The 144,179-nt window shown below is 42.9% G+C and overlaps 3 protein-coding genes across 8 annotated transcripts; 1 reads left to right on the top strand and 2 right to left on the bottom strand.

The window, feature by feature from the left end:
• Positions 1 to 51,570: 51,570 nt before the first annotated feature.
• Positions 51,571 to 132,556, top strand: LOC147433781 (pentatricopeptide repeat-containing protein At3g02330, mitochondrial-like). 6 transcript variants are annotated; one of them, XM_086490386.1, is made up of 7 exons: positions 51,571 to 54,278; positions 54,404 to 54,444; positions 54,580 to 54,721; positions 109,512 to 109,690; positions 109,843 to 110,188; positions 110,287 to 110,429; positions 110,541 to 111,155. In XM_086490386.1, the coding sequence occupies exon 1, from the start codon at positions 51,757 to 51,759 to the stop codon at positions 54,028 to 54,030; it is 2,274 nt and encodes a 757-aa protein (XP_086346512.1). In that variant the 5' UTR covers positions 51,571 to 51,756; the 3' UTR covers positions 54,031 to 54,278; positions 54,404 to 54,444; positions 54,580 to 54,721; positions 109,512 to 109,690; positions 109,843 to 110,188; positions 110,287 to 110,429; positions 110,541 to 111,155. The 6 variants fall into 6 exon arrangements, with proteins under 6 accessions (XP_086346512.1, XP_086346513.1, XP_086346516.1 ...); XM_086490387.1 differs by lacking the exons at positions 109,512 to 109,690; positions 109,843 to 110,188; XM_086490390.1 differs by lacking the exons at positions 109,512 to 109,690; positions 109,843 to 110,188; positions 110,287 to 110,429; positions 110,541 to 111,155 and adding an exon at positions 132,152 to 132,556.
• LOC147433782 (uncharacterized) lies at positions 105,440 to 106,500 on the bottom strand. Its single transcript, XM_086489545.1, has 2 exons — positions 106,414 to 106,500; positions 105,440 to 106,321 (listed from the first exon to the last, which is right to left on the bottom strand). The coding sequence occupies exons 1-2, from the start codon at positions 106,498 to 106,500 to the stop codon at positions 105,440 to 105,442; spliced, it is 969 nt and encodes a 322-aa protein (XP_086345671.1).
• A 4,436-nt stretch (positions 132,557 to 136,992) lies between the features above and the next one.
• Positions 136,993 to 137,604, bottom strand: LOC147433780 (uncharacterized). Its single transcript, XM_086489796.1, has one exon. It carries the CDS (start codon positions 137,602 to 137,604, stop codon positions 136,993 to 136,995), a length of 612 nt encoding a protein of 203 aa, XP_086345922.1.
• Between the last annotated feature and the right edge of the window lie 6,575 nt (positions 137,605 to 144,179).

Genomic DNA, 144,179 nt, shown 5'->3' with positions numbered 1-144,179 from the left:
TAATATTAGCATCTTGCGTAGAGCCACCTGCCTTCAAGATGCTTGTGTCGGTGATTGGAATTGGAGAGTTTTGGCCCTGCTGTTGTTGCACAATCCCACAATTAGTGCGTTCCTTCGAGGTGACATTCCAGACACGAAGCTCCTCCAACACTTTTTGTGCTTTCTCAAGCACACCACATTTGTCATACATATCAACCAAGACAATGCCAAGCACAACATCTTTTTTCAACAGCCCTTACTAACAAAATAATCCCGCAATCGATGCATTCCAAGAGGCGACATTCCAGTTAGGAATCTCCTCAAGCACTTTTGATGCTTTCTCACGAGCACCACATTTGGCATGCATATCCAGCAAGACAATGCCAAGCACGACAACTTTTTTCAACAGTCTCTGATAAACGGTTAAGTTTTGTGTCCATATTAGCATCTTGCATAGAGCCACATGCATTCAAGATGCATGCGTAGGTGATTGCATCTGGAGAGGCTCTCACTTTGCATCTTTTGAAAGCAGCCTAGAGCTTTCTAGCCCTGCATCATTGCACACATCCTGCAATCAGTGCTGACATTCCATACGAGAATCTCCTGAGGCAATTTTTGTGCTTTCTCAAGCGCATATCAGCATCTTGTGCCCATATCAGCATCTTGCATAGAGGTTGCATCCAGAGAGAGGCCCTCGCTTCACATCTGCTGAAAAAAACCGAGAGCTTTCTAACCTTGCTCTCGTTGCGCACATCCCGCAATCAGTGCCGACATTCTAGACGAGAAGCTCCTGAAGCGATTTTTGTGCTTTGTCAAGCGCACCACATTTGGCATACATATCGACGAAGACACTGCCAAGCACGACATCGTGGCATGGAAGCTTTGGTCTGTTACAAAAGGCTGTTGAAAAAAGATGTCGTGCCCATATCACCATCTTGCGAGTAGATAATTGCAACTAGAGAGAGGCCCTTGTTTCGCATCGAACAGAAGTTGTGAGGGCTGCCTTATATCCGATATTAAAGCACGTGCGACATGTTAAAAATAAGTATGCAGTCAATTGTTTGGAAAGCGATGTCACGTGGACAAAGGAGCTGCGAGATTTTTAAAAGAGGCTACTACGCTAACTAAGTAAAAATAGAGTAGTCGACTACTCTATTTTTCCACAAGGAGACACTTTTTTTTTCATGACTTGTGTCCTCCTTGCACAAAAATAGAGTAGTCGGACAAGCTTTCACCCGACTACTCTATTTTTTTGCAAGGGGGACACATTTTTTTACTAATAACATGTGTCCTCCTTGCATGAAAAAAGAGTAGACCATTCTATTTTTCCGCAACGGGGACACTTTTTTTTTCATAGCATGTGTCCTTTTTGCACAAAAATAGAGTAAACCACTCTATTTTGTTCAAGGGGTGGACATTATTTGTTTTTGAAACTTTTAATTCATTGAAGCTTATACTTGAATGTTGTGTTGTGCTATATTTTCTCTTATTTTGTAGGTGTGAGATCTAGTTATGGCAAGGACCACAAAAACTACAAAGAAAGGTCCATAGAGAAGACAGCAAAGCTGGAGATGTCAAAAGAACACTAGAAGATATCAAACCAAGAGTTTCCTCAATTAATGGTGAAAGCTCAAAAGGGAGATAAAGGTCTTGCATCCTTAGAGAAACCAACCAAAACGGGAGTTGATATGAAGCCCTCACTTGCAAAGAAAAAGAGATTTTCTCAGAAGGTGAAATATTTGAGGGAGATAAGGAGAGCATAGAAGGCCCTTGCAATTCCTAAGTTACCTTTTCAAAGGCTTTGTAGGCAAGTAGAAGAGTATTTTAAGATTGATAAGAGGTGAACAAAAGGCGTTTGGGCATGTATGCAAGAGACTATAGAGGACTTTTTAATTGCGGTCTTCCAAGTACATATATGCAGCCCACTCTCATAGGATCACGCTTATGGACAAAGATATAATTATCTTGATGAGATTAAGTTATAGATTTAGTAAAATCTTGCACCGATACCTCTACAGGATGAGAAAATCTTCAACATCCTCAACATTCCTGCCTCAAGAAATTCAAAAGATTCTAAAGTGGTGATTGAGGAGATCATACTCTAGGAGGAGAAGGATATTGTGGAAGAAGACAAAAGTTCACAAGGAGGAGCTAGAAACAAATGAGATTAGGAAGATTGAAGCTCAACCCCCTTCGTTGTTGAGAAGTGTCAATCCCAATGGATTCAAGGTGGTTTCCTTCTTAGAGGATGGTCTTCTTCAAAGGAAAGAGTATATTTCTCTAGGTGCTAAGTCTATTGACATTCTTAAAGACTAGAAAAAAGCACAATGACTCTATTGTCCTGGTATCCTTGAGGCTTACCTTCCCATCCAATTGTTCTTTGTATTTTTTTGTAGATTTTTGATAGTTAATAATTGTTCTTTGTATTTTTTTGTAGAGTATTGATGCATGAGTATAGCTTAGATATCCAACATAAACTGGAGTTGGTTGATCCAACCATATCTCACTTTTTGAGAATTGATTATGACTTAAAGAATTGGCTAGCCAATATTTATTTTGAGCCTTGTGAGCTCCTTCTCTACCCTTGTCATGAGAGGAACTATGTTTTTTTTGCAACCCTAGTTCAATATGAGGGTTTGATCTTTGAAACTTTTGACAATATCCAATGATCTAATCACAGCTCACAATATCGAGTCTTATAGCAATTGATATCATTGATAAAGCATGTTTCATATTGAACTCCCTTTAGGGCCACCATGGAATGGGTAGGCAATAAGTGTAATGTTCCAATAGTAAGCCATTGCTTCCACTTTCAATTATTTTGTCTTTGGTTAAGCCATTGGTTAATCCAATGCTTTGGATATTTGTTTTTAGGGCTATCTCAAGGTTGATAGAGGCAATTGAGTAATGTTCTCCTATCACAAAGCTCATGGATGATATGAAGACCTTAAATGTGAAGGTATGGTGCTATTATGTTATAAGTAGATATATTTTTTAACAATGAATTAATGCTTTCACTTGTGTTTTTGTAACTCCCCTTGCAAGGGGAGAGTTTCTTGTGTGGATAGATAGTGATAATAAATTCAAAGCTAGTGGTTGAGTGTTGGACGGATACGCCGTGACGGACGTCAACATAGCGAGAACTCACCTAACATATAATGTCAATTGAGGATGAAACTCGACCCGCAAGCGCGTGGAAGCAAGCAAAGGGTATACTTAGGGTAAACCCCCCCTTCTGAACACACTGGTAACCTCAGTTTTCCCAAATTCCCTGCCAAAAGTGCCCTGGAGACATCCTACGTGTAGGATGTCTACTGTCTTAAAATGCAATTTTTTTCTGGCAGTAGTATTCCCTATTCTCTCTAGAGCTCTCAGCAATAATCACACAAACTTTTGGACTTCAAATCAGCTTCCAAACACAATTTACCGTCTTTCCTACTTAGCGTTTTCCACTTTTCTAATGAGCCTAACACCAAATAAGACATGCATAAAGTACTCTAGATCAACAATCAAGATATCCTACTTACCCTACTCGTACTCATCATGTGAGATGGTGATTTTGATGTCTCGGTTGCTTCCTGGCCTCACACGGACTCTCAAGTTAATCTACCACCACATCTACCACTCCAAATCCTACTCTCTACACCACAACCTACTACTACCTAATACTACCTAAGACGGAAGATCCAAGCAAGACACACGCTCCCTAGACTCCTCCTAAGACCTAGAGAGTCCACCACCCTCTGATCCTATCTAAATGTAAAATAGTACTCTGGCAAGCCAGAGGGACCTCTATCCTCAAGGACTAGTCTCGGTCACCTACTTAGGGCCCTCGTCCCCAGCAGCGGCGCCAATGTTGGACGGATACGCCGTGACGGACGTCAACATAGCGAGAACTCACCTAACATATAATGTCAATTGAGGACGAAGCTCGACCCGCAAGCGCGTGGAAGCAAGCAAAGGGTGTCAACCTCTACTCGACCGACTAATGACTACTTCCTACAGAGATATCAAATCTACATGCCATCGGTTCTGTGAATGTGAGAGTCTCCAATGATGCTACCGCAAGCCAAAAGCCCATTAGACGTTCTCGAAACGTTACGAACTTGAGGGATATCCTATCAACACCAATAGGCCACTCTCCCTAAGGTCCGTGACCAAAAAAACCTACTCAATACCCTCCGTGCAGAAAACGCGTAGGATGTCTGGCCGGTTTTTACAGGTCGACGTTTCCAAAAACTAAAGTGCCTAATGTGTAGCTCTACTCGCTCTGATCGCGTGGATATGTTGAAATGCAAAATTGGACAACAGTTACTCACCGAAACTCCAAAAGTAGCTCGCGGGTGAATCTGCCAAAACACAGACGAACGCGCATGATGTAAGCATCAACGCGTAGCTCTCCTCGTGGGCAACACACTGCTGCTCTCCGTTTGCAATTCCAACCACCGTAGATCCTGTAGCACACACACACACACTCTCACTCTCTCGCAGTCTCCCAACGACACAGAAGATCAGATTTATTAGAAGTCTCCTTACAAAGCTTTAGGTTTTGGCTTATATACTAAGCCTTAGAAAACCTAATGTCCGACCAAAATGACCTTATTTGTCCCTAGGCTTCTATAGAGCTTAATTACAACACCGTGAGCTGGCTTTGCTCATCCAACAAACATCTGTGGCCTCAATACAATTGCTGACTTAAAATATGAACTTCCCGTAAACATTACAAAAGTGGCCGTAATGGCTCAAAATGATAATAACCGGATATTTGATGATGTCCATGAGCTTGTATCTTCACATTACAGCATCCATCTTCTTCTTCATCACTTCATCAGCATCTTTATTTGGAATCTTTAGAGAATCTTTGAGGGATCTTTATGGAATCTTTGTGGAAGCGTTGTTGAAAGGTTGACCTTTCAACACTCTCCCCCTCCGAAGTCTTGTCGTCCCCGACAAGACCCTATGTCTGCAGTGGCCTTGGCGAGTGGTTCATGTTTTGGTGTTGGTTGAATCTTTTGTTGTTGCAGTTGCTTCTACCAGATGCTTTGTATGTTGTAGAGTTACCTTTTTCTTGTACATGTAGTGTAGTTGAAGCCATAGCTCTCCCCCTCCGATTGGTTGTTGTAGGGTGAATAGGTTGAGTGAGGTTTGTTGTTGCAGCAAGTCTTATCGTGGCAGCTCTGTATTGTTTGTTCTTTGGGTGTCATCCTGCATGTGTACCTGTAATCTTGAAGCTTTTTTGAATTGTTTCTGGGCCGCTCCCCTTGGATCCTGTAGATGATGAGCATGTAGTTGTTTAGGGATGTTGTTGGTCTGCTTTTCTGTGTTTTTATAAGAAAAATAAAATGTGGCGTATATTACAAAATGAAGGTCTTGGATACCTGGATAGGACTAGAGGGAAAAACCCAGTGGGAAAAAAATGCCTTTAGTCACCATTAAATGTGAGGCTATATGTACTTATGTTTGATGTAACCGAGTTTTGTTGAGTTAAAGTACTTATGGCCGTATGGCTACTATTACTGGATATACAGTGGATAAGTGTTAGTAGCTTGAAGTCAGAGTCATTGTTGTTGAGCAAATGCTTATGAAACCTGTTACCACTTCGTCATCGTCATTTTGTTGTGTAAGTGCATGGGTGGAACACAAATCGTGTCAAATGCAAATGTCCAATGATGGGACATTATATATGCTTACATAGATAGATGCATGGGAAACAATATGCGGTGCGAGAGGAGTTTGAATGGGTGCTTCCAGGAGTGAACGTAGCTAGAGAAGCAAAAATATATTTGACTTCAAGAGCTGCCGTTACTCACAAGAAGGGTTTTTGTCGGCGAGGGTTTTTCCACTCTCCTCACTGTGTTCATGTGCGTGAGTGTTTTCTGGACTACTCCGCCACTCCACCATTTAAAATAGTAGACTTTGACTCTTATGCTCACCTCTTCCAGCATGAGTGACATGACTTTATGTATGCTCAACTCTCCAGCTTGAGCTTTAATCTAAATATCTAGACTCATAGGCCACAAAATATTAAGACATGAAGCTTGGGTCTAATGCTTGCTCATTTAGTGGCTCAGCTGCCCAACTCTTGACTCTATGCGACTCAACTTACTCTCGGAAGTTCTCGACCAAGAATAGGCTTTGAAATTCAAAACTCCCATCCTCGAAGAGAGGATTTGTAAAGGACCATACTGGCAATATTGGTTTCTTTTGCCATACCTGGGTGACCTTGGTTGTCAAAATTTCTTTTTGTTGTTGTTGGTCCCTTGGTTGAGAAGATTGGCTCGCTCCATTCTCCGTAACACTTTGTCCATCATGTCTTGACATTTCTTGAGAGCTAGAGATGACTTCAATCTTCTTCGGTATGTGTGGTTCTTTTGGCACCCATTTGTATCTGCATCGTGTGATTAGCGTGTCTTTGCAGATATCCTTTGCCTTGACTGTGACATTGTCCTTGATTTTGCTTTCCGTGAAATTGCGATTATCTTCAAGCTGAAGTCGTTTTCTTGAAGAATGTTTACCTGGCATCTTTGGTAGCCAGATTCTTCGATTTCCTTGATAGTAACCTTGTGCTTGAAGAATTGTAGATGGCACTTCCCATGATGTTTTTGATGTCGTATTGAGATGTACAAGAGTGCCATTTTTGGGATTATTTATCAATGAATTCCTATGTTGGTATGAAGGCCAGTTGGATTTGAAATTTCCTGCATTCCTTTGGCGAGCCTTGTTGGTTGGTCTCCTTTGGCGATATAAATATGATCTTTGTTGCTTTTGGGGACGCTTTTTGAAACCTTTATCCACCGCATAAGCCGAGGTCTGTGGTTTTGGTAACCAAAGTTTCTTTTGACCCTCATAATAGCCTTGCTCTGCTAAGCTGTAGTGGGAGGCTATCCATCCCATGTGTTTACCTTTCGTCAATCGGCTAGGCTCATTTACCCATATTGGGTCCTTGACCTTGATTTCTTCAGCTTTGATGTAGACCTTTGAAGATTTTTGTCGACGATGATCTCGCAGTGTAGGGTATTTTGGTTGAAAGATTTTCTTTGGAGTCTGTCTTTCATGTGGAAGCATGTGGTCAGTTGATGTCGAAGCTCTGTTTTGAACTTTTCGGGGCTGGATTGAAGACTCTGATTTAAGGGGCTGCTTCTGTTGGTAGGACATTTGTGGACTCATTTTGGCTTTGCCTTTGTCGGAAGCCGATAATCTTGGAGCAGTAGTAGGCTGGATTTCTTGAGAGCTAGCCATGATGACCATTGTTGAAAATCCAAGTTCTTCTGCCAATGTTTTTGCCCAGTTCTTGGACAAAATCAAATGTGTATTCATTTTGGAGGAATCCACCACTAGGAATTTGTCTTTGATTACCTTTTACCGTAGTTTAAGGGTAGCTTTCGCAATCCCTAAACTTGTGACGGCTATTCCATGTGATATAGAAACCTGTACCTGAATTTCATACAGTTTTGGCTTACCTAGAAGTAACCATAGCCCATAAGACATGACATTAGTCGTGGCAGTGCAATCTATCTCTGCTATAAAGTTGAATTTCACTTTCTCATACACATCCAACGAGAATTTAATCCTCTTGTTGGCTGCCAAGTAACTGATGTCCTCTTTGCTTTTGGTACTTGTCATGGACTTTTGTGCCTTGGAAGCTTTGTCATCCTCTTGTATGTTGAACTTCTTTGTCATTTGACTGGTTGTAGCATGTCCCAAGTGCTTACCATCTTCTGTTGTAGCTGCTTGTTGGTGTTCATTGCTAGTTTCTGATTGTGACGACTTGATTCTTGATTTTAGAAGCTCTCTGTCACTATTTACTTCTTCTAGCACTTGAAGGTCATTCAATGGTGACTTTTCTTCTTGGAAATGTTTTGAAGCTTGTGTAGCAGGATGTTGAGGTTTACTCTCTTCTTCTGATGCAATGGTCACCGTGGCCTTTGGTTTCCATTGTTCCATGGTTTTTTGTAGAGTCTCTTCTCGAAAATATTCATTCATATCCTGTATTTCTTGTCCTTGGTAGTCAATTTTGGACTCAGTCATTTTTTGTTCTTCTGTGCATTGTATGTCTTTAGTTACATCTTCTTTTAGCTTCTCATACTCTTTGATTTGTTCAATCACCAATGAAGAGTCCACAATAGAAAATTTATTTGGTAGAATTTCAGCTTCATCCATTGACTCTATTTGCATGTCTCCCACTTGTGACTTGTCACTAAGAATTTTTGTTACCTCTGCCACCTCTTCTTGTCTTGGCTCACTATCGTCAGAATCTTGGCTTCTTTTGCTCTCGAACCTTGAACTATGAGCTTCATCTTCATCACCTTGTGGATACTCTGACTTATCCTCACTGAGGTTCCTTAAACGATCTTGAATCAGCTGATTCAATTGATCTTTTTTGAAAGCCTGATTCTCTATGATAATGTCGTTGATACCCTTGACTTCAAGCAACTGTGTCTTGAGCCTATCTTTTGTGCTCTGCGACAAGATCTGCTTCTTTTCCGGAGATCTTGTTGGGGATTCTTTCTTCCATTCCCTTGTTGTCACTGTCTGAACTTTGCTTTTGGCTTGTTGCTGTTTTTCCATGTAGAGCTTTACTGGGCAGTCCTTCACTAAATGACCAATGGCACATTGGTCGCAATATGTTGTTATCTCAACATGTGCACCCTTTGGATGAGGCAGCTTCCTATAATACTGCTGATAATGGTTTCCTGTGGTATCTAGATACAGATATGACCTCTTCTTTGCATGCATGAACCTGTAGATTACGACTGACTTAGGTGTATCCACTGGCTTTGTCTCTTTATCCTTCATCATCTTGTCCTTGAGAAGTTGAAAATAGCTTCCATTATTGCTTGCATACAAGATCAAATCACTATCCATGCTTTCTAGCAGTTGTGATGCTAATTCTTCCATCAGTATATGGTCTTTGACGTGGGGCTTCTGCATAGCCTTAGGGCTATGTTTTCGAGTTGATTTTGGCGAGTTCTGCACCAAGGGTGAAGATTGAACCAAATCTTTGTTTTCCGTTTCCCTTGATGGTGCTTTTGGACGGGGTCCAAGTATGTGACTTACAGGTTTCCCACAATTGCTAAACTCATCCATATTTTTCACATCGGCTATTTCATAGTGCCTATCGTATTTGTCGACCACAATGACATCTTGACCTGACCTTCTACATTGGGCATTGTGAATTTCCAGTGGTCTCTCCTCCGGCTCGGCATCTTCCAATGCTTCTTGAAATTCCACTTGGACTCCTGAAAAGGACATTGCTTCTTGTAAAGCTGGACTTCTTAATCCCACTCTTGAAGAGATAGGGTCTCTTTGTTGAGTTTGAACTCCCCCCATTTGAGAGGGTTCCATATCTGATGTTGGCATCTGTTCAATGCCTGATGATATGACTTCTTGTGCTCTGTTAAGTAGCTCTTGAGACCGAGCTAGTTCTTTTTGAAGTTGTGCTATCTTCATAGGTGATACTTCTGGCATATTCCCTGTTTGTGCAATTTGGTGTGTTTGTGCTTTGTCTTGTGCTGGTGCAATGCACGAGACTTGTACCGTGTCTTTCCATGTTGTGCCTTGTGTTGTGCCACCCATTTGTGTAGTGACAGCGGTAGTTGTTAACTCTTCCAAGTGCGTAGTTAGAGGTAAAACCATGACGAGATGGTATACATTACCACTTTTAGACATGTAGTCTTCTCCTCTTGAGCCAAACGCTTCTGCTATAAAGTAATGATTGTTTTCTACAGGAACTTCATGACTTGTGACAGCCTTGTAGTATCAACCGTCTTCATCTCCATAGAGGGTACCAAATTTCTGTTTTCCATCTTGTGCTTTGTACAGAAAAATACTTGGAGGATATGCGTAGAGTTCTGTAAGTTGATCCTTGTACAACGTTTCTATCTCATTGTCGATGCATTTTCCGTGACTCATGTAAATTGATCCCAGACAGTCTTCCATGAAATTTGGATGTGGGTGTAGTACATTCTTTGCTGTTTCAACTTCCACATATTGAGATGTCCGAGTTTCCTCTGTATCTTTCTTTGTCTTGATCCGATTGACATCCTCATAGCATGGCAGTCCTTTGTAGTATCCAATCAGATAGATCCGAATTTGCTCTCTTGTAATATCTGTGGATGTACTTGAAGCTTCTTCCTGACTGGTCTGATTCCTTTGAGACGCCATTGATTTCGTCTTGACTCCCTTGTTGTACATGTTCAGTGATAGCTCTAATTGCTTGCCTCAATGCTAATAAAAATTATTAGCACCCTTGTGTCGGTCTTTTTCGCTTGAGGTCCTTCAGCTTTTGTGGATGCCTTAATCTCTGAGGTTTATGAACTGGGCTTGGCTTGCACTGCTTGAACTTCTTAGCTCCCTTGCTTGCCCAGGTTGATATTGTCTTGTCTGGCTGCTTGCTTTGCCTAGAGCTTTTTAGAAGGCCTCGATCTAGTGGAAGCACTGTGATAAGTTATGCAACTTACCACTATACTGCAACGACTGCTCCCTTTTTAGCGATTCTTGAGTCGAGCTAACCTGTATTCACTTTAGCACACAATCTACAAAATTTTATTTAGCTGGAAAAAGTTTTTCACAATGAATGAAAAAATTCTTGATGTACCTTTGACGGCCACACTTGTTCCGTGAGCTCGAAAGTGACTTTCAAGTTCGCTTTTAGCTGAACTAAACTTAAGCTAGCACAAGAGAATTATGCACAAGTCGCAAAGATTTGCTAGCAAAAATCTTGTGTTAAAGTTCTCCAAAACTTGCGACTGTTGTTGCAAAATCAAGAGTCCTTGTGTATGGTCTTACTGCTACGAGATTTGTGTATGGGTGTACACTAGGCCGTAGTTAACTTTTATACCTTTCCGCGGGTGACCAATGGTTTTCCCAAAAGATAATTTCAATCTGCTAACTTAGCAGTCTTCAAAAACCGTGACCGTTTCCTCACAATTCTTTCGAACTGTCAGTTTTAGACACTCCTGACTTTCGGATGCATTTTGAGGCCTTAAACGATGTTTTTTTCAAAGTTGAACTAAACGGTGGCCGTGGGAATACATTTAGTTGAAGTTTCGCTCTAAGATCTGTAGAGTCATTCTCAGGCTACGTTTTGATATAAAAACTTTTCCGATCCGATACCGTTTGTGAAAGTTATGGTCAAAACAGTGAATTGCAGTTTAGAATGGTCAAAATGAGTCCAAATTCAATTTTGAAAGAAGATTTGGGATCTCTGTGACACTGTGAACACTTCTGTATGGTCAAAATTACAGTTGGACCCTAAAACTGGCTTGGAGACATCCTACACGTAGGATGTCTATATGCTCAGATTTGAACAAAATTTGGTCCAGAGACTCCCCTTGAGTCCAGCAACACAATGGTATGCTCAGAATTTCATTTGGACCTAAAAATGGCCTTGAGACATCCTACGCGTAGGATGTCTTTTTGCTCAGAATGACTTGAAATTTTCACCCTAGCTTCTCCTTGATGTGCTGATCACAGTGGTGTGCTCATAAGTTGGTTTGGAGTCCTAAATCAAGTTGGAGACATCCTACGCATAGGATGTCTTTTTGCTCTGTTTCAGCTCAAATTTGCACTGTAGCTTCCCCTTGATGTGCTTAACTCACAGCTATTTTTACTTTTTGATTATGACACCTATAGGTTGGTCAAATGATCATGAATCTGTTCCAAAAGCCTGATGTCTGTTTTGATGAATTCCTAAGTCAAATCAACTCCAAATTGGACCAAAATTGACTAGGAGGCTTGCCTAAGGCTATACAACACCCTGTTTTGTCCACAGTTTGAATTTTGGTTTCAGAATTATGCCTTAGACATTCTACGTGTAGGATGTCTACATCTCAGAATTGCCCCAAATTTGAACCACAAACTCTCCTTAAGGTGTTGATCACTGTAGTATGCTCAGAATTTTGTTTAGAGTCCAAAATCACACAAAAGACATCCTACGCGTAGGATGTCTTTTTGGCATGTTTGACCCCAGACTTGTCCCACAGCTTCCCCTTGATATCAGTAACCCAATGCTATGCTTAGATTTTAATTTGGATGTCAAAAGATCCCAAAACTAGCTATCCTTTCCTTTTTCAGTCAAAAGTGCTAAAGTCTGCTTAGGACCCCCTTTTCTTCCCCAAATGAGATGAAAACTCTCTCAGTCACTCAATATATCATGCAGATCATGCTCATGCAGCCATCCTATGGTTTTGGTCTTGGAATAATGCCTTGGCACAATTTGGGTAGGCTGTCTGGCAATTTCACTCTATCTAGCCTTATCCTGTCAAGATATGGTCAAGTTCCCCCTTTCAGATGAAAATAGGGTAAAACCTACCTTCTGAACACACTGGTCAACTCAGAATTTCAAAATTTCCACCATATCACCCTGTAGACATCCTACGCGTAGGATGTCTTTTTTTCTCAGAATGGACTTCTGTTTCTACCCAAGGTGCTTCTTGATGCATATAACAAGAATATGTGATCACAACAAATTTTGGATGTCAAAATTGCTCATAATCACCACTTTTGGGAAAATATTTCTCTGAAAGAGTAACATCCCCTTAACTCTCAGTCTATATGTCCAAATGACATGAGTTTTGGTGTGTGTGTCCAACACAACATGCAGAATATGGGTATGATGCAAAAACTTGATTTTTGCTTCCAGAATCACTCTCTAAACATCCTACGCGTAGGATGTCTACTGATGAAATTTGTGGCAGAATTCATCCACAGGCATCCCCAAGTCTTGAGCACTACTTTTCACGCATTCCTATCAATTTTTATGCAAAATTGTGCTCAGAATCTTAAGTTTCTTGTTTTCGCGTTTTTGACACTCCGTCTTTGGTCTTTTGGGTGTCAAGAGTTGGTCAAAACTTTAGTTTCAATGTATACTTAGGGTAAACCTCCCCTTCTGAACACACTGGTAACCTCAGTTTTCCCAAATTCCCTGCCAAAAGTGCCCTGGAGACATCCTACACGTAGGATGTCTACTGTCTTAAAATGCAATTTTTTTCTGGCAGTAGTATTCCCTATGCTCTGTAGAGCTCTCAGCAATAATCACACAAACTTTTGGACTTCAAATCAGCTTCCAAACACAATTTACCGTCTTTCCTACTTATCGTTTTCCACTTTTCTAATGAGCCTAACAGCAAATAAGACATGCATAAAGTACTCTAGATCAACAATCAACATATCCTACTTACCCTACTCGTACTCATCATGTGAGATGGTGATTTTGATGTCTCGGTTGCTTCTTGGCCTCACACGGACTCTCAAGTCAACCTACCACCACATCTACCACTCCAAATCCTACTCTCTACACCACAACCTACTACTACCTAATACTACCTAAGACGGAAGATCCAGGCAAGACACACGCTCCCTAGACTCCTCCTAAGACCTAGAGAGTCCACCGCCCTCTGATCCTATCTAAATGTAAAATAGTACTCTGGCAAGCCAGAGGGACCTCTATCCTCAAGGACTAGTCTCGGTCACCTACTTAGGGCCCTCGTCCCCAGCAGCGGCGCCAATGTTGGACGGATACGCCGTGACGGACGTCAGCATAGCGAGAACTCACCTAACATATAATGTCAATTGAGGACGAAGCTCGACCCACAAGCGTGTGGAAGCAAGCAAAGGGTGTCAACCTCTACTCGACCGACTAATGACTACTTCCTACAGAGATATCAAATCTACATGCCATCGGTTCTGTGAATGTGAGAGTCTCCAATGATGCTACCGCAAGCCAAAAGCCCATTAGACGTTCTCGAAACGTTACGAAACTTGAGGGATATCCTATCAACACCAATAGGCCACTCTCCCTAAGGTCCGTGACCAAAAAAACCTACTCAATACCCTCCGTGCAGGAAACGCGTAGGATGTCTGGCCGGTTTTTACAGGTCGACGTTTCCAAAAACCAAAGTGCCTAATGTGTAGCTCTACTTGCTCTGATCGCGTGGATATGCTCAAATGAAAAAACGGACAACAATTACTCACCGAAACTCCAAAGGTAGCTCGCGGGTGAATCTGCCAAAACACAGACGAACGCGCATGATGTAAGCATCAACGCGTAGCTCTCCTCGTGGGCAACACACTGCTGCTCTCCGTTTGCAATTCCAACCACCGTAGATCCTGTAGCACACACACACACACTCTCACTCTCTCGCAGTCTCCCAACGACACAGAAGATCAGATTTATTAGAAGTCTCCTTACAAAGCTTTAGGTTTTGGCTTATATACTAAGCCTTAGAAAACCTAATGTCCGACCAAAATGACCTTATTTGTCCCTAGGCTTCTATAGAGCTTAATTACAACACCGTGAGCTGGCTTTGCTCATCCAACAAACATCTGTGGCCTCAATACAATTGCTGACTTAAAATATGAACTTCCCGTAAACATTACAAAAGTGGCCGGAATGGCTCAAAATGATAATAACCGGATATTTGATGATGTCCATGAGCTTGTATCTTCACATTACAGCATCCATCTTCATCTTCATCACTTCATCAGCATCTTTATTTGGAATCTTTAGAGAATCTTTGAGGGATCTTTGTGGAAGCGTTGTTGAAAGGTTGACCTTTCAACATTGAGTACACCCATTGCAACGTAAAAACAAATATTATGGTAAGCATGCGACCATATAAATATAGGGAGTGTTTCTTGTGTGGATAGAGAGTGATAACAAATGAAAATCTAGTGATTGAGTACACCTATTGCAACCTAAAAACAAATATTAGGGTAAGGCACATGCCACCATATAAATATAACTATTACTTGAAATCTTCTTGTTGAGAGCTAACACACTCATCATTCTTTACCAAATCAATAGGAATTTCTACACCCACAATCGTGTTTGGTGGGTTCAAGAAAAGCAATTAGATATATGATTAGTGTCCAGATGCTACTACCCACAACAACACTAAAGGTCCCAAAGGGGCAAAGAAGACAAAGGAAGAGGCCAAGCACCGCATATGGCAACAAGGCAGACCCAAACAAAAGAGCAAAGAGGGAGAAAGAGAAGGCCAAGGCAAAGGAGGTTGCAACACACTCATCATTCTTGACCAAATCAATAGGAATTTCTACACCCACAACCGTGTTTGGTGGGTTAGGGAAAAGCTGATTTGATATATGATTAGTGTCCAGATGCTCCTACCCACAACAACACTAAATGCCCCAAAGGGCCAAAGGAGTCAAAGGAAGACTCCCAAGCACCACATATGGCAACAAGCAAAACCCAAACAAAAGAGAAAAGAGGGAGAAAGAGAAGCCCAAGGCAAAGGAGGTTGCAAAGGAAGAGAAGAATGCAAAGAAGCATGTTGCCCCTAGAAAAATGCAAACACATGCCAAAGAGGAGTAGAAGGAGACAAAGAAGAACTAGAGAAAGACATCAAAAGAACCAAAGCCAAAGAATAAGGAGGAAGAGGGGAGGAAGATAAGCAAAAGAAAAGAAAAACAGAGCCAGAGCCCAAGGAGGACCAAAAGAAAGAAGAAGATCCAAACACACCAAGAAAGAGCCCAAGAAGAACAAAGGAGGCCAGCACAAAGAAGAGTCATAGGACTTCCAAAACTCCCAAAAACATTCTGTGAACCAACATTTTGTAAAAAATACATATTCTCTCCTTGAGAGCATTTTGTAAACATCACATATTCTCTCCTTGATAACCAATATTTTTTGTAAAGAGAGAACATTACATCCCTTGTAAATTATGTAACATTCATTGGCTTTAGCTTTTGTGTGGCTGCCAATATAGTCTTTTAGTTTTTGTTGTAATTGTGGCAACCACATCCGTCTTTGCATGTTTTTCCTAGTCTAATTGCGTTGACAATAACATGTCAAGACCCAAAGCATAATCCATGCCATCTTACAACCCTACACCTGAAGGGCCTAAATAATCTTCCAACCATGGAGGAAGTTTTTTAAAGTAAGTGGGAGATAATGAAAGCAAGCTCAGATTCTACCTCTACCTTCTCTTGTACTTCCTCTTCTACCTTCTCTTATTCTCTAGATTTTCTCTCTTTTTCTTCTTCTTCTTGCTCACAAGACGTGAGGAAGAGGATCCAAAATCCTTATGCATATCTCTTGGCTTGTCCTAGGGTTGAGCTGTTTATAGTTTTCTGAAGCAACTGGAAGACAAGATTGCATTTTATTGTTTTGAACCTACCAAAATCATACAATATTAAGGGCATGATAGTGGCATCAAATGGAAATGGAAACCAACAAGATGAGACATTTGTGCCAACCAAATGGAAAATGAAACTAACAAGATGAGATATTTACACCAAACAAGTATTTGTCTTTGACATGAAAACATTTTGTACAAAATGTCAGTTTGCTACGGTTGATACAATCTTCCAATAGTACTGGTAGGTTAGTAGGGCTCTAAATAGGGAGATGGCTTGGAAGAGAAGCACAATCCCTTCTGACACTTCTTGGCATAGAAATTTCTTTTCAATCCTCCTCAAGATTTGCAAGCCATAATTTAAAAATAGGGAAAGTAAGATAATGTCTTACAGAACCAAAGAATGCTAGAAAGAAATAAATTATTATCTACACACACATTCTTTCTATCTATCTAAAAAGCAAAAGTCATAGGCAATTATATCTCCTCATTGTGTAACTCCTGCCTCATTTGGTGCAATTTGCACTTGGTTCTTATCTTTAATGTTGTTATATGTTCACTGTTCATCCATACATTAATGACTTGGATGGGTTTTTTATTAAAATTATCCATGTTTTGATCTAAAGGGACCTGGTCACCCCCACCCCCCCCCCCCCCCCCCCCCCCCCCGCCCTCCCCCCCCCCCCACCCCACATGATGCCACCGACTTATTAAAAAATGATATAATGAATTTTTGGGTATCGATCATGTATATCTAGGTATTGGAGCTAGATTTCACTTTGCAAAGGACTCCATTCACTATTTTTTGAGCTCAACCTTCATCCATAAATTCTAATACATCTTCACTGTCTAAGCACTTAACCAATATCATTGTTCTAGACACTTTCACATCTACCTTTGCGAAAAAAATCCACAAATACAATGATGGGCATAAAAATTGAAACTTTGATTTTTTTTAACATTCTTGGATCTCATAAAAGATCTTGCAACTATAGCTTTCACTTGTTCTTGAGCTTGGTGGTGGCCACTCTCCACTTCTAAAGTCAGGCAAGGAAACCTTGGAGATAGTATCCCAATCCTTCATGGATTTTGGTGGAACATAAAAATGATCATTAAAAAATCTTCCTTTTTTTGCCAAAGTACAGCACTCTCTCTCTAAACATTAAAAGGCAAAAAAGAGACCTCAAATTTTTCCTAATCTACCAGAGTCAACCATTGACCTTTCCTAAATCAAAGTGAGAAGCAGGAAATGTTTGCCAAAATAAGTTAAAGAGATTATTGGCAATGAAGCTCTTGAGTACTTCAATACTCTGTAAATATTTTACTCGTAGCATTCATGTTGTTATTCCCCCTTAAACAAAGATTGTAGACATATAGAAACACACAAGCAAACTTTGTTCATCCTTCCCCGGTCTTTTTCTCTCTACAAAAGGACCTTGAGCATCATGCTAAGTTGAAAGAAACCAAAAACAACATATAAGCAATGGTGATGGTAGACATGATAGTAGAAGTTATGCTAAGTTGAAAGACACCGAGAAAAGCACAAAAGCAGCGGTAATGGTAGACATGATAGTAGAAGTGAGCATCAAGATCGACATGAGAGAAAAAGTCACAAAAGAGATGACTCTCTCTCTCTCTCTCTCTCTCTCTCTCTCTCTCTCTCTCTCTCTCTCTCTCTCTCTCTCTCTCTCTCTCTCTCTCTCTCTCTCTCTCTCGCTCAATAGAAGCTTGTAGCACTCATCATGATCACCTCACGGAGTAAAAGCCAAGTGCTCCCTCTCAACCATGACCTACTTTTGGCTGACCGCACTACAAATCCCTTCCTATGGGCTGCTCCTATGCAATCATCACCATGAATCATGGCAATTAGAAGGTGCAAATCCATAACAGACTGTAGCTTAATCACGCCATGCTCTGTGCTTTTTTATCAAGAGCGTTGACTATCAAGTGCATCAAAATATTTTCAAAGAAGGTCTTGTGAAATGAACACAAAATCTGACATGATGGAAGAAGTCGCGGAAGAGAGAATGATGGAGATCATATAGATCTGATCGACACAACAATGGAGATCATCAAAGACATGATCGACAAGAGAGATTGTATGAAAGATAAAGAGACCATGATAGAGAGGAAAAACATAGAGGGGATCATAGCCACAAGGGGTGGTAATCCAAGGACGAGAGCATAATGATTGCAAGGATACCCATAGAGCAGCTACAACATGTGGAAATCATTAGGCAACTTTGGTCGCTATGGGCAATGGACCTTGGGATAGAAGAAAGGGCTTAGCGAGAAAGCTTTGAAAATTTTTCATCTCTTGGAGTGTGTCGATTGCAAGATATGCCCAATGTGATTGTGGAAAAGAAGCTCTAGGTTATGATAAGCAAATGCAAAGTGATGGTTTCTTGCCACATGAAGTCTCTTGGAGTGCTCTTATATGATTATATTTCCATGGTCAAGGAACTGTTTTTGTTGATGCAACAAGAGAGCACCTCCCCAACTACAATCTTATAAAATTTCAAAAAATTAATGGTAAGATTTTTATCTTAATGGTTCTCTTATAATGCGGTGAATGTAGGTTATGCTTAAGATCACTATGGAAAGGAAGCTCAAGGGATATGACCTGCATCCATGGAATATAATGATTGTATTCACAAAGGAGGGTGTGCCTCATGTTGGTGTCATTGACTGGGGATTAGCGTTGCGAATGTGCATTGATAAGTGAGCAACCAACATCACAGACTTGATGGAGCATTCCCTACACCCATGGAGGGCCCCTTAACTTTGTAATCCAAAATTTGCATGCCCGTACACTAAAGCCACTAGCACCCATGTAGTGGCTTTTTGTATCAAGCAACTATGTGAATGGTGCAAAGATTTTTTAGAGCATTATAACGTGCCTTGGCAAAAGCGAAAGCAAGTAGACCTTGGCATGATCGGTAATATAATGTGCAAAAACTATTTGAAGCGACCATCAAAGCAAAGAAAGACTTGCAGAATATGAGTGAGCATTTGGATATCTTAGAGCTCAACCTAGAAGTGTGTATGTGGCTACTTAGTGAGATGATGCATAGGTTGCACACGATCAACTAATCATCACGATCACTCACACACACACACACACACACACACACACACACACACACAGATAGAGAAAACACGCACAATGGGTGCAATCTTCCCCCGTGCAAGAGTGAGCATGTCCCTCTTGCACGTATTTAATTTATAGAAGATTTTATGCTCAAAAATGAGTTACATCAATTCGCACTTGGGCACAAAATAGTCATGGCTCATAAAGAGCTCAATATAACAATAAATAGCTGTTACATCTTAATTTATAAATGAATCATAAAATACTAAGAAGTGCCACAAAATACAATGGTGGCAGTTTTATTCTGAGTAACTACTATCACCTTATTGTCCAGCACATACCAGTCACCACTGATCTGCTCACACAACACCCGACAAGTGATCATATTCCACGGTTCAAATCAACATTGCAATGTTTCATCAAAATATTGAATATTTCACAAAAGAAATCATCAAAAACATCAATTCCATTACATACCCCAGGGTTGAAAGACAATTGTCCCAATTGCTACAAAACCAAACTATCGATAGTGGTGGTCAGCCCCTAGTAGAGTGGTCTAGTAATTGGTGTTGCCTAAATTGGAGGATCTACACCAATGGGCATGCTGCCTAAATCGGCGAATCTACAGTAATGCTACCTAAATTGCTGAATCTACATTTTGAATTCATGTTGCCTAGATCGGTGAATCTACACTAGTGTTGCCTACACTTTAAAGTTCGTGTTGCCTAAATCGGTGAATCTACACGAGAAGAGAGGCACTGGCTAAATCGATGAATGTGTGTCTCTAGGTGTGTGGTATGCAAGTATCAAAGTGATGGGAGTGCGGATGAAGTGATTGTTTAGAAATCCATTGACACTCTTTCAAAGAATGATTTTTGTATTTTACTAAATATCTTCTGTATTGGTTTCCTGTGTGGGTAGTAGTCATGTCATGATCTAAAATTATTTCGAGAGTCAGAATTTCTTTGTCGTCCTCAATTAAGGGTCAACTATGGAAGGAGTATCAGGAATAGGTCCCTTATGTGGTCTCAACAAACTAACATGGAAGGAGTTGTGTATTTTCCAATGTGAGGGAATGCCCAAGTGGAACGCATTGTCATTCTATGCCTAACACATATGCTCAAGATCCACATTTTGCACATGCTTGGTTTGAAATACATCACAATAATGGTCTTCCCTTTGAACACTACACATTAGAAAATGGTTATCTTTATTTTCAACAAAAGCTATGCATCACAACACCCTTTAAAGAACTAGCAATGACTAAAATGCATGCACCACCATATATGGATCATCGAGGAATTCAATATACACTCACTGCATGTCAAGATCTTTTTTTGGGCCTGAAATGAAGCACAATATCACAAAATTTGTTTCAAAATTCTTGATATGTCAAAGAGTTAAACGTCATCATGGCGAGTCTTATGGTCTTTTAATGCCTCTCCCTATCCATGATGGCCCTTGGGAACAAATCTCCATGGATTTTATCATAGGACTTCCCACCACATCCTCACACAATGATATGATATGGACCATAGTTGACAGTTTTAGCAAACAAGTGTACTTTGTATCCTGCAAAAATATAGTGTCTGTGCCACTGACTGCAAACCTTTTCCTCAAAACCATCTTCCCCTATCATGGCTTCCCCAAGGTCATTCTCTCCGATCGAGATGGCCACTTTTGCAATCACTTTTGGGTCGCCCTAGCCAAAAACTTGGGCTCCACAATGGATTTCAAATCTGCATTTCACCCTTTACCATCCTCAGACTGTTTAACACCTCGATAAGGTGTTAATAAAAAATACATAGCCTCTTTTAATCCCTATCTATCAATACTACCACTAGACTCACATTTTTTAACCCACTCCTTTTTCCAACTTTTTAAACCCGTCGCTTCTCACCCCTAAAAGCATCAATACTTTTTTTTTAAAGTTTTTCCTTCACCATTAGTATGGGAAAAATTCGTTTTTCAAAGACACGTCCCACTTTTTTTCCAGAGACGTGCTCAAGGGGAATGCACACACACACAGATTCATTTTTGGGAAAAGAAACTTGGCAGCACATCATACAGAGCATTTTTTTTCCTCTTCACCATCTCTCACATCATACAGAGTAGGTTTTTTTCCCCTCCTCCCCATCTCTCAGCAAGAACATATACACACACCCTCTTCGTCATGGTTAGCACACACACCTCTCACTCGTCTTACGATCTCGATGTTGGCGCCCTACACGCTCATGCGCAATGAAGTAACTAGCATCCAAACTCCTCAAATTCATTCGACAAAAATCCTCAACTCCAGATTGCAATTTATAGCAGATCAACTAATTCTTACTTTCTCCCATCACAATGGAGACGACCCGCACCAGTAACCCTTCGGACTGGACTACTGATTCACCTCTCCCACCACCGACCTTGGAGCAACAAGTATTCTTGTTGTAACAAGAATTAGACATTGCAAATCAACGCCTTGCAGCCAGCGAATGATCAGAAAAGAGCATGCGACGACGACAATGAAGATGAACGTATGATCAAAATTTTGAAGGTCGCGTTCAAAGCTCAACAATCCAGCAAAGAGGCAAAGATAAGTAAAAAATACTTCACGTTTTTCAAGTTCGATGGTCGCAAATTTGGTAAAACAATGTTATCTTGGTTAACTCAATTCGACGATTATTTTACTGGCAAATATTTCATTGAAAAAGATAAAATTAAATATGCTACTAATCACCTTTCTGGTCAAGCTTCACTCTAATGGAGCGTGCTTCGCAAAACGGCAGGTTCATGCTCAAAAATTAGTTACATCAATTTGCACTTGGGCATAAAAGAGTCATGGCTCATAAAGAGCTCAAATAACGATAAATAGATGTCTACATCTTAATTTATAAATGAACCATAAAATACTAAGGAGTGCCACGAAATCCAATGGTGGCAATTTTATTCCTAATAACCGCTATCACCTTATTATCCAGCATGTGCTAGTCACTAATCTGCTCACGACAAGTGATTATATTCCACAGTTCAAATCAACCTTGCAATTCTTCATCAAAATATCAAATATTTCAGAAATAAATCGTCAAAATATCAATTCCATTATAATGGATTCTCTCTCTCTCTCTCTCTCTCTCTCTCTCTCTCTCTCTCTCTCTCTCTCTCTCTCTCTCTCTCTCTCTCTCTCTCTCTCTCTCTCTCTCTCTCTCTCTCTCTCTCTCTCTCTCTCTCTCTCTCTCTCTCTCTCTCTCTCTCTCTCTCTCTCAGTACTCATGGACCATCGTATGGTCCACACATGATTTAAATCGGCAGCGATAAATTGATTCAAGTAATGTTTTCAAATTCATAGATAATCATCAACTATTAATTGAGTATATCCAACATGGTGGTCTTAATATTAATGTCATTTTTTTCCTGTGATGCTTAATTACCATGCAATGGTCTCTCGTGTGAAGCACATAATTTTTTGTTATTAAAAGTTAAGTATAATGAACGTTGCTCAATGAATAAATTGTAAATTTGTTCTTGTCAGGCATGGACAAATGCAAAAAATCCAAAAAAGAGTACGAACACTTATGCTTACTTGCAGATGCAACTGGCTGGAACGACCAAGTGAGAGTTGTTATGCGGACCTTTGAGTGTGGGCAGTGTACAACAACAAGCAATGGAAAGATAGTAACACATACATCACCACACATATGGTTAAGGAAGCATAGTCAACTATGTCTGAATTCTCCATCCCTAAAGGGGAGATTGAAGGTGGGGCAAACGCGTTGTGCAAGATATTGCATGCACACCAAGGCCATATACCTTGCTTGCACATGCAGTACCTTGAAACACACAGATTGTCCCTTATGGTTTGCAAAGATGCTATGCATGCAATATGTTCTAAATGATCTAGCAGACTCCAAGTTTAGGGCCCCCAACAAGGCCATAGTGGATATCTGTAGTGAGACGGTTACAATATCACGAGAAGAGCTGAGATATACATTGGCCGGTGCCACTATGCAAACCCTTGACACTGGGGAGGAGTTGCAAACACAACTACATACCTCCACATAGAGAACAAGGGCCTTTGACACAAGTGAGTCTAAAGAGTTAGAAAGAGACATTACAGGGCGGGAACAAATGCTTAGCATACAGCTAGACTAGTAATTCTTAGGGACGATTACTATGGTAACTAGTACAATGCACAATCAGTCAAAGTCCAATCGAAAGGTTATGAATAGGGCTCACTACCATTTTTTGGGATCCCTAAGTGATTGACTCTTTGGCTAGAGCTTTGTGTCTCACATCTTGGATCTCTTTATGCTCTTGTAATCCTAATCAATCTCAGAGCATGCTTGACTCACTATTGTACTTGTATATGCTACTCTAAATATGCATTCCAATTTCAGTATCCATTTCCAGTGTTCTTTCTCATTTCCAATTTCAATGTTCAGTGTCATTTTGAGTTCCAGTCTTATATTTCATTTTCAATGTTGTCTGATCTGAAGTCCTGAACCGATCTGAACTAACTTTAACAACTAACTTGGATAGTTGTCTTGAAGTGTTCATCTCATTCCATTTTGGCAATCACGGTGGCTTGAGCTAAGTTGCTCTAGATAGAAAAACTATCTTTCTGTGTTAGAGCTATCAAAGATCAACCATGCCGCCCAGACAAGCCTCACATGTTAGAAGGCCAACTACCAGATTCATGGATGATTTGGACCACGTGAGTACCATTCATGAAGAGTTGGAACAAGGTTTTGACATTGAGAAGGGACCTAGGAATGATACAAAGGTTCCTTCAGGACCTGGGACAACTAATGAATCAAGGGATTTTCAGTATTCAACTCATTCTAGAAGAAGACATGCTCAAAGAGCAGAGAGACGAACCCCGGTCTTATGGATCGCACCACGGTCAAAAACATGCTGAGAACAATGACGGGAGTAAGCAAAGTTATAAAACAATAGGATGAAAACCAGCAAAGAAGATGGAAGAAGACACTGTGATCAAACTGCCAATAATAAAAATTGGGAAGCTAGCACAGACCACTACAGCAAACATTGAAGGACAAAAAACCATCTACACAAACATAGAAGGAAGAAACCAGCTCACAAAACACCAGAATTAGTAACCATGAACATTCCACTAATCTGAAAATTTCATTTCCACTTTTCAAAGGAGGCAAGAAGGACGACCCAGATGTCCATATCCAAGCCTTTGAGCAATATGTTGAACTTAAGGATATCAACGAGGATGAATGAGAGTAATATTTTCCCCAAACACTCAAAGAGGCAGCCAAGAAATAATATTACCATTACCTAGCTTGCCAACTCAGGTCCTATAACAAGCTCATCAATGCTTTCAGATTAGAATATTCAAACAACAGGGAAGATGAGGACATATTTTGCAAATTGGACAAGATCATGGCATGGCAAGTTGTTGATCAGAAGCTACGTGGAAAAGATCAAGGAATTGACCAAACAACTGTAAGATCTTGCATGAAAAAAATGAATGCGATCTTGGTTCCTGAATGGTTAGAAGCTAAATTTAAGGGAACAAGAGTTTCTAGCACCTACCACAAAGTTTGATGATCGAGTGCAAAGGGCACTAAAATTGGAGCATCAAGCTAAGAAGGAGAAGGGACACAAAAGGAGGCACTCGAGTGACAGTGAGTCATCTATTGAGGAATCAGAATCCAATACCGGTTCTAGTTCATCTGAGAGTGAGTTAGATGACAAAGGCAAGGGAAAGAAAAACAAATCATGGACCAAGAAGTTGGAGGAAATGTCAAAGCAAATAGCTAAATTAGCTAATACAAGACCTTCAATAAAGAAGATGGAGATATGGTGTTCTAAATGTAGATCTAGAGATCATAGATCTCATGAATGCTCATAGTGCATATATTGGAAGGCCTATGGCCATGTATGGAACAACTAAGGCATAAGAATTCATCATTTTACAAAGGGAAAAGATCTATCAATGATTGCACTGACAAATCTTGAGGCAATAAAAGTAGATGGAGCCAATGTTCTAAAGATAATGAAACCAGCATAGATATTGGTAGTGGTTGAGATGCAGATACCAAGGGAGTACTAACCGAGGCAGAGATAGAGGGGACTTTTAGAAAAGAATCTTTTAAATTGTTACACATAAGGGAAGCATGGTCATTTTGTATCTCAATGTCTTGATGTTGATAAACTAGAGATACCAGAATAGAACGCACCAGAACCAGTGCCAGTCCAAGTCATCACCGAAAACAGAGGTGTTATTATTGAAGAAATTCCTAATGAGGAAAAGAAAACTGCTAAAATCAAGAAGTGGGAGCAGCAGAGAACTTTATGGAAGGTGAAAGGCAAAGAGAAGGTAGTGGATAAATGGCAAGAACAACAAGAGCTAGCAGCTAAAATTATAGAAAATTTGGCAAAGAAGTGGCTAGAACAACCAAAGTGTTCTCAAACTTGCACAATTCAAAAACTACCACCTCAACCTTCACGGGCTCAAGAGGAGCACTAAAGCAAAGGCATTGTTTCAGAAATACAAGGATGTATTTGCATGGGAACATATTGATTTGAAAGGAGAAGATACAAAGGTGTGCCAACATCGGATACCACTGAAGCCTGATGCCAAACTAGTAAGAATACAGAGATACAGGATAAACCCTTATTATTCCAAGAAAGTCAAGGAGGAGATAGACAAGGCACGGTTATAACAGAGGTAGCAAGCAGAGATTGGCTATTTCCAATAGTGGTAGTCCATTAAAAAAAATGGAAAACTAATGGTATGTATAGACTACACAAAGTTAAATGCTCAGACCATCAAGGACCCCTTTCCACCACCCTTACAGACATGTTATTGGATGAGATTGTAGGCCACAAAATGTACAGCTTTATGGATGGATACAGTGGCTACAATCAAATTAAGATTGCACGTAAGGATTGGGCTAAAGCAACATTTATCACTAAATGGGAAGAATTTATGTATCTGATCATGCGATTTGGACTTTGTAATGCTCCAGCAACCTTCAAGAGATGCATGATGGAGATTCAATGAGTTTTTGCACAAATTTTTTTCCATATTTGTAGATGATTTTACCATCTTCTCTACATAGAAAATGCAATTGTTATTTTTGGTGATGGTCTTTGAGAGGTGCAAAGAGAAAAGAATATGCCTGAATACATTCAAGTTAGTGTTCATGGTCTAGAAAGGACAGCTTCTGGGACACAATGTTTCCAAAAATGGCATTGAGATGGCCAGTGATAGAGTTAAGTGTGTTCAACAAGCCAGAGTGCCAATGACATTATCTAAATTGAGATCTTTTTTGGGGTATATTAAATTTTATAGATGGTTTATTCATGTGTTTGTAGCCAAAGCACTTCCTTTATATGAATTAACCAAGAAAGGGAATAGCTTCATCTGGACCTAGGAATGTGAGAAAAGTTCCCAATGCTTAAAGGATGCAATGAGCACGAAGCCAGTTCTCTACCAACCTAATTGGGATGCGTGTAGAATTGTAATGGGAGGTATACTCGCCCAGCTTGATGGGAAGATATACTACCTAGTCTACTTTGTGTTAGTCGTAGGATTAGCCTGGCTGAACATGGCTATTCTACGACTGAAATAGAAGCAATGGTAATGGTATTCAATGCTACAAAGTTCAAGCATTATATGCTAGGAAAGTTGTTTCACTTCTATGTGGATAATCAGGCACTCCTCTTTCTAATTTACAAAGTGATTATTCAGGGAAGGTTAATTAGATGGATGATGTTTTTTAAGGAATTTCAATTCAAAGTCTTCCACAAGCCAAGACACAGTATGATGCTGATTTCTTTTCACAAGCACGGTAGGTTATTTCGAAGCATCACTAAGAGATGAACCAATGGATGCTAAAAATAAAAATACAGGTGAGGACGGACCAGATCCAGAATGGCAAGATGTCTATGACTTCCTTTTGATGGGAGGAATTCCAAAGGACTGGTCTTAGGTGAAGAAAAAGGCATTGATAATTAAGAGTATGAAGTTTAATATCAATTAGAGTTAATGCGATATATATATATATATATATATATATATATATAGAGAGAGAGAGAGAGAGAGAGAGAGAGAGAGAGAGGGAGAGATAATTTCCTTTAGTTTTGTGAAGTACCTCTTCACGCAAGTAAATTCACCCTTCACGCCAAAAAAAAAAAAAGTCTTCTTTGATGCCCTTGAAGGAGCTTTGAAGTCCTTTAGCTTTTGAATGCTCAAAGAAGCCCACTTGATACTTGAGAGAATCCTTGAAGTTTCCTTTAAAGGGCCTTTGAGGATTGGAGGCTTCGCTTGAGGTGAATCTTTGAAGATGCCTTTGAGTGGCCTTGAAGCCTTTTTTATCCTTTGGCTTTGTTGAAATTCAGTAGGAGCAGGCCCTTGAAGAGCTCGGATTCATGGTGCTTTGGAGCAATGGGGCTACGAGAATGCCTGCTTAGCAAGGGGGTAAGAGCCAATGGCCATGGGAGCACCCTTATATATGGGAGTTGGAGGCTTGTAGGAACGAGGCCTTGGGTTGGCCTTTAAGGAGCTAAGCCACCCATGGCAAAGGGGGTCTCGCAATGGCGGACCCAAAAACTATTTGCAATGTATTTCACTGCCAGGTTGAAGCTCGTTGCCGGTCAATTGGAATAAAAAGGGGCACCATGGGAAGCCGATCATTGCTGGATGGAGCGCGTTGGGTCACAAAGGTTATGGCCAACACTTTGGACTCAAAAATCCATTCTATTGCAGATGACTGCAAGTTTCGCATCCGTCCATGAGCCCTTTTGGATAAAACTAGGCAATGTGAAGATTGAGCACACGACCCACATGCAAACACTCTATGTTTGGTGGCCTAACCACTTGGCCCACGGCCCCACATTGTGGGATGATTCCGAGATATAGGTATTAAGCCCGAGTTTGCAAGCAGTAGTTATGGAAAATGCCAATGGATCGTAATGATGATTGAGAAATACTAATCACTCTAATAAAGATGCTAATCACTAACACACAAATGCATAATAACAAACCTAGTCAGCACACCATGGCTTTGATACCACTTGATGGGAATGGGATTTCGCTAGCTAAGGTGGGTGATAGACAAACATTGTGCACACAAGTGAGTGTCTGTAGGCTAGATTGTTACTCAAGCGAATTAGGTTCTAAGATAGATTAACTTGGACTCATAAACAAGATCTTGAGTAGTTTGCTAACCCATCACAAGCTCACCATAAACAAGAGACGTGTAATGCAAACTTGGAATGATTTGTTTATTCATGAAAGGAGCTTTAAATAGCTTTACAGTCTTGCACCATTACATGTGGGATAATCCCACTCTTCTCTCATTCACTCACACTCTAGTGACTCTAGGATAAAGCCCATACCTTACACAGAGATGGCTGAAATTTGGTTTGAAGCCAAATTTAAATGTAATCAGCCATCACCAAAAGGATGGATCCACACAGCTTCACATTGCCATATGCTAGCCAGAGCCAGACTCACCAGGGGAAGAAGGACCTTCTATGATCCTAACACCTATACCTGGAAAGCTCTTGCACCTTATGAGTTTGAAATGAGGACAGTCCGCAAGGATTATCTTGAGACAAGAGCCTCTTTTTCGGCTTATTCATAGGGAGAATCAAGCCCGGGGCAGTCACTTATCAAAATACCCCTATATCACGTGCATTCAAGAGGTAATTAATAATACCCCAATATACATACTATACTTACACTGTGAGCCTATTTAAAAAAACCCCACCCCCTCTGTATGTATACATTTTTATACATTTTGGTCTTTTAATAATCCTCTCCGGTTAACTCACGTGATATCATACACATTCTAAAAAGTGACCGCCCCGGGGAATCAAGAAGGTCCCAATGCACCACCTACAGTCCTCTCAGACAACCGCATAATACCAAAGTTTCTATACATCTCCAAATATGGTACTTTTTTTGGAAGCACTAGTTCTAGGTAGTACAACACTAAATTTGGTGCCACAAACATATTTGGTGCTTTGTTGTACCGTGCACAGTACCACCAAGACACATAGTACCAAATTTGATACTTCCCAATACCAATCTTGGTACTAGTCACCTTGACAATAATATCAGTTATACTCTTAAACATAATAAGCTCTATATTCCTCTTAAACTGTAAATATGTTATGTAGTATTACACAAGCATACCATAACCATCATAAGAACCAAAGGTCCCCATTATTGGTAAATGTCTCAATTTACTCTCTTGACCAGAGGTCCTCTAACATACAATGCATATAGTCACATATGTTTGCCATTTTTGGCACTTCATGGTCCTTATTGCCACCTCGTTGGCCTTTTGTTCCCAATCAATCTTTGCACCCATTAGGAGGTCAATATTTGCAGCATAATCCATTCCATCTTCTAGGCCAAGTTCTTATGTGAGAGATTTCCACTGCTTGGTTGACAATTCTCAAAGATGGGGTGAGATAAATAAAATTGCCATGTCATCTTTTGGAGGTTCTTAGTCCTCCTCTCCCTCAAATGCCACTCTCTTCTCTCTCATTCTTATACGGCCCTTTCTTCTCGTCTTCTTGTTGTGTTATAGTAGAGGAGGAGCTATTGTCCATGGTACTAGGAGAAAGAATAATTGGGTTCATAAGTAACATACAAACACATTATATAGCACCCAGCATAGTGCAAGCACACTTACAACCCCTTTCACCTCACCTATTTTAATAAGTGCACGCTTTGGTCAAACCTTGCCTCTCGCATTTTGGTCACCTCTTGTGAGTGAGTGAGTGCATCTGTTTGTCACATCTCACCTTTGGGTCAAATCTCGTGCTTGGGGCTCACATTGACCTTACCATTGTTATTCGTGCACCTTTTGGTCAAATTTCACCTTTTGGTCACATCTCACCCTAGCTCCTAAGAGTAAATGCATATTTTGATCTCATGTCACCCAATCTCACACTCGTTTCTCACTTTCACCTTAAGTACCTGTTGTAGTTAGTACACATTTTTGGTCAATTGTCACCTTTTTGTCAAATCAAAATAGCTCCTTGCTTTATTAGATAGATTGATAGATTGCAAGACTTACCAAATTTGGTACTTTGGTAGTTTTTGAGTTTTGATTAGGGTACCAAATTTAATACTTTGGTAATGTAATACATCAACCTAGTACAATTCAACTTTGGTGCTTTGGTACTTGACTCTACTTTCAGTATAAAATTTGGTACTTTAGAACCTCTTAAGTATCACACATGTGAACACAAATTTGGTACTTTGGTACACTCATACTTGATCCATTACAATACCCAATTTGGTACTTTCCTACTCTCAAAATTCACATACTCTAATTATAGTACCAAATTTGGTACTTTAGTACTACCCTTACCAATACCAATTTTTAAGATAAGTAATAAACAATGTGTCATGAAAATTTCTTTCTAACTTTTTAAAAGTATTTTCCGATGTCCACTTAAGTCTAGGAAAAATAAAAGAGAACAAGTGAAATTGATTTATTTATTCTTTTTGCAAAACTCACAATTGTGAGTGAATTATATTGATCAACCCAAAAAATTACAAGGTCTTGTCATGCTCGTGTTGAGCCATGACATCATCCAGGGACCAAAATTGATTAATGTTCTTATAGACTTAGTTCGGTCAAAGTAATCAAATTTACTCATTAGAAAGTCTCGAAAGTCTTAGGAAAAAATTAAAGCTTACTAGAGATAGTCTAGATTTAGCAAGTTCTGGGACTAGCTTTGTAGTACCTCCAAAGGGTTGTGCTAAGGTTTTGTATAGGAGTGAAACTCCAAATCCCAAGGGTAAGTTCAATCTTTATCATAGTCCTTCATAGTTTAGCGGGTTCTAAATTATCAGGTAGACTCTAGCCCAAGTCAGCTTCATAAAGCCTCAAAAGGATATTGCAAAGGCCTTGCACATGAGCTAGTTAAATTGAAGATTAGTCTATGGTTTTTAACTAATACACAAGAAAAAAAAAAGAATAAGGTTAGATCAGCTCTTTCATTTTTAAAGAATTGGCTAGGCTACATGCCCAAAGTAGCTCACATATGCTTTATGAGTAGTTGGGCATTTTTTTCAAGAATAGAAATCATGTACCTAGTCTTCCATTTTGAGATTTTGGGCAAGTGAGGGAAGGAGAAAAAGGGGGGGCTCGTGGGAATGTTTGGGCATCCTCTCTCTCATTATCATGTGCCCAAAAAAATCCAAGCAAGTACTCTCTCCCCCCCCCCCTTCTCACATGGGAGTTCAAGAGATGATCTCCTTGCTCAAGAACTTGGCTATGGTTATCCAAGCAAGTGGATGCATGAGATCCCATCTTCTTCTTCTCTACTAGTCTAGCTATTTTTAAGATTTTTCTCATGGAGTAAGGATTCAAGAAGAAACCACTTCTTTTCTTGAGAAATACTTCTCTTCATCCTTACCTACCTCCATCCTCACAATTCTTTCTCTCGGCTAGGGTGTTTAGGGCTTTGGAAGGAGGGTTACACCATGTGAAGTTAATTAAGTCATAAATCTCATCATCTTCATTGGTTCAAAGGATCTCTATAAGGACACAAGTTTGTATTGTAAAAAGCATTTCCTTGTGAGAGTTTTATAAATGTCATGCCAAGGGTAGGACTATAGGAGGGCACGGCCCTGGCCAAGGGCCGATGGATACACATGCGGTACAAGGGCTATATATAGGAGGGCCAAGGGCCTATATATAGTATGGCTGGGTGGTTATTGGCATGTCTATCTCCCTATGCTCTTTCACTAGTATCACCGCGAAAACAAAAGTGGTAGGATCTTCATAAGAACACTAATGTTTTCCACAGTGTTATCCCTCATGGATCCACCTATTTGGTTGACTGAAAACACGGTGCAGTAGGAGGTTCAATGAAATCAAGAATAAAATCTTGATTTTGCACATTGTTGTCCATTTGCAACCATCTATTGTGTAGACTCCATTTAGAACGCACATGAGCATGCTAAACGAGTTATCACGACAAAGATGTACTTGAAAGAGTACCGCTTTTCACTTGCCGTGAAAGTAACTTGCTGACCTAACTCATCAACCAAATGTAAGTCCTTGACTTGTTCTCAAATTTCATCCGTAAACAACCCCACCATAACTAGTGTTCAAGGTTGAGATTCTGACTTTTACATGAAGAGACTAAACCTAGTCGCAAACATGCTTTAGCTGATGGTAAGCAAACTCCAAGTAGAGCAAAAAATGCTTATTAAGTGGATTGCTTGGTGCTAATATACGCACTTTGCATATCCTTTAGCACAAGATTACACTTTGTAACCTGCATATCCCCTTGGATAACTGACAGTACTGAGGTGTGTTTCACCCACGGTTTATAGACAGTCTTTCCAGATGGTTGGTAAACGGGGATCATAATATCGTACAACATTGCCGAGGAATCAAAAATTGGCTGAATAACCATCGTGGTTAACTTAAAAGATCCACAAGCACCCAAACCAAGCCATGACCTCTATTGGTGATTGGTAGACCAAAAAATAAACTCATAGAGATACTGCAGATAGAGTGCAAAATGCTTCATAAGCAACAACTTGAGGAATACGCATGCCGTTCCAAATTAGCCTTTGCTAAACCCTAGGGCCCATAACACCTTGTGTGCATGAATTTAGCAAAAAAACAGATCCGAACCTGTGTATCCATGATCGTCCTTGCCAATACTTATGGCGAATGTGATGTGCATATCACATAGTAAAGAGGAATGTAAATAGTTCCGAAAAGAAACTAAATACTTTCAGTGGTAATCATTTTCAAGCCTTGCTGAAATGTTTGAACCATAATAGAAGATGAAACATTAATCACTTCTAGGGACAACAATGAAACTTTTTCATTAACCACTCAGAGCCTTGCTATATGCATAAACAACCATCTGTAATGTTGTTTAGCAATACTTGTACCTGAACAAGTCATTCTAAGTATCCGACAATTTTTGGCCACCAAAATTGCTCCTGATACGTCGTGCTAAAAATGGTCTAGAAAATAGATTTGACCAACACCTAGGGACCTTGTCGTGACATATACTTGAAATAGTGGCGCCAGTGTCAGTCCAGAGACTCATATTCGCCACATGTGGAATATGTCTCACCTAAGGATGTCTGAAAAAGAACACCCTACAAGTAGAAGATGTACTTGTGTGTGGAGGTAACTGCAAACACTCTACGACGGGAGTGAGAGGGACCCTCATTAGCCTTGCTCCACACTGGCTAAACCAAATTCCTTGAGTTCCTAGACCATGTTGTATCCCATGTGACAACATGTGCCAAGACGAACCCGACAAGTGGATTCATAACAGAATAATGTATATAGTGGACACTACGGCCCAAAATACTTGCTCCGACATGCCCTTGGCATGGCTCTGAAACATTCAAGTGTATTTATATGACTTGAAAAAACCAAGCAAAGCATACTAAAAAACGGAATAACACCAAATCAATAGATGCATACCTAGATATTTGAACGGAATGTTCACTTACTCGTATTCAAATGCACAAGAGCACCTCGCCCACCTGTGGAAAAACAAGCAACATTGCAGGAAACCCTGGGTGTTGCCTTCGCAATCTAAACCTGTTGGTTAGAATCTACGTAGTCAAACCCCTTGGTAAGACCCTTTGTAGGAACTGCTCAACTAGCGAGTAACGATAATCAACATAGTCAACCATGTACAGAATGATTGGAATCAACTTAAAAAGTTGAATTTGCCCGCTACCGCATGGTAAATTGCGAAATTTGTTCCTTGAAAGTATAACGAGCATAGGTCAAATTGTGATCCTCAATGCCTATGGGAAGATTTAGCAATCACCTGCCGGGTCGTACCCCAAAAGAGTATGTCCATAGACACTCCATAGTGCTATAGAAGGAGCAGGAAATCAACAAAAGTGGAATGCCTAGCTCTTATGGACAGCCATGTTGTCTCTACTGATTGCTGCATCGATACTTCCTTGTAGAGATCAACTGCTGCTGTGAGTTGAAGATTACCAAAAACTCAACTTGAGTGTCGCACTAAAAACATGTAGTGCAAAAATGACACCCTAGATATCCGTAATGACAAGACTCTTGCTTGTCCAGCAACGTCGATGTGTACTTCCTTGGGTAGATCTGTTCGATCTTGAAAAGAATCACTTAAAGAATGCCAATAGTTCGGTCTTACCCTTGGCTTGACAATGGCTCTTAGCCATTATGCAAATTAGTGTTCAATGGACGAACCGATGAAGACTAATTTGAGTAACATTTTAGCCACGTGTTAGCTGAAAGTTAGAGCACCTTGGCTCGGGCTGACTCACGAGCAAAACATGTATCAAAAGCTTCTTAGAAGATTTTCATTATTCCCTTAAAGAGAGAGAGAGAGAGAGAGAGAGAGAGAGAGAGAGAGAGAGAGAGAGAGAAAGAGCATGCTGGGCTGAGGAACTTTCCTTGAGTTTTTAGGGTGTATACCCAAGTTGTGTGCTCTTACGCATCTTATGCCTAAATTGCAGCTTATCGTATAAGCATTCCACAGTTTTCCGGTATGACTCTCTCATCGAGAGAGGTAACAGAAAAATAGAAAACGCATTCCGACCCACCCACCATGCAAGGGTTGTGATTGTATGAGGACGACTTAGCATTGGCACTTTGCCCGTAGAATAAGTCCTAGATTTAGGTTCCTTTTAGTGTTGTTGTGTGTTGATAGCAACCAACAATCATATTAAACAATCCATCACTTAGTCTGTCCTTGATAGAGTTGCGTGTGTGATAGCGGAAGCGTAATGCATGAAGGGGTAGAATTGAATCCACTGCACTAGCATGCGTTGCATGCAGAATTGTAAGCCCTTGCGGAGAGTGATGGCCTCAACCGTGAACCAAAACCGTAAGTGCCTTGCACAGTTTAGACTGGTAGGGATTTGGTGAGCTGATTTTCCCTATTTTGCCAGTTCCCCAAAGCCTTGCTTCATATAAACTTGCCAAAGCACTTTGCTTTGCACAATGACACTAATTGCCAAGTAAAATGTAAACAAGGAAAAAACAAGAAAAATTTGGCGTTGTTGCTGCAACCAGTTGTCATGCAATTTGGAAGGAAAAATTCATTCCAAAACGGCTCATAGCCATATCTGCACAAACGCCTTGTATATCATATACACTCGTTTGGTACATAATGAAATAACCTGCAATATGAAATATCCTGAAAACACATTGCCTATTCCTTCCCAATTTTGTATGCTCATAGCATATGCCACACGTAGCCAGCCTCAATGCAAGATGTATAAATTGAAGCCTTGCTTCATAGAACTATGTCTGGCCTCATTGCCAACAAATGCTATTGACGACAGATGTCATAGCAAAGAGAATCGACCTTGTCTATCATGCACAAAAAATCAACCTTGTCGAATTGTAAATGTAAGTGAAAAATAGTAGAACACGTACAAGTTCTGCATCTCAGACCTGCCTGGTTCTATGAATGATAGCCGTGATCATTCATTCCATTGCATACGAGAGTTATCAAGCACATGCTCAATAACTACTCTACTTCATGCTGTCAAGGGCCTTGCCGAATTCGCAACCAATGGGGAATCGTGTGAGAACTGTAAGGCTCGTACCTGCTAGGTTTGATTGCCATTGTTTGTGACAATCTCTACCTCTAGCATTAGCGTCTGTATCACCACATAATGTGGTTAAACGATGTATAGGTAGAGAAGCCTTGCTTCTCCGCAAGCCAAAACTCAGGGCTCTTGCCAGTCGCCCTGAAATCGGCCATGCCGATCAGCGATTCAATCGTGCAAAACAACTTTGCACACATAAGCCAAACTAGCAACAGACCATGCCATTGCATCAAAAATCAATCTTTGAAATGCTATCCATATAAGTCTACCAAGTAAAATTTCATAGAGATTAAGAAAATCCTTGGAATTACAAAAAAACTAAACCTGATGAGCATGGCGTTCGTCCGTGTACGCGGCAAGCATATCCTCATATTTTTGATCCCCTTTACGAGAAACATCTCGCATGCCGCATAATCATCTCTGCCAAGCTTTGCATGCCGAAACCCACTTCAGTAACCAATGAAAACTCAAAAATTTGGATATCTCCTTCAGCGGCAATTCAGAAATTTGCTATCAGTGATTTTGGGATAAAAGCCCCCTTGGAAATCTCTTTCTGATGAGATGTGGAAGCACTTTGCTTCCTCTCTATTATATTGGGCATGCCGTGCAGCAATGGACCCTTTGCCGAGGCTCGAACATAAGCATGCATGACATAACAAGCATACCTTGGAAAAACTGCACATGCATCATGGCCATGGCTTGAAATCCTGCGCATGCTGTAATTGGTTTGAGATTATCTAAATATGCATGATGCATACCGTAAAGCTGCCAAATGAGGTGACGAGGTGTCTCTACCATGGGCTAAGGCCCTTAGGGTAAAGGTGCCCAATTTTGGGCACCTGCTTGTGGACACCAAAAAAAAGAGGAAAAAAAAAACGCTGAAACCTGCAACCGCCATGGCCGCTTTGCGTGAGAGAGGAAACCGGCCACCACAGGACCTCGGCATCGAATTGGGGCTCGACCCTGTGTCAAAAAATGCCGCTCTCCGCCATGCGCTCCCATTCAGCCTATCTGCGAGCGGTTTGGTGGAGGTGGAGCTTTGCTCCCTCCCCGCCGCAAGCGGCCTTACCCACGGCCTTCCGTCGACTTCTCTTCCCGCCTTCCTCGCCTGTGGAGCAGTCCTTCCCACAGCCATGCCTTGTCGGCTTCTCCACAATCGGAGAGCGAGAGAGAGTGCCCTTGAGAGGCCATGCCTCATGCTGAAGTCGAGAGAGAGAGAGAGAGAGAGAGAGAGAGAGAGAGAGAGAGAGAGAGAGAGAGAGAGAGAGAGAGAGAGAGAGAGAGGGAGAGAGAATCCGTGAAGGCATGCAAAGCCATGCCTCGCCATGCAAAAACCATCTCCGTTGCTTCTCCTCCATCACTCCCCTCTCCCCTGAGCTCTGATATCATTGAAAGAGCATAGGGAGATAGACATGCCAATAACCACCCAACCGTACCTATATATAGGCCCTTGGCCCTCCTATATATAGCCCCTATACCGCATGTGTATCCATCGGCCCTTGGCCAGGGCCGTGCCCTCCTATAGTCCTACCCTTGGCATGACATTTATAATACACAAATCCTTTTGGAGGGGGAACATGCTGCAAGAAAATCTGGTCCTCAACAAGTTGTCAATCTTAATGTGTTTTTTTCTTCAAGTTATATTTCATGATTTGATGTTCCAATGTGTAAATGATGCTATGAAATTAGCCTTACACTACCTCCGATTCTCCTCTGAAGAATCGTCTTGATGAAAAACTCTCTTTTCATTAGTTAATTATGCTATAATTGCATGGAAGTACTAGATTCTCCAACATTGGTATCGAATCTAACATTTCTCATTTATTGCTTGAGAAGGGGGGCCTTGGGTAAGTGGGACTGGGAATTATTATCTCTATTGAGATGCCTGCTTTGTAGGGTTTAAGGTACACCATTGGGGACTATGGTCTTAAAGACGTGCCTATGGATTAAGCATTATTGAGCTATTAGCGAGCGCGACTGAGAGAGCACGTGTAGGTGCACCTCTTAGAGGACAGTGCTACACCGGTGCCGTGAGAGAGAAGAGAGGAGAGGTGAATAGACACATGCACTGGGTGCAATCTCTCTTCATGCAAGAGTGAGCATTTTCCTCTTGCACGTATTTATTTATAGATTTCTTAAATGCTCAAAATGATAGAAATTGATGTCAGATTACCATATTGGCATGCCCTTCAAAGGGGGAAATTAGTCTAGAGAGCAACACCGAGGTGTAGCCAGTTGGTGGGTAGACCAAAGGTGAATGTTGTATCAATAGCTACTCACAATGATCTATTATGTATGATAGATGAGTATGCTATGGATCTAGACTTCAAAAATGTAATGTCAAGTATTTCACTAGGGAAAAGGAGGAAGCATACAATGTGCAAGATGGTTATCTTCTCTATGGAAATAGGTCATGTGTTACACATAGCTTGCATGAAAAAGTTATGTATGAATCTCTTGCTCCCTCTTATACGGAACATAGGGGAATTCAAGCTACACTTAAGGGATTAGAAATGTACTTTATCAAGACAAGCATATAGGAGTATGTCGCCCAATGCATTGTATGTAAGAAGACAAAGTATGATATAGGAAAATAGCCTTGGCTTGCTTCTCGGGGAGGAGCGTCACTATGTATAAATTGCGTATATCACATGCATTCAAGGACTATTTCTAAACTCCTTGTCTGTGAATTTTTGACAAATAAAACGCACCATTTTTCTATTCAATTTGTTTTTAAAAAACTTCAATTCCATTTTATTGTACCCTTATGTATGTGAAAATGTGAGAAAAAATTAAAGTTAATAACCCCCTCTGCTGCACTCACGTGATAGTCACATAATTTTAAGAGACCCTACCGAGGTTTGCTTTAGCCACTACCTATACCTAATTCACCATGGGAGAGTATATCCATGGATTTCATCTTTAAATTATAAAGGTCTAGATTCATGGAAATACAAGAACATGGACAATAATAGATCCGTTTAGTAAACAAGCGCATTTTATACTGCTCAAAAAGTCTATTAAAGCATGACATATGGCAATCCTCTTCATATCACAACTCTTTAAGTATCATGGCTTACCAACATCCATAGTATCTGATAGAGATCCAAGAATGACCAATAATTTTGGAAAGGCCTCTTTGAGAATTTGGATACTAAGTTAAATTTCTCCTTGGCCTATCACCCACAAATAAATAGCCAAAGTGTAATACCAAACTCAATCATTATTGATATACTCAAAGCCTATGTTAAGGAATTAGACCAAAGAGATCACTGGGAAAAGCAGATCCGCCCAAATTTGAAGGCCAAGAAGAGATTCTACATCCTGAAAGCATTCTATGACACGAAGAAAAGGTTTTAAGAAGTGGTACTTAAGACTATTCCATGACATCTTATTAAATCTAAGAATTATCATTTTGAAGAGGCAAGGTGGATGCAAGGCATCCAGTTAAAGTATAATGTAAACCTTGTAAATGCTTACAATGACTCATGTCAAAGGTAAGAACCGAATATAAAAAAACATGTTTCATAAAGAATTTTTTCCTTTTAATGTTCATAAGCTTTTTTGAAAAGTGTATGCATACAATAAATCATGCTTGGGATAGACACGTTTCTCTCGAGCACCAAGTAGACTTTGTCAATCTACTCTTGAAGATGTAAGGGCTAAGTAAAGCCATGCTTGCAACACATAAGTCTTTCAATCACCAAGTGGAATTAGTAACCTCATTGGAAGGGTGTCTACACGTAAAAAAGGGATCCTCTACCCAAAGTAAAAGGACTAGCTATGACTTTATTTTCCCTACTCCATAGTCAAGGACAACTATGATATTTCAAGGGAGAGGTAATGTCAGGAAAATTAATTTTTACTTTCTAAAAGTATTTTCCATCTTAAATTGGCCACTTAAGTTTGGGAAAATAAATGAGAACAAGTGAAATCAATTAAAATTATTATAGGCTTAGTTTGGTCAAAGGCTTGGGACCAAAGGAAAGAAGTCTATAAAAGAAAAAGAATAATTGCTATTTAATTATCTTGGTCAAAGGTACATATCAAGAAAGGATAAATCTATCATAGGGATAAACTAGAGCAAATGTATGAAGGAGACTCTGAGGTGTTGAGCCAATTGTTGTCCATTGGGGACAACTTTGCAGTCAAGGAAATTGATCCAAATGAGGACTTCTATCTTCTAAAGTGCACAAAAAAAATGTATCAGGTAAAAATAGCACAAAAGGGCCTTTGGTATGACAAAATTGCCAAAGGTAGAAAGCTAATTGAGTGGAAGGCATAATAACCTTGTAGTATGCCCAACTTGAAGGAAAAATTGATACATGTTCCTTTGTTGGATCAAATGCCTCCGATGATGATGTACTTGTTAGAGCCATACATTTTCTTGTGGAGGTTATCCCTAGCCTCCATAACCATGTTAGCTTATCCTCAAAGACATACAAAAGCATCTACAATAGTATTCATATGAAGAAGAACGTGATTGAGTGGAAGGCATAATAACCTTGGCCCTATCTAGCATACTTACAATTGGAAACATTTGTACTTCTCCCAAATAGAGTCTTATTTTTCTCACTTCCAATGCAATAGTTACTTTTTTAATCTTTATTTTCTTTCCTCTTTGCTAAGTATGTCTCCATTTTTTTAGGTGCTACTGTGTTATATAATACCAAATCTAGTACACCACATCATCAAATTTGATACTCCATAGTACCAATTTGCATACTAATCTCCACATTACCAATAGCATACACACGAGTTAGGATATGGAGCGATCTTGTCGAAGCGATATATATATACATACATACATACATATATATATATATATATATATATATATATATATATATACATAAATATATATATACATGTTGAGATGTCGAGCTCTACACCTTGAGCTGGCATCCACTACGGGTCTTGGCCGCTTACGGCATTTACTCACTGGCACGTTAGGTGACCGACACGGAGGATCTCTGCCAGTGATTCTACAGCTGGACTACACATATAGTGCCAGCCTAGTACGCTTCTAACGAGTTCACACTTAGTGACTGCATGTACATATGTGCTACTTTTCAGCTTTAGCACTTAGTCATTTTGTACTCTCTTTTATGTGAAGAAGAAGAAGAAGCTTTCCATCTCTGTGTGCTTTGTGCTTGTCTTGTGTAGCTCTCTTGCATCCTCATTCTTTACATGGTATCAGAGCCTGGTGCAGACAAGAGAGGCTAAGAGAGCAAGAGCATCACAATCCCTTCGTTCGCACAAGTTTCTGAACAGGTCTCCAAAGTGCAGTATACAGAGATTTACTGTACAAGTACAGTGGTTGTATGTACGCTTGATTGTGGACACTCGTTGAGTGTAGAAAGCGTTACAGGTACCACGATAGCAGGTTCAGCAGATTTGCAGGTTTATGCAGATTGCAGCTATTTTGTCTTAGTGCTTCAAGATGTCTGACGGTTTCAGTCAGATTGTTACTGAGAAGCTTGAGAAAAATAACTACCCTGCATGGAAGTTCAAAATAACAAATTTCCTAAAAGGAAAAGGTTATTGGGACTATGTAGAAGGAGACAATGAAAAGGAACCAGAGATTCCCGAGGCAAATGCTACAGCAGAACAAAGGAAAGCTTTGAGGGACTGGCAACAAGGCCAGAGCAAAGTGATGTATTGGCTTTCTATGAGCATCACAGATGGCATGATGGGCTATCTACAGGATGCTGAAACCCCCGCCATTGCATGGAGAAACTTAGGCAGAGTGTTCGAGGTGAACACCAAGGCCAGGAAGCTTCAACTAAAGTCGGAGCTAAATCAGGTTAAGAGGAACAACCTCTCAATCAATGATTATGCCTTGAAGATCAAGAGTATCATTGAGGCTCTTGGATCTATTAAAGTCTCAGTGGAAGACGATGACATTGTCCGTGCATGCTTGGATGGTCTAGGAGATGAGTATGTACATTTTAGGTCTTCCATGAATACAAGAGACGACATCCCCGTGTTCCAAGATTTGATTTCTATGCTTATTCTTGAGGAGAAGAACCTTGACACATCTTCTTCTCATGGCAGAAATAATTCTGAACAGGCATTCTATTCTAACTCCAACAGAGGTAGAGGTAGAGGTCATGGTCAAGGCCCAAGGGGTTGCAGGGGCCAATTTCTGGAAGGTCAATCAAATCAAAACAATACAGGTGGTAGGGGAAACCAGTCTCAAGGCAGGGGGAGTCAAAGAGGTCGTGGTGCAGGATCAAGCAGGCAGCAACATACTCCAGATAGCAGAGAATGTTGGACTTGTGGTGAAAAAGGTCACATGTCACGTGACTGTCCAAAGGGAAAAGCAAGTGGAAAGAGAGAATAGGGCAACTATGCATCTACTAACAGAGATGCAGATGACAGCAAAAACGAGCGCATGTTTGTTATGCAGCATGTAATGAATACAATGACTGCAGAGAATTCCACCCAAGATGATGTTTGGTATGTGGATTCAGGTGCCTCTAATCACATGACATCTCGTGGAGAGTGGTATAGAGATATGTGCAAACCAGATGTGTCAGGCTATGTGCAGACAGGAGATGACACAGCTCACCCCATTGCTCATGTAGGGGACATACCTCTAAATACGAAGAGTGGGAAATCAAAGTACTTAGCAGATGTACTTCATGTCCCAAACATTACAAAGAATCTTGTTTCTGTTGGACAAATGGTTGAGCAGGGTTTGCAGGTTTGCTTCAATCCAAATGGCTGTTATGTAGAAGATTTCCAGAATGGCTGTAAGCTGATCACAGAGGGAAAATGTGTGGGCAGAATGTTTACACTGAATGTAGACATGCCTGAGGTAAAAGCTGCATTATTTGCACAGGGCATAGGTGTTGTGGCTGATGTTGACATTTGGCACAAACGCATTGGCCATGTCAATGAGCAGAGATTGCGCAGCATGCAATCAAAACAGATTGTAAAAGGTTTGCCCAAATTCAAGGTGGATGGTATGCATAAAGTCTGTGCAGCATGCTAGTTTGGAAAACAGTCAAAGGGCTCATTTCCACATGAGCGCAATGTATGTAAAAAGCCACTTGAGGTGGTGCACACAGATGTTTGGGGTCCAACCGATAATGCAAGTATACATGGTTGCAGGTATTATGTCTCTTTCATTGATGACCATACAAGGAAAGTATGGGTCTACTTCATGCGTAACAAAAGTGAAGTGTTTGGTCACTTTCAAGACTTCAAAGTCATGATTGAGAAGGAGACAGATATGCAAATCAAGACATTGAGGTCAGATGGAGGGGGAGAGTACTTCTCCAATGATTTTTCAGATTTTTTGCGAATGCATGGTATACGGAGGCAGTTTACATGCATATATACTCCACAACAGAATGGGGTCGCAGAAAGGAAAAACAGGCACATTGCAGAGGTTGCACGTGCATTGATGAATGAGAAGAACATGCCTCATCATTTCTGGGTTGAAGCCATAAATACAGCTGTGTACATTATGAACAGGACACCTACAGCTGCGGTGCATGATGTAACACCTGAGGAAAAGTTTACAGGTACAAAGCCTGATTTGGCACACTTGAAAGTGTTTGGCTGCATAGCTTACGTGCATGTACCAGATGAGTTGCGTAGGAAATTGGATCCTAAAGCAGAGAAATATATTCTTGTGGGATATTCCCTTGAACAAAAGGGGTATAGGTGCTACAATCCTACTACACGAGAATTACGAGTGAGCAGAGATGTAGTCTTTGATGAGATGAGCAGCTAGTACAGTAATGCACATGGCACTATTGGGGCTGATGTAAAAGATGATGTGGTTGTACAAAATGTGAGGCCACAGTCACAGGTTTTGAGTGGACCACAAGAGTCCTCTTCTCGTGGCTCTGTTGAGAAACCATGGAATGGTAGACTACGTACGCAGGTTACTCCACCAACAGGTACAGGGAATGTATCACGAAAAGGAAAGGAAAAGGTTGATGAACCTCCCTTTATGGCTAATGCATCATCAGGTTTTTCACATGTAGACATGGATTGAGATGGTTCTGAACAAATTCTTGATGAGGAATTTGGAATTCCGGCTGTCAGGACACCTGGTGTAAGGAAAGTACAAGAAGATGCTAGAGGGCAAAGGAGTGACCCAGGACCGCGCAGATCTAATAGAGTCAGAAATCCAGTTCAAAAATTGACTTATGATGGGTATCTAGCGCATCACCAAGCCTACATGGCTAAGGTGATACAGGATGTGGAGCCCACATCTTTTGAGGATGCAGTTGGAAATGTGCATTGGGATGATGCAATGAATGAAGAGATGGCTGCATTGGAAGCAAACGACACATGGGAGTTGGTGCCATTGCCAAGTGGCAAGAAAGCTATTGGCTGTAAATGCATGTATAAAACCAAGCATAATGCTGATGGTAACATTGAGCGTCACAAGGCAAGGCTGGTCGCAAAGGGTTATGCACAGACGTATGGCATAGACTATGAGGAGACCTTTGCTCCAGTGGTAAAGATGACGACTGTGAGAGCTGTCATAGCAGTGGCTGCATCTAGAGGATGGATTATGCATCAAATGGATGTAAAGAATACCTTCTTGAATGGTGAGTTGCAAGAGGAAGTGTATATGGATCAGCCACCTGGTTATGTCGATCCAGGTTACCCAGATTATGTATGCAGACTTCTCAAAGCTTTGTATGGTTTGAAGCAGGGCTCTAGAGCATGGTATGACAGGATTGCCAAGTATCTTGTCAGTATTGGTTTTAGGAGAGCTCATGCTGATCATTCACTCTATGTACGTGAGAGTGATGTGGGGATTGTGGTCATTACCATATATGTAGATGACCTTATTATTGTTGGTGACAATGCTATGGAGATTGACCATGTGAAGGGTCTTCTCAAACAGGAGTTTGAAATGAAAGATTTAGGCGAGTTGCGCTACTTTCTTGGCATTGAGGTGATCAGGACTCCAGAGGGTGTATGGCTATCACAGAGACAGTATGCTTTGGACATGTTGTCAAAGTGTGGTATGGCTGATTGTAAGCCAATTTCTATTCCCTTGGATGTGAATGCAAAGCTGAGTGCAGAGAAGGGTGATGTTGTTGAGGATGTCAACATGTACAGGAAGATTGTGGGTAGTCTAATCTACTTGACTATCACGAGGCCAGACTTGAGCTACACAGTAGGCTTGGAGAGTCAGTTCATGCAGCTTCCGAGGAAGCCACATTTGGATGGAGTACGACGCACACTTAGGTATGTGCAAGGTACTCTTGACTACGCATTGTTCTATGAAGCATATGCACCATTAGCATTGTATGGGTATACAGATGCAGATTGGGCAGGTAGCATTGTTGATAGGAGATCTACGAGTGGCTTCATGTTCTCTTTTGGGAGTGCTGCTGTTACTTGGAGCAGCAAAAAGCAGCCTACGGTTGCTTTATCGAGCACAGAGGCCGAGTACAGAGGTGCAGCAGTTGCGGCGTGCGAGGTAGCTTGGCTACGCACATTACTTGAGGACTTGGGAGTGCAGGTGGACCAGCAGATTTTCATCCATTGTGACAACCTCAGCAGCATGCAGTTGGCTAGGAACCCAGTGTTCCATGCCAGGACCAAACACATAGAGGTCTATTACCACTACGTTTGAGAGCGAGTGTTGGCGGGCGACATCGACTTGGTCTACGTCAGCACAGAGGAGTAGATAGCGGATATCTTTACCAAGGCCCTCGGAGCTAAGAAGCTTCGACGTTTCCGGACTATGCTTGGACTCTGCGACATGCAGAGCTCGAGGGGGAGTGTTGAGATGTCGAGCTCTACACCTTGAGCTGGCATCCACTACGGGTCTTGGCCGCTTACGGCATTTACTCACTGCCGCGTTAGGTGACCGACACGGAGGATCTCTGCCAGTGATTCTACAGCTGGACTACACATATAGTGCCAGCCTAGTACGCTTCTAGCGAGTTCACACTTAGTGACCGCATGTACATATGTGCTACTTTTCAGCTTTAGCACTTAGTCATTTTGTACTCTCTTTTCTGTGAAGAAGAAGAAGAAGCTTTCCATCTCTGTGTGCTTTGTGCTTGTCTTGTGTAGCTCTCTTGCATCCTCATTCTTTACAATACATACATACATACATACATATATATATATATATATATATATATATATTTGGGGGGGGGGGGGGGGGGGGCTCTATCCTCTATCCTCTCCTTCTCTTCTTCTCCTCTGGCACCCTCTCCTTCTCCATCACTTCCAACTGTCCCCTCTCATCCTCCCTATCCTCTATCCTCCACTCTTCAGCTCTCTCTTGCTATCCCTGCCTCTGCATCTCTTTCTCACTAACTTCTTCTCTCTCTCTCTCTCTCCCCACCATACCAACCCTTGATCCTCGATCTCATTGCATGTCCTCTGCCCGTTACGTACCTCTCCTACTCTCTCCCTCCTTTGGCTGCCATGTGTCTTTTTAACTTACTTCTTTTCTCTCTCTCACCCATTCTCTCTCTTTCCCTCCCTCCCTTCCTTGCATCCTCAACCTCTCTCTTCTTCTTTATCTATCTCTCTTTCATCCCGTCTCCTCTCTCTCTCTCTCTCTCTCTCTCTCTCTCTCTCTCTCTCTCCACCCACCCATTTCACCTATCTCCCCCCCCCTCTCTCTCTCCCCCCTACCCATGGAATTTTTTCTCTCTATCCCTTTGTTTCTATATCTTTCCTATACTCTAAACTCTCTCTCTCTCTCTCTCTCTCTCTCTCTCCTACCATCACCTTGCTTAGCCACACTCTCTCCCACACCCTTCCTCATTGTTTCTCCCTCCATCCCTTTCTCTAGAAAGATCCCACTCCCATGATGTTTCCCTCCTTTCCTCACTCTCTCTCTCTAGCCATGGATATATATTGAAGGGGGGGGGGGAGTAATTAGAGGCAATTAAGTTTGGCAAAACATTGTGCTGCTACCATTGGATTTTGCAAAAACATTTGACACAATACAATGGGACTTTATATCCAAAGTCTCAACTAAGATGGGCTTTGACTCTAAGATGAGCACACATATCATTATGTTGGGTCAAGAAGTTGCTTTCAGAATTATTATCAATGGAAAGCTTTCCAAGTTTGTTCACATTGCTAGATCAACCAGGCAAGGATGCCTATTTGCAAATGCTCACCAAGTATCACCTCAATCTAAAGAAAGTGAGCAAGGAAGGTGCTAGTAATGGTAACTAACTACCTTGGATGCAAAAATTGACTATGATACCAATTTCTAAAATACGGTTGCAAGGATTCATGCGAAGATGGAGAAGATGAAGGAGAATCTTAATAGCATACAACATTGGAAGTAGTATTATTTAATATACTAATACAAAGTAAAGACATGTGCTAGAGTGATGGGTGCAAATACAAGCCTCAACCAAAAACCTCCTAGCCTGCCCCGACGGTCCTAAGTGTGTTCACACACTCCTTTCCATAATATGGTAATAGGCGGCTTGACCACACGTTGTTGCATACTCTTTACGTTGTTTTTCCTAGTAACTTGATGACAACCAATTGACTCACTTTGCAAGGCCATACCGATGCCATGGGATAGGCCCCATGGCTTTGTCATTAACTCTATGTATTGCTTTGGCAAGGTCATCAAGTCGAATTTATGGCACCACGATGACCTTTAGATGTAAATCGATAACTTATACAAAAAGGATCCATTAATGTGTAGCTCATGGATTATTGTTTGAATTACTCGTGTGGTGTCATAGTTTTAATTGAACAACAAAAATTGATTCTCTATAATTGGAGGTACCCTTTTATAGCAATGTATAAGAGTAGCGATATAGAGTTTTGTGGGTATAATGGAGGGCATATACCCACATGTATGCATAATCTCTTTATTCCTCTAGTCCATGTCATTCCCTTTCTCTATTTTCTCTTGTCCATTTTGCATCAATCTCTTGCAGGAAAGTCTTTAAGTACATTAATATCCCATAGTTTCACTATGCTCCTCTAAAATGTGCATGTACTATGCAAAAACCGTCACATATAGAAGTTTCAAAATAGCGATCTTTGATATATAATTAGAAGACCAAATCCATTCTGTTAAGGGACTCTGAATTGCACACAATTTTGAGTTTAAGGTCTTGAAATACCTAAGAGAAATTTAAACAAAAAGGTAAAGAAGAAACTATTTGCAAGAATTTTAATGACACATTTTATAGTCCTCTAAATGTAGTGCTATTGAAAGCGTGCATCTTGTTTCACTAACATAGTTATATACTTATATAGAATGATCAAAGTCTTTTAAAACCATCCTCATTTATATAAAATGGAACTATGGAACTTTATAAAAGTCTCATGTAATTTAAGATCAATCGCTTTGTGTGGAACTCCCGGGGGGGTCACTTTTTAGAATGTGTATGATATCACGTGATTTAACCAGAGAGGATTATTAAAAGACCAAAATGTATAAAAATGTATACATACAGAGGGGGGTGGGGGTTTTTTAAATAGGCTCATAGTGTAAGTATAGTATGTATATTGGGGTATTATTAATTACCTCTTGAACGCATGTGATATAGGGGTCTTTTGATAAGTGACTGCCCCGGGGTGGAACTATGAAAAAGAGACAAAATCATGAAGAAGCTCATGATCCTTTGGTGTTCTATCCACAATCTCACTATCATCCAATGAAGGTATTGTAATGTATAAAATCACTCCAAAACTTTACTTTGTCTAAAATTGGGACACGTATGTCTGTCTGACCATGGAGTTATGTTAGTGAACACAAGTGTTTTGTATGCTATTTGTGTTATTGTTTCAAGAACTGAAATTTCTTTATTGCAATGTATCCAAATCCTCCAATAGTACATACAATATTTATCCAACCAATTTTTTTAATGCAAAGGTTCCCCTCCCCCTCCTTCAAGCTCTCGTACAACTTGCTCTTGCTCCAAGTCCCTCCTCTCCTTCAAGCTCAACAACCACTCGCCACTCTGCTTGCAATAGTGCCTCCTTCATGATGCCCATGCTCAGCTCCACATTCTTTCTATTACAAATCTAGAGCATCTCCAATAAGTATGCTACCTATAACCCCTAAGTATCCGTTGCTCCATCGACAATTGTTGCCCAACACCATGAATAGAGTTCTTGGTGTGTGGCACAACACCCCAAGTGCAAGAAGCTCTGCTTCTTGCGATGGCATCACCTCTTGCATAGCCACTAGTGACCGCACAACTTGTGTACTCGTGGGATACTCTCACCTCTGGCTCCACTGCTCTAGGCATGTGCTCTACTCATCTTGATGTTTCCCTCCTTAATTGCTAAAGCAATGCACGATGTACCTACTACCTCCCTACTGCAAAGACCTGTTGGCATTTGGTGATGCATTACAAACCCTAAGTGTGTAAGACAGACAAAACTTTATATCGGTGCTTTGAGAGAGAGAGAGAGAGAGAGAGAGAGAGAGAGAGAGAGAGAGAGAGAGAGAGAGAGAGAGAGAGAGAGAGAGAGAGAGAGAGAGAGAGAGAGACATGTTTTGTTGCTGTGAGTATAGCAGGGTTTAGTCGACCTTGTGCAGGGTTTTTGCACCTTGAGACGGGGAGGAGGAGATGAGCAAGGACAAGATCTTCAAATTGGCGAGGGCTTTAGAGGCCCGAGGACGAAGAGCTATATCAGGGTTGGAAAGGCAACACATTGAGAAGGCCCTGTAGCATGCATCTCGCAATTGTCGCACCAAGAAGCATGACATCACAGCCTCTAGATCTAGTGCATCGATGAAAGAACGTGCTTGCACGGGATCAAGTATGGCCAATTTATGCATGTGCTCAATACCGAGAATATCCTTCTCAACAGGAAGGTTCAACTCTTTGAGATCGGAATGCATGAGCCTTACAACTTCAAGGAGTTGGTGGATTTCTCTAAGACTATACTTTAGAAGCAATGCAAGCCAAAACAATTGCTTATGCCCAACAAAATGTTAGTGAGTGCTTAATAACCCATTCTTAATGTGGAGCGAAGAACTCTAAGCATTCTGTCGATGGTCCAACTTTTTTTTGGTTGATCGATTCCTTTTGCAAAAATTCCTAGAGATTTAAGAAAATTTCTTCGATGTCTAGTTCGTCAGGTCGACGACATTATGTGTCGGAGCATGTGTCCACCTTACGGTTAGAAGACATTTCTTGAAAACTAGTATGGGTCATTGCCTCGCTGGTGCTTCTTTCATCCTTGTTGCTCAAGTAGCAACTTGTGCCCCTATTTCTATGTTCTTGTTTGAGTTGTCTTCAAGGGGGGGGGGGGGGGGGGGGGGGGGAGAGAGAGAGAGAGAGAGAGAGAGAGAGAGAGAGAGAGAGAGAGAGAGAGAGAGAGAGAGAGAGAGAGAGAGAGAGAGAGAGAGAGAGAGAGAGACTCCATTTGTGGGTGAAATGCATGGCTTTGCCGATTGATGGACACCTACTGATAATGCATGCAATAGGCTTGCAAGGTGGTGGGATTGTTAATCATGTAGCCAACCTTCCCGTTGTCATTATGCATGAATGCCACAATAGCACACACCCGTGTTGTGTAGCATGCCTTGGTTTCCAACTGCACCATGCTCATCTAATGTACTGGGCCAACTCGCTCATTAGTTAGTAGAAGCTTTGTTTCAATCAGCTCCCTCATGCTCCCCCATGCTATCGTTTTCCAAGACGAGTAGAGAGGGAAGAGCGGGTAGATGGTGGTTCAAGTTTGCATGTACAATATGTTGTGGACTGCCAATTGACCATGAAGGAAGAGGTGGCTAGCAGCTATTTGGGACCATACTGGCGGGAGAGACGTCGCAACTTGTGCTCTCTACTTTGCCTTTATTGCACATGTAAGGACAAACAACGGCAATAATTTGTCCCCACTCACCACCGCCAGTCGACTTTTCGTCTCATGATCCCTAATCCTCCTAGCTTACCACTCACACTTCCCCATTTGTGTGTGTGTGTGTGTGTGTGTGTGTGTGAGAGAGAGAGAGAGAGAGAGAGAGAGAGAGAGAGAGAGAGAGAGAGAGAGAGAGAGAGAGAGAGAGCATAAAAGCGGCCTCTGTTGTCGCTTGCTCCCTTGCAATAGTGTTTGGGTTCCATCGCCTTCCCCATGGAGAGAGAAAGAGAGGGGTAGGTCGAAAGAGAAGCGAGCTGTTAAAATCCTATAGAGCAACATGAAATCGAACCTTTGACAATGGTGGGTCCAAGTGGAAGATCTTACACAAGGACACAAAACTAAGAGGGTAGTCAAAATTTTAATTTCGAAGCGAGCCACAATTTACAAAGGAAGTGGAGAGAGATTGGAAGGCACCTATCCAATAAATAGACACTTTGACAGAAATTCGCATATCATGACATGTCTACCATGCCATTAGTATAGATAGATTGAACTTCAAATATGAAACCATAGAGCTATGTGCAAGGGGTAGGCCTAGTGATTTCATCACTTGTTGGACTACATAAGGAGTCCTTAGTGAAGGGTGGACTTTTGGGTGCAAATCTGGACCATTGGAAAAAGCTCATTGATGAATGCCACATGACAAGCTAATGATAATTTTAAATTTTTTTTAAAGCCTTTGTGAGAGGGTGTTGACATTTGTGTACACTGTCTTTGAAAAGGGGCATCTAGATTTGTGTCAAACATTAATTTTTATCCTTTGGAATATATTGTTACACTTTTTTTTCAAAAAAACATATTATTGTATTGTGACATTACATGTTTAAAAATAATAGTGTCACTTTCTATTTTTCTTAATTCTTAAAAAAGCTTTTTATGAGGAAATTCTTGTAAATAGCCTTATGCAGGCCATAGTGAATATATATTCATCTTGTTGAATTGTTACCATTTCTGCAACGAAGCAATCAAGGCAAAAGTTAATCATCATTTGAAAACTGCTGTGTTCACTATTATGCCTCTGCCTGTTGGGCCCGAACACATAGCTCGCGCATTTGGGTGCAACGCTGCTGTCGATGGCGTCGCATAATCTTTGAGTGCCACAGAGAGAGAGAGAGCGAGCGAGAGAGAGAGAGAGATGACAGAGATAAGTCATGCGCTCCAAGAACTTCTGGGAACATGGGCGCCTCCAAGAGTCGTTCAAGAGTTTAAATGCCATCGCTCAGCAAGGTATGCAAGTTCCTATTGCAGAGTACACTTCTGCTCTCAAAGAATGTACCAAAGTCAGGGCCTTGGAAGATGGAAGGTGTGTACATTTACACCTTCACTTATGTGCAGTTTCTCCAAGCATTGTGCTAGAGAATTTTCTTATTGACATGTATGGCAAGTGTGGTAGTTTGCATGATGCTCAAAGCACATTCATGCACTTGCCTATGCACAATATCTTTTCTTGGACATCCATCATAACAGCATACATAAAGGAGGATAAGAGCTTGGAGGCTGTCGAACTCTTCAAGCAAATGCGAACAAAGGGCATCACTCCAGATAAGTATACTGTCGTTATTGTTCTCAAAGCATGTGCAGCCATGGAGTCACTAGAACCAGGCAGGTACATTCATGCAGACACTTTGGCATGTAATATTGAACTAGACTGTTTTATTTGCAGTGCCCTCATAGACATGTATGCAAAATGCAAGAGCATACCAGATGCACGGCATGTGTTTGATAAGATGAGAGTTCATGATGTAGTATCATGGAATGCCATGATTTCTTGCTATGCTCAGCAGGGCCCGGAAAAGGAGGCCATTCTTTTGTTTGAAAGTATGCAAAGACTTGGGGTAAAACCAAGTGAAATCACCTATGCATTTGTAATAAAATCTTGTGCACACTTAACTGATTTAGAGTATGGAAAGCAGGTGTATAAGTACATTGTCGTATCTGGTTTTTCAAACAATATTTTCATCGCAAATAGTCTGCTTGACATGTATGTTAAATGTGGTTGCTTGTTGGATGCACATAATGTTTTGGCCCAAATGCCCGATAAAGATGTTATCTCGTGGACCATTATTATGGCAGGTCATGTGCAGAAAGGAATGGGACGAAATGCTCTTCTGCTTTACAAGGAAATGTTGCAGTGCAGTTTGACACCAAATGGACCTACTTTTGTAAGTACTTTCAATGCTTGTGCCCAAGAGGAGCTTTATGAAGAGGGCAGGCAATTGCATGCGCAGCTCATAGAAATGAGCTTACCATTAGATACCTACGTAGGAAGTAGCCTTGTTGATATGTACTCAAAATGTGGAAGCTTCAGCGATGCATTATTTGTTTTCATGAGATTGCCAAAGCAAGAGCTAATCTCTTGGAATGCAGTCATTGGTGGGTGTTCTCAGCAGGGATTTTATGAGAAAGCAAACTTTTTGTTTACCAAGATGCACCAAATGGGTGTTGAGCCTGATGGAACTACATTCATTAGTGTCATCAAAGCAGGCACAGGCCCTTTTGCATTAGAAAAGGGAAGGAGACTTCATGCCTATATTGTGGAAAGGGCCTTGGAGCATGATGTGTTTATTGGGAGTAGTTTGGTTGACATGTATGCAAAATGTGAGAGTATAAAAGATGCTCGTTTAGTGCTTACAAGTATCCAGGTGCACGACACAGTCGTATGGAATACTTTATTAACAGCTTATGTACAACAAGGGCTTGGAGAGGAAGCTGTGATGCTATTTGATTCTATGGTATGTAAGAAAGTTTGTCCGAGTGAAACCACCTTTACTGTCGTTCTCAAAGCTTGCACCAACTTGACAATGTTGGCATGGGGCAGGTTGTTACATAGTGAAATCTTTGAAAAGGGGTATGAACTCTCACTTGTTATAAGAAGTGCACTTTTGGATATGTATTCAAAGTGTGGTAGTTTAAAAGATGCACAATCTTTGTTTACAAAAACTTGTCCAAGAGATGTCATTGCATGGACAACAATGATTACTGGGTATGCATTACAAGGCTGTGGTAAGGAGGCATTGGACCTGTTCAAAGAGATGAGGGAAGAGGAGCAGCCAAATGATGTAACATTCATAGGTGTTCTGTGTGGTTGCAGCCATGCTGGCCTATTGCATGAAGCCTATTGGCTGTTTTCCTTGATGATTGGACAATATCATATAATACCAATCAGAGATCACTTTGCATGCATGGTTGACCTTTTGAGCCGTGCAGGATCGCTAGAAGTAGCCTTTCTTCTTTTAAGGGCCATGCCAATCTCAGCTAACGAGGTGCTGTGGATGAGCTTACTAAATGTTTGTGGAGTTTTTAGCAATGTGGAGGTAGCTAAACAGGTGGCAGAGCAAGTTATGATTCTCAATCCTCAGAATTCAACAGCTCTTGTTCATCTTTCAAACATATATGCTATGGTTGGGACTTTGGACCCTGCCTAAGTATAGCTTGTTTGCTGCTGTTAGGAGTTTCTAGGTATAATGTTAAAGCAAAAGGAGAACATGTTGATGAAGGTGCGTCTTTGTTACTGTCAGAATGAGGCACGACTGTAGGGCATGTGCATCCAGGAGTTGCTCCAATTTTTGACGGGTCAGTCAGCACGGAAATGTGTTCTACAACCTCATGAGATTGGTCCTTGAATATGCAGGGGAACAGGCCATTGTGGCCAGCTATACAAGAGCCGATGCAGGTTTGGTGTGCTGGATTGGTTCAATCATGCTTTCAAAATGATGTATGATGTTGTTTTCTTGAATCCCTTAGTCATACTGCTGGTGGAATGATTACTAAAATATGGATTATTACCAATTTGAACAGGATGTCTTTGAGCTAAATGATTGATTTCTGATCAACGGCAGGTAAGTTTGTATCACATTGCAAGGATGTTTTGCTTTATGTAGAAAACTATTACTGTACTATGTCATGGTCATTATATCAAAGTTGTGTGTTTCTAGTACTGAATAATTTTTTTTTTCTTTGAATTTTTTTTGTAGCTGACTGAAGACATCAAAGTCTCTTACCAAGACATTGAACGCCATAACAATTTAGTGCAACCCATCACTTGTGGCTTTACACGCATCCCTGAAAGAGTTGAGTTCGACGGGGAACAGGCCTTGAATATCACTTAAGCCTCAGGTGAGTTTATTGAACTTGACCTCCTTTTATGTGTCTCAAGGAGATTACTGGTTTGTTTGCAGCATAAATGCTAATTGCATTTAAAAAGTTCACCAGCTCGTTGGTTCTATAGAATATGTTCCATTCGTGAATAAACTATATACAAACCTGCACCTACTTTGGGGAACTGATGACGTGGGTAGGGATGCATAGCTGTTTTCCAGGCTATGCACAATAAAGGTGATGATCTTAGTCTTCTTGTTAGGACAAGCAGTGAAGTTAAGGCTGCATGCTGTCAAGTTTTCAACATTGTACTGGTTATGTTTTGCTACTAGTTTGGTTATGTTTTTCTCTTCATAGTAGTGTATCATTTTAGTTTTTAGCTTACATCAGGGTATAATTTTTTTGTCTTTTGTCTTTTGTTTGTGCTGTCGTCTGGAGTCCGAATCGAAGGATAAATCATAAGTCTTTGGGCTGACTTATCCTTGTTGTGATTGCTTAAAGTTTGAATACTTGTTTCAAAGTTTCAGTCAAGTAAGAATCTCTTACTTATTTTGCCTAAGCCTTTTCGAAACACATTTATAAGTAGACTTGAGCTATGCTTTTTAGTGCTTGCCTTGTTGCCTCTTCACATGTGGACTCTTTGAATGGGCTCGTTTCAGGATATGCCAACCGGGACACAGTTTCTATTAGGGGCCGATTGAGGAAGCTGTAGTGCAGACGATTGGGGGAGCAGGAGCGGAAGTTCATCGCTTGGGCCATTCTATCGGGGGTAGATTGGAAGCTGTAGTGCAGACAATTGGGGGAGCAGGAGCAGAAGTTCACTGACTGGGCCATTTAGGATTCTAGACCAGCACGATCTATGCTTTCTTGGTGTGTGTAACCGGCCTGTTCAATCCAAAAAGGGCGGTAGACTTTAAACTTAAACCTTATTTGCTTTCACCCATTTAATTTGTCGTTCACTTTACCTGTACTTTCAAAACACAACAAAGGGGAGAGGGATACAGGCTGCTAGATTGCACCTGTATGAGTAGACCGACACCAGATTGGCCCCTAACTTAGGCGCCCCTTTCGGTATTTCTTTATTGTTCAAAAGAGGGAATAAACACTGTGGTTCCCTACAAGCTGCCCCGCACAAACTTGGCTGAATTTCAACTGTTTCGGCCCGATTTCGGCAGCATAACTGTACTAGGACCCTTCACAGTCAGTATTCCCACGCATTGATTGACTTTCCCGACGCATACGGGCACTTTGCAAAACCTGGCGAGAATCTGCAGCACGCTGAATTCTCTGTTTTACAGCCCCGAAAATGCGCCAGATCAGCTGTATAGCGGTCCCCTCGCGTCCCCGAATCTCCTGGGGGTATTAGGGACCGTTTAGGGCCAAAACCCTAAACCTGCAAAAATACACAGCAGGCTGTAATTTACTGTTTCGGGCTCCGTTTCGTGTGTCGATCGCATCCGTAGCAAGTTCTCGAGCTCCCGCACCTGTAGGGCTACTTGCCCTTTGAATCAGACGAGATTTCTGGCGTGAAACCTCTCCGAATTCACCTGTACCTGCGGGGGATTAGCTGCTAGCTAGTCCAGTACCTGTGCAAGAGCCTCTTGCCTCGGCAATCGCGCATGAACCCACACAACTGTACATTGGTCAAATGAAAAGCCCACTAGAGGGGCATAACATACTGCCATAGAGGAGAGAGAGGGCAGTGCGTAGCGTGCAGGGCATCACTCCTGGCACCGCACTGTACATAGGAGGGAAAGCAAGCACTCCATAGCTCTTAACCTGTGACAGACTGAAAATGAGCCCTTCTCCTCTCTAAAATCAGCGCCCCCTTCTCTTGCATGAGGAAAGTGCACCAGAAGGTGCCACTTGGCATATTATAAGCATTTTCCCGTTTTGGGGTTGCCGCCTAAAAATCTCCCAACCGGTCGCCCAGTTGACTTCACGACAGAGTAAGAAAATGTTCTCCTTGTCAATCCGGAGGTAATGACGCAAACACATTTTCAAGTCCCAAAATAGCAGTTCCCTAAATTTTAGGAGATGCTGCCATTGTATCTTTCTAGGTCATCTGACCCTCTTTGTACATTGCAGCCACACCCAAAACTGAAATGTAGCCTCTGTAACAAAGGATTCCAGTTTGGCTAGTCAATGATCCCACTTGGCTAACCATAGTCCTTGTCCAACTCTAGTGCTCTCTTGCCCTCAGGCCTGGACTCCCTCTGGACAGTTCCACACTAGCTATGCAATGCAGGGCAGTTAGATTTCCCGAGGGGTGTTTCCAAAAAGTGAAAGTAAATAGATAATAAGAAAGAAATCAACAAAAAGGATAGATAGTAGTCACACGTTGGTGACATACCCCCCTCTTGAAATCTTAAACGTCCTCGTTTGCATCTATGTCGTACATGCTCACGATCAACACTGATGTATTCAACACCTGTCGACACATGTACGACACATACATGCTCATTGTCAACCCTGGTGTATTCAACACCTCGTCGACTCATGTATTGCCTGCGTGTGAACCCTGTCCCAATGACATAGTGGTAGCTTCGCACTGTGCCATTGCTTTGAGTCACTAACTTTCCAATGACAAAATGGTAGCTGCACATTTTGCCACTGCCTTATAGTACACGTTGGATCCCGTAACACTTTCGAGCATACCCAAACCGACAGTTTAAGAATGAAGTTACACATGTACTCTTTAATAGAAGCAATTACTGTATCCTTGACAAACTGACAAGAAATACTCACTTCTATAGCACTAACCAAACTTTTGGACATTCCATAAGAGCAATTGCCAAACTGACAATCTGTACAGCTCTAACATTCATGTAACAAGTATTTCAATTGAGCTCACTTTAAATATCATGTACATCATTTGTTTCAAAAGCCATTGTCACACTGACAATCCATGTAGCTCTGAAACTCAAGGGGTCAAGGTAGGTTGCAAATCGAAGGCTTCCAGGTAAAGTGATAACATAGTTGGCGACTCTGCAAGTTCACCTTCTTCCATCCACTTAGCATCCATTGGTGGATAGTTTCTGAACTTTACCAATTAACGCTGTCAGGAGTTTTTTGGAGAAATGGATTGAGCATTTGTACATACACATGCATGGTGCATCGAATAAAGGATTGCCCATTTTCCAGAGCCAGGTGGTTACGTGGGGCCCACATGTGTACATGTAGGATAGGGTGTACATAGTGCATCGATTTTCACTATTACCAGTACCAGTATGTTTTTTCTACAATAAGGAGGAGTTGGTAGCGCGTAAAACTTCTTGAGGAAGCTATCCGCGGGCCGACGACATGAGGTAAGCAGGTGCGTCAGATGGCATCGAGTGGCGTCAGGAGACCGAACGGGGTCAATATTTGCACGTGGATGAATACGGACACAAAGTGGTGTTTTCTTGTGAGAGTTATGAAGAAAGGTCATCATTAGGACCACTTTTTGGGGCCACTTCACGTGGTGGCGAGATGCATTATTGGAAAAAAGCTGAGTGCCAGGTGTGCGAATGATGCAAAAAGGTGACAACTATGCACTGCGAGGTCAGTTTTTGGCCTGTTCGGGGTCCGTTTGAGGTCATCTAAAAGGCCAAGGGTGCCCAACTAATAAAGCTAAGTGTGGGAACTGAAAAAACTGAGAGAAGACCAGAAAAAAACGTGGAGAAGAGAGGAGGAACAGCCGCAGGTGTGTTTTTGCTCATTTTGGAGCCTGTTTTGGCCGTAAACTGCTCATCCGAGGTCGGATTTGAGCACTTTGACATTGTAGACTGGGGTTTTGGGCCGTTCCGGACGCGATGGCGCTGTCCATTTTGCCAAATTCCTCACTCTTTTCCTGCTATTTTTCTGTGTAAGTTTCTCCTATGAGCGAAGTTTCTGCTCCAGTTTGTGATTGTATCTGGCTTATTTTACCCATATTGTGTGAGCTGTTTGCCCCATTGGTGTTGGCCCAAGCTCAATTGTATCTAAACATCAGAAATTCTTCTCTTTTGAGCTAAGTTTTTTGGGTGTGTGTGTGTGTGTGTGTGTGTCTGTGTGGAGTGGGCAAGTGGATAGTGTCTCTCCTCTCACTCCCGAGGTGTGTTCCCTGTCTCGGCCAGGTGTGTTGTCTAAGCCGAGTGGTGCCCCATAGTGTGTGTGTGTATCTTCCCAAGAGTGTGTGTCGGGTCGTTATAGAGGCGCTGTGTGTGTTTTCATCCCGCTCACAACGCCTAGCAACCTTGCCTTTCACTTTTCTTTCTTTATGTGCCAAAATCTGTTCCGGGACCAAGATCTCGTCAAGTTCCTCGACTTCTGGTTGATCTTCAGCTGGCATATCCTCTGGCACATCACCCACATAGGGTCTGAGAAGACTCACATGAAACGCATTATGAATCTTCCAACTGTCAGGCAATTTCAGCCTATATGCAACATCACTGATTATGTCGCACACTTGAAAAGGCCTATAGTAACGCATGCTGAGCTTTGGAAACAGTCTTTCCTTGCCCTTCATCTTCTTTAACCTTGCCTTTTCAAAGCGTAAAAGCACCCAATCACCAAGTGAATATACCGCTTCACGACGGTGACGATCAACTGCTTTCTTTTGCTTTGCCTGAGTCTTTTCTAAGGCCACTTTGACCTTCTTGTACATTTCATCCATGTCCTGAACATACTTATCTGCTTCAAATATCTTGTCCTTTGTATGCAGTATGGGAGAAACTTTCTTGCCACCTTCAACTATCTCAAAAGGTGCCTTGCCAGGATAAATGCACTGTATTATTGTATGCATACTCCACCAATGGCAAATACTGCTCCCACTTTCCTTTATGCTCTGACACATAACACTTAAGCAGATCTAGGACAGTAGAATTTGCCTCTTCTGACTGCCCATCTGTTTGAGGATGAAATGACGAAGAGAATTTGAGCGTTGTGCCCATATTCTCAAACAAGCCTCTCCAGAACAAACTTGTCATGCGTGGATCACGGTTGCTAACAATCGACTGTGGCATGCCATGATACTTGAAAATATTGCTCATAAACAAGCGTGCCATCTGATTTGGCTTTATCTTCTTCCTGACAGGAATAAAATTAGCCTGCTTGCTGAATCTGCAAATAATAGTCCAAATACCATCGTTTCCTGTCTGCGTTCTGGGAAGATCAAAGATAAAATCCATAGCAATACTTTCCCATGGTTTGTCTGGAATAGGTAGTGGTTGCAATAACCCTGGTGCCTTTTGCCTATCAAACTTGACCTTCTGGCAAATTAGGCATTCTCGCACAAAGGCATCCACATCTCTTCTCAATGTAGGCCAATAGAAGAATGTCTCAACCGCTTTAACTGTAGCATCGATACCACGATGCCCTGCATACGGTGGGACATGACTCTCTTCTATAACTTTGCGTCGCAATGGCTTTGTGACACACAATCTGCCATGCATCATCATGAACCCGTCTTTAAGAAGATAGTGTTCATGACGTTGTCCATCCATTAGCTGCTCGAAGACCCTTGCAAAATCTTCATCATTTTCATACTGTTCCCTCATATCATCAAGTTCATGATGATAAGGAATTGACACGGCTGAAATTTGTGGCTTCCTTGACAAGGCATCAGCCACAACGTTCTTCTTGCCTTCCACATGCACAATCTGAAAATGGAACATGGACAAAATATTTGCCCATCGCATATGCTTCTCAGATAACTTTGTCTGTGTCAAGAAGTATCGCAAGGTCTGATGGTCCGTTTGGACAACAAAATCTGCACCTAGCAGGTAGTGTTTCCAACTTAAGAGCGCATGAATCACAGCCAGTAACTCTTTCTCATAGACCTGCATGGTCATCTCTGGCCCTTGCAAAATTCTGCTCTCATAGGCTACTACCCTGCCATCTTGCATTAGCACTGCACCAATGCTACTACCACAAGCGTCACACTGGACCACAAATGACTTCCTAAGATCTGGCAACACAATGACCGGATCTGAAGTCATCTTTTCCTTTAAGAGATTAAAAGCTGAAATCTCTTTCTGTGTCCATCTAAAGGTGATTGCCTTCTTTTGAAGAGCATGTAAAGGTGAAGCAATCTCAGCGAAATTTCGGATAAATCTTCTGTAATAGGAGCATAGTCCCAAGAAGCTTCGGACATCATGCACCGTCTTCAAATCTGGCCATGACTTGATCGCTTCAACTTTTGCAGGATCCATTCTGACACCATCCTTTGAGACAATGTGTCCCAGAAAGTGAATCTCTTTCAGAAAAAACTCACTTTTCTTTGCATTGATGAGCAACCTATGACTGCGTCGCTCTTCGAACACAATGGCCAAGGGATGCCTATGCTCCTCTTCATTCTTTGAGTAGACTATCATATCATCAAAGAATGTACCAACAAACTGCTGGTGTGGACGGAAAATTCTGTCCATCATCCTATTGAACGTAGCAGGAGCATTTGTGAGACCAAAGGGGATCACTAAAAATTCGTAAAGGCCAAACGTTGGTCTAAAAGCAGTCTTGTGTACATCCTCTGACCTAATGTGGATCTGATGGTACCCACTCTTTAGATCTATCCTGCTAAACATAGCTGCTCCTTCTAATTTGTCCATAATATCATCAATTCTAGGTATAGGGAACCTATAGGCTATTCTTGATGGTATTCTTGTTCAGTGCACGGTAGTCTATGCACATACGCCATGAGCCATCCTTTTTCTGCACCAACAACACTGAAGAACAGAATGGAGATGAACTGGGCTGAATCAACCCCTTTTCTAACAGCTCCTGTACTTGGCCCATTATCTCTTTCTGCTGAGCCGCACTAACCCTGTACGGAGGCTTATTTGGTGGGCTACTACCTGGCACCAAATCTATCACATGGTCCTCGGGTCTCTTTGGCGGTAATTGAGACGGTAATGAATCATAAAAACAGTCACTAGACTGTTGTAAAAACATTGACCTTTCTTTATATAGCACAGATAAATTTGATTCATCACAATCTGACACTTCACGTTCAAAAACCAAGTACGTAGAAAGATGCTTTTTCATTACAGAAGTAATAGCAGAAGCTGATACAGTGGGAATGGACTTCCCTTTAAGCTTTACATCCAGAATGTGAGTCTTTCCCTTGCTCTGTACAGTGATCTTTTTGTTGTAGGCATCCATGATTCCCTGTACACGAAACAACCAAGGAATACCTAACAACACATCACATCCGTCCAGTGGCATGATGTAAAATTCTTCAGCATCTACATAGGACTGGATATGTAGACGCAACTTTCCAATGATGGGTGTCACAGCCTCTGTATGGCCAGGACATGCCAAACCTGCCTCTGCTGTATACCCCATCTCTTCAGGTCTGATTCCCAACTTTGAAGCCAATTCTCGGGAAATGAAGTTGGCTTTGGCACCTGGGTCAAAGAAGATGAGCACTGTTTGATCCCTGACCTTTCCCCATGCTCTGCAAAGCTCACTTGCATCTGAATTTGGCTTGTCGCCCACCATATCTGGCACTAGACCAGCCATGGGCTTCTTTCCTTTCCTGTCCTCCTTGTCTTCAGAATCAGCTGTCCTTTTCTTTGTAGGACAGTTGTAAACAATGTGGCCAGGCTGTTCACAGATAAAGCATTTGTTCTCTGACCTCAGGACCTTCTTTTGCTCTTCCGACTTGCGAGGAAAACGTCTTTTCCATTTCTTCATTGGTCCTTTTTCTGATTCAGCCGTAGCTTTGTCTTTCCCTACGTTGGCTGGCTCCTGAGTCCCTTTTGGAGCCTCCTTGGGAACATACTTCTTCGCTGAATTTTTCTTGGCTGATCCTTCCTTGACGCCAATATTGAATTCACAGTCTTCTCCCTTGAGCAAACCATTGCCAGTGTTTGCTACCTTGATGAGCTGCGTCAAAGTAGTGACTTTGGTCTTCGTGCAATATTTTCTCAATCCTTCGGGTAGGCCACAACAGTATTTTTCAATCTGTTCTGTCAATGGCACAAACCTATAGGAAGTTATTGGAAGTAGATCTTTCCAAAACTTTCGATTGTAATCATCCAGATTCTTGCAAGTAGCAGCATTAAGCTGGTGCCATTCTGTCATGACATCTGCTTCAAAGTCATCAGATAACCATGCTGTTGCAAAAATCTGCTTGAAGTAAATCCATGTGGACGGAGCTTGCCCTTGCAGCAATAAAGTTGTCCACCATTGTCCCGCATTCCCTGTCAAGAAAGTGGCTGCCTTGCGGACCTTTGAAGCCTCTGTAAAGTTTCCCCCTGCATAGGCCTTGTCAAACTGCTGGAGGAATGAGAGAGCCTTCTTCTTGTCATCAAACCCTGTAAAGGTCGTGAATGTCACACCTTTGCCACCTTCTTTGTACGGAGTTGGCCTCTCCAGCGGCGTCAAATTGTCATATGGAAGTGACTGAAACATGGGAATACTGTTAGGATTCATTTGTGTTCCCTGACTGCAATTAAGTTGACCTGGAAATGCCATATTTGGCTGCTGATTTGTAATTCCAGCCATACCAAAATTTGCCTGCGGCATCCCAAATTGACCCTGAGTGCTTTGAAACCTTGGTAGCATGCCCGTGACACCATACATGGGGTTAGGCATCATCGTTTGAGCACCCTCGAACACTGTTCCTGGCGTGTAAAACTGATTTCCAGGTGCATGACCAGCCATGCTCTAGAATACCGATCCACCTCCAAAATAGCCAGGGTGTACTGAAGGTGGTGGGAAGACCTGGTACATAGCCTATAGGTTACTTTCTTGCCTATTAGAACCAGCTACAGGCTGCTGAAAAGTGGCGGGTTGAACTGATACAGCTTGAAAGACTGGCATCTCAGCCACCTGTTCTTGCACCTTAGGCACAGGTATTGGAGATTGCATGTTCTCCGTTAAGTGTACAGGTGTTTCCATTGACTGTGCAGTACGAATCACCTATGCTCGAGCCTTAATAGGCTTTTGAATATGATCCAGTGACCCAACTTGCTGAGACGGAACAGGAGGTTGCAGAAACGCTAAAAACCTTGGATTCTGCATTACTTGTGTGAACATAGCCATAGCAGTAGCCAACTGGGTCCTGAATATATCATTATTTGTCTGTGGTGGTCTTGAGGAGTCACCCACTTCATGTGTCTGTTGACTTTGTGAAGAGGAAACCTCTTCAGTCACATCATCTGGTTTGTCAGCCATAATTACAATTCCCTGTGTTTTGTCTATGATCCCCTGTGTCTTCAAGCCCAAACTGACCAAGGCTCACTTCTATGGGAAAAAGTGATTTAATCCCATCGATGGAACCATGTAACCGGCCTGTTCAATCCAAAAAGGGCGGTAGACTTTAAACTTAAACCTTATTTGCTTTCACCCATTTAATTTGTCGTCCACTTTACTTGTACTTTCAAGACACAACAAAGGGGAGAGGGATACAGGCTGCTAGATTGCACCTGTATGAGTAGACCGACACCAGATTGGCCCCTAACTTAGGCGCCCCTTTCGGTATTTCTTTATTGTTCAAAAGAGGGAATAAACGCTGTGGTTCCCTACAAGCTGCCCCGCACAAACTTGGCTGAATTTCAACTGTTCCGGCCCGATTTCGGCAGCATAACTGTACTAGGACCCTTCACAGTCAGTATTCCCACGCATTGACTGACTTTCCCGACGCATACGGGCACTTTGCAAAACCTGGCGAGAATCTGCAGCAAGCTGAATTCTCTGTTTTCAGCCCCGAAAATGCGCCAGATCACCTGTACAGCGGTCCCCTCGCGTCCCTGAACCTCCTGGGGGTCTTAGGGACCGTTTAGGGCCAAAACCCTAAACCTGCAAAAATACACAGCAGACTGTAATTTACTGTTTCGGGCTCCGTTTCGCGTGCCGGTCGCATCCGTAGCAAGTTCTCGAGCTCCCGCACCTGTAGGGCTACTTGCCCTTTGAATCGGACGAGGTATTTGGCGTGAAATCTCTCCGAATTCACCTGTACGTGCGGGGGATTAGCCGCTAGCTAATCCAGTACCTGTGCAAGAGCCTCTTGCCTCGGCAATCGCGCATGAACCCACACAACTGTACATTGGTCAAATGAAAAACCCACCAGAGGGGCATAACATATTGCCATAGAGGGGAGAGAGGGCAGTGCGTAGCGTGCAGGGCATCACTCCTGGCACCGCACTGTACATAGGAGGGAAAGCAAGCACTCCATAGCTCTTAACCTGTGACATATTGAAAATGAGCCCTTCTCCTCTCTAAAATCAGCGCCCCCTTCTCTTGCATGAGGAAAGTGCACCAGAAGGTGCCACTTGGCATATTATAAGCATTTTCCCGTTTTGGGGTTGCCGCCTAAAAATCTCCCAACCGGTCGCCTAGTTGACTTCACGGCAGAGTAAGAAAATGTTCTCCTTGTCATTCTGGAGGTAATGACGGAAACACATTTTCAAGTCCCAAAATAGCAGTTCCCTAAATTTTAGGAGATGTTGCCAGTGTATCTTTCTAGGTCATCTGACCCTCTTTGTACATTGCAGCCACACCCAGAACTGAAATGTAGCCTCTGTAACAAAGGATTCCAGTTTGGCTAGTCAATGACCCCACTTGGCTAACCATAGTCCTTGTCCAACTTTAGTGCTGTCTTGCCCTCAGGCTTGGACTCCCTCTGGACAGTTCCACACTAGCTATGCAATGCAGGGCAGTTAGATTTCCCGAGGGGTGTTTCCAAAAAGTGAAAGTAAATAGATAATAAGAAAGAAATCAACAAAAAGGATAGATAGTAGTCACACGCTGGTGACAGTGTGAGGTCAGACTCTAACCAGCATATCAGATGGCTGTGCGGTTTGATATCAGCAGGGGAGTGAGCTAGAGGATTTTTGAGATAGAGACGGCTATACCTGTGCATTAGGACCAAGTACTTTGAGGTGTTCTTGCTATACGTAAGCATGTGAGTTGGTGGGCTGTAATTGGCAAGGCGGTAATCTCACAGCAACACGGGAACATAACTGAAAAAACTTTAATTGGAAACAAACAGTAGTCGCGGCACGAAGTGGCATAGTTCCCCTTCCAGACGCACTGGCCCCAAAGTCTGGCGCTTCCTTTCGGTACTTCTTTTTATATTAAAACAGCTGGGGAGTCCCTTTACAGATGTGCAAGCATGCAGTGATTTTTATAAAAGAGAAGATGGAGATGTTAATCTCTTAGGAACAATCTTAAGAGTGACCCCTGGGCCCTTGGGCATCCTTATGCAAGCCCTAGCCTAGAACAATCGGTAAATACTTTGGCGCCCAAAAGTACACCGGCTGCCACGTCATCAAGCTATACGGACCGGATTTTCCGCTGCAAAAAGCGGGTGCCATGTCAGTAGGGTCGTACGAATGGCCACATCATTGTTTGGGATCGCTCTCTCTCTCTCCACAATCTTCAGCCGGGTTTCCCATGATTGCTAGTCCTTTGTGGATTACCTGTTGGGACCTGTGGCTTCATGGGCCATGATTCCATGTGCACTAGGTGTATACTTCAGACTGTTGAGTCTGCTTATTGATCTACCCTACCTCCTATTCCATTTGGTAAGCGTCTGCACTTTTGCTAACAGATTTGGTGTTCAGTTTGGCTTTGTCACTTGGGGTGCCATGTCTTGGCTCATGCGCCTCTCTAGAGCATTTTTAAATGAGGGTTCTGACAATGTTACACTGATTATACGTTCATGCTGACAAGAGATGGGATATTATTGAGGCATTTTGAGCATGATCTTGACGATAGCCAGACAGGGTGGTCCATAGTTTGGAAGGCTTGTTGCCTCCACGTTCTCAGTGCAGCACCACCAAAAGCTTATAGGAGGCACTTGCTTGCATTTGGCTTGACATTTTCCACTCTCTTTGGAGGTGGTGGAATACGTCAATTGGTTTCTCCAGGACAGCAGGGGAGCGGCGACATACTTTTCTTCGTTGTTGGTGCATATGAGATATGTTTTCTACTCTTAGAAAAGGTGAGATACAGTGGCAATACGCTCCACCTCGGTGTAGCACATGACCCACCTTGATGTGTTGTTTGATTGTGGCCTAGGCATGCTATTTTCCTGTCACGTGACACATCCAACCCTATGTGTCCGTGGACAAGCTACAGCATGATCATGGTTCAGTTCAGTCCAGTTAGTCTAGATTAGAAGTGATCTGGCACTTTTGTGAGTCTATTCGTAGACCGTGCATGCCCAGTCACTTAGTGTAGATGCATATCCTCTGGTTGCACACAGCATGATCATTAGTATTCCCATCAGAATCCATCAGATTCCATAAGGGGAATTTTCCAGTGCATTTAGCCTATTTTACCTATTTTTGACATTTTTCACTTATTATTTTTAAGTGACTTTTGTTGGAAAGTAGGTAGGGCAATTTTGCTAAGTTTGTATATAAGCAAACTAGAGCTAGCACTAAATGGCAGAAGAGGCAACAGGAGCACCTTGCTCAGCAGGCAACTTCTCAGCAAGACCAAGCCTTTCCCTCCAAGCAAAGATCCCCATCACTGGCGTTTTCCAAGCAAGAAGAAGCAGCATCCCCTAGCTTGTTTGAAGATCCCCTTCTACTAGCGTTTTTGGAAAGGTGCAGTAGCTTGGCGTTTTTGCATCATCAACTATCGTCACAGAATCAAGCCCCATCCTAGCGTTTTGCATCATCGTCCATCGCTAGAAGAAGCAGACACAGCTAGCGTTTTTGTAGAGACACATTGACCTAGCGTTTTGACCTGCATCAGCCTAGGGTTTTCAGCCTTTATGACCGCAGCCTGCAGCGTTTTTCAGCATTGAAGTACCTGCAAGTTCAGCCCTAGAAGACCAGCAGATTCAGCCCGGAAAGACCATCAGTTTTCAGCCTAAAGAAACCTCAGATTTCAGCCCTACCTGTAACCTTTGCTTTCAGCACTATAACCAACAAAAATACATTTGACAGCCTTATGATCCAATTTTCTGCGTTGTGTTTGTGGCACCAAAGCATATGCCAAACAACCGAAAACACGCATGTGCTCAATAGAAGGCTTTCTATCATGCCATGCTTCATATTGAGTAATAGACTGCAAAGCTTTTGTAGGACACCTAGCACACATGATGGCCTCAAGCCAAAAAGAATGCGGCAAAGGTTGACTTTTGACCATACATCGTGCCATTTCCGTAAGTGACCTGTTTTTCCTCTCAGCAACACCATTTTGCTGAGGTGTATAAGGCACTTTACATTGGTGTTCTATCCCACGACTAGGCAGAAATGCATTGAATTCATGAGACATATACTCCCCCCCTCGATCGGAACGGAGGGTGCCCATAGTACATTTCAAGACATTTTTAGTTCAGCGACAAAGACCCACAGAAACAGCCCCCCAAATCAGTGTTTTTGGATTGTACCAGATTTCAGCCCATAGCGTTTTTGGACAGCAGTAGAAAGATTGCAGATTTCAGCCCTAGTGTCGGTCCCGGCGTCCCCGTCGTCATCGCCGACATAGCCTAGACTTGCATCAGTCACATGCATTCAGTTTGTGCAATCATAAGTAGACCACTCTCGCCGACAAGAGTGGGGCCTTCGGAGGAGGGTTTTACAAACGTCTCTGGTGTCGTATCTCTCTTCTCTCTCTATCTCTCAGTCTCATACACTTGCACGCACAGTGTCCATTCACTTTGTTTGTGATCATAGCATTCTCTCATTAAGAACGGAAGGCTCTACCTTCCATAAGAACAAAAGGAACCTTGAGCACAGTTCGGAGCACTCATCTTGAGCAAAGCACAAACATTCATTCCGCTGCACCTAACATTGGTATCAGAGCTTTGGCAGTGTTCTGTATCACTCAAGGAAAGAACCACAAGAATCACAAGAATTTTTTTCCTGGTTGCGGTCGCACGAACCCAAGTTCGCTTGGGCGTGTCGATTCCTAATCGTGTTTTTAAAGAGTGACAGGAATCCCAGGAAAGAAGGGCTTGTCCAGCCTCCCCTTGTGTCTCTTTTCACTCATTGAGAGCGGACCGTGCACTTAGCGGCCGGCCAATCAACGTGAGGTGGGAAAAAGCAACCTTGGTGTGAGCGCAAGGCCGCCAAGGGGTGCGCTCGCAGAAAGGAGTAGAACTCGGGTGAAGAGAAGCTCCTTCTCAAACACGGTTTGCAAGAGCAAGAAACCTCAAGAACCTCAAGATCCTCAAGAACCCAAGAACCCAAGTTCCTCGTGAACTTACGAACCCAAGACGACAAGGACCACAAGAACCCACGACCTCAGTGGATGGTCATCACTCGAAGCGGAATGGATACTTCGCTTTGAGGTGATGAGCATGAGAGAGGCGAAGAAGAATTTTCCCCAGCAGGAGGTTTTTCCCACCCTCCCCTTTCTCCATCTACGTCAAGGATTGCGCCAACTCTTATGGAGGAGTTGGACTAAGAAAGAGAAGCAGACAGAAAGGCCTACGAAGAAGAAATGGAAGCCATAGATCGTGACTACGAAGAAAAAATGGCAGTAATAGAGCGTCATTATGACTTGGAAGAAAAAGAACGTCAAGCAACATTTGATCGCGAGACCAAAGCAAGAATGCAAGAGATGTTGCGACTCTTTTCTCAAGTTCAGGCACATATGCAAGAGATTCGGGAAAAGGAGACTCTCTCAGTCTCTTCTTTTCCAAAGCATGACACACAAGATTTACATGATTATGAGAAGCATGATGAATTGAATGATAATGACAAGCATGATGATTTGCATGATCAAGATGTGATTTCTCACAAGCATGATGAGTTGCATGAAGACGATGTGATTGTTCACAAGAAAGATGATGTGTTAGTGGATGCTTTTTCTAGCGAAGCTAACCTCGTTGTAGATTCGATCAATCAAGAAGAACCGATCTTGGCTTTCGAGTCGAGGTCCAAAGAACCCTCATAGGACGATTCGATCATTCAGGAAGAACCGATCTTGGCTCTCGAGCCTAGGTTCAAAGAACCCTCACAGGAGGTATTATGAATTCGCACGATTGATACGCACGCATTGTACGAGTGTTTCATTCGTGATCGTTTCCTGTATTTTAATCAGCGTCTTTATGTGATCCCTTTTCCTAGGCATGACATATTGTACGTTGAGCCCGTTGCACTCATGAATGAGCACGAATGTATGCGGATGTTCATGAAAAGCTGAAAAGTATGCATTCAAGGACGGCACATTCCATGTCTTTTCCTTGGCATGACACAGTTGTAGAAAGAGCACATGAAAGTATGAGCACTAAGCATGGGCATTTCCGTTGTGAATTGCCATAGTTGATTGCTCTAGATCATAAGAGAAAGATTCGATCTCATTGTTTGCATATGTTTGGTGAACGGTTTGTCACTCCGTCTCTTTGTTCATCTATATTCCATGCACAGTCTATTAGGACGACATAATTTTTTCCATTCACTTTACATGGAATATGTTCATGTTTTTGTGTTGGAAGTGGTTTCAGGAATTTTTAGCCATGGAGATTCTTGAAGAAGAAAGAAGCATGACACTTGACAAAGTTGAAGCATCAAAGGAGCCACAAAAGGCTTTGTGTCGCTTTCGGCGCGGCCCAAAGAAGCAAGCGTTGCAGACCTTTATGAAGTTCAAGTACCGCACGACCCACACATCAGAGTGGGCCGTCGAAGAGTCCCTTCCAGGACTTTGGGTGCTATTGGCGATCTCCCTCGACGCCATACAGTTCGGTACCAGTACCTCACTTTGAAAAGGAGGGGATGTCACGTGACACATCCAACCCTATGTGTCCGTGGACAAGCTACATCATGATCAGGGTTCAGTTCAATCCAGTCAGTCTAGATTAGAAGTGATCTGGTACTTTTGTGAGTCTATTCGTAGACCGTGCATGCCCAGACACTTAGTGTAGATGCATATCCTTTGGTTGCACACAGCATGATCATCAATATTCCCATCAGAATCCATCAAGGGAATTTTCGAGTGCATTTAGCCTATTTTACCTATTTTTGACACTTGTCACTTATCATTTTTAAGTGACTTTTGTTGGAAAGTAGGTAGGGCAATTTTGCTAAGTTTGTATATAAGCAAACTAGAGCTAGCACTAAATGGCAGAAGAGGTAGCAGGAGCACCTTGCTCAACAGGCAACTTCTCAGCAAGACCAAGCCTTGGTGGTTTTCCTCCAAGCAAAGATCCCCATTTCTTGCGTTTTCCAACAAGCAGTCATCCCTAACGTTTTTGATCCCTCATCGCCCAGCCCTCTCAGCGCCTAGTGCTTTTCAGCATATCTCCACCGCAAGCATACCCCCATGCCTAGCGTTTTTGATCAAGCCATCGCCATCAGATTTCCAGTCTAGCGTTTCTGGTACAGTAGCGTTTTGGACAGCTTTCAGCCTTGGCAATTCCAAGCAATGAAGACCAGCAGATTCAGCCCCTAAAGAGTAGCGGATTCAGCCCGGAAAGACCATCAGTTTTCAGCCTAAAGAAACCTTAGTTTTCCTAAACCTGTAGATTTTCAGCGTCAAAGACCTATAGAAACAACCCCCCAAATCAACGTTTTTGGACTAGTCACAGATTTCAGCCCATAGCGTTTTTGGACAGCAGTAGAAAGATTGCAGATTTCAGCCCTTAGGTCGGTCTCGTCCTCACCTTCGTCATCGTCGACATAGCCTAGACTTGCATCAGTCACATGCATTCAGTTTATACCAGTTTGTGCAATCATAAGTAGACCACTCTCGCCGACGAGAGTGGGGCCTTCGGAGGAGGGTTTTACAAACGTCTCTGGTGTCGTATCTCTCTTCTCTCTCTATCTCTAAGTCTTATACACTTGCACTCACAGTGTCCATTCACTTTGTTTGTGATCATAGCATTCTCTCATTAAGAACGGAAGGCTCTACCTTCCATAAGAACAAAAGGAACCTTGAGCACAGTTCGGAGCACTCATCTTGAGCAAAGCGCAAACATTCATTCCGCTGCACCTAACGCTTAATTTACTGCTGCGTTTTGGGCTGAAAACGTTGCCTGATCTGATGCAGTTCAATGATGAAAACACAAGTTTATCCGCTGTGGTTCAAGGCTGAAACAAAACGCTGAGAAGGCAGCCTGCTGGTGATGTTGGAAACGCTGGATGCAAGGGGAGTGGTATCTACTGAAATCGCCAAGGCAAAGGCTGGCGATGATGCAAAAAACGCTAGGGCATATCGCCGAAACGACCTACCATGAGACGATTAAATGTACCCACCGCACCTGTCAATCCAAAAGGCATAACAATATACTCCCATTGCCCTCGCTCGGTGCGAAAAGCGGTCTTGAAAATGTCGCCTTTGAATACCCGTACCTGATGGTATCCACTTTTGAGATCGACCTTGTTGAAAACCTTTGCTCCATCGAGCCTATCCAGGATATACTCAATGCGAGGCATCGGAAACTTGTTCTTGACGGTCATCTTGTTTAATGCCCTGTAATCAACACAAACAAGACGAACCATCCTTCTTGCGAACAAACAAAATAGGGGCAGCAAAAGGACTTACACTAGGGCGTATGAATCCTCTAGCCACCAACTCCGTGAGTCGTCGCTCTAACTCTTCCTCCTGTGTCTTGTTCAAACGATAGGGAGCCTTATTGACAGGCTGTGCCCCCTCCATAAGCTCAATGCGATGGTCCTCCGGCCGCTTGGGAGGGAGACGAGGTGGAAGATCATCGTGCAAAAAGAGATGTTTAAACTTCGTAAACAACTCTGAATACTCAGCCAGAGCCTGTATGCTTTGGGAAACTAGAGCAGCATAGATGAATGCTGGTTGCACTCCTCGTCGTAATTCACGCTTTACCTGTACATGAGAGATGAGAGGCAAAAAATGCAAGCCCTCCTCAGCACGAATGATGAGGGGGGAATCAGTTTTGGCATGTAAAGTGAGAGTGTTAGCTTCCCAATCAATAAGAGGGTTGAGTTCATGAAACCATCTTATGCCCAAAATCATATCACATCCTGAGAGAGGAGACACAAGAAATTTCCTACTGAAAGAAGCTTGTTGAACCGTAAACATCACATGAAGGCACTCCTTCGTGATGAGAGTCCATACAAGGAGCGAAGCCAGAAATCTCGAGAGGAGATTTCTGACTAACCTCTAGGCGGGCTCTCTTAGCAAGAGAGGGACTAATCACATCATGCATACTGCCTGGATCAAGCAATATGATAAAACGGTGACCCTTTACATGACCATAACACTTTATGAGAGACTCATCAATGTGTGTGTCGGAGTCATGAGAAGATTCAGGGTGGTGTGTGAGAGTGCTTGTGGTTGCTGTGGGTGCCTTTTGTTCTTTAGGTGGGACTGTCTTAGGACAAGCCTTCTTAATGTGACCCTTGACGTGACATTGAAAACATCTACCTTCTTTAGCATAAATCACTTGTTCTTCAGCAGTGATGTATCCTCCTACAATTCCTTGTGAAGCTTTTTCATATGGGGTTAGCTTAGGTTTTGCAGGTGCTTTAGCTTTACCCTTAGATTCATTGTTAGAGTTCTTTTCCGAGGAATTAGAGGAAGAAGGGCTAGAAGAATTACCATTCTTACCATCCTTACCGTTCTTACATTCTGCGTGGTCTGAGAATTCTGAGAGGTCCCTTGAGAAGTCTTGTTCTCCTTATGCTTTCCCTTGTTGTGCTTCATCTCTTGGGAGAGAGCAATTGCTACCGCCTTGTTGAGATCCGCGGGGTCAAAGACTTCTACATCAAACTTGATGTATTCGTCTAACCCAAAGAGGAAAGCCTCCTTGCGCTCATCATCCGATTTGCGTAATTGAGTGCCGAGCTGCAAAACACGGTTAGAAAAAGACATGACTGGCATACCATGTTGCTTGAGATTGCGCCAATCTTCCTTCAATCATGCTAGGTATTGAGGAGGCATAAACCGCGCCTTGAGCTTGTTTTGGAAATCAGCCCAACTGAAGGACAGGGACGTGAATTCGTCGGCTTCCTCTAGGTGTGCGGCTAACTGTGTCTCTTGCCATGCCTGGTACCAATTGATGGCATCGCCGACAAGGTACATGGCTGCCTTTAAAAGTTTGCTATTTCCTGTCTTCTTAGTTGTTGCAAAATAAGCATTAAATTGATGCAACCAAGAATGAAAAACCGTAGCATCCATCTTACCATCATACTTACTGAAAGTCAACTTCTCTGTGACTAGATGGTTGGAATCCGTATCGTGGCTTGCGCCACTTGAGGAACTCCCACGATCTTTGGCTAGTTCGGACTTCGAGGCAAGTACTTGTCGAATCAATTCTTGAGTGCGTAGTTCTCTTTGAGCCTCACGCTCGACCTCCAAGGCTACTCTTTGAGCTTCACGCTCGGCCGCCATGGCCGCGCTTTGTGCTACCGCTTCCTCCTTTCTTTGTTCTTTTCTTTCTTTTCGTTCGTCGCGCTTGCATTCCAAAGCAATGCGAGTCTCTTCTTGTTTAGCCATCATGTCCATCATTGACTTGACCATTGCCTCCATAGGATTTGGTTCACTTTGTGGTGTAGATGGCGAAGGGGGAGGGTCGGAAAATTCTCTTGGTGGGGAGAACTCTCTGTCGCCTCTCTCATGCTCACCACGCCTGTATGCGAAGTATCCATTCCGCTTCGGGTGATGACCATGCACTATGATCTTTGGTAGCCCACGAGGGACTTGGGTTCTTGAGGGTCTTGGGTTCTTGTGGTTCTTGAGGTTTTCTTTCACCTGCAAACCGTGTTTGAGAAGGATTTTCTCTTCACCCGAGTTCTACTCCTTTCTGCGGGTGCACCCCTTGGCGGCCTTGCGCTCACACCAAGGTTGCTTTTTCCCACCTCACGTCGATTGGCCGGCCGCTAAGTGCACGGTCCGCTCTCAATGAGTGAAAAGAGACACAAGGGGAGGTTGGACAAGCCCTTCTTTCTTGGGATTCCTGTCACTCTTCAAAAACACGATTAGGAATCGACACGCCCAAGCGAACTTGGGTTCGTGCGACCGCAACAAGCAAAAAAAAAACTTGTATTCTTGTGGTTCTTTCCTTGAGTGATACAGAACACTGTCAAAGCTCTGATACTGAATTTGCCTGCTACAAACGCTGAATTTACTGCTGCGTTTTGGGCTGAAAACGCTGCCTGATCTGATGCGGTTCAATGATGAAAACGCAAGTTTATTGGCTGTGGTTCAATGCTGAAACAAAACGCTGAGAAGGCAGCCTGCTGACGATGTTGGAAACGTTGGATGGAAGGCGGTGAAGCTATGCGGTATCTACTGAAATCGCCAAGGCAAAGGCTGGCGATGATGCAAAAAACGCTAGGGCAAAGGTGGCGCTTGGTGGTTCTTGCTGAGAGAGGGAGAACCTGTCGCCAATGGCCTGCTGTTCTCCTTGCTTATCCATTTAGTGCTAACTTTGGTTTGCTTATATATTTTCTTACCCAATTTGCCCTACCTACTTTCCAACAAAAGTCACTTAATAAGTGAAAAATGTCAAAAATAGGTAAAATAGGCTAAATGCATTGGAAAAATCCCCTAACTGATTCTAATGGATTCTGATGGAAATGCTTATGATCATGCTGTGTGCAACAAGAGGATATGCATCTATACTATGTGACTGGGCATGCACGGTCTACGAATAGACTCACAAAAGTGCTTGATCACTTCTAATCTAAATTGACTGGACTGACGGAACCCTGTTATGCTGTAGCTTGTCCACGGACACATAGGGTTGGATGTATCACGTGAAAGAAAATCTCAAGACCCTCAAGAACCCAAGAACCCAAGTTCTTGGTGAACTTAAGAACCCAAGACCACAAGAATCCACAAGAATCCACGACTTCAGTGGATGGTCATCACTCGAAGCGGAATGGATACTTCGCTTGGAGGTGATGAGCATGAGAGAGGCGAAGAAGAATTTTTCCCACCAGGAGGTTTTTCCGACTCTCCCCCTTTCCCATCTACGTCAAGGATTGCGCTAACTCCTATGGAGGAGTTGGACCAAAAAAGAGAAGCAGACAGAAAGGCCTACGAAGAAGAAATGACAGCCATAGATCGTGACTACGAAGAAGAAATGGCAGTAATAGAGCGTCAGTATGATTTGGAAGAAAAAGAACGTCAAGCAAGATTTGATCGCGAGACCAAAGCAAGAATGCAAGAGATGTCGCGACTCTTTTCTCAAGTTCAGGCACAGATGCAAGAGATTCGGGAAAAGGAGACTCTTTCAGTCTCTTCTTTTCCAAAGCATGACACACAGGATTTGCATGATTATGAGAAGCATGATGAATTGAATGATAATGACAAGCATGATGATTTGCATGATCAAGATGTGATTTCTCACAAGCATGATGAGTTGCATGAAGAAGATGTGATTGTTCACAAGAAAGATGATGTGTTAGTAGATGCTTTTGTTAGCGAAGCTAACCTCGTTGTAGATTTGATCAATCACGAAGAACCGATCGTGGCTTTCGAGTCGAGGGCCAAAGAACCGCCACAGGACGATTCGATCATTCAGGAAGAACCGATCTTGGCTCTCGAGCCTAGGTGCAAAGAACCCTCACAGGAAGTATTATGTGTTCGCATGATTGATATGCACGCATTGTACGAGTGTTTCATTGGTGATTGTTTCCTGTATTTTAGTCAACGTCTTTATATGCGATCCCTTTTCCTAGGCATGACATATTGTACGTTGAGCACGTTGCACTCATGAATGAGCACGAATGTATGCGGATCGTTCATGAAAAGTTGAAAAGTATGCATTCAAGGATGGCACATTCCATGTCTTTTCCTTGGCATGACACAGTTGTAGAAGAGCACATGAAAATATGAGCACCAAGCATGGTCATTTCCGTTGTGAATTGCCACAGTTGATTGCTCTAGATCAAAAGAGAAAGATTCGATCTCATTGTTTGCATATGTTTGGTGAATGGTTTGTCACTCCGTCTCTTTGTTCATCTATATTCCATGCACAGTCTATTAGGACGATAGGACTTTTTCCATTCACCTTACATGGAATGGGTATGTTCATGTTTTTGTGTTGGAAGTGGTTTCAGAGGAATTTTCAGCCTTGGAGATTCTTGAAGAAGAAAGAAGCATGCCACTTGACGAAGTTGAAGCATCAAAGGAGCCACAAAAGGCTTTGTGTCGCTTTCGGCGCGGCTCAGAGAAGCAAGCGTTGCAGACCTTTATTAAGTTTAAGACTTAAGTACCGCACGACCCACACATCAGAGTGAGCCGTCGAAGAGTCTCTTCGAGGACTTTGGATGCTATTGGCGATCTCCCTCGATGCCATACAGTTCGGTACCAGTACCTCACTTTGAAAAGGAGGGGATGCTACGTGACACATCCGACCCTATGTGTCCGTGGACAAGCTACAGCATGACAGGGTTCATTTCAGTCCAGTTAGTCTAGATTAGAAGTGATCTGGCACTTTTGTAAGTCTATTCGTAGACCGTGCATGCCCAGTCACCTAGTGTACATGCATATCCTCTGGTTGCACACAGCATGACCATCAGTATTTCCATCAAAATCCATCAGGGGAATTTTCTAGTGCATTTTGCCTATTTTACCTATTTTTGACATTTTTATTATTTTTAAGTGACTTTTGTTGGAAATTAGGTAGTGCAATTTTGTCAAGTTTGTATATAAGCAAACTAGAGCTAGCACTAAATGGCAGAAGAGGCAGTAGGAGCACCTTGCTCAACAGGCAACTTCTCAGCAAGACCAAGCCTTGGTGGTTTCCCTCCAAGCAAAGATCCCCTTCACTGGCGTTTTCCAAGCAAGAAGAAGCAGCATCCCCTAGCGTTTTTGAAGATCCCCTTCTACTAGCGTTTTTGGAAAGCTGCAGTAGCCTGGCGTTTTTGCATCAGCAACTATCGTCACAGAATCAAGCCCCATCCTAGCGTTTTGCATCATCGTCCATCGCCAGAAGAAGCAGACACAGCTAGCGTTTTGTAGAGACACATTGACCTAGCGTTTTGACCTGCATCAGCCTAGTGTTTTCAGCCTTTATGACCGTAGCCTGCAGCGTTTTTCAGCATTGAAGTACCTGCAAGTTCAGCCCTAGAAGACCAGCAGATTCAGCCCGGAAAGACCATCAGTTTTCAGCCTAAAGAAACCTCAGTTTTCAGCCCTAAACCTGCAGATTTTCAGCGACAAAGACCCACAGAAACAGCCCCCCAAATCAGCATTTTTGGATTGTAGCAGATTTCAGCCCATAGCGTTTTTGGACAGCAGTAGAAAGATTGCAGATTTCAGCCCTAGTGTCGGTCTCGTCGTCCCCGTCGTCATCGCAGAGATAGCCTAGACTTGCATCAGTCACATGCATTCAGTTTGTACCAGTTTGTGCAATCATAAGTAGACCACTCTCGCGGACAAGAGTGGGGCCTTCGGAGGAGGGTTTTATAAACGTCTATGGTGTCGTATCTCTTCTCTCTCTATCTCTCAGTCTTATATACTTGCACGCACAGTGTCCATTCACTTTGTTTGTGATCATAGCATTCTCTCATTAAGAACGGAAGGCTCTACCTTCCATAAGAGCAAAAGGAACCTTGAGCAGAGTTCGGAGCACTCATCTTGAGCAAAGCGCAAACATTCATTCCGCTGCACCTAACATTTCCGATGGCCATGTGGAGAGTTTAATACACCCCACGAGACATGCTTCTCTTAGTATCTTTGGGGATTTCTGTACATAGTAATACAAATATGACATTTTTTCTTAAAAAGAAAAAGGAGAGAGAAAAGGGCTTGAGAAGATGGAGAGAGAGTGGCACAGGCCCAGTCAAGCACAAACTCTACAAACAAGAAAGTATAAGGCTTTGCAACACTAGGAGAACGTAGGCTATATATGGACCAAGCAAAAGCGTTCGACCTACACCCTATGCCGCACAACCCATAAAACGTAGGAAAATATGAAAAAAATAGTGCATCTGCCAAGAAGATCACAAGTGGCTGGCCGCACCAAATTTGAAAAACAACTCCCACATGCCTAGAATCTGTAAAACCCTCACAAGGCAAGGCACAGCCACAAAGAAGGCCTCACTCACAAGATCTATACGGGGAAACGCACGAGATGACCTTCAAAACTCTAATTGAAACAAGTAGAAGGCCGCAATCTTTCAAGTATATCATCTATGGAGTTGAAGTGTCGCATATTCTAGAAAGTTTGCCAAGTCCTTGGAGCATGAGGCTTTGTGGCTATAGAACTCCACCGCTGGATAGCATTGTCTTTAAGAAAAGTGGCTGCTCTAGAGATTTTGGATTCTTTTGTGTAGTTCCTTAGTGAATATCTAGTGTCAAATTGCTGAAGGAACTGCAATGCTTTCTTCGGATCTTTCACTTCCGAATAAGTGAAAATTTTAACCATAAATCTGCCATCCTTAAAGTCTTTGGGCTGATTGGCTATAGGTCCTGGAGGTGTATAATAGGGGCAGGCATACGGGCTCCAACTATTAAACACGTGTGGCCACTGGCGGTGGCAAAGGAGGCGGCACTGGTGGTGAGGAATCAGATGGTGCAAATATGTGTCTGAAGACCCCCCCAAGAGGAATAGAAGATTGCATGGGTTGTCAAGAAGAAGCCCTTGTATTGACTAGTGTTAGAGGAGGGAAATCCCAAGGCATTAAAGGGGGCAATATCTAGTTTAGGAACTCCGGAAGCTTTGCAGAATAGATAGATTTTGTTGAGGATGTTTTGAGAGGTTGTCGCGATGTTATTGAGGAGGAACTGCAAGTACTCGGTAGAATCAAGAAACACCATCTTTATCTGTTTTGGGAGGACCGGTTTGCTTGTCAAGGCAACAAACGATTGAAGCTCTGCTACCACTGTAATCGATGGGCACCACGTGCCAACAGAAAAGAATAGAACTGGAATAGACTTTTTATGTAGATAGATAGATAGATGGATGGATGGATGGATAGATAGATAGATAGATTTCCACTCCCAGATGCACTTGCTCCAAACCTCGGCGCCCTTTTGGTATTTCTTTTATATTGGCCTGACAAAGGGTATAACTGTTTGGAAGCGCGTTCTGTGCTATGCGCAAACCCTAGACTGCGAGAGAGGGCCCCCAAGGCTCATATTTAAAGGCCCTAGGTCAAAAAGCATCAGATATGAAAAGCCTGCATTTAAAAAGCTGTTTTCGTAAATTATGTAAATTTCGTACTGTTCCGTGATTCGCGGTGCAATTTCCGGAACATCCGTACAGGTGCCACACCATCATATTCTAAGTGTACAAACTGACCCTTTTCAATTTGGCCACTTTTGGGCACAAAGAGAGCCCTTAAGGCTAATTCAAAGGCAACAAGCCAAAAAGCATTGATATGGAAAGCTCGCATCTAAAAAGATGTGTCCGCATATTATGTGCAGTTCCGTGATTCACGGCGCAAATTTCGGAACGTCCTTATAGGTGCCACACCATCATATTTTAAGTGTACAAACTGATCCTTTTCAATTCGGCCACTTTCGGGCGCTTTAAACAGGTCCTTTAAATTGGATAGGCCACGTCATCACTCTGTGACAAAAGGCTAGGAACGACCATCGATTGTAGTAGAGAGTTGAAGTATAAATATGCCACCCAAACATCGACGAGGAGACCGAGCACTCCAGCAGTGAATCTCCACTATCAGACTCGAGATCTCCAAGGCCTATGACGCACCCCAACAGAATAAGCATCACCACCGTATATTTACTTAGCACCAAAATCTAAGAGAAAAATAGCCTCAAGCCATCCTTGGAAATTATCAATAGGGCTATGACAGACACTCTGCAACGTGCAAACCAAGGCAAAGACGAGGCTCAACCCACCCACACCTCCACACCCCAAACCATCCACGATCCTATCCAAACACGTGGGGGGGGCGGGGCGGAGAGGGGGGCATCTGGGACATTTGACGCGAACAAAACAAGATGCGGACAGCGAATACTAGCAGTCAACATGGGGTAGCGCGAGACAAAGACTTGGAAGAAGGGCAGTGTGCTAAGAGAGCCTAGAGACACCACTACCAAAATGCGTATGGTAGGGTAGTTTCTTAATGCCTAGTTTCTCCACAAGCTGTGGAGAGAAAGTTTTGCTTGGACCCTGTATCAAAGAGATAACGGCTTCTTGGTGGAACACATGTCTCGATGAATTGCAGTGCTTTTCAGAAGACTTATTAACCTGTACACCTACCAAGTCTAAAACCATGTCCACGAAAAGTCTAGGCTTGTTGTTGCTCATGTTGGTGCAAAATGTTGGTCTCAATGTGATTGCTATTGTGAATGGTGGGAGGATTTTCTAGTACACTCTTGAAAGGTATGTCTTTTGCCTTCGACAAATGTAGCACTTCGCTAGCAATTGCTGAGCTACATATTGTGTATGTGTCTCCTCTAGGAATATCTAAGTGGACGGGCCTCGGCATGCTTTGCTCATGCAATGAAAGTTCTCCATCGTTGCCTGGATGATCCACATGCTTGGATGCCATAAGAGTTGACTTGTAGGATTATGCTTTCAATTACTAAGTGCAAGGAAGCACGAAGCTTTGATACCATTCGCTTTTGACAATTGATCGGAAAAGAAATTAGTGGATTACTGGAATCCAAAGAGTTAGATTAACTTAAACACTTCAAAACAACTTGAAAATAACTGAACAAAGAAGAAAGTGAAGGGAGATGGGGAAGATGGTACTCTTGTTGAAGTAAGTCGGTGGCCCTCAACCACCACTATCAACATCCTTGATTGGGTATTTGTTTGTTATTTGATGTTGCAACTTACATTCAAGCCCGAGAGAGTTGCTCGAGCTCGAGTCGGGTGCTCACTTCATCTACACAAAATTCATGCTTCTGCTATATCCAAAAGATTACCCCAAGAGGTATTTTTACGCCCCCTTGCAACTATCCCAAAATAAGGTCCTCCTTAAAGCTCACAAATCTCAAAAAGCCAATTTTCATGCAAGCTAGAAAATCCCATCTTGTGTAATCGAAAGGCACCGCATGCCAGTTGAAAAAGAACATAACTGAAATAGACTTAAAGACTTTAATACAACTGACACTGAGAGCGAGAGAAGATTCCACCCAATAGACACGGAGTGGCGGAGCTCAAATTTCAGATGCTCTGGCCCTAACATCTTGGCGTCCCTTTCGATATTTCTTTTATAATTGATCTTCAGAAGGTACAATTGATGGCTCTCTCCAATATGCAAATAGCGAAATGCTAGACGCCTCCTCCAAGGCTAATATTTGAAGGCCTCGACAACCTTCCTTCTACTTACCAGTGTCCACTAGCTCCTTTACAAGTCACTGCAATAGAGCTTTCTTGCTGCTGTTGAATGCTCGCCCCATCTCCTCCCTCCCTCCTCGTGCTTCCTCTCCTAGCCCCCTCTTGCCCTCACGTCCCCCCCCCCCCCCGTGCAACCTCTCAGCCCGCTAGCCCTCGCGCTACCTCTCCCAGCCTCAGCCATCCTGCAAGCTCTCCCCCCCTGCGTTGCCCCTCCTTGGCCGTGCTCGCCATTGAGTTGGCTCCCCCCCCCCTCCCTCAATCCCCTGTTTGCGTCCTCGCCCTATGTCCTTCCACAACAACAGACAAAAAAGGAGGCTCCTACCCCGCCCCAGAGGGACTCGGATGAAGCCCCCCTCGCTCGACCTTGCAGCGTCGACCATCTACTTGCTCTCTCGCCGACGGAGCAAGTGAGTGTCACAATCGAGGTGACGTGGCATGACCCTGGGCAGAGGAAACACCAAACACACACACCTTCTCTGGCAGACAGTTTTGCGAATTGCGTTGCAGGGCTGACGTGGCAGTAGTGTACGGACTCCCGCCATTTGCGGCGCAAAATCCGGCTGAAAACACGGAAGGCTGACGTGGCAGAAAACGTACGGGAAGGCAGCTTTTTGTGGCAGTTTTGGGCCTGCTTTTGGCTACACAGTTCTTACGCAATGCTTGAGAGAGAGAGAGAGAGAGAGAGAGAGAGAGAGAGAGAGAGAGAGAGAGAGAGAGAGAGAGAGAGAGAGCTTTATTTTTTTTTAAAGCTTTGCTTTATTTTTTAACAACGGCCTACTGAGGTGGAGCTTGAGGAGATGGAGCGTCGACGATTGATCGACGATGCAGCAAAGATGATGTTAAATTTTGCGAAGGACCCGGAATTTGCAAAATTTATGACCCAGACCTCCTTCGACGAGGTGCACGAACAGTGGCGGAAAACCACAGAAACACCCCTCAAACCGGCACTCAAGAAACCTCCTACTCCAAGGATGTTTACTGAGCAAGAATTAGAAGAGGTGGTTGATGCATGGATTTCTCAGCTTTTTGACGCGCAGAACAAAGTTGAAAAGCACGACAAAAAGCATTAGAAAGGAACTGACTTCCCGGGTTATTTGGGTCGTCAATCTGCTTTTGCTTGGCAAGAAAGCAAAAAAAAGCATGTCAGATTTGAAGGAGTATCCCAAGGTTGCATCTTACGTACGTACTGATTCTATCAGTACCGTACGTGCGTACAGTACGGTTCACTACGTACGGATAGGTTCCATACACTTTTTATTTTGTTTTTTGTGTAAGGGGTGTTTTTGGGCTGCTCTATTTCACCGGATTATGCCTCTCTTTTTGAAAAACGCCTGGCTACTGCTGAGAGCGACTGGTTTTAGCAGTGTGTGCTCCTCTCTTGCAGGTGCCAGCTTTGAGTGTAGTGTGCGGTTTGTAGTACTTACTACTTATTAGAGTCAGGACTTCAGACTTCAGTCTTGGATTATGATGATTCATTATGTATTTATTTTGATGCTCTTAGTTTTATGTGACCATGATAGTAGACATCTGACACTATTTGGTTAGCTAAGCTCAGCTTTGTGTTTCATTGTTTGGTTAGAGTCGTGGACTCTAGTTTTTGGCATTTGCAATGGTCTATTGTTGATTGCTAGTCTTTATTAAAAGTCTTGGTGAATGCATATATAAATGTATGAAGTACTCTCAGTTTTAGGCTTTGTGAAAAAAAGTACGAATTTTTACGTACCTAAAAACTCAATCCATTATGTACTACGTACCTTACGAACTGATTTTGTACCGAACACTACGTACCTAACTACCTTGGAGTATCCAATTCTTCTTCTTCTTCTTCTTGTGACAGTTCTTCTAGCTCTTTTGACTTGAGCGAAGAAGACAGAAAAGGGAAAAAGCAAAGCAAAAAGCAAAGCTTCGGAAAGGGCAAGAAAAAGGCAAAGAAGTCTAAATCTCGCCCAGTTTCGGACAGTGCTACAGAGACTCGTCTTTGGATAGTTCGGACTCCGATGACATTAGATTTTATGCAAGGAAGAAGAACTTTTACAAAGCCAACTAGTATGACTTTCTGGAAGATAAAAGCAAGAAAGTCCGAGAGTTTAAAGAAGGTGGATAGTCTATTAAATTTGACACGTTTTTTGGATTTCGAGATCCTTTGAAGGCTTTGGCTTTCATATAGCAGTTTGACATAGCTTTCTCTGGAGGGCGTTACTCAGAGCACTCCAAGATTCGGAGGGCTACCTCTTACATCAGGGGAAATGCTGAAACTTGGTGGTCCACGCTTCTATTGAAAAAGAAAGCGTCAGTTAAATGACTGAAATTTAAAAGGCTTTTTATTTCTTCCTGGTTGACTCAAGAGTACGAACGTGACATACGAACGGCTTAAAACCATCTTCGGATGACCAAGAGAGATCACTGAACGCATATTACAAGAGATTCTGGAGCTCTTTTCTACCAGCCTCTTCATTTAAGAAGATCTCGTTCAAAGAACAGATTGAGCGGTTTACCTTGGGACTTCCTACAGAGATTCAAGATCACTGCTTAGAGCAAAAGTCAGATTCCATTCAGGAACTGATGAGTCATGCGAAAAGGGGTTTTGCCATTCATTTAGGCAGTTTGAGCTACCCCACAGATGAAATCATGACGCAAAGGACCGAACAGACTTCGAACTATGAAAGTAGAAAGAGGAAGAGCAACCCAGAAAAGAAAGAAAAGGATGCACGACCTAAGCTCACTCTTCGAGAGAGAGCTCTTTACATCAAAGAGGGGAAGTGCTTTGGATGTGGGAAACTGGGCATATCTCCGCGAAGTGCCCTAAAAAGGCACCGAAAGAACAGAACGACAAAGATGAAGACAGGCCTGAGGGTTCAAAAGCAGCTGAGGAACGTGGACGAAAGGGCAAGATGAAAGCAGGACTGGTTCCAGATTGCATGGGTACTGACCCAAGCACGATTAACGAGAGTACAAAACTTTGCCGAGCATGGGGCAAAGTGAAAGACCAAGAAGCCCTGATTTTCTTTGATGGAGGAGCCAAGGTCAACTTCATTTCACGTGAATTGGCGGCGCGGCTCGAGATCACACCCCAGCAGATTGGACCACTAGCAGAGGCAGTTCCAACGGCACTCGACAGGGACGTAGCCATTATACCTGTCGTTGGCAAACTTCGGTTGCATTGTCAAGGGTATTTGGGGCACGAGGACTTCTATATAATGCCCTTGAAATGTTGTGATGTCCTCCTGGGAATTCCTTGGTACGATAAGTGTAACAGACTTGGACACTCCAAGTCAAGAATCAACCGCGACAGCACCAAATAACCACTTCAAAACAATTCACAGATCACAATAGATTTGCACTGGCCCGGCGGAGTTCCGTGTCTAGAGATATTGGCCCCAAAGACTGGCGCCCCTTTCGGTATTTCTTTTTATATTAATCAATCATCAAAGTACAAGAGAGCGGTTAGGGTTTCACTCTCAGACTCTGCGTCCAGATGCTCTGAGAAGTAAGGCCCTCACCACTAATTTAAAGGTTACAAGGGATGCCCAAAAGCAGAGCCCCAAAAGCTTTTAAAATCAGAAGCATCAGTTCTCTCTCTCTCTTAGAGAGTCTTTTCTCTTTTTTTTTAAAAAAAAAAAGCAAAAGCAAAATTCGCGTCGCTCATCATTTTCCATTTTTAAAAAAATAAAAAAAATCCGCCTCCGCGATTTCCGGAAATTAGGGTTTCTGGCAGAAATTAGGGTTTGCAGGAATTTTAGGGTTTCTGGCAGAAATTAGGGTTTCTGTTGTCCGCCACGTCATCACTTTGTGACATACCCCTCTCTTGAAAGCATTGTAATCGACCGCGATTACGCTTGCAAAACCGACAAAAGCCATAAACCGTCTTAGCAGACACTGACTGTTAGTACCTACGTACTAGGAACGCACATCTAGCACATGTACAAAATCGACAGTCACATCACACGACATCACAGGACATCACATGACATTCAACATTTATTCGGATCTTAGACCATGATTTATCGGCAATGTAGCTAGCAATCACATCTAGGTCCAATCGGGACCTCATCGATGTCCGATTGACTAACCCCTATTGCAACCATGTCTATTCGAGATCAATCAGACCAAAATGCTGCAGTCATTTTGGCATCAGTTCCTGCACTCACAAGAAGTCAAGAACAAATCAGTATCATTATCAGGAATTCCATTTCATAAAGTCATCTAGCAGAATACTGTCAGCTCTCAGTATCCCTGAAGCTCAAAGAGACATCAGTGACTTTAGTATCAAAATCGAGGCATCTGTTGACAAAGGAGTGGAGTGACTCCCCTCTTGTGCATCCCACTGCACCAGATCTCCGGCCAAGCTGAATTCTGGGCTCCGTTTGGAGTAGACTATGCTAAACCAAAACATCGAGGTAAAGTTTCACAATCCGAGGAGTATCTGCTAGGTCCTCCTCCTCCATCCACTTCGCATCAAATGCAGGAAAGTTCTTGAACTTAACCAAGAACCGCCTTCGGACTTTACCTTTCTTTGTATCATTATGTGCCAAAATCTGTTCAGGAACAAGGATCTCGTTTTCTTCCACTTTGGGTTGCTCATCAGGCTCCCCATCATCAGGCACATCACCCTTAACAGGTTTCAAGAGACTCACATGCAATGCATTGTGAATCCTCCAAGTATCTGGCAGTTTCAATCGGAAGGAGACATCATTTATCTTGTCAGTAATCTGGAAAGGTCCGTAGTATCACATACTAAGCTTTGGAAAAAGCCTCTCCTTTCCTTTTTTCTTTCTTAGGCGTGCCTTCTCAAAAGTAAGAGCACCCAATCATCCTCCTTCAGTTTCCAGTCGCGACGATGGCGATCCGCTGCCTTTTTCTGTCGTTCTTGAGACTCCTGCAAAGTCTCGCGAACCTTGGCAAAAGCCGTATCCAAATCTCGCGAATATTCATCCGCTTCAAATTTCTAATCTTTCGTGCTCAGGAAGGGTGGAACCTTCGCAGCAGTTTCAACAATCTCTCATAGCGTCTTCCCCGTCGAAGAGTGTATCGTGTTATTGTAGGCAAATTCCACCAAAGGTAAGTTCTTTTCCCATTGAGTCTTCTGATGCGAGATACAAGACTTCAATAAATCTAAAATCACTGAATTGGCAATCTCAGATTGCCCGTCAGTCTGCAAGTGGAACGATGACGGGAACTGCAACCGCGTGCCAATGTTCTCCCAAATTGCCTTCCAAAACAAACTCATAAATCTGGGGTCTCTGTCGGAGACAATCGTCTCAGGCGTGCCATGTAATCGGAAAATCATCGTGATCATTCTGTATTCTCGGGAGATAAAAAAAAATGAAATCCATTTCAATATTTTCCCAGGGGCGGGTGGGTATGGGTAAAGGCTGTAACAATCCCTGTGCCTTATGCCTGTCAAACTTGACCTTCTGGCATACCAAGCAACTGCGAACAAACTCTTCCACATCCTTCTTCAGTCTCCGCCAAAAGAAATCTCTCTCTACCCCTTTCATGGTGGTAGCAATGCCGCGGTCACCCGTAAAAGGTGGACAGTGGCAATCAGTCATAACCTTTTCCCTCAACGGCTGTGTAACGCACAACATAGTCTTTTTCATCAAGTAGCCTTCCCGAAGGGAGTATCCAGTTACTGTCTCCCCATCACGTATCCGTGTGAAAATATCTGCAAAATCTGTATCTGTGGCACACTGATCGACCATATCCTCGAAGCTCCTATGATGTATCGCGGAAATAGCCAGAACCAACGGTTTTTGAGACAAAGCATCTGCCACCACATTCTTCTGTCCCTGCACATGGACAATCTGGAAGTGGAACTGTGACAAGATGTTCACCCACCGCATCTGCTTTTCCGAAAGCTGCTTCTATGACAAGAAGTAGCGCCAACTCTGATGGTCTGTAAAGACAGTAAAATCCGCTCCGAGTAGGTAATGCCGCCACTGAGTAAGAGCGTGGATAACCGCCAAAAGCTCTTTCCCATAGATCTGTGCTGTCATCTCCGGCCTAGAGAACAAACGGCTCTCGTAAGCTATGACATGGCCTTCCTGCATCAAGACCGCACCCAGACTACGACCACAAGCATCACAAAATACTTCAAATGACTTCTGCAAGTCCGGCAAAGTCAAATCTGGTCCTGTAGTGAATTTCTCTTTCAATGTCCGAAAGGCAGTCACCTCTGTGGGTCCCCACGAAAAAGGTACTCCTTTCTGTGTCAAGGTATGCAAAGGGGAAGCAACCTCTGCAAACTTTCGTATGAACCGCCTGTAGTACGAACACAGTCCCAAGAAGCTTCTAACTTCATGGACATTCCTCAAATCGGGCCAATCACGGATAGTCTCTATCTTGGCCGGGTCCATTTGCACTCCTGCTGTGCTGCTGACACAATGTGTCCCAAAAAGTGTATCCATGGTAGGAAAAATTCACTTTTCTTTGCATTAATCACTAGCGTGTGATCTCGTAATGCCTAAAAGACTTGAAGCAGATGATCTCTGTGTTCTGCCTCATTCTTGGAGAAAACAATGATGTTGTCAAAGAAAGTGCCAAAAAAAAAATAGCCTGTACTCTCGAAAAATCCTGTCCATCATCCGGTTAAATGTCGCAGGAGCATTGGTTAAGCCAAAAGGCATCACCAAAAACTCAAATAACCCAAAAGTCGTCCTAAAAGATGTCTTGTAGACATCTCCTGGCGCTATCCTGATCTGATGATATCCACTCTTCAATTCAATCCTGCTAAAGCACGAGGATCCCTGTAACCTGTCGAGTATATCATCGATCCTAGGAATCGGAAATCTGTTCTTGATGGTGATTTCGTTGAGAGTGCTATAATCGATGCACATTCTCCAAGATCCGTCTTTCTTCAAAACCAACAACACTGGAGAGCAGTACGGTGAAGTACTAGGCTGGACAAGACCCTTTTCCAAGAGGTCTTTCACTGAGTTCATAATCTTTTCATTCTGTAGTCGGCTCACACGATAAGGTGGCCGATTCGGTGGCGTGCTTCCAGATATCAGATCAATGGTATGATCTTCAGGCCCTCTCAAAAGCAATCGGCATGAGCGTGGAGAAAAAAAAAAAATCTTGGCGTTCTTTTCTTCAGGTCAAAACATATTCAACCTTTATCCATCGTTCAGTTCTCCCAAAAGAATGAGTAAGAAAACTGAAGTTCATCAAGTACAATCTCTAAGCCCTTCATTTATCAAAGTCGCTTTCTCTGCCCGGTAGTCAACCACGGCGTAGTTCTTGTGGTACCAAGGGATCCCGAGTAGAACGTCACTCACGTGCCCTGAACACCCCTGTCATTGCAAACGAAGTTTGCCAATGCTCGGTGTAATGGCAACATCCCATCCGGGTGCCAGTCGAACTACCTCCGCCTGTGGCGTCAGTCTGTCGGGCGTAGTTCCAAATCGAGCCGCCAATTCCAAGTGAAAAGAAGTTGGCCTTGGCTCCTTCAAAAGAGCTTCCTGATCCTTCGCTTTGCCCCGAAAGCGGCAAAGTTTGTACTTTCATTCATTAGATTCGGTGCAGGTCCCACGCCATGTGGTACCAGTTCTGCTTTTCTATGTGCCTTTTCTGCCACATTCCTCAGCTGCTCTCGAACTCTCAGACCTGTCGTCGTCTTTATCATTCTGTTCTTTCTGTGCCTTATCAGGGCACTTTGCGGAAATATGTCCATGTTCCCCGCATCCAAAGCACTTCCCCTCTCTGATGAAGCGAGCTCTCTCCTCAGGAGTAAGCTTGGGTTGTGCATCCTTTTTCTCTGGCTTGCTCTTTTTCATTCTAGTTTCATTCTTAGAAGTCTGTTCGGCTCGTTGTGTCATGGCCTCATCTGTGGGGTAGTTCAGACTGCCAGAGTGAATGGCAAAGCCCCGCTTCGCATGACTCATCAACTCCTGAATAGAAGCTGACTTCTGTTCCAAGCAGTGATCTCGGATCTCTGTAGGTAGACCCAAGGTAAACCGCTCAATCTGTTCTCTGAACGAGATCTTCTTGAATGAAGAGGTGGGTAGAAAAAAGAGCTCCAGAATCTTTCACAATAAGAATTCACTGTATCGCTCTTGGTCATCCGGAGATGGTTCCAAGCAGCTCGTATATCTCGCTCAAACTCTTGAGTCAACCAAGAAGAAATAAAAAGTCTCTTGAATTTCAGCCATGTAACTGGCACAATCTTGCTTAATAGAAGCATGGACCACCAAGTACGAGCATTCCCCTTAAAGTAAGAGGCAACTCTCCGAATCTTGGAGTGCTCTGAATAGCGTCCTCCCGCGAAAGCGATGTCAAACTGTTGTATAAAAGACAAAGCCTTCGAAGCATGTGAGTATCCTGAAAAAGTACCAAACTTGATCGCGTGGCCACCTTCCTTAAACTCTCGGACTTTCTTGCTTTTATCTTCGAGAAAGTCATACTGGTTGGCTTTGTAAAAATTCTTCTTGTTCGCATAAAACTTTCCGTCATCGGAATCTGAGCTGTCTGTAGACGAGTCCTCAGTAGAACTGTCAGTCTCTGGGCGAGATGTAGCCTTCTTTGCCTTTTTCTTGCCCTTTCCGAAGCTTTGTGTCTTGCTTCGCTTTTTGCTTTTTCTGTCTTCTTCGCTCTAATCCGAGGAGCTAGAAGAACTGTCAGAAGAAGAAGAAGAAGTACTGGGTAGGTCTTCAAACTTGATGCGCTTCTTCAATTTCTTTGCCTTGTCAAATGTCGACCGACGACCCAAATATCCCGGGAAGTCAATGCCTTTCATCTGCTTTTTTGCCGTGCTTTTTGTCTTTCTTTTGCACGTCGAAAAGCTGAGCAATCCGTGCATCAACCACGTTCTCCAGTTCCTGCTCCGTCTATTTTCTTGGAGGCAGAAGGTTTCTTGAGAGCGGGTTTCGGGAGTGGTGTTGTGGTTCTCTGCCACTCCATCTGTACCTCTTTCAAAGAGGTCTGGTTCATATATTTTGCCATCTTCGGGTCCTTGGCAAAATTGAGCATCATCTTTGTTGCATCGCTGATCAACTGGCGACCCTCTATCTCTCGCCGCTCCGCCTAAGTAGGCCAAGGCGGGCCGTACTCTCTGCCGGAATCTTCCTTGTGATCCCTGCCCGCATCTCCAAATGCAGAGGGAGTCGACTGATCATTGCCTAAAGCCATAGGTGCCGCGGAAAAAAAAAATTCGGGGATCGGATTTCCCGTAGAAGAGAAATCGGCTGTGCTCTGATACCACTGTAACAGACTTGGACACTCCAAGTCAAGAATCAACCGCGACAGCACCAAATAACCACTTCAAAACAATTCACAGATCACAATAGATTTGCACTGGCCCGGCGGAGTTCCGTGCCTAGAGATATTGGCCCCAAAGACTGGCGCCCCTTTCGGTATTTCTTTTTATATTAATCAATCATCAAAGTACAAGAGAGCGGTTAGGGTTTCACTCTCAGACTTTGCGTCCAGATGCTCTGAGAAGTGAGGCCCTCACCACTAATTTAAAGGTTACAAGGGATGCCCAAAAGCAGAGCCCCAAAAGCTTTTAAAATCAAAAGCATCAGTTCTCTCTCTCTCTTAGAGAGTCTTTTCTCTTTTTTTTTAAAAAAAAAAAGCAAAAGCAAAATTCGCGTCGCTCATCATTTTCCATTTTAAAAAAATAAAAATAAAAAAATAATCCGCCTCCGCGATTTCCGGAAATTAGGGTTTCTGGCAGAAATTAGGGTTTGCAGGAATTTTAGGGTTTCTGGCAGAAATTAGGGTTTCTGCTGTTCGCCACGTCATCACTTTGTGACAATAAGAACAACGCCGTGGTCGACTATAGGGCGAGAAAAGCGACTTTGACTACAAAGAAGGGCCGAACTATTGTACTTGATGTAAAACTTAAGGGCGAGTCTGTCCCTATTGTATTGGCTTCGGCCGTTTCAAAATTAATGAAATCCAATCTGTTTGTTTACTCGATCTTTTTGAGAGAATTGAATGATGAGAATAGGACAAATATGTCTGAACTTGATAAAGAACGCTAGGATTTTCTCCACACTCATGCCGATTACTTTTCAGAGGGCTTGCTAGGCGATTTACCACCCGCTCGTCCCGAGGATCATACCATTGATCTGATACCTGGAAGCACACCACCGAACCGGCCACCTTACCGTGTGAGCCGAGCCCAGAACGAAGAAATTATGAACCAAGTGAAAGACCTCTTCGAAAAGGGTCTTGTCTAGCCTAGTACTTCAGCGTACTGCTCTCCAGTGTTGTTGGTTTTGAAGAAAGACGGATCTTGGAGAATGTGCATTGATTATAGAGCTCTCAACAAAATCACCATCAAGAATAGATTTCCGATTCCTAGGATCGATGATATTCTTGACCGACTATAGGGATCCTCGTGTTTTAGCAGGATCCACTTGAAGAGCGGATATCATCAGATCCGAATCGCGCCGGGAGATGTCTACAAGACAGCTTTTCGGACGACTTTTGTGTTATTTGAGTTTTTGGTGATGCCTTTTGGCCTAACCAATGCTCCTGCAACATTTAATCAGACGATGGGACATAATTTTTCGAGAGTACAGACTATTTGTTGACACTTTCTTTGATGACATCATTGTTTTCTCCAAGGATGAGGTAGAGGTCATTTAAAGTATATTATGGTGCTTGTGGTCGTAGTCTGGGTGCGGTCTTAATGCAAGAAGGCCATGTCATTGCCTATGAGAGCCGATTGTTTTCAAGGCCGGAATTGACAGCACAGATGTATGAGAAAGAGCTTTTGGCGGTTATCCATGTTCTTACTCAGTGGCGGCATTACCTACTCAGAGCGGATTTTACTGTCTTCACAAGCCATCAGAGTTCACGCTACTTCTTGTCACAGAAGCAGCTATCGGAAAAGCAGATGTGGTGGGCGAACATCTTGTCACAGTTACACTTCCAGATTGTCCATGTGCAGGGACAAAAGAATTTGGTGGTAGATGCTTTGTCTCGGAAGCCGTTGGTTCTGGCTATTTCCGCAATACATCATAGGAGCTTCGAGGATATGGTCTATCAGTATGTCACATATATAGATTTTGCAGATATTTTCACTCGGATACTGAATGGGGAGATAATAGCGAGATATTCCATTCGGGATGGCTACTTGATGAGGAAAACGATGTTGTGCGTTACACAGCCGTTGAGGGAAAAGGTTATGACTGAATGCCACTATCCACCTTTTACGGGTCACCGTGGCATTGCTACCACCTTGAAAGGTGTGGAGAGATACTTCTTTTGGCTGAGACTCAAGAAGGATGTGGAAGATTTTGTACGCAGTTGCTTGGTCTGCCAGAAGGTCAAGTTTGACAGGCATAAAGCATAGGGATTGTTACAACCTTTACCCATACCCACCCGCCCCTGGGAAAGTATTGCAATGGATTTTATTTTTGATCTCCCGAGAACACAGAGTGGTCACAATGGTATCTGGACTGTTATTGATAGGTTTAGCAAGCAAGCTCATTTCATTCCAGTGAAGGAAATAGTCAAGCCGGATCACTTAGCGAGGCTGTTTGTGGCCTAGATCTTCAGATTACATGGCATGCTCGAGACGATTGTCTCCGACATGGACCCAGATTTACGAGTTTGTTTTGGAAGGCTATTTGGGAGAACATTGGCATGCGGTTGCAGTTCTCGTCATCTTTCCACCCGCAGACTGACGGGCAATCTAAGATTGCCAATTCAGTGGTACTAGATTTATTGAAGTCTTACATCTCGGATTAGAAGACTCAATGGGAAAAGTATTTACGTTTGGTGGAATTTGCCTACAATAACACGATACACTCTTCGACGGGGAAGGCGCCATTTGAGATTATTGAAGGTGCTACGAAGGTTCCACCCTTTTTAAGCATGAAAGATAAGATTCTTGAAGCCGATGAGTACACGCGTGACTTGGACATGGCTTTTGCCAAGGTCTACGAGGCTTTGCAGAAATCTCAAGAAAGACAAAAAAAGGCAGCAGATCGCCATCGTCGCGATTTGAAATTGAAGGAGAACGATTGGGTGCTCTTATGTTTTGAGAAGGCACGCCTGAGAAAGAAAAAGGGAAAGGAGAGGTCTTTTCCAAAGTTTAGTATGTGATACTACGGACCTTTCCAGATTTCCAAAAAGATAAATGATGTCTCCTTTGGACTGAAGCTGCTCGATACTTGGAGAATTCACAATGCTTTTCATGTGAGTCTCTTGAAGCCTTTTAAAGGCGATGTGCTCGAAGATGGGGAGCCTGATGAGCAATCCGAAGTGGAAGAAAAGTGATAAAGCGGTTCTTGGTTAAATTCAAGAACTATCCTGCATTGGATGCCAAGTGGATGGAGGAGGAGGACTTAGCAGATACTCCTCAGATTGTGAATCTTTACCTTGAAGAATTTGGATTAGCATAGTCTATTCTAAATGGAACCCCGAACTCAGTTTGTGCAGAATTTGGTGCAGCGGGTATGCACAAGAGGGGAGCGACCACTCCTTTGGCAACGGATTGCCTCGATATTTGATATTAAAGTCACTAATGTCTCTTTGCGTTTCAGGGATACTGTGAGCTGACAGTATTCTGTTGTAATGATTGGAATTCCTGATAATATGATACTGATTTTTCTTGACTTGTTTAAGTGTAGGAACTGATAGACGAAATGACTGCAGCATTTTGGTCTGAATGATCTCGATAGACATGGTTGCAATAGGGATCAGTCAATCGGGCATCTATGAGGTCCTGAGTGGATCTAGATGCGATTGCTAATTGCGTTGCCGATAAATCATGGTCTGAGATCCGAATGAATTTTTGAATGTGATATGTCATGTGATGTCCTGTGATGTCGTGTGATGTGACTGTTGATTGGTACATGTGGTAGATGTGTGTTCCTAGTGCGTCGGTTCTAACAGTCAGTGTTTGCTAAGACAATTAATGGCCTCTGTCTATTTTGCAAGCGTAATCGAGGGCGATTACAATGCTTTCAGGAGGGGGGTTTGTCACAATCCAGGTGATGTGGCATGACCCTGAGTAGAAGAAACACCAAACACACACACCTTCTCTGGCAGGCAGTTCTTTGAATTGCGCTGCAGGGTTGACGTGGCAGCAGTGTACCGACTCCTGCCATTTGCAGCGCAAAATCCGATTGAAACGCGGAAGGCTGACGTGGCAGAAAACGTACGGAAAGGCAGCTTTTTGCTGGAGTTTTGGGTCTGCTTTTGGCTACGCAGTTCTTACGTAATGCTTGAGAGAGAGAGAGCTTTATTTTTTTCAAAGCTTTGCTTTATTTTTTACCAAGCCTTGTGAGAGGAGATGCATTATTTTTGAATGCCTTTTATGGCCAACTTTTGGGACAGCTTTTGGGGCTCTGCTTTTGGCATCCCTTGTAAAATCTTTATAAGTGTGGACAGGCCTCCCACTTCTCGGAGCATCCGGACGTATAGTCTGAGAATGAGAGCCTCCCACTCCCTTGTACTTTGAGTTGTAGATTAATACAAAAAGAAATACCGAAAGGGGCGCCAGTCTTTGGAGCCAATATCCTAGGCACGGAACTCCGCCAAGCCATGTCGAATCAATTGTGAATTGTGAACTGTTTTGAAGTGAATTTCTATCATGTCGCGGTAGAATCTTGACTCGGAGTGTCCAAGTCTATTACAATGAGCCTTGCAATAGAGGTGGAGCGCCTCCAGGCCACCTCTGTCATCTGTAAGATTATCGGCAGCCAGTTCAACAGAGGTGAGGTGCACTATCTCCTTTAGGCCCGCCTTCTTGCGGAGGTCGGAAAGATCATCGACGTTCAGCTCCTTGGGTGTGTTTATTACCTGATTGAATTCAAGACTCTCGAGATGACTTCCAAGGTCATTTCAATGGCCATCCGTGCAGTTTGGGCTCATTTTCGACAGTGGCGCCACGGTTTCGACCCAGCTTTTGATGTTCTTGTCGAGAAAGCAGATCTGCCCATTTTGGTTTGCTTCCCCGGCGTGAGGAGAGAGTACCTCTCGCTTTTATCCAAAATTGGCTCTGAGATTGGAACAATCTTGGAGACCCCACACACAGTAGCTTTAGTAGCTGCCAGAGTAGTAGATATATATATACTGTACACGTTTTGGTTTGGGACACCCACACTCTCTTGAAGGTAGTCTACCTAGGGTGAGTGGTGGTTAGATCCGATAGAGCGTGGAGTATTATTTGGGACTCCTGAACCAGTGCTTCATTTGCAGAGAGATGGGCCATCTTGTGAAGGCCTAATATTGCAGGAGAACATTCGCGCCACAAACTCAGCCTCCGAAGGCGAGTCCGTCATAGCAGGTAGAGACCTAGGGTACACAAGCTGACATTTCTTTTGAGATGGGTGACTAGTCAGCCAATGGTTAGTAGGAGATACATGGTCGTCGTCGTCAAGGACATGTTCGCCATACAAGCCCCCTTGGTGGCTGACCTATAACAGATCAGCCGCATTGGGTTTCCATAGAGAACTGGTTTGACCCTCTATAGCAGGATATGCTTGAGGAGTCTCCTTCCACCTCAGCCTCGCTGCCACCAGCTCCCCCCCCGCGCGTCGACTCCACTGCTCCGTCTCCTCCTCCCCTTCCCCCATCCTCCCCTCTCGTCCCTCCCATCTCCCCCTATATTCCCTCAACCTCGTCTCTTAGCCCGTCTCATACCCCACCATTGGCACAAGAGACAAGACACTCCTCAACAGCTCGTCTCGGTAGTGCTTTTTTGACGATTTGTCTAGCTCGAGAGGGACAGCCCCACTTGAGGACGACACTTTTGATACAAGCTTCTCCTTTTTCGTCAGTCCTCGTGGGCTGACTTTCACAAAGTGATGACGTGGCGTGCCCAAGTGGAAATAAATGGCCGAGAGGACAAGGGAGATTTGCGCTGGTTGTTTTGGGCAACTTTTCACACAAGCTTTTTAGAGTAGATGCTTTTGGGATTGAGTGCTTTTGGTACTGATGCTTTTGGGGCTCTGCTGTTGGGCATCCCTTGTAAGTTTTAAGTGCCAAGGGGGCCACTTTTTAGAGAGCATCTGAATGTAGAGTCTTAGAGAGAGTTGGACCCTCGGGTAGTTGTATCTTTGTGAAGTAATAATAAAGAAATACCGAAAGGTGCGCCAGAAAAAGCATTTCTTTGGCAAATCTTTTGAAGAAAGGAAAGTTTCGACAGTTCGTCGTCTTCTAGTTCTAGAGAGGATGATAAAAACTGGAAGAAGTGGAGAAAAAGCAAGAAAAGAAGAATTTTGAAAAAGTTAAGAAGGCACATCGAGCTATCTAGCAGTTCAACGGAGGAGATTTCATCCTTTGCTGATAGTTCAGAATGTGAACAAAACGACAAGAAGACCAAGGAGTTCAAGGATGGGGGTCAAGCAGTCAAGTTTGATACGGTTTCAGGCTATTAGGACACCCATCGAGCCCTTGAAATCATACAACAATCTGATGTCACCTTCTCAGGAGATCGTTTCTTGGAACACTCCAAGGCGCGAAGGGCGGCATCTTACTTGAAAAAAAAAACACAGACATGGTGGCCTACTGTATTGTTGCCTAAAGAAGCACCTAAGAAGTGGTTAAAATTAAGAAAATTTTCACGTGTGCGTGGATAACAAAAGAATATGTAGATGTGATCATAGTAAGGTGGTACCGTACGTAATGTACGGTACGTATTTGTACGTACTATACGTCGTTCCGTATGGATAAATTTTTTATGTACGTAAAAATACGTACCTTTGTAAAAACAAGTAAATGAGAGAACATTTAAAAAAAATTCCATTCCTCAGTAGAGATTTAGAAAATGTATATCATGCAAACTACTTGGGGACACATCAATAATTCCTACACACATTTAACATTACCAATTGGAGATTCACTAACCAAGTACCAAGTAACGATCGTGTATAACATACATTAAACATGTGTATCTCCTTCAAAAGAACAATGAAAAACCTTTAAGCATTGAATAATGAAAGTACATGCTGACAATTGAACAATGAAAGCTTACATACTACATTATATAGAGTCAGAAGTGTAAACATAACATTGGTTCAAGTAGCCCACAACTGCTAATAAGGAGTGACCCACAATAGTAACAAATGTCAAGCCAAAATGGCTCCTAATAGAGCATACATAAAGAAAAACACCCTGATGAAATATGTGAAAATATCTGGATCTAGTCACTAGTGTCTAATGCTTAGTTGAACTCATCATCAGAAGAAGAAGATGATGACGTGGAAAAGAGCACGTCTCCATCTGTCACGACATTACCCTCGTCACATCAAACTCTGGCTCTATCACCTTAGCACATGTAGCCTCGACTACACCATTTAAATTACTATTGTCCTCCCCCTCCTCGGTGTGAATGAGACGAACTGTCTCATTTGCACGTTGCCGAGTACGAATGGGTAGCTTCCCTTTGCGAATGCTCTTCCGTCACGCACTCTCCCCACTTGCAACTAGTAGACGTAATGGGATGCTATAAGCTCGTGCACGAGACCTCGTCACACGCCGATCCACATCCTCCAGCTCTCTGTGAAGCATACGTACTATCTCCTCCCTGATATGCTGGTCCACCTTCTCCACATCAGAATCATCTACCAACTTTATATGTGAGGGATCAGCCTGTTGTACATCATGTTAACAATGGTGTAAATTAGAATTTAAGAATCATGTATAATATTTTTAAACATAGACTATGAAGTGTGAAAGATGTAAATAGCTTCTACTCCATACCTGCTTGGGTGTCCCCAAAGCGTGGTAAGCGTGCACGAGCCTCATGTTGGCCGTGCAATACACTAACTTCTCCAACTGAGATGTGCCAAGGCGATTCCGGATCTTTGTATGGATCAAAGAGTAAGCACTCCAGTTGCGCTCGCAAGCACTTGCTGAGAAATCCTACATTTGCGAGTGTCCAATGTCGTTGGTTTAATAATTACCATAGATAGATAGATAGAGAGAGAGAGAGAGAGAGAGAGAGAGAGAGAGAGAGAGAGAGAGAGAGAGAGAGAGAGAGAGAGAGAGAGAGAGAGAGAGAGAGAGAGAAGCTTCGTTAGCTATTAGTAGATACCTGCGAGAGCACATGTAGAGTCAAAGTAGTCAAGCGTGGAAGACCTAGGCGACCATAACTCTGCCACCGAGTGAGAGCAAAAGTAGTTGCCTCTGAACGCAATGCCACCGCATGCGAAAACGATGGCCCCAAGTTATTCATGTACCTGCACATCTCTGCATCTATTTCAAGTTGCTCCTCCTCATCGAACAAACGACTGATGTACTCGTCCTAAGTGTCAAGAGATCACTCTCTTCTAACAACCTTGGGGATCGAGTAAAGCAGCCATCCCATGAATAGGACGGCTCATAAAATTCCACCTACTCTCTACAAGAGCCAAGATATCATCTCAGCTGCAAAAAATCAGCAATGCCAAAGGTTAGACTCAATGGCACATGCCACATGGTAGGCCATAGCATGTGCCATGTATCACACATCAATAGCATCAGTAGATAAATATTTAATAGCATAAAATTCAAAGTTGTAAGAAGTTTAACATCTGATACTCACCGTTGCTGGTTCAAGCCTTTGCACGCCGTGATACGGCTCTTCATCTGCATGAAGAGATGGTAAACAAGGCCCAATGTGGAGCCCTCCATGTCAGTGACTTGTAGCAACACATACATTGCTTGCAATGCCACTATCAGAGTCTGCACCTCTGTCCAAAAAGAGTCATCCAAGACACGCCTCTGAATGGCTTTGGTGTCCTCACTCTGTGCACGAGCCAGGTCTCTCCACATTGGGTACACAACTGTCTGCAACAGTGGATCCCTCACCTTGCAGAGTCTTTGCAACACAAAATACATATATGCAAACCTGGTCTTGGAAGGCCGCACATATCAAGGGCACTGTGGCTACGAAAGATGGCTAGAGCCTGATGCTTCTTTCGGAAGAATGTGGTCATCCTATTAGCCTCTGAAATTGGAGTGTTACCATTCACCGAGCGAGGTGTTCCGAGCTAGTCAAAAAACCGAGCAAGACTTGAGAGAGAGAGAGAGAGAGAGAGAGAGAGAGAGAGAGAGAGAGAGAGAGAGAGAGAGAGAGAGAGAGAGAGAGAGAGATTAATTCAATAACAAAACTAAGAATCTAGCTCCAAAGGATGAAAATAATCCAGAAATTAGGGCGCATTGAATCGATGCCAAGATAGGTGCTTTTATTAGCCATGAGATGAGAGTAGTCCTTGAGCATGTGAAACTCTTAATAATTGTTAGTCACTTACCAGTCTAGAGTAAAATATTTTGGGTGTGTTGATGTTGGTTGAAGAGAGTTCGCTTAAGAGGGCTCCCCCATAAATCTTCTTAATGCTGATTTGGAAGGCCGTCAACCGGCAATAGAGGTGCTCCATACACTCCCAAGCATTTCATTAAGACCCAATCAATTTGCCTTAGATATTCCCATAAATCAAGAAAATTGAAGCCAAATATAAACTCGCATCACCATCATCAGGTTTGCCATTGTCTTCTCAGTGCAGATCTCTGCCCTCTTTTGTCTTTGCCCTACCTGCACCATAGCGAATTCCCTTTGGTCCTACATGCGACATGCCTTGCATCTCTCGCATGAGAGAGCAACTTCCAATTGCAGGTCAATGGCCATCTCACGATGGCATTGCGACAGACCAAGCACGGCTTCCATATTCTATCGACCAAGCACAGACGCGGGCTACCCATAAGCCGTAGAGCATCAATGAAATGGAAAGAGAGAGTTGACGTAGACCATGAAAAAAAATTACATCTCTTTGTCTCTCGCCTCATCGTCACATATGAAATCTCTCGCTCTCTCTACCCTCCTTCCTCTCTCTTTCTCCTCCACATGCCACCTTCTAGGGCTTTCCCTTGGGAAACCTGTGAGCATCTTTATAGATTCTTACTAATGGAAGCACCTCTAGTAGTAGGGGGAAAACCAAAATTTTTAAAAGAGGAATCTCACAAGATACTCAAAAGTCCTTTGGTTTTTGCAGTGAGGAATGCAGGTGTGCATCGAACTGCGAAACCGCTGTATCTGAACCAATGGTCAAACCAACAGCCCCATCGCTATTGGCTACTCGCTTTGCTATAATTTTTCCATCTGTTTGTGCGTCTCGGCAGTGTGAATAAACACAACATGGAAAAGGGACGACGACGGTGGCTTGTGTGTGCAGTCTGAATGCACCCTAAGAGAAAAAAATGTGTTTCCATGTGTGCAAAGATATTGGGCCTTGGTTTACATCTCTCTCTCATTGTTATCTGTGTGTATGCACCACAGGAATCTCTCTCTCTCTCTCTCTCTCTCTCTCTCTCTCTCTCTCTACGTTGGCGAGAAATCCATTTCGCATACATACAAAATTCCCTTTAAAATAAATCCAAATAGGAAAATTTACAAAATGATCGATATCTTTTGCAGTATAACTCTATTTTCTAATCGAACCTTCTTCCCTTCCCTTTACCCAGTTGTTTTGATTTTTGCATCGGCCAAGGCTAAGTCTTTTCAGCAACACTGCTTGAGGCGGGAGCTTGAAAGATAATCTCAATGGCAGTGATGATCCAGGTGAGGAGGAGCAGTAGGGCTTGTTGTGCGACCTCAGCTGGAGGTGATTTTTTTTGGATATCATCTCGATGATGAGAGCAGTGTGCGTTCCGTGAGGGGTGCAAGGTCTGCAGCATGCGCACACAATCTCTCTCTCTCTCTCTCTCTCTCTCTCTCTCTCTTTGTGTCCAGGCACACAATGTCTCTGCAGTTTGTCTCTCAGAGAGTAGCAATGGGAGGGGGTTAGGAGCACGTGGTGATCAGCTTTCAGGAGCTTTGCCAGGTGTAGCCAGAGAGGAAAGCACGGGCCCAGGAGCATGCATGCGCAATGGGATTTGGTGATCAGTGTTGTGAGCAACTGAGCAAATGGCTATGCTTGTGCACCGAAACAGGTACAAACAACAATACCTTGACGTTTCGTTAATTAAGGAGAGGGAATCTCAAGATTGGATCACTGAAAAATTTTAGTATTTCGCTTCCAAAGGTGGGATCTAAGAACCCCTCAAATCAATCCGCGTCGCCGCGGACTGATTTGAGAGGGTTTTGATTGGATTAATGAAAAATTTTAGTATTTTTGGGATCTAAAAAACCTTCGGAGTCCGAATCCAACACCGACTGATTTGAGAGGGTTTTGGTTAGATTAATGAAAAAGTTTAGTATTCTGCTCAAAATGTGGGATCTGGAAAGACCCCCAAATCAATCCGCGTCGCCGTGGATAGAGTTGAGAGGATTTGGCTTCTCAAAAAATTATACAAGATGGAGACGGACGGACATATCAATTGCTGAGTTGGAACCAATGAGGAATGCTTGCGCTTTCACTCGCCACACAGAGCCGACGATCATCAATTGCCTATCTAAGTTTGCTGTCAAGTCGCATCCAACCAAAAAGAGAATGTGTCTCACCCCCCAGCTCACCCAAGCTTCACCTTTAGTAGATTCTGCCAATCATGTTCTTCATGAGCACTCTCACAGAGCCAATTTATGTACAAAAGATGTGCATTGTGTGACAGGAGTGCGCCCAGATGCAAAACTTCAACAAATAGATGCCTGATCAACCACAACTCCTTCATGTGACAGAGGCCTAAGTAATCTTCTAGCTTTTCTTTCTAGTGGACCCTACACATGAGCGAGAGAAATAGAGAGAGGCAACATGCATGAAGAATCAAGCGGAGTCCTAGAGGCGATCAAGATGCATTATGAAATGCTACCGTTTACTCCTAGCAAAGCAAGCAAGAGATCTTGTAACACTCTCACTCATTACCATTTATATTAGCACTCATGCGCACATTATAGAATGTTAAGAGTTGTGACACATGTACATCATGCTCACCTAGTGGGTGCCATTGCTTTCCCTCCTCCTCCTGGCAGCTATCACCTCCTCCTCCTCCATGCCTACTGGCTGAAGCTAAGTGTCTCCAATGATTTGTTGTCAATGCCCTACACGAATGTTGAAAACGTCCTTCAGGTCCTCAAATGCCTTGCACATGCCATCCCTTGATTCTTCCACCACTTTCTCTGGGTGCTTCCGTCTTGCCTCCCATAGTTGTTTGCGGGTGCAAGTTTGATACTTTAAGAAGCCAAAAGGCTATTATCATCCATGTGCCGTACATGCTCCATATAGCTTTTAAAATAATTCCACTTGGGAGTTGGAAAGGATGTTATTACAATTGTTACTACACATTTTTTAGTCCTCCAAAGAAAGGGCTCTCACTGGAGCAGTTGTTGATGAGCATGTTCTCAAGCATTTGGTGTATTGAAGTGGAGATTGTCAAAAGCATGTTAGCTTTCATCTCGATGGTTCAAGAATCATGTGGATGTTTTTAGATTCAGAGGAAATGACAACACTAAGTACAAGTTTCATTGCCCGTCGAGTGCAAGAGTCTGCTTGAGAATGCATTGAAGGGGTTGTATTGGGGTGTGATTTAAAGTCCACCCAATTGAAGTGTACTAGAGGCTTCATGAAGAGGCAAAACATTTTCTAGACCACACAACACCATTCTTAGAGAGAGAGAGAGAGAGAGAGAGAGAGAGAGAGAGAGAGAGAGAGAGAGAGAGAGAGAGAGAGAGAGAGAGAGAGAGATTTCATTATCGTCCTCGGAGGTCAAATATGACCCATGGGACCAAGAAAACGTACACGGTTGTGCCTCTTTACTAGAGGAGTACATGGAGAATTATGACTAAAGTGGATACAACAAAATTGTGACACATGTCACTTAGGAGAGGGAAAAGGAAAAGGTGGCTTGGGAGTTTTTGGAGCTCGAAATTCCTCAATGATGGCCTTGCCGCCTTGGTAGACGGCCCATTTTCCGATTGCTCGTGCTTCACGAACCTTTTTGAGTTCTTGTTTCTTAACTTTGAGTTGGGCGGGTGTCAATGCCTCGCTTATCCAAATTTTGGTGCCCTTGAGAAGTCGTGCTTGTTGTAGAAGTGCTCTACGTGCCTCTTTAGCCTTGAAGACCAAGATGCCTTTGTTGGTGCGCTTGTCGTGGTGAACCTTGTCAATTGTGTTGGGGTCGAACTCCGTTGGGTGGATGGCTTGGTTAAGCTTCACTAGAGTTGATGTGTAGTCATCACTCTCCCCCCACCAAGTAGATGGCAAGCCACCGATTCGAACGGATAGTGCTAGTCCTTCCCGTCGGCGACGTTCTTGCATGCACTCTTCTACTTTGGAGGAGACCGTGATGGTTGCTTCTTGAACTTGGGTGACAAGGTTGGCCATGGTTGCGGTTAGGGTGTGTTCGACCTCCTTTGCTTTGGCGAGAAGGTGCTCACTATCGTCTTGCTTTTGGGACTCCAAGGAGGAGAGACGTGTCTCAAGGGCTGCAAGACGCACCTTGAGTTCTGCATTCTCGTCCTTGAGCTCTCGAATTTGAGATTGGAGACGGTCCATTGGATCCACCCGTGGGGTGGGCACAAAAAGACGGGTCCGTTTGATTGGGGAGAGAGAACCCTCGCGTTGCATCGCAGATTTGCAGGTGGGAGAAGTTTCTTCTTACTCAAGTCTCTTCCGGTTTCCTCCCACTTGAGGCTCTGAGTTTCTCGTGGGAAGGGTCAGATTTGCTTATTTGAGTCTCTTCCGGTTTCCTCGCAGTCGAGGCTCTGCGTGGGAAGGGTCGCCTGTAGTTAGGGCTCAATATTGATTGTGTTGACAGAGTTCAGTCGGGCAGGGGCACTCATTAGTCGGGCAGGACGAACTCGGGTTGAGTCGGAGCAGGAGCCGCCGAGTGAGGCTTGTCGAGCAGGTATTCTGTTGGACATGGGAGGCGGGGCGGAGCTATGGCTGTGAAAGGCTCTCCCGCAGGGCTGCCCCTCGCCCTAGGGAGGCCTGCGAGAGAGAGAGAGAGAGAGAGAGAGAGAGAGAGAGAGAGAGAGAGAGAGAGAGAGAGAGAGAGAGAGAGAGAGAGAAGAAGAGAGAGAGTAGAGAAAGGAGGACGGAGCAACTTGAGAGAGACTCTATGTGTGTGTGTGTGTGAGAGAGAGAGAGAGAGAGAGAGAGAGAGAGAGAGAGAGAGAGAGAGAGAGAGAGAGAGAGGAATAAGAAGAAGATAATTTTCTAAGCTCAGAGTGAATCTACTTCTTGAGAGAGAGAGAGAGAGAGAGAGAGAGAGAGAGAGAGAGAGAGAGAGAGAGAGAGAGAGAGAGAGAGAGAGAGAGAGAGAGAGAGAGAGAAGAAGAAGAAGAAGAAGAAGAAGAAGAAGAAGAAGAAGAATTTCTAAGGACAAAGCGAGTCTTCTCCTTGAGAGAGACTATGTGTGTGTGTGTGTGTGTGTGTGTGTGTGTGTGAGAGAGAGAGAGAGAGAGAGAGAGAGAGAGAGAGAGAGAGAGAGAGAGAGAGAGAGAGAGAGAGAGAGAGAGACATGGAATCTGCACACTATAAGAAAATTTGGTTTTTCTTGCATATGTGCAGATGGATTTAGATGTAGATAAATATAATGAGAAAATTCTATAGCGTTTGCCAACTTTATGATATCTTACATGAAATTAAATGTACCAAGAGCTGACAATGCTATGTAGCCTATCCTCTTTGACTGACTAGTTTTGCTCGATCTTTTGTTTGCTCGACAAATCTTGCTCGGTCTTTGGAATTCCTCTGAAATTGTGTGCTGCACCCAAGGTAGTTTGCCTATGTCGGAGGAGCCTGATGCTTCTTTCAGAAGAATGTGGTCATCCTATTAGCCTCTGAAATTGTGGGCTGCACCCAAGGTAGTTTGCCTATGTCCTCCATCAGCAAATCTAAGCAATGGGCATTTACCATTTCTCCCATAGCTTTGCAGTTGGCTGCATTATCTGTGACAACTTGAACCACATTCTCTTTACCAACGTCATTGATGGCCCTACGAATATGCTCAAAGATGAACTCGCCTGTGATCTTCTCTCCTGTCTTCCCTGCATCCACAACATGCAAGAAATATGTACCAAGGCAATAGGAGACAAGTATGTTAATGATGTGCCGCCTGCGTATGTCACTCCATCCATCAGAGATGATGGTGCATCCAAACTGCTGCCATCCGGCCTTCACAGGGACCAACACCTTATCTATCAAGGCCTTTTGCTCGTCCTTATCTATCAAGGCCTTCTGCTCGTCCAGTGCTGTGGTGTGCATCTTTTTGTAATCGAGCCAACTCCATGAATCAATAGCACCTGCACCTACCTGGGCAATGGCCCTAACCATCCTTTTCCACTGATCAGTCCTCAAGACATTGAAACTGATGTTGCACTCAATGAGAGTGCGAGCAATCTCGATCTCAGCCACTTTCTGACGCTTTCTCATCCAAGATAGAGAATGCACACGTGAAGGCAAGGTGGTCTGCCTAGCCACATGCACATCACCACCCTCCTCCTCGTCAACCTGCATGACAGGAGCCCTCTTCCTGCTAGCAGATTTCTGAGACCCCGAGACCTCCTCTACCTGTGTAAAAGAATCACCAAGTTGTCCAAGAAGGGCATCTTGCAAAGCGTCTTCTGTTTGCTGTTTCTTTTTTCCTTCCTTTGTGGCTGCAAATGCAGGGAATTTCTCAACAATCAATGCTTCCTGCACAGCCACACATACCTTATTGCATTTGCCACAATTATTTTTTTTGCAATTGATGCCGGTCAGATGCATCACAAGTCAAGTGATTGTACTCGACAATGTGAAACCAAAGTACTTGCATGACCACTTGCGACAACTTGTTCCAGCTTGCCCAAGAGTGTTGACAATTTTGATGACATTAGTGTGCTCTTTCCACAGGGGATTAGTTGGTTTCGGCATGATGGTTCCTGTTTGAAGGAAAACAGAGACCTAATGTAAGACTTAAGTTTTGCTCAGTGCTCACAGTATGTCTATGGCACAAGACGAGAGAGAGAGAGAGAGAGAGAGAGAGAGAGAGAGAGAGAGAGAGAGAGAGAGAGAGAGAGAGAGAGAGAGAGAGAGAGAGAGAGAGAGAGAGAAGATTCTCAGTTACCTTTATGTAAACCTGCACACACACTCAGTCACACACTCTGCTGCGTTGCAAAGATTTCTCAAAACGGTCATGTGCAGAATAGGCGCCCCCAAATTACGTACGTATGGAAAATTTTCGCTGCCCTAAGTGCAAAAATAAAATTGCTATGCCTTACTGCTCACATCCGGACGCCCAATTAACCCAATTTTTTTTTTTTAATAAACTGTCGTACAATACGATCAGTTCGCGTACTGTACGATCAGTACGGGCGTACTGTACGATAAGGATCCGTACGTACGGACTGATACAACCTTGGATCACAGCTTGGCATCATCTGAGAATGACGATTGCCAAAGGTTTTGGGATACGTATTTGCCAGTGTCCTCGTTTCAGAGGGTCACTTTGAAGGACCAAATTGAGGGGTTTTGCTGTGGTCCGATTCGACAGTATTGTCTGCAATAGAAGTTTGACTCCATTTAGAGACTTATGGACATGCCAAACAAGGTTTTGGTATGCATGCCAGCTCATTGACCTATCCTATGGACAAGCCAATGTCCACGTCAACAGGGCAATAGTCCTCCGGGGAAGGGAAAAAACCAAGGAAACTGGATGAAAGTTCATCAAAGAATTTTGAAGAAGTTCGGGAATCAGGTGATAGTGTATCTGAGGGTTCCGAGGAAGTAAGAGAATCAATTGATGGTTCATTCTAGGATTCCGAGGATTCAGATTGAGATATCAGTGAACAGGGGAGGGCAGCGAGACTACCAACAGGTCATAGGGCATAAAAAAAAAACAGAAAGGTAAGCTAGGTCCATTGGATAATTTGATCATTGACACTTTTTAGCTCTCGATGCAAAGTGGATGGAGGACGTCGAATCAAAGGAATGCACAATTCCTTTGAAGTCCGTAGCAAGCAACACATAAAAGGTGACAAATGAGTCATATTCAAAGGTGCTTTTGTGAAAATGAATCTACTGGCGATATCCATAGATCCAGAACGAGTGTCACAAACTGCTGACGTGTCAAGCCACTGAAGAACGGAGCCAACCTGCAGATCCTAGCCAAGGAGCCTAAACCTTAAGTGAAGAAGTAGAAGTACTAGAAGTTTTACCAACTTATAGAGTCTTGCCGAGTGGCTTATTTTTTAAGAATAGTTCCCACCAACTTATGGGACCCCGTTCGATGGGACCCAAGGGACCTAAAGCCTTTAAAATAAAGCCGGATCACACACACTCTTAACACTGGCGAAAAAGGTGATGACGTGATAACTATACAGATATCCGCAATTTACGTTGATGATGTGCCATGTTGTACGGACTTTCACATTTTATACTCGACTGCTGACGTGGCAGTTGTACGAAATTTCTCAGCTTTTTGACGCTCGAGCTTTTGAAGACCAGATGATTTTGAGCTTGATGCGTTTTATGTAATTGCTTTTCATAAGCCAAGGGCCCTCAAATATGTGCAGAGGGATCAGTTTCTCGCACTCTTCTGGGTGAAGGTGCAGAGGGCTAGTACTGACATTGTACTAAGTTTAAGCACTATAAAGAAATATTGAAAGAGGCGCCAAGGTTTGGGGCCAATGCTCTCTCGGGGTGGATCTCCGTCACTCCCTGTCTCGTGTCTTGCACGCTCTATCTCTCTCTTTCAGTTCAATGTTATCTAAAGTGCTAAAAATGTTCAATCTGTTCTTTTCCGTTGGCACGTGATGTCCCTTGTTATAGTGGTATTAGAGCTTCAGGCGTGTGCTTTTCTGAAAGCATACTGATTTTACCAAAGAGCAGACAGAGCAAGATGGCGCTTCTAAAGTTCACAGGAAATTTTATTTAAAGAATCTTCGTGCCCCAACCCCGGACTTATTAGCCACTCCCACCCTTACTTCATGGCGCATCGAGCGCGCTCTCGTCTTTGTCGCTCTGTCTTACAGGGTATAAGCCATAAAGATCACTTGCAGAGAAGGATTAAAACTTTTTTTTCGAGCTGCCGTTTTCTCAAAGGCAGTGCCATGCAGTGTGGATGTCTATAGCTACCAAGCCGCACACTTCAAGGACTTCACAAGCTTTCAAGATTTTTTTTGCTCGAAGTTATGGTTTTTGTCAGCTTCTGGCAGAGTGGGGTATCCTGTAATGCTTGCCACAGAAACTCTAGCAGATTATTGCTTGAAATTTCTCGACATCTCTCAGCAAGTCTCTTCTCAAAAATTGATAACCTTGGAGGTCAGCATATCTTGGGGCTACCATCACCGCCACAGGAAGACTATCTGTTGAGGCTTGTTTCGACTATTCAAGAGTTTATGGACCATGTTGCGGTCGGTTACAACCTTATGGAAGAAATCTAACCCTAATTTTGGTGCAGGTTTCAGGATGGAAAGCAAGTCGAGTTTGAGTTCTGTTTGAGAACTCGTTTGGTGATCTTGTTTGGAATTTGTTTGAGATAGATGATATCTTTTTCGAACCTGTCTTGGTGCCGATTTGAATTGTTTGTCTCTGGTTTTAATACCGATTTCAATGATTGGTGATTTTACTCCCGGGTGGAGCACCGAGAAATGATGTTTGAGAATGCTTGTTCATACTCATGGCCCAGACCCTTGTGGTTATTTGCGAGGAGAGTGTTTTACAAAGAAATTTTCTTTTAGGTGATTATTCTTTAAGCAGTAAATACAAAATAATGTACAAACTTGATCAGGTGTTCATCGGCGACTTTATGTTTGTATGTTTTGTAACATGCATATGTGAGCATTTGTGTTGCATTATGATGTGCCAAGCATTGAATATTCCTTACTGGATGAGATACTTCTAGGAAACCAACGACTCAGGATATCAAGCGCTCCGATCTGAAATGAGACTCCTTATTGGATGAGATACTTCTGAGAAATTAACGACCCAGGATATCAAGAGCTCCGATCTGGATTGAGAAAATTGAGTGTCTCTCAGAATGACCCTCAAAGGTTTTTAAAGTGAAGGCTTGACCCAACAACGGTGAGTATCAGAAACTTCTTACAACTTTGAATTTTATGCTATTAAATATTTATCTACTGGTGCTATTGATGTGTGATACATGGCACATGCTATGGCCTACCATGTGGCATGTGCCATGGAGTCTAACCTTTGGCAATGCTGATTTTTTGCAGCCGAGATGATATCTTGGCTCTTGTATAGAGTAGGTGGAATTTTATGAGCCGTCCTATTCATGGGATGGTTGCTTTACTCCATCCTTTCTACAAAACCCCAAGGTTGTTTCAAGAGAGTGATCTCTTGACACTTAAGGACGAGTACATCAATCGTTTGTTCGATGAGCAGGAGCAGCTTGGAATAGATGCAAAGATGTGCAGGTACATGAATAACTTGGGGCCATCGTTTTCGCGTGCGGTGGCATTGCGTTCAGAGGCAACCACTTTTGCTCTCACTCGGTGGCAGAGTTATGGTCGCCTAGGTCTTCCACGCTTGACTACTTTGACTCTACATGTGCTCTCGCAGGTATCTACTAATAGCTAACGAAGCTTCTCTCTCTCTCTCTCTCTCTCTCTCTTTGTGGTAATTATTAAACCAATCACATTGGACACTCGCAAATGCAGGATTGCTCAACAGGTGCTTGTGAGCGCAACTGGATCCATACAAAGATCCGGAATCGCCTTGGCACATCTCAGTTGGAGAAGTTAGTGCCAGGGCCAACATGATGCTTGTGCGCGCTTACGACGCTTTGGGGACACCCAAGCAGGTATGGAGTAGAAGCTATTTACATCTTTCACACTTCATAGTCTATGTTTAAAAATATTATACACGATTCTTAAATTCTAATTTACACCATTTTTAACATGATGTACAACAGGCTGATCCCTCACATATTCAAGTTGGTAGATGATTATGATGTGGAGAAGGTGGACCAGCATATCAGGGATGAGCAGGAGGAGATAGTACGTATGCTTCACAGAGAGCTGGAGGATGTGGATCGGCGTGTGACGAGGTCTCGTGCACGAGCTTATAGCATCCCATTACGTCTACAAGTTGCAGGTGGGGAGAGTGCGCGACGGAAGAGCATTCGCAAAGGGAAGCTACTCATTCGTACTTCTCGGCAACGTGCAAATGAGACAGTTCGTCTCATTTACACAGAGGAGGGGGAGGACGATAGTGATTTAAATGGTGTAGTCGAGGCTACATGTGCTAAGGTGATAGAGCCAGGGTTTGATGTGACGAGGGTAATGTTGTGGCAGATGGAGACATACTCTTTTCCGCGTCATCATCTTCCTCTTCTGATGATGAGTTCAACTAGGCATTAGACACTACTGACTAGATCGAGACATTTTCACATATTTCAGTAGGGTGTTTTTCTTTATGTATGCTCTATTAGGAGCCATTTTGGCTTGACATTTGTCACTATTGTGGGTCGCTCCTTATTAGCAGTTGTGAGCTACTTGAACCAATGTTACGTTTACACTTCTGACTCTATATTATGTAGTATGTAAGCTTTCATTGTTCAATTGTTAGTAGGTACTTTCATTATTCGATGCTTGAAGGTTTTTCATTGGTCTTTAGGAGGAGATGCACATGTTTAATGTATGTTATACACGATCGTTACTTGGTACTTGGTTAGTGAATCTCCAATTGGTAATGTTAAATGTGTGTAGTAATCATTGATGTGTCCCCAAGTGGTTTGCATGATATAAATCTCTAATGCGGAATATAAATTTTGTTAAATGTTCTCTCATTTTACTTGTTTTTTACAAAGGTACGTATTTTTACGTACATAATGAATTTATCGATACGGAACGACGTAGGACAGTACATATAGATACGTACCGTACATGATGTATGGTACCACCTTGCAACGAGGAGAGGTACGCGACAAAGCATCGTAGTATATGATGGTACAAAAACTGTTTTTAAGACTCAACCCCAGAAAACAATCCACGTCTATGAGCTTGACGAGCAATATTGTTGGAAGCCTCTAACACTAGTAGCGGTTTTCACCTTCTTTATCCACACGTTTTTTCATTGGCCAAGTATAAACTCACGAGCTCTCTATGAACTCTGTGTCATGGGCGGTCGGACATATCTTTCATGCTCTAGGTATAAAAGTGGACGTAAGGTTTATTTTATCTGCAGGAAAGTAGAGCTTTCATGGAAAGCTTGTTGAGAAGATGGAGATGAAGATGCTAAGAGTTGGAGCTTGCTCTTGTGCTTTCACACTTTCTATGGCATGCAATGGAAAACTAAGTGTTCTTGTTCTTTGCTCTCTTTGTCATTTGTATTAATGGTGTGTAGTTAAGGGTTGACTAATCTCTAATTAGTGCTTTTCTGTCTCATTTCTCTTCTCTTTCACATGATTTGTGAGTTCATTGAGCTTTTGATCGATGTGTGTATGTGATTGATGAGAGTGCGCACCCATCGTCCTCTTGATTAGTAAGATTGAAGTAGATTAAAGAGTAGGCATTGAGTGACTAACACTCTCCATTATCATTCTCTTCTTCTTCACTCTCTTGATTAGGATTCTCTTCTTGCACAGTATCTTGACTCCATATTTTCATACACTAAACATGTTTAGATTTATCGGATTTGAAATTATGTCGATAGATTGAGTTATATTATAATTTCTCAACATTAGTACTATTTCCGGGGATAGATTGCCTAATTTATAAGAGTCATTAGTGTGTTGAAGAGTCATTAACGATCAATTAGAGTAGTTTAAGTTGTACATTATGTGTTGATGATAACGAATGTTGAATTTGTGATGAGATTTGATTGAGAAATTGCGTGTATTTATCACGTTTTTCTTTTTTTTTATTAGTTACATCACTAATTCATTAATTAATTAACAATTAAATTCTACAGATGTTTACATGTTTAATTAGAGACATGAATATCACTCTTTTGCAAGAATTTTGAAAAAAATTGAATGATTTTTTAGTTTATAATTAATATTTTTTCTCTGATTAAGCTCTCTAATTATCTTTTAATCACATGTGTTTTTTGTGCTACTCACGAAACAGGACGGGAACGGGGAGGAGGAGGGGGGACCGAAACGGGAACATGGCCGGGACGAGCCACTAAAGTAAGGCTTGAATTACCTCCATTCAGCTTAGTCCTAAATAAACTCCTAAAGAATCCCAAAACTGTCCCCAAATCTGCCCCCTAACTTGCCCTCAAACTGCACCAAATATTTTCTCCAAACAGTTCCAAATCTGCCCCCAAAAGCCCACTTTTTTGCCTCCAAATGTCTACTTTTGTCCGTTCCGCTCCGCGTTTCCCCGTTCCGCCTCATGTTCCCTCCATTCCGGTTACACCTCGTTCCGGAACGGAATTCCATTCCCATCTCCGTTTCGGGAACGGGACTCTACGGAACGCTGTTTCGGAACATTTGGGTTGTGTTCCCCCGTTCTCTGTTATGTGTTCAATTTGATTGAAAATGATGCTATACATGAGATTTTGTGATGATTGCTTATAGGTAAAGATACGGTTTTGACATACATACAAATTAGTGTGTAAACTTACATTGGGAGCTTTACATTGATATATTGCTTTTAAATTTGTGAGTGTATAAACTTGATAGTTTGCTGATTTAATGTGTACGTTTGATTGCATCGTACATTCAAATCAATGAAAACTTGATCGATTTTTGTCTAATCTTAACTTAATAATTAGCATTGTAATTAAGAAAATCTTTTCACATACACTTGTGACCACTGATTGAATTTTGTAATGTAATCATTTATACTTTAATTTGTTATCAATAACGAATATAATCATGTGTGCACGAATTAACATAATTAAGCACAAAATTGATGATTATTACATACAAAATCTTACAAAAAATTGGATAACATTTTGACATGATTTTGATAATAAAAAAATTGAATCACAATCACCATAACATTATTGAGAAACCAATTGCTCTTGACAAATCATTTGACACCAAATTTGTCATAATTTGCACTCAAATGTGTGTACATTGTCTACACTTAAGTATACTAAATGAGTCTAGATTTATATTTTTTTGTGCAATTAAACTTCAATCAAACATGTAGATTAAATTAACAAATTAGTAAGTTCATACCCTCACAAATTTATAAGTAATTCGTTGATTTCAAGTTTCCAATGTAGGTTGTGTTTATGTATGTCAAAATCGCTTCTTCACCTACAAGTAATCATCACAAAATCTCACGTGTAGCATCATTTTTAATCAAATTCAACACATTAGAATGATAATCACACGTCTTATTAGCGATTTAATTATGTGTAACACAAAAAACGCATGTGATCAGAGGATAATTAAAGAGCCTAATTAAGAAAAAAATCCTAATTACAGATTAAAAAATCGTTCAGTTTTACTTGAAATTTATTGCAAAAGAGTGATGTTGATACTTTTAATTATGCATATAAGCATGTGTTACTTTAATTGTTAGTTAATTGGTGAACTTTTAATGACGTAATTGATGAAAAAAGAGAAAAAATGAGAATTACACGATTTTTAAACCGAATCTCATTATAAATTCAACATTCATTATCACCAACACTTAATGCACAACCTAAACGACTCTAATTATTGATTAGTGACTGTTCAACACACTGACGACTTCTTTAGCTTATGCTTTCGATCCTTGGCAATGGTGCCAATTTTACGGGTTGTAGCATAACTCAATCCATCGAGACAATGTCAAATCCGATGGATCCAAACCCGTCTAGTGCATGGAGACATAATATCAAGAGAATGTTAAAAAAAGATCGTAATCAAGAGAGTGAAAAAGAAAGGAATGCTAATCACTCAATGCTTACTCTCTAATCTACTCTAATCTCACTAATCAAGAGAACAATGAATGTCACACACACACATCGATTAAAAGCTCAATGAACTTATAAGGCATATAAAAAAGAGAAATAAGAGAGAGAAGTACTAATTAGAGACTAATCAATGCTAGATTATACATCATTAACACAAATGACAAAACGAGAGAAACACAAGAATACTTAGTTTTCCATGGCATGCCACAAAAAGTGTGAAAGCACAAGAGGAAGCTCCAACTTCAAGCATCTTCATCCCCAAGCTTTCCATGAAACCTCTACTCTCTTGAGCATCAATGAAAAATGACCTTACTTTTATTTTTATACCGAGGGTATAAAAATATGTCCGGCCATCCATGGCACATGCAGTAAACAAAAAATACAACTTGGAACTCATAGAGAGCCCGTGACTCTATACGTATAAAATAAACAAATGCGTGCATGAAGAAGGTGAAACCCATTGCTGATGGTGTTAAATGCTTCCAACAAATGCCTTGCTCTGCATCGTTAGAGTAATAATCCCTAAGCCTTCCTCCTCTTTAGGCAATATAATTTTGTCCCAATGAACTTGTGGCCATGTGTTAGTAGAGCCATCTAAGGTACCTCACAGAAAGTTACACTCTTAACGCTTCAACTATGTCATAATGCTCGAGTGAAGAGTCATGCAAAAGAAGAACTTGATCGACTACAAGGGCTTTGTGTCACGTGACACATCCAGCCCTATGTGTCTGTGGACAAGCTACATCATAACAGGGTTCAGTCAATCCAATAAGTCTAGATTAGCAATGATCTGGCACTTTTGTGAGTCTATTCGTAGATCGTGCATGCCCAATCACTTAGTGTAGATGCATATTCTCTGGTTGCACACAGCATGATCATAAGCATTCCCATCAAAATCCATCAGAATCCTTCAGGGGAATTTTCCAGTGCATTTAGCCTATTTTACCTATTTTTGACATTTTTCACTTATTATTTTGAAGTGACTTTTGTTGGAAAGTAGGTAGGGCAAATTGAGTAAGTTTGTATATAAGCAAACCTAGACTAGCACTAATTGGCAGAAGAGGCAACAGGAGCCAAGCTCAGCAGGCAACTTCTCAAGCAAGATCTTGGTGGTTCTCCCCTCCAAGCAAAGACATCATCGCCTAGCTTCATCCCTAGCGTTTTCATCAAGGTGGTCATCGCCCACACACTCCCGTCCATAGCGTTTTTTGCAACAAAGCTTCATCGCCAAGCAGACCCTGACCTAGCATTTTTGGAGATCCTGACCTAGCGTTTTTTGGAGATCTTGACCTAGCGTTTTCAGCGGATGAACCCTCAGCCATGCAGCGTTTTTCAGCCATAAAGAACCTGCAGATTCAGCCCTAAAAGAGTAGCAGATTAAGCCCAAACATCATCAGTTTTCAGCCCTACAGTAGATGCAGTTTTTCAGCCCTAAAGACCAACAAAATCAGCGTTTTCCTTAGCGTTTTTGGCAATAGAAGATTTCAGCCCATAGTGTTTTTGGACAGCAGATAAAAGATTGCAGATTTCAGCCCTTAGGTCAGTGTCGCCATCCCCGTCGTCATCGCCGACATAGCCTAGACTTGCATCAATCCCATGCATTCAGTTTGTACTAGTTTGTGCAATCATAAGTAGACCACTCTCACCGACGAGAGTGGGGCCTTCGGAGGAGGGTTTTACAACGTCTCTGGTGTCGTATCTCTCTTCTCTCTCTATCTCTCAGTCTCATACACTTACACGCATAGTGTCCATTCACTTGTTTGTTATCATAGCATTCTCTCATTAACAACGGAAGGCTCTTGCTTCCATAAGAACAAAAGGAATCTTGAGCACAATTTGGAGCACTCATCTTGAGCAAAGTCCAAACATTCATTCTGCTGCACCTAACGCTTTGCTAGCCTAAGACAAATACAAGGAAGACCAATGACAAAGTTTCCTCCTAATAAATTGTAAAACTGGCTCAATGGCTTCTTAATTGATACACAAATGCTAGCATAAAAACCCAAATATTTATAAGTCTCTCTCTCTCTCTGTGCGCCCTATTCTTGTTGTCCAGGAGATACAAAAGAGAGCCCCTTCTCATGCTCAGAGATCTAATTACGAGGCGCTAGAGCTCTAGCTATGCTACTTCAGATTTCAACAATGATAATAATGCTTTCGACGATGCCTATGGTTGTCCCAAGTACACTAGATGTTGCCATGACCGAGTAGAGGAGTTCCATCGCAAAGAAATACCTCAAAATATTGTTTTCATCGCTACAAGTCGCTATTGTTCTTGGTTTTCAATTCATAAACGTCGTAGACGAGATTGATCTACAAGAAGAAACCCGAGAGCACGCCTTTTTCATTTGTAGATCTGGATGGCGGTTCTCTACGTAGAGTTTTCTTTTGAGGAATTGCTTTCTGAGTTTTTAGTCTTCACAGGTGATGGATTCTTTTTATGTTTAGTTGGTTTGATCCATGAGTGGTTGTTTGCATGTGTTCTCTCTTCCTACGAGGGAGTAGGAGTAGAGGAAGATATTGCCTCTGCTAGATCAAAGCGCTCTATAGAAAGAACGCTATATCAATACCATAGGGTTCTGCACCCTAAGATTGGGAGTAGAGCCACATATTTGAGAGTTGTAGATTTTGGAGTTTGAATCAAGGGAAAGAAATTCCCAAGGAGGGACTTCATGTCCAAGACAAAAGAGTAGATGCTAAGATTTCTATAGAGATGGCTCTCTGCATAGAGTTATAGGAATGCGATGCCTTGAGACTGGACATCGATCTAGAGTTGAAAGCATCGGCTCTCAAGTAAGGGAGGTTCTCGGATACCATGGCAAGGCTGACTTTCACATCATAAAGTTAAGACACTGTGAAGCAATTTTGGAAATACCTTGGCATCATCAAAACGGTTCTACCATTTATAGGCGGCCAATACACAGTAGATGGTGGTACTAATTCAATTATCTATTAAATTCACACAGAGAATTGAGAAGAACAGAGAACACGGATGTGCCCAGTAACTAAAATGTCACTACGCACACAAAGATCAACATCCTGTAGGCCCTGAAGACTGACACCCCTGTTTGGTATTTCTTTATTCAATTGAAAACAAACGACCCGAACCCTTAGACCAAACTATCATCAAGCTGTCCAAACCTGCCAAGGGCTGAAATTGCAGGGTTTCGACCCAATTTGAGCAACATAACGGCACCAAAATCTCTTTAGGTCAAAAGTGTAAGTCTAGGATGGATTCCCTTGCATTTTAGAAGCTTTACGGTGAGCTATACGTAAATTTCAGCACACTGTAATTTTCAGTTTTGGTCACTAACAGGTGCCCAAACTCGTGTATAAGCACCTCAAGGCTTCCCCGAGGTGTTATCTTGCAGTTTAGGTATGAAACCCTAAACCTGCAAATAAATGTAGCAAACTCAAATTCTTTGTTTTGGATCACTTTGAGTAGCAAACACGCCTATGAGTGTTTCAAAAGCTCCTGCACACAATGAGATACTTCTCCTTTGATTTGGGCGAGTTTTTATGCGAGAAAACTCTCCTGTTTTGCAAGTTGTAATGATGAAACTGTGCGTACTTCATCCAGTTCCTATTCAAGAGGCTCTTGCCTTGACGAATGCGCATAAAACCTACAAGACTGTGCAGTCATTTGAGGAGCCCAACTAGTGGGGCATTACCATATGTGTAAGGGGGAGAGAGATGCATGAGAGCGGAATCATCGCGCTACATGAGATAAGGGAAAATAAAATCTTTCCATTAAAGTTGTGAACCTGAAGATCCACTCACAAAACTGAAAAATACAGCCCCCTTTCTCTTTTGCCCCCCCCCAAGCTGCGAATAAGCCTTCTGGAGTGTGTGCTGACCAGCAGATTGCTCTCATACTGACATGTGTCCGTTATGCCACTTATAATTCAGTTTTGTAATCCCACCCAACTTATTAAGTTGTGAGTGACTTGCCACGTTGCCCAAATTCCATTTGGACGCACACATGCTTCCATATTCATTAGAATGTAGTGCTAATTGGTCAGATCAGTCAGCGACTGACCGACCTAGATTCTCGATGTAAGAAACCCGTTTGGCTGCAGCCGTTTTACACTAGCCATGCGTGCATCTTTTCAAGGGTTTCGAGGGAAAATAGACAAACTTAAAATAAACAAAAATATGTAATGTATATTTAGAGAAGGCAACAGGAAAAATCCACCTCTTGGTGACTTACCCTACCCTTGAAACATTGCAAGCAACCTCGCTTCCATGCCAATAATACATGTTTATATCTCCTGATATCACATATACTATATGATGGGAATCAAAGATATACATGCTTCCGAAAATGTAGCGTTGGACAATTAAACAATCTTACCAACGTGGCTACCACACATGTATCAAACATAGAAGCCTTCTGGTCTACTCTCAAGTACAAACTTCTGGTCTACTCTCAAGTACAAACTCTTGGTCTACTCTCAAGTACAAACTTCTGCACTCAAATTTTGTATGGAAATAGTAGATAACAATTGCTACTCCTTTGAGCATCATGAACCATGCTCTCACATTCCTCCATAGAGCTATATCAACTCACTGTGGGTTCCATTTGAAAGGCTTCAAGATATAGTTGCAATAATTGAGGTGAATCTATGACGGGTTTAGGGTTAGGGTTTTTGCGTCGAGGTCATAGACGCATCGGTCCAATGCGTTCGTTTGACCTGCCTCATACTCCCTCTCCCTAGGAAGGTGGTCCATGCCAATCTCTTGGTCAAAGCCGGAATTTTTTGTGCCATGATCAATTTTCTCTATGTAGTAGTTCCATCTGGGTGTCATCCGTGTGATGATAGGATATATGAAGGGCCTTCGGGTCTTGGACTAACTTGACTGAGTTTTGCAAGAAACGGCCGAGAGGGCTAAAATTTAGAAGAAGAAGAATAGTTTTTCCAACTTAAAAGTTTTTGTCGAGGGGCCTAAAGTACCAAGGGACACACACACACACACACACAAAAGATTGCGAAGAGCATGCTGATGTGGCAGTTGTATGGAAATTCCGGAAATTATGCTAGCATGCTAACATGGCACTGTCGTACAGAAACTAAACAAATATCACTTACTGATGACCTGGCATTGTTGTACGAAAATCTCGCTTTTTGCACTCAGATGCTTTTGATTTTAAGTGCTTTCAGGACTAAAGCTTTATGGCTCTGCTTTTGGCATCCCTTGTACTATTTATAAGTGCCCAAGGGCCACTTCTTGAGAGCGTATGGACGCAGAGTCTTGAAGAGAGTTGTGTCAAAGGTGGCAGGAGAAGATGCAATGAAGACAAGAACTGGCTCGTGATTTGGTGGGTACCTCGATTTTTTCTAGAACACCTGCAATGCCAAACACATGAACAAGGCACACATGTGGAGAAGAGAGATCATTGAGGTAGAAAGAGACATGACATCTCTGAGAGAGAGAGAGAGAGAGAGAGAGAGAGAGAGAGAGAGAGAGAGAGAGAGAGAGAGAGAGAGAGAGAGAGAGAGAGGCTCTCCAACTGATAACAATCTGCTCATACAAGTGACCAAGGGTGGTCCGGCATAGAGCTGACATGCCCAATGGAGACCCGAGGTGCATACAACTGCGGACTGCTATTGACACTGCCAACTGCTCCTGCGTACGAGACCACATGTGCATCACCTCCAACATGCTCTGAGAGCATAGATCTGGTGCATCTTCTCCTGTGGCTAGATCTAGATGTGGATCTACATCTCGATCGAGGAGACCTGCTACTCCATGGGCACACGGCCTGTGAAGGGCTGCCTCGAGGAGGTACTACACTGTGGAGAAGATCTCTGAGCATTGCATCTGTTGCCCACCAAAAACGCTAGGACTGAGTGTTGCTCTCTAGCAAAGGGAGAGAAAATGCTGGGCTGCATGGATAAAAACGCTAGGGCTGCATGCCCCATTTGCTCTTTGTACCTCGTAGGGATGTACCCTAGGGGCGCCGTGTGCTCCCAAAGCCCGCACACTCCGTCTCCCAAAGCGCTCTTGCCCTGCCTACATACCTGACAGAGACCAGGTCGGCCAGCCATCAACCAACCCTCACAACTTGGGAAATGTAGGAAAATAGGTTGAAAAGGCTGCAAATGCCGTGTGGGCTATAGGGAAAAATACCGACAGGTGTGTGAAAAATACTCCCACCCTGCAGGAGCCTGATGGCCATGGAACTGAGCCAAAACCCAAGGCTAAACATGGCTAGACACAACCTGACATGAGAAACCTAACTCACATTGGCTGGACAAAGCCATAAAACAACTCTTGGGCAAAGCCACAAAACAACTCACTTCCTAGCACGTGTCCCTAGGAGAAATTGGGACGGATTGGATGAATCCGGAGAGATGCCTGAACGCTAACACCCCCTCTCAGCTCTTAGAAACGAAGTCGGACGAGGAAGCTAGAGTGAGCAATCTACAAAACTTTGAGGTCGAACAATACAAGGCGCCATAGTATCATCCAATCACTACCCTTGAATTTTGAATGACGTCTGGGAAGTACTATGCTGTACGTTGAAATTGAATCCAGCTCTAACAAGAATCTCCTCAAGCCAACCAACTCACAAGTCACACAACCAGCATGTGCAGAAGGTACAGATGCTGACCGCTCCAAGAGTATGTATCAAAACTGAGGGTGAATGCATAAAAGATTGGTATCCGGATCATATCCCAACTCTAAACTGCTCCACCCTCGAGGAAAGAGTTGGAAATCTGCACCTCCGGTGATATATCACATGCCAGAAACTCCAAGCTTCTATGGAAGTCCAAGGAAAGGGACAACCAAGGCTACTAAGAACTATATGTTCGATAACAAGGAACCAAAGACTGCACCAACGATCATATACAATGATGAACTGCAAACTATATCCATAGGAACTTTATCGGAATTGAGAGTGAAACTGTAACTGATCTACAGTTGTCTAGACACATCCCCAGGAAGTATCACTCCACTCTTAACATCCAACAGAAAAGGAACACACAACAATACTGAGAGTGCAGCTAACATGGCAAGATCAAGAGACCCTGCACCCAAGCTCTGTAAGAGAAGAACAAGGTGCTATAGAAAGCCACCAAATAGACTGTCAATCCTGTCCACTACACAAGGAACCGCAAGAATTGTATGAAAGTAGTGTGAAGTAGTGTGCACAAAACTCACTCCGAAGCTGGCTCCATATCCCTCTCTGAAGGGAGAACACCCGAACATGGATAACTGTCATAACTCTCCAACAGTCTCTGCCTGTGTAACTGGATCACTTGTGGTAGGTGAATCCCAAAGGAAAATAATGTACCTGTGGACCTGGAATCAATTTTTGGAGAACCAAGAAGACTTGACTCCCCTCTTTGAAGAATGCCATGGCTAACTGTAACTGGTTCCTAGTCCAAGAAGGACCACTATCCACTTGTAGGAAATAACATGCGAGTCTAAGGATAAGGGAAGTAGGTGTGTCCTAAATGGTACAGTCTCCAGGGGCCAATCTGGAAGATGAAACATAGGAATGATTGCTCGGATGCACTTGGAAGAGCAACCGTCACACCACAAATCTGAAAGATGAGGCAACCACCGAAATGGCTAAGGAAAACATCCACCAAGATACTAACTGCACTGTGGGCTGAAAGCACACCATTCAAAGCCGCAAGGAATGGGCAAGGGAAATCAAGGACTGGAAGACACCCGTGGTACTCCGTTGAAGGAGCACCAGAAGTCGACCGAAGATAATAACCCGGAAGTCCCCTCTTAAAGAGAAGTATTCTCAAAAGTATGCTCTGAGGTAACAACTGACTCGACCCACGTCAAAACAGAGCAAACACTGTCACTGAAAGCTCTAGAGCTAAAGCTGGCAACTCCCCCCAAGATAGGAAGGCCATCTCCCGCTCAATCCTGGGAAAAGAGAATAAGTACCACCAGAAAGAAATCTGAGACAACCTGGAGTAAAACTGCTTCCTTTGTAACTGAATAGCAAAACCTGAATCTCATGGAACTCGAGACTCAAAGAGAATCACACCTTTGGTTGACTGCTAAGAATAGGAAGACCTGAAAGGTCGTCACCTGAGGATCATGTTTGCCAAAGAAGCTGTCGAGGTCCAAAAAGAACCTAGCTACTCAAGCAAACTCCGTGAGATCAAACCAAATGTTTGCCACATCTCTGCTTCTGCCAAGATCAAACCTGTAGGTACAATCCAATACAATATGCCAAACTGCATACATATTCGAATGAGCACATATACTCTCATTGTTGTAACTTGCTTCCTTAAAATCTGCAACAAAACTATCCTTTGTACTTGTGCTAAAGAGAACATACCCACAATTGAACTATGCAATCAATATCCAATACACAACATGATACCAATACTCAAGGGAGAGTAAAGGAACCGGCTCGCGGAACAAGCCTGTGAGGAACGCTGGGACTGATTTGTAACATCGACTATTTTGCATTAGAACTGCACCAAGGCTGTTTCCACATGGATCACATTGAATCACAAAAGGTTTCATAAGGTCTAGCAAAATTTACCAGATCCAAAGTCATCTTTTCTTTCAAGTGTTCAAAAGCTAAAATTTTCTTGGCTGTCCACTTGAAAGTAGCTCCCTTCCCTTGGAGTGCATGGAGTGGAGAAGCAATCTTAGCAAAAATTTGGATAAATCTCTTGTAATAGGCACATATGCCTAGAAAGCTTCGAATGTCATGTACGAACTTCAAATCTGGCCATGACTTGATTGCTTCCATTTTAGTAGGATCCATACGTACCCCATCCTTTGAAACAATGTGCCCAAGACAGTGAATGTCTTCCAAAAATAATTTACTCTTCTTCTCATTAATGAGTAGCATGTTCCTATGTAGCTCATTGAAAATTGCAGTTGAATGATTTCTATGCTCCTCTTCAGACTTCGAAAAGACAATCACGTCATCAAAGAATGTACCCCACGAAGTTTCTATGTGGTCTAAATATTTTGTCCACCATTCTATTAAATGTGGCAGGAGCATTTGTGAGACGGACTGGCATGACAAGAAATTCATGGAGACCAAATGTTGCCTTAAAAGGAGTCTTAAGAACATCTTCTGGCCTGATCCATATGTTATGGTTACCCACTTTTTACATCTATCCTGCTAAACAATGACGCTCCTTCAAGCGGATCAAGAATATCATCTATCCTTGGCATGGGGAGCCTGTTCTTGATGATAGTCTTATTTAAAGAACATGGTAGAGTGATGACTTGCCAGGCTACTTTGGCCCGGGCTAACTGAGTGTTGTATCTAACCAAAGAAAGTTCCTGATCAACCTCTCTAACTGGCTGATACAGGAGCTCGAGAAGATCCAACAAGATGTGATGTACCACATAGTAGCCAACAGTAAATGGTTGGCCACCATAACTTTGCCTGCCAAAGAGAGCCGTGCCGAACTCCACTGTAGCAACTTCCTTCTGATGGACAAGAGGATGGGAGTGGTCTGCTGCTCAGGGGGCAAGTCCAGGCCAACATGACAATCCAAGTAGAGAACTGCAGTCCTTGGGGGAATCCATCTCAAACCCTTGCCTGGTGACCAACAAGGTGTAGGAGCACTCTCAACCCAGAAAGAAACTATCTTCCTCCAGTTGATTAGTGCGCCTGATGCACAACAGAACACCTCGAGAGCTTGCTCACACCTATGTAGATTGGCCCCTTGGCCCTCCAAGTACAAAGCTGAGTCATCGGCAAACTCAGCATCAAGAAGCTCATCTACCCCAATAGGGAGCTCAAGACCACGTAGGCCAACTTGCTGAGAAGTCAAGAGTGTGCTCATCGCCTCAGCTTAGAACAAAAAGAGGAAGGGGGCAACCTTGTCTGACTGAACGCGTGAGCAAGAAGCGCTCCCCTCTTCCCCTTGCCAAGAGCACCTGACTGTGCGCACGCCTATAGAGAGCTGACACACCTCTGATTCAAGCATCTGTGAAACCCATCATGTGTAGAGTGCCCTCCAGCAAGTCCCAGTCAACTCTGTCGTAGGCCTTCTTAAAATCGAGGAGTATCACCAAATCCTCTCCTCGGAGAGACGCGAGGGCAGATGCCTCCCAAAAAGTGAAGATGTTGTCAAGGATACAACGGTCCTTGACAAAGCATGTCTCGGTCCCATGTATAATGCTCTATAGTGGCTTGATCCTCAAGCTCAGAGCCTTTGCTAGTATTTTGTAGGATGACTTGAGGATGGTAATGGGTTGCCATTGTCGAATCTCATCCAAGGAGCCGCCCTCCTTGGGAATCAGGTAGATCAAGCCCTCACTCATGCTGTCAGGCATCTCGTTAGTGTGCAAAACGTACTGGAATGCACTGCAAAGATATGAACCAGCAAGTCCCAGTATTTCAAGAAGTTGTTGGGAGTCAAACCATCCTCCCTTGGACAACTACCTCGGGGGAGTACTCTGAGGGTCTCATGGAGCTCCTCTAGCTGGAGGGGGAGCTCAAGTCTCTGTCGCATCTCCTTGGTAACAAGGAAAGGCATGTGCCCAAACGCGCTCTCTGCATGCATCTTGGCGCTTTGACTGAGGCTCAGCTGACAATAGATCGCGGTAGAAGTCATTATCCTTAGGCTCTGAGGCAACTGATCCGTCAGGTCTCCTCAGCTGACTAACACTTGTGTGCGCATGGCGTGACCCCACTATCTCAAAAAACTCTTAGTAACTGTCACCCACCTGGGTCCACTGAGATGCCTGTCGATGAAAGGCAAACTCGTGACGCTACTCCTCAATGCTAGTTAACTCCTGCGTAGCTTGCTGCATTTGCTCCTCCAACCAGGGACTGTTTGGATGCTGCTCCTGCATCCTCTGTAAGGAAACAAATTACAATGCCCCGTCGAAGACGCGTCTCCTCCTCCCTGGTTGCAACCAAGCGAATTGTAGACTCCTGAAGGAAGAAGCGACTAAGCTCTGCCAATCCAAAGGCCACTCTACCAGTAGGGGTGTCCTGCATGTCTAGACTCTGTGTCCAAAGTGCCTCCACTCGCTTTCTAAGCTCTGGATCCAGCAAGATCCTCTCGGGGACGCGTAGCATTGCCCCCCCCCTCCTCTCTCTGTCTGTCACAGTGAGAATCACTGGCACGTGGTCGGAAAAAGTAGTCGATGCAAATAGATCCCCCCGAGCGGGTTCATCCATATCACCTTGGCCGTCATCTGTGGAGACTTGAACTCTATCTGGTAATACCCTCTCCCGAGGATCTGGACATCGGTGATCTTGCCCACATCAAGGAGGAGTCGGGCTTAAAGTAAATCCCGAACCTCGCCTCCGCTGGGTCGAGTACCAATGATCTTGCAGATAACCGAGGTGGTTTGCAAGCGTTCCACCTCGGCTAACAAGCTCGCTTGCTCTTCTGGCGAAAAAGGAAGTTGAAAGGTCGGCTCCGCGGTGTCGAGCGAGGGGGCTTCTTTGGAGTCGCTCTGAGGTGGAGCAGAGGCCGCCATTCTATGTCTTTTGCCGTAAAGAAGAGGCGGAATTAACACCACCTTGAAAGATGTAGAGACATATTTCTATTGGCTGAGGCTAATGTGGATGACTTTGTTCGCAATTCGATAGTGTGCCAAAAGGTTAAGTTTGATCATAAGTCATTTGGTCTCTTACAACCTTTACCAATTTCTTGCTGACCTTGGGAGAGTATAGCAGTTTTTTATCTTCCCAAGACTTAGAGTGGACATGATGGTATTTCGACCGTCGACCGATTTAGCAAACATGCTCACTTTATTCTGATAAAGAAGACAATTAAAGTTGACCATTTGGCTAAGCTATTTGTCTAGCAGATTTTTCAGATTACATGGTATGCCTGAATCTATAGTCTCATATAGAGATCTCCATTTCACGAGCTTGTTTTTTTTTTTTCCGAGAAAAAGATCCTTCTATTAGTTAATAAAACTACCCATAGGGCTACAACCACCTCTACTAGAGAGGGCTACATCAACCATACTCTCCCAATGTGAAAACAACATATGTACAATGAGGGCTAAATCAGGAGATGGGAGGAGGGAAAATCTACACAGGTGGACAGTAGTGCCATGTGAGCTCAACCCGGACCATGGTGAAGAAAGGCCCAGGGCGCGAGAGTTGAAGGAACTCCTCTTTGCTCTTCCGCATGCTGTCAGAGCTGCCCTGAAGTCTCTTGATTTGTCCCCTGAGAGTATGAATCAACTCCAGCCAAAAATCTCGAGCAGTCTCCCCGTTGGTGGCACCAGGTGAGCCTCGGGGATGCGGAAGCAATGGACCCGCCAAATGAACCAGAGTGTCAGGCCACAGACAAGCTCCCAACACACCTCTCTCTCTCACTGCACCACTCCTGTGGGATAGGCCACAGACAAGCTCCCAACACACCTCTCTCTCTCACTGCACCACTCCTGTGGGATAAGCTCTGTAGTAGACTGGAGTGTAGGTTGACCCCCCTGTATCGCTATCATCCTGTTGATGGAGGATAGCTCAAATTGTAGTGCAGTGCTTGTGAAAGTGGACCAAGCAGCTGCCCCCCAAGTGTACTGTCGTGCTGTGGACAGAGCTGGCATCAACCGAAGGACCCGAAGTGAGACCTGTTGTGCCATAGGGCAGTCCCACAAACAATGACGTTGACTCTCCAAAGGATGGTCACAAGCTGCACATGCTGCGGAAAGGCCGCTATGTACTAGCCAGTCCCTCACTACTGTAGCTCTATGTGCAACTAGCCACTGGAACAAAGTGACTCGCTGCGGCTGTCTAGCGTCCCACAACCTCGCCCAAAAAGCTGACAAGAACTCAGCTATGAGACCCTCCTCCTGCCAATGAAGTGCTGCAGCAGGACGAGCCTCTCTCCGTGCTGCCAATATGTGACGTCCCAGTCGAACAGTGTACTGAAAGAAAGGGACCACTAGATGGTCAATTGAGGACAAAACCACTCTCCCAAGATTTCCACTGCACTTGTACCAGTGGATAACTCTCCCAGGTCCAAAGTCTCCAGTGGCCTGTTTTAAGAGCTGTTGGGTCAGGCTCACAACGAAGCGATCCTCCAGTCTCCTGCGCAGGCCAACTCTGCACATCTCTGTAAAGATCCATTTGATGGAAGGTCTCCAAGGGCCTCCTACCTGAGGCACTTGAGCTCTAAGCCGCTGAAGCAAAATCTCCTTCCAGGGCTCCTCCTCTGGAAGCAGGCCCCTGACCACAAACTTCCCAAGAAGGGCTTTGCTGTGCTGTACTAGGTCTATGATCCCCAACTTCTCTTGAGAACAAGGTAGAGTGATGACCTGCCATGCTACTTTGGCCCAGGCTATCTGAGTGTCACGCCTTGACCAAAGAAAAATCCTGATCAGCCTCTTTACTTGGCTGATGCAGGAGCTTGAGAAGATCCAAGAAGATGTAATGTACCACATAGTAGCCAACAACACGTGGTTGGCCACTACAACTTTGCCTGCCAAAGAGAGTCGTGCCGAACTCCAATGGAGCAACTTCCTCCTAATGGACAAGAGGAGGGGAGCAATCTGCTCCTCAGGAGACAAGTCCAGGCCAACGTGACAACCCAAGTATCAAACTGCAGTCCTTGGGGGAATCCACCTAAGACCCTCACCTGGCAGCCAATCAGGCGTATGAGCACTGCCAACCCAGAAAGCCACTGTCTTCCTCCAGTTGATCAGTGCGCTTGATGCACGCAAAAAGTCTCAAGAGCCTGCTCACACCTGTGCAAGTTGGCCACATGGCCTTCCAAGTACAAAGTTGAGTTGTCTGCAAACTCAACATCCAATAGCTCATCGCCCCGAATAGGGAGCGCTAAGCCGCGTAAACCAACCTGCTCTGAAATCAAGAATCTGCTCATCGCCTCCGCATAGAGCAGAAAGAGGAAGGGGGCTAGAGGGCAGCCCTGTCTGACCGAGCGTGTGAGCATAAAACGGTCTCCTCTACCTCCTGCCAAAAGCACCCGATTGTGTGCACGTCTGTAGAGAGCTGACACACCTCTGATCCAAGCATCTGAGAAGCCCATCCTACACAAAGTATTCCAAGAAGTCCCAGTCAACTTTAACGTAGGCGTTCTCAAAATCGACAAGAAATATCACCAGATTCTCACCTTAGAGGCGCGCGAGGGCAGACACCTCCCAAAAATTGAAGATGTTGTCAAGGATACTGTACTCCTTGACAAAACCTGTCTGGGTCCCATGTATAATGCTCTCTAGAAGTGGCTGAATCCTCAAACTCAGAGCCTTGGCTAGAATTTTGTAGACTGAGTTGAGGATGGTGATGAGCAGTCGATGCCGAATCTCCTCCAAGGAGCCACCCTCCTTGGGAATGAGGTAGATCAAGCCCTCTCTCATGCTGTCAAGCATCGTGTGCAAGATGTATTGAAAAGCGCTACAAATGTCTGGGCCCAACAAGTCTCAATACTTTAGGAAAAAACAAGGAGTCAAACCATCCTCACCGGGACAACTACCCCGGGGAAGTGCTCTGAGGGCTGCATGTAGCTCCTTTAGCTGGAGAGGCAGCTCAAGACTCTGACGCATCTCCTCAGTCACAAGACAAGGTATCGGTGCCCAAACCTGCTCTCTGCATGTATCTCGACGCTCTGACTGAAGCTCTGCTGATAGCAGGTCATGGTAAAAGTCAGTAGCAACTGCACGCATATCCTCTGGCTCTGTAGCAACTGACCCATCAAAAGTCAGTAGCAACTGCACGTATATCCTTTGCTCTGAAGAAACTGACCCGTCAGGTCTCCTCAACTGGCTGATACTGGTGTGCGCATGACGAGGTCCCACTACCTCAAAGAAAGACCCAATCACCCTGTTACCCACCTGAGTCCACTAAGATGCCTGTCGATGGAAAGCAAAGTCATGACGCCTCTCCTCTATGTGGCAAGCTCTTGGCGAGCCTGCTGCAACTGCTCTTTCAACCAAGGACTGTCTGGATGCTGCTCCTGCATTCTGTGCAAGGAAGAAACGCCCTTCAGAGATGTTGCTCCTCTTCTCTCGCTGTAGCCAAGTTGAGCAAGTCCAGAGGCCACTTTGTCAGCAGGAGAATCCTGCGTGTCCAAGCCCTCTGTTCAAAGAGCCACCACGTGCTCTTTGAGCTCGGAGTCTAACAAGATCCTCTTAGGGATGCGTAGCAATGTGCTCCCCCTCCTCTCTCTTGTCTATCTGTCACCGTGATGATCACTGGTGCATGGTCCGAAAAAGATATCCCAGCCAAGATGCAAACTGACCCACCCAAGTCACTAGTGTAGAAGCGATCTGTCCAAGATAGATTTACTCCTCCCCCACTCTGCGGTCCGAGCGAGAGAAGGCCAAGTTGTCTGGGGGCGTCACAAAGCCGGAGTGCTGCCAAACATCTGAAACCCTCAAAGTCATACGTAGCCTCTCCCAAGTTGCCAACTTAGCTCCGTGCACAGTAGCATGGCTACCTCCAATCCTGTCAGAGGGATCCTCCAGCATGCTGAAGTCACCCTCAATGCACCATTGCTCTGCATGCGGCATAGACTCTACAATGTGAGACCAAAACTCTGTACCTGCTCTTGCCACATTGGGTGCATAGATGTTTAGGAAGCCCAAGAGGTAGCCGTGAACCTGCATAGTAATCCACTGAGCCCTACCAGGCACAATAATATCTCTGCCCACAATGGCCTGCTGCCAAGAGTCCGCAATAGTCATACATACCCCTCCTTGGATACCACTAGATCCAAATGCAGCTGACCAAAATGTCTCAAACCGCCCACGCAAAAGCTGACCACATCGTCTAATGCGGCTCTCACAAAGATGATGCTCCTGCAACATAAGAAGGTCAATCTCTCCGCCCACAAGGCAGAGCTGAAGCCCCTGACGCAATCGACCCTGCTGGCGCTAAAACTGGGTTCCGCCTAATCCCTGAACGTTCCATGAGACAATCCTCATGGGGAATAAGAGAGGATTGATACTGCAGTAGCAGCTAACCGCGCTATCTTCGAGGCTGGCTTGGATGGGGAGTAATCCGCATCCGAGCGTCCCCGAGATAGGCGTTACTGCAAAGACTGTCTAGCCCTGGCCCAAGAAGAGCGTGCCGTCCTCTTCTGTCCAAGAGTTGTCATGTATGTATACATACCATGGTGGGCTCTGCCTGTCAGCAAAGAAGTGTACCACAATTTGCCTAAATCTTGTCGAGTCTGGAGGTGTCACTGAGAACTTGGCGAGCGGCCACAAAGTCTGTACTAGGTCTATAATCCCCAGGTCTCCCATGTGGTGAGAGAACTAGAGGGCGTGTGCATGTAGCCACTCCAACATTGAGTCCAGAGTCCACTCAGACTGGTCCCTGCCCCACAAAAGGGAAAAGAGAAGCCAACCGCCGAGTCTAGGGCCTTTATCCCTCTAGCTTCACGAGCTTGTTTTGGAGGGCAATTTGGGAGAATATAGGCACAAGGCTTAAATTCTTGTCCTTGTTTCACCCACAAACAGATGGGTAATCGGAGATCGCCAATTCGGTGGTATTGGACTTGTTAAAGTTGTACATCTTTGATCAAAAAATTCAATGGGAGAAGTATTTGCCCTTGGTGGAGCTTGCCTACAATAACACAATTTAGAAGCAGATTAGTATACACAGGGTTTGGACACTGCTTTTGCCAAGATATGGGAGGCTCTGGAGAAGTCTCAAGCACGGCATAAGAAGGCAGGAGACAAGCATCGACGTGACTTGTAGCTAAAGGAAGATGATTGGGTGCTAGTACGGTTCGAGAAGGCACGCGTATGGAAAGGGAAGGGTAAGGAGAGGCTTTTTCCAAAGATAAGTATGCGATACTATGGAGCTTTCTGGATCCAAAAGAAGATCAATGATGTATCCTTCAAATTTAAGTTACCAGAAGATACTTGGAAGATTTACAATGCATTTCATGTGAGTCTATTGAGACCTTTCAAAGGTGAAGTGCTAGTGGACAGGGAGCCAGAGGAGCAGCCCGAAGTGGAAGAGATAGAGGAGATTCTCGTTCTTGAACAGGTCCTGCCTCACTGGGAAAGGAAAGTGGAAGGTAAGCTGACACGCTCGTATTTAGTCAAGTTCAGGAACTATCTAGATGCCAAGTGGATGGAGGAGGACCTAGCAGATACTTTTCAAATATTAGAGCTTTACTTTGAAGCTTTTGGTTTAGCTCCGACTATTCCAAGAGTTACCGATGAATCAACAGGTTGAATATGGTGTGGTGTGTACTGTAGACAGGGGAGTTACTCCGGTCCTTTTTCATAGGTTACCTTGATGGAATAAAGTCACTGATTTCTTTTGAGATTTTAGGGATACCGACGGGCTAACGATATTCTATTGAATGACTTTATGTAAAGAAATACTTTGAAATGAGACTTCCAAGTTCCTAGGATAAATCTGTTACATGTGCTCTCTCATGTGTGTAGTGTTTGAGTGCATGTTTGAAAGATGAAATGATTGCAACATTTCTGTCTTGTTCACCTGAGGGGTGATGTAGATACAATACGAATGAGATTTAACAATTAAGACATCCATGAGAAATCAGCACGGTCTGGATGTGATTTTTAGATAAGTTACAATAATCATGGTTCTCATCTAAGATCCTAACGGGGATAGTGATGTGAATGTGATGTATCATGTCAATGTTCAGTGATTGTCGTCTTTGTGCGAGTGCTGATGTAAGTGGTCTCGTACGTCACTACTTAAGAGTCTGTGTTTGCTGAACTAGTTTTTGTCCTATGTTTGTTTTGCAGGTGTGATAGAGGGCGATTACAATTCTTTCAAGAGGGGGGGGGGGGGTATGGCCTTGATTAAGAGGTTTGCCTGACCACCTTTCTAAAGTGAGAGTATCTGTAAGTGGAAAATGGGCACAATGATCAATTGTTGTGGGGCTCAACATTAGAAACTCTAATCCTAAAAGCCTTCACATATGGCATTTTCTGTGTCAGCTTGCCAACGGCACAACAACTGAAGTAAGCAAAAGATGGTAGGAGGAAATGAGATGGGCTCATATGATCTCATGCACAAGTGGGGCAATGGAACCTGCCATTGGTTTGTTACCATGCACTTGGAGAACTTTTGTATCCAAGAAGCAGCTATGTGTCCCTTGACTTTGGGCCGAAAATTGTGCAAGTTTTCCGTTGTCGGTTTTGAGGTTATTCTTGGATGCATGAAAAGTGAAGGTGAATTACCAAATAGATATTGAGATTTCATAACATTGATGGTGAAGCTTTCTTTGTGACACCTATTGAACATCTAGAGTAGGTCTGAAAGGATTCTTTGAAAATTTAATGAGCATAAAAGACCAAATTGCTCTGAAATGACGGCCTTCATTTCTTTCATATTCTTAAAAAAAGACGATCGAGATCCTTATATTTTTGTGAAGTGCATTCTAAGGTAAGGGGGCAAGTAAAGTCCTTGCTTTCCAATACTGGCCAACCATTTGAAACAGCACACATAGGAAAATGGACTAGTGTGAGTTATTCCTTATATTGAAAAAAGGGCGGGTGTGAGTTATTCCTTATCCCTTCGGTACGTTATTGCTACAGATGAAATTCACATAGACCAAGGTTTCCTTCTGAAACATTTTGCCACATTAAACAAAGCACATTCATAGATCATGTCATATAATAGAGATTTTCTTACTAGAGAATAAGATAGACAAAGAACACATGCACAAAACTATGTAGAATTATTTCAAGAAAACATAAGCTCTTTGTTTCAACAAATTTTACTCTCTTGGAGAGAGAAAGAACACATTCACAAAACTATGTAGAATCATTTCAGAGGAAAATAAGCTTTTTTTTCAACAAATATTCTCCCAATTGAAGGTAAATATGCATGCTTTACGCCGCAGAAATGCTCTTTGAGAATGATATTTTCTTAAGCCATGTGGCCTTATACAAAACTCATGTACATTATATGTTGAAACTGGTGAGTACGTTTTAACTTAAAACGAGCTACACTACACTCACTTGATATGGGTATAGCCAATCGTGGATTGACATGGTCGCAATCATCAGACGTCTCCTTGGTACTTGAGTGTTCCATTGAGCAAACATTGTTCGAATGTATCTGAGTTGGATACACCTAGGCATGATGATGTTTACGCTGTAGCATGTATATTTTTACAATAAGAGAATCTTGCATGCAAATGTAGCTTACGAAAGGTTTAGATAGGTTTAGATATAGATGATGTCAATGTGCACTACAACTTGAAGCTACAACATCATATAAGTAAAGAAGTAGCTATTTCCAAATGGAAGATGCCTTTTTGCTATTGTTTTCGGTGCCAAGGTTGCATAAATTCCGTGAATTTATTGTTGAAGTTATTGAATTCAATTCATACCGTCTTGGTCATCCAATTTCAATGTACTGATTGTTTTTATTCAATTGCTATTGTTACTTATTTAATTCAAATCTTGTATTCCATGAAAACATGACAATTGTATTATGTTTCTAAGTGTCTCTAATGAGCAAGCACGCTTTACATACACATAGAAGGTCACACATATACATGTGCATATATGTGGATCGATACTTTAACTTCTTTCATGATTCAAAGTTGATGTTTTGTAGCATAAAACATATTTTCTGTGCTTCACATATTATATTTAATATCTCTATCCACTTTGGTTTTCACACATTTGCCTATTAGTTCAAGTGCTCAAGAGAATTAAACACTAGGGCATGATTAATTGTTTGTCTATCTAATAATATAATGACAAAGTTTTTCAAGGGTGAAAACATCACATGATTATGAGTAGTTATACGAATATTTTGAAATGAAATCGCTATAGATCTCACAATTAATTTCAATCGAAGCTCATGATGGATTTAAAACCATAAACCGGTTGCACATCGTCAAAAGAGAAAAATCATTTTGACTAACTCCCATAAGGCAGCTATATAGATGACAATATCTTAACCAACAAGAAAATTAAACATGACTCAAGTGTTAGGAAAGAACCACAACACATCAAAAAAGAAGTTAGCATTCCTAAAGACTTGAAATTAACCTATGGATAGTGCCATCGTTCTTAGGTCTTCAAGGTTTCGAGAAAACAATCGATGAATTGTATTTGTGAAAATTTTACAATTGCTTTGTATGTCTTTGTGTGTTGTAAATTTTTGCTAAATGAAAAATCTTAGCTATAAGTTCACGATGAAGGTTGAAAATAGGGCCTCTGTAAATAACACATTTTTGTGGATATCTCTGTTGCAAAAGTAGTTTAGCCTCAAAGTGAAGGGTAATATAAAATCTTGCTTCAAGTAGCGAGGGGTCTCATGCAATATTTGTTGACGGACAATATACCATAATGATGGTGAAATAATTGAGGAAATTTGATTACTTTGAGGAAAAAATGATTCCCTTCAATCATCAAATAGAAGGGCCTTAAGATCATCATATGAAAATAGGTTTGCCTTTTCCCAATTAATTTCAAGGATTGAAGCTTACAAACAACTCACAAGCATGCCATGCTGTCTATGCCTTTTTTCTTTTTGGGGTATGCCTAAAACATCCTAAGTGCCAAATAGGAATTGAACCTCAGTCTATACACACCTACCGAAACACTTTACTACTACATTGGCATAATCCTTATTCCTCTCAAAAGGTGCAAGCCTCACTTATGTTCCTAACTGTGCAAGAAATTATATTACAAGAAAATCTTTTACTAAAAAGGTGCAAGCCTCACCCCTAATTATTTGTTCACGTAAGTACAAAATTGATGAGTTTGGGGTACATTTGTTTAGGAGAATCACTACAAGAGGTACTTCACATTAGCGATGCTCGCAGTGCGACGCTCAAAAGTGAAAATCTACGGCGTCGCTATTAGCGTTGCTATTTTATTTGTTACATAGCGACGCCGACAGGGGTAAAAAATAAATCGTGAGCGCCCGAAAACTCAAATCTCAGATCTGAGTTTTCGACGCTCAAGAAAAGAGGTAACCCGCGCTCTCCCTCCCTCCCTCTCTCTCTCTCTCTCTCTCTCTCTCTTTTTCACACTCACACACACACACACACACACGAGGAGAGGAAGGAGAGCCAGGTATGCTCCTTCCCTCTCCTCTCTCTCATGTTCCCTTCCCCTCTTTCTCTCTCTTTTCCTCTCTCTCACACACAACACACATTGTGTCTTTGAAAGAGAGAGAGAGAGAGAGAGAGAGAGAGAGAGAGAGTACATGCATAAACAAAACACACACACACACACACACACATGCATAAACAAAGAATGCATACACACACACATTGAGAGAGGAAAAGAGAGAGAGAGAGAGAGAGAGAGAGAGAGAGAGAGAGAGAGAGAACAAAGAGAAAGAGAGAAAACAAAAACAGAGAGGGAGAGAAGACCAAAGAGAGAGGTAAGGGGAGAAAACAAAGAGAGAGAGAGAGAGAGAGAGAGAGAGAGAGAGAGATTACATTAAGATTTAAATTAAATTAAGTTAGATTACCTTTAGATTTATGTTTATGTTGAGTTTAAGATTATGTTAGATCTAGATTTACGTTACATTAAGATTAAGTTAGATTTAAAATTAAGAAAGTATTAATGATTAGCTAGCTATGTTAGATTTAAGTTAGATTACATTTAAGTTTAAGATTTAAGATTGAATTACATTTAGGTTTATGTTGAGTTTAATATTAAATTAAATTTAGATTTAAAATTAAGTAGATTAAATTTAGATTTAAGTTAGATTACATTTAAGTTTATGTTAGATTTAAGATTAAATTAGATTTAGATTTATTTTGAGTTTCATATTAGATTAAATCTAGATTTATGTTCGATTTAAGATTAGATTAGATTTAGGTTAGATTTTAGTGCACGTCAATGAAGGCGCGCTTTGTCCAAAGAGCAAACATTAGTTACACAACAATATGTACATTTCTATCAGAATCTGAGACCTATTAACTCACACACTAACCATATTCAATTAGCCGCGAATCACCACATGTTCAATTATGTTAAATTTAAAATTAGATTTTGGATCGAGTTTTTATATTAGAGTCTACCTTTGGGATTACGGTAAAAAATTAGAGTTAGACGAACTGTGATCCCTCTCTTCCTCTCTACGGATGTGACCTTAAGTTAGAAAGCTTTCAGCGGCATGATACTCAGATTGGAAGCCAACATATAATGTGCTAAGTAATCCCTCGAACAAAGATCTACTGTGAAGAGATATTAAGATGCTGTGAAATGCTACAGCTAGAGAAGTGGCAAAGAGGTTTTGTCCACTATATGCACTATCATGTAGACGTGGGTGTGTAGATTTCTCGTACCCACAAAATTAGGCATTGAATAATAAAGAGGAGATTATAATTTGGTGGTTCTGATCTCTGTGCACCTCTAGACCGAGGTGTGCGAGGACTCGACATGACTAGAGAATGTGAGGTAGTTTACAGTGAACAGAGAGAGAGAGAGAGAGAGAGAGAGAGAGAGAGAGAGAGATTGAATTATCGTCCACGGAGGTCAGATATGACCCATGGGACCAAAAACAAATAGTACAACGGTGACATTTGTAGCAAATCGCACGGAATACATATCAGTTAAGGACTGAGGGTCCATTGGAAAGATGGAAAGATGAAAAAGACAAAAACCTAAGAGGGATCAGTTGTGGGGAGAGCCGATTTGGGATTTCGAAACTCCTGGATGATGGCTTTACCACCTCGGTAGACTGCCCATTTGCCTTGTTTGTGGGCTTCATGTACCTTCTTGAGCTCTTCACTTTTGCGTTTGAGTTGTAGCGGGGTGAGTTCTTCTGCGATCCAAAACTTGGTGTCTTTGAGAAGACGTGATTGTTGGAGAAGCTTGAGCCGACCTTCTCTACTTTCGAATTCAAGGATGGCATGTCCACTTGGTATAGGCATGTCAGGGCCTCTCCAAGTGATACGGCCTATTGCGTTGTGGTCGACCTTGATCGGCTTGAGGGTTTCATTGAGGAAGTTGATGCGTTCCGAGAAGTCGTACTTGGTCGTTTCCCATGCTTGAGGTAGCCCACCAATGCGGATCTTGAGGGTATTTTTTGTTTGGAGTCGTTGTTCTCGAAGCTCTACTGTCACACATGTCTTCACCTGTGCAAGGGTTGCCGAGTGTGTTTCGATGGCCTTGGCTTCGACTTCTTTCACTTTGTTGGTGGCGAGATCGACCATGGAATCAAATCGTGCCTCAAGCTTGCTAAGGCGAGCTTTGAGGTCGCGATTTTCTTCCATGACCCGATCGAGATCTGCTTGAAGGCGTTCGATTCCGTCAGATTTACTTGGCACTGCTAAAACGGCAGCAAAGCTTGGTCGTGTCTTCGCAAAGCTCTTCGGAGTGGTGGCTTTGGTCGTCATGCTTCCGATGCTAATCTTCTTATTGTTGAGAGCACACACAAAACTGAGATTCTATGTGAATCTCTGCTTAGTTAGGGTTTGTATGCCTCGGCAGAGAACTGTGGGCTTGGTTGGAAAAGCAAGGGTCGAGGCTTGTGCAAGAACTAACCCTTGATTAATTGAAACAAACCTAACAGGAAATCGAAAACTCAAGCTTAACTGAATCGAGTAGTCAAGCACGAGCCAGTCGAGTAGTCGAGCAGTCGAGCCAGTGGCGAGCAAAATCGAATGCACTATCGCTGTCGAAGAGATTCGAAGAGATGCTCACTGTCGCCAGAGAATAGATGCTCACTGTCGGGCAGGTCCGAACCAGACACTGTTGTCTGCAGGTCGCGTGAGGGGAGCTCTGACGTAGTTGGCTGACTGTGTTAAGTGGTCAAGCTTATGTGGGAACCGTCTGAGAATCGATTCTCAGAGAATCGACACAAAGGATTAGATTGTGCAGAGTATCAAAGGTCGGCTTGTGTTGCTTGAGACCGAGAGAGGCTCTTGTGTTGCAGAGCGGGCTTGTGTTGCTTGAGACTGAGAGCGGCTCTTGTGTTGCAAGGCGAGGACGACCACGACCTGTGTTTCTCGAGGTCGGCAGGGCGATGCAGAGCAGCTGCAGGAGACGAGATGTGTGAGCTGGGGAGGGGAGGGCGAGGCTTCTTGCTAACGCCCCTCCACAGGGCTGCCCTCCCCCCACACAGAGAGAGAGAGAGAGAGAGAGAGAGAGAGAGAGAGAGAGAGAGAGAGAGAGAGAGAGAGAGAGAGATAAAAGACAGAGGATGCCAATAGAAGATTAAACTTATGTCCAGGTTATAAGGTTTTTACCCTCATTATGAGTAGTGACGAGGATGTGGGGCCGTCCAACCGAAACACCTATCTCTCAACAAGGATCTTATGTCCTTGTAATCAATGCAAGAATGTTGTGCGACGGACAAGACGCGTTTTTTTGCAGCACGTTCGTAAATTTGGTGAGTTCGATCCATCTATTATAGATTGAGTTGTTGCCAATTATAGCTCGTCGGACTCTGACACTAGCCAACAGGAAGCAATCTTGCAACCCAATAGACGTGTTCGAAAGCGCCTTGGTCAAGCAGCATACATGAGGCCACAAGATGTAGCCTTTGACAGCTCGGAGGATGATCATGCAGACCACATTCCCAACGAGGTAATGTTTGAGCCCGAGATCGATGAAATGATCGAAACGATCATGGACTCAGAAAGGCTTATCTATGATGATATGAAAAGTGAAGCCGATACGCCATTGTATGATGGAGCACGTGTGTTTAGATTGAAGGCGCTCTTGGTTCTTCTCAACATGCAGGCAATGTTTGGATGGAGTGACACTAGCGTCACAACGCTTTTTAGGTGATCTATTACAATGTGTTTACTTTAATATAAAACTCTAGATGTATAATGATTTGATAGATTACTTACACAATTGTACCGCATTTTTACATAGAGCACATACTGCCAGCTCATAATGTAATGCCAAATTCTAGAGAGGAAGCAAGAAAGATCTTGTGAAACTTAGGGATGGATTACAATTCGATTTACGCTTGTTCTAACGACTGCATTCTTTTCAGAGAGGAATACATAGACATGGAGAAGTGTTCGAAATGTGATTCCGAGAGTTATTGAGTAGATCTCCACGGAACAAAAATTCCACAAAAGGTTTTGTGATATTTTCCTTTGCTTCCTCGCATCAAGAATTTCTTCGAATGTAAGTCCATGGCCGCCCTAGCATCATGACATGAGGAGAATAAATCTTCGGATGGTGTGCTACAAATTTCTACAGATTGCGCAGCCTGGAAACATATAGACGAAACATGGTCGGATTTTATCAGAGAAGCTCAAAATTTGCGCTTAGGCCTGGCTATGGATGGCGTAAATCCATTTGGTCAAAAATCAACATCTTACAGTGTATGGCCCGTTGTCATCGTCAACTACAACATTCCCCGTGGCTGACTACCAAGAAGGGGCACCTATGGCTAAGCTTGATTGTGCTGGGACGGTATAAAGTGAAGAATATGGATGTGTATCTTCGTCCACTATTTGAAGAGCTACAACAATTGTGGATTGGCATAGAAGTAGTGGATATGAGCCGACACACAGGTCGACGGAATGCTTTGATTAGAGGTATTCTAATGTGGACCTCGCATGACTATCCTGGACTAACAGAATGCTCAGGTGATTTACACTCAAACTCAAACATTGTAAATCTTGGTTTTTCTCAAGCTTATCTATTGTCATGTGTATACATGCAGGGCTTCAAACAAGTGGATACAGAGAATGTGTCACATGTGGACCTAAATTGAATGCACGTCGGGTGCCCTCATTGAAGAAGCAAATCTACGAAGGTCATCAAGCGCATCTTCCAGAGAATCATGAGTTACAGGACAACTTTTTGGTAAGAGAGCCACCGACGATGTCTGCACAAGCATGGTTAGAGTAGAAGGAGACGTGTGATGATGGTTTGCTCCCAGGGATGAAGAGACTCTCTCTATGGTACGAGTTACCATATTGGCCCCGACTCATGATCAATCACTTGCTTGATCTAATGCACATATTCAAGAATGTGGGTAATCTGCTATGGGACCATCTGATCGGTAAGAAAGATACTTTGGGAGCCAGGGTTGACCTTAGAAATGTGGATCGTATGGAGAAATATTGGTCGCAGACAGCATCCGATGGATCGATAAAACTCCCTAAAGCGCCATGGATTCTCACAGGAGCCCAAGAACGCAAAGTAAAAGAGACCATTCGATATGTGCATACTTCCACTGGCATAATACAGTCGCTCCCAACGTGTTTTACTAAAGAAGAAAAGCTTACCGGTTTGAAGTCACACGACTGGCATAAAATGTGTCAAGTATGTTTGAAGTGGAATATATCATAGTGAAAATTGTGTAACAAATTCGTGTGTGGACTTTAATATCATTGCTATACGTGTTTTGCAGTTTATTTTACCAGTGACCATTGAGGGATGTTTGTCTCATGACGTCCGAACAAGATTGTCTGTACCCATTTATTTTTTAAGTGTCTCTTGTCTCTTAGTAGTTGGTATAGAGATGTTCTCTCGAGAACAGAATTGTGACTTGGATAGGGCTAGTAGGAGTAAAATGGTACCTCATCTGCATCCATCTACTACAAGATGTCGCGCAAAAATTGGTGCAGGCACCGAAGAAATGAAGTTACTTTTTAAACTAAAAAGCGCTGAAATAGGCCTTGAAAGAGACGTCAGTATCGTAGCGTCGATATGACCATCGGTATAGTTTATATCGGAATAAACCTTCAAATACGCGTGGGAATAGACAACGTAATATACACCGGTATTTGTATAGTATATTTCGACGCTCATACCGTTGCCCATACTGACGCTCATACCATTACCTATACCGATGACCTAATCTGCAATTTTTTTTTGGGCAGAAAGGGTTGGGAACTAATGCTGCATGTATTGCAGCAAAAGAAAACAACCCTCTCTGCCCAAAGGAAGAGTTCACAAACAACCACACTCCACCTACAAGCTGACGCTAAAGAGCGAGTGTATGGAAATTAACAAAATTGTAAGAATAACATAACTTGTTAACATAATTAAAACATGAGTCAAAAACTGTAAAACCATAAACATAACCTGTTTGCCATACCATAACCATTACCATAACTTGCTTGTCATACCATAACCATAACAGCCATACCATCATTGTACAACCATAACCATAACCATCACATGATTGCTATACCATCATAGCAAAACCATAACCATCACCTGATTGCCATACCATCATGGCACAAACATAACCATAACCAAAACCAAAACCATAACCATAACCATCACATGATTGCCATACCATCATAGCAAAACCATAATCTTAAGTTGATTGTCAAACCTTCACCATAACATCTGTGCCATACCATAAACATAACCATAAACCATAAACATAAGCACTACAAAAGTGTACATATGCAAACAATCATTGAGTGAGAAGACCCTCATGCTAATGCCTCCCAATCCACGTCCTCTCCCTCCTCCTGCAGCTGGTTCAAACGGGCCACAAGTCCATGCTTGTATCCATACTTCTCCTCTCTGCGTGTCGGAAGGCGCTTCACGGCAACTTCAAAATTATGGTTTAATCATTAGATAAATCTTTAAATAACATATATATTATCAATAATTTAAAGCATACATATAATACTTACAAACTCATGTTGAAGCGTATCATAGCCTTCACTCCCAAGATGTGACGCTCCAACAGACTCCAAACGTGCTCTGGCTGCATCTCTCTGCTGCTAAAATCTATCAGGATTGTCTTGTGTCTCTCATGCAATCCCCGTACACTCCTCTGCATCTAACAATGCCGGCTTGGGACTGCCCCCATTGTACCTCTCTCTCGCCTCTTACCGACGGTGTGACATTGTGGACTTCGCGACGCTCAAAATCCAGCTGTTCGAGACTTGATCGTACCCCTCTGCCGGTCTGTACTCTCTCTGAATGGCCTCGACGGTGTATTTCTTTTTCTCAAGATCGAGGTTATCCCAAATCTCCATCACAGAGTGAACAAACTAAATCGTACAGAGCTATCGAATTCTCTAACTAAATCGTACAGAGCTGTCGAATTCTCTGTCGCATGGCCTTTCCGACCCTATCTGCCACACCAGACCCATCCCTGCTCTTGTATACCTTGCTAGGATCATGCTCGTGTGATCCCCAAGCTGTACGTGGTGTGCCAATCGGTGAACTATCTACTGAAGACATAGCCATGAATCACATCTGTGTGAGGGTTTTAAAGACACTTACCTGAGCACTCACCGAAGCCTGGAGAATCATGCATGGTCCACATGAGAATGCCTTGCATATGTACATTCCGTTGTCCGATTGGTTGGGACATATCAACCACATCAATTTTTTTCCACAAGATTTGGAGCTCTTCTATAAGTGGTGGCAGATAGACGTCCATGTTCTTTGCTTTGTACCTTCTTGGGACGATCAATGACAACAACAGATGGCCCTTCTTGATAGCGAGCCATGGTGGAAGATTATAATTAACTAGACAAATAGGCCACGTGCTCCATAACGAACTCCGTAATCTGAATGGGTTTACTCCGTCCATTGCCAAACCAGAGCGGATACATCAAGGCTTGTTCTTAAATGTAGGCCAACTCTCCTCTATGTGCTTCCATGCACGAGAGTCAACAGGTACCCGCATAACATCATCTGTCGATCTAGTATTTGAGTGCCATGTCATCAAAGAGGTTATGGACTTGCACCTGAACATGCTTTTTATTCTTGGAATGATAGAAAAGTGCCAAAGGACCTTTGCAGGGATAAATTTTCCTTGTGTGTCCTCCCGGTACCTGTTTGATCCACAATTGGGACACTGTTCTAGGTTTGCATACTCATTGCAAAAAAGTATACAATCATTAGGACATGCATGTATTTTCTGATAATCCAAGCCCCAAATTAGTAAGAAGCTTTTTAGCGGCTAGACGGGTAGAGGGCATGTGATTCCCTTATGGCAAGATTTGCTCATTTAGCAACCTGACGTTACATGAACAAGTTAGCCCTTTGATCACTTTATATGAACTGTAATTTATACTTTACCATGCTTAGGATAAACCATGTTTATCTGAAAAGCTCTGTGACTGAGGCGTCAGACCAACCGTAGACAGACTGCAAAATTGCCAATGCGGTATGAAGAACTGAGATTTTTTTACCAGTGTAGAGCGGCATGCGTGCAAGACTTAGCGTCATCTCTCCCTCTTCATCGTTGCTATCATGCCGTCGATATGAACGGGATGGCTGATGTTGGTCCACTGTATTGCGTTCAATGTTGTCGCCTTCTATGTTGGAATCCATGTCAAAGAATGCATCCAACACCTGCTCCATCTCTACTTCTTGAAATGCCACTTCAGATATTAGTTGGGAGGACTCAGTCAATGGCTGCTCGTTTGAAAATCGTCTTCTCTAGGATGAAGTTGGAGCAATATCTACTTGTGGACTTTGACCTTCAATCTCTAGACCATGAGATTGATAACGTAGGTCTTGTACTTGCTCTATCGGAAAGAGACCGTGATTGCGTATGTGTTGGTCGCATATTTTTTGTTTTCGAAAGATCTGATGCTTGCAATGTGCACAAGGACATGCCATCCTATCGTCCATACTTTATCTACGAATGATGCATCAAATACTTAAAACACTCTAGTTGTTATAACTACACACTACTAAGTACATGACAAGCTTTAATAACCTCACATTCTCTAGCTAGGCCCGATCCCCGCACACCTCGGTCTAGAGGTGCACGGAGATTAGGACCACATGGTAATAATCTTGTCTTTATTAGTCAATGACTATATATTAAAGTTCTTGAAGTCTGTGTGTACTTTTGAAGTACGATTGCGTTTTTTCAACTATTTTATGCTAGCTC

The sequence above is a fragment of the Adiantum capillus-veneris genome, chromosome 19 (genome assembly GCF_014529385.1).
Source record: "Adiantum capillus-veneris isolate H3 chromosome 19, ASM1452938v2, whole genome shotgun sequence".
Lineage (NCBI taxonomy): Eukaryota > Viridiplantae > Streptophyta > Polypodiopsida > Polypodiales > Pteridaceae > Adiantum > Adiantum capillus-veneris.
Note: the sequence above shows the minus strand (reverse complement) of the source record. Positions and strands in the feature narration are given on the sequence as shown.

What these genes read in the sequence shown, in the direction of transcription:
- LOC147433782 (XM_086489545.1), bottom strand. Translation starts at nt 106,500, where the DNA reads ATGTCATCAAAATTGTCAACACTCTTGGGCAAGCTGGAACAAGTTGTC. An exon ending in CTTTGGTTTCACATTGTCGA is followed by an intron (nt 106,322 to 106,413) that starts GTACAATCACTT and finishes GTGGCTGTGCAG; the next exon opens with GAAGCATTGATTGTTGAGAA.
- LOC147433780 (XM_086489796.1), bottom strand. Translation starts at nt 137,604, where the DNA reads ATGGAAGAAAATCGCGACCTCAAAGCTCGCCTTAGCAAGCTTGAGGCA.
- LOC147433781 (XM_086490390.1), top strand. Translation starts at nt 51,757, where the DNA reads ATGCGCTCCAAGAACTTCTGGGAACATGGGCGCCTCCAAGAGTCGTTC.